Source organism: Mauremys mutica, chromosome 9, assembly GCF_020497125.1.
Source record: "Mauremys mutica isolate MM-2020 ecotype Southern chromosome 9, ASM2049712v1, whole genome shotgun sequence".
NCBI classification, from domain to species: Eukaryota; Metazoa; Chordata; order Testudines; family Geoemydidae; genus Mauremys; species Mauremys mutica.
In genome coordinates, this window is record NC_059080.1 from 101,828,670 (window position 1) to 101,955,711 (window position 127,042).

Below are 127,042 nucleotides of genomic sequence, written 5' to 3' on the forward strand. Positions count from 1 at the left end.
GGACTAGATGACCTGCTGAGGTCTCTTCCAACCCTGAGATTCTATGATTCTATGAACACCTTCCTCCAAGGCTCCCAAAGTGTGTTACAGGCACCCCTCCTCACCTCCCCACCCCGGGCCTCTGAGGTGGGTAAGTATTAGTGTGGTCATTGTATGAAGTGGGAAACTGAAACACAGAGGTTAAGTGACTTGTCTGAAGTGACTCCACGTATGTCTACACGCAATGAGAAACCCACAGCAGCCAGTCTCAGAGCCCGGGTCAACTGACTCTGGCTTGTGCTACAGGGATAAAAACAGCGGTGTAGACATTTGAGCTTGGAACTGGAGCTTGGGCTGGAGCATGGGTTCTGAAACCAGCCAAGGTGCAGGGTCCCAGAGCCCGGGCTCCAGCCCAAACCTGAATGTCCACACTGCTATTTGTAGCCCCGTAGTGTTTGCCAGAACACTGGGAATGGGTGACAGGGGATGGATCACTTGGTGATTCCCTGTTCTGTTCATTCCCTCTGGGGCACCTGGCACTGGCCACCGTTGGTAGACAGGATACTGGGCTGGATGGACCTTTGGTCTGACCTGTAGGGTCGTTCTTATAAGCCCAAACCAGTTGACCCCGGTTCTGAGACTCACTGCTGTGTGTGTGTTTTTATTGCAGTGCAGACGTACCCTCAGTGGCAGAGATGGAATTAAAACCCAGGAGTCCTGATGCCCAGTCTCTACCCTAACCACTAGCACATGCTGCCTCGTGAAGGAAAACTTCATAGACGAGAATCCCTGGGGCCTGGAAATGACAGAGTCATTCAAAACTGTAACTGCTGGAAAGCTTAGCTCATACCCCCCCACCCCATGCACACACCACTTGGTATTTCTAAAGGCTCCCATCTGAGTTCTAATGTGTTCCTTACTCAAGTAAGCCCTGGTGTCAAACATAGCTACCAGGGGCCTAATCCTGCAATGCTGAGTTCCCATTGAAGACCAGGAGAACAGAGGGCACTCGGTATTTTTCAGAGTCAGGGCCCAATCATTTTGTTCTGGCCTGGGCACATATCAGGGCAGGAGCTCAGAGCCTGATCTGGCACCCACTGAAGTCAATGGGACTTCAGTCACTGACAACACCAGGAACAGGCTCGGGCCTCTCTCCTATGGGAACAGAGTGTGAGCATCTTCGAATTTACTATCCTGTCTCAAATGGTAATTAGTTATTTACATAAAACTTTGGGAGCATTTTAATTAGTTGCGCTAATTTAGAATTCACAGAAATTAAGCCATAAAAGTCTATTACGTGCGAATGAAGCTTGAAATGGCACATGGTAATAGTCACAAATCTTCAGTTAACGCATGGGGAAATCTGGAGAGCATAACTAGGCTTTGAATAATGCAGTTAAGTCATTGGTGCTCCTTCTACATCCGTGCGAGGTTCAGATGTCTGACCTATGGGATGATGAACCTTTCAGACCCTAGGTCATCACTTTCCGGCCACCCTGGGTTGCAGTGACCAAAGGTTGGTACCATCTGACACCTCTTTGGTGCCCTGTGTGAAGTGAGTTAGTGGACACAGGTCATTTCCGAGAAGATGGCTGTCCGTGTTACAAGGCCACCCTGGGACCATTAGGATAGCAAGCAAGGATGAGGCCCAGGTATTTAGGCTCTTAACTTCCCTTATTGAGGATCTGGGCCCAAATGCTCATGGAGACTGACCTACCCAGAGGTTGGTCCTTTGAGGTCTTGCCTGGGGTGCTCTTTGTAGCCGAGCTTGCTAAGGCGCAGCCTAAGCTGTGCCTGTTCTTTGGGTAGACAGCGAAAGACTCATCTTCAGTCTCCCAACTTTTCCCTGTCCTCGGCACTACATTTAATTAAAGCGAAGTTGCAGGTGTGTGGCTAGACTGATAACTCAGTAAATCCATCTGTATACGATAGGCAGCTTGTTACAGAGTCTAAATTACACCGTCCCTATTAATCCCCAAATAGAGAAAAAGCCCAGGAACATAGATAATCGAGCAGACAGTGCCATAAGGTTTCATCTGCTGGGGAAAATTGCTTTCTGTATAAAATGCAGCATGTGGTGCCTCGTGGGGGTAAAAGGCTTGGTTCCACAAATCTGGAAATACCTGAGGCATATGTTTGCTTGGAAACTGATTTCTTTGGAAGAGAGGAAGAGAGTACGATACAGCATCATAGCAAGCCCCGATAGTATTATTCTTTCTGATCTACAGGCATGAGAAAAGCAAGAAGAAAGTGGACACTAGCACATATATGATACACTATCAACATAATTCACTGGTGCTGAAATTAACAGTGAGAGAAAACCCTACTTTAGTCCAGGGTGAAAAATCTGTTATATTCATGGATACACAGGAGACTCAGGAATATTTCTACATCTGAGAACAGAAATTATGGGCTAAAAAGTGATTCATCCCATTAAAATCAATGGATGAATTTGGCTCAGTATATTAATTTGATGGTAAAAGCATGGCCCTTTTTTCAGACTGGTGGACTAAAACTCCTGGGAGGTAGTATTTTAAAAGCACAGCTAGGGTTTGAGCTGCATAATTCCCAATGGGGTGTCATGCAGCTGGTCTCCCCCCACACTCCCCGATTTGGAAATGTAGGTTCTTCTCAGCGATAAGAGCAAGTAGCACCCCAAGAGATTGCAACTAGGATCAAAGGAATGAAAGAGAAATTCAGGATGAATATCAGGAGCAGTTTCCAAACCAGGAGGTTTATTAAACTGTGGCATAACCTCCCCGTGGAAGTGTCAGAAGCTCTGCTGCTGGAGTCCCTGAGAAAGGGAATGGACCTCACACTAGAGAACATATGGTAGGTCTCAATCCCACACTAGCCGGGAAAGTGGATGGACTAGCTTAGCTAATAGACCTCTTCCAGCTCTAACTTCTTTAGCTTCCGGAGATAAGGTGTAAGGTCCTGATCCAAAGCCTGCTGAAGTCAATGGGAGCTTTGGATCAGGCCCTATGGCTGTTGCTTCATATCTCTCTTTAGGTGGGATGGCAACCGCAGTGAGTGTTTCTTTGGAACCCATTGCTTGTGTCAAAATTCCCCTGTGCAAGTGCTTGCTTGAGAACTATAGTAGAAAGGTAGGAAATGAAGCTTAAAGCCACTTCCACTCCTCTAACCGAGTTCATGGAAGTCAAATCCAGTAATCCAGCCATTTAAAACTCATTGAAAGAAACGCTTTTACATACAACACACAAATGGCCTATGGAACTCATTGCCACATGATATCATTGAGGCCAAGAGAGGAGCAGGATTCAAAAAACGGATTGGACATCTGTATGGAGAGTGAGAACATCCTGTACTATATATAAAACAAACAAGAATTTTGTTTGTTTTATGTCTCCTTCGGGGCATTAACTAGACTCTCACTAATGGGGTTAGGTATCTTCTGCAGGGTTTTTTGCTCCTTCCTCTGAAACTACTGCTGTTGGCCACTCTTGGAGACAGGATACTGGATTATGCTCCCATTCTTGGTTATTACTCCTCATTGACCCAGTTGCTTGTCACGACAAATTGAATAAGTGCACGTGTCAGAAGGACTCTGCCTGCAGCATGGAGCAATCAGAGTGGCACGCAGCGAGTGAGCTAAAGGCTGTACAAGGAGTGGTTTTTACTGTCAAGTGCACTGTACAGTACATAAGAACATAGGAACGGCCCTACTGGGTCAGACCAAAGGTCCATCCAGCCCAGTGTCCTGTCTTCCAACAGTGGCCAGTGCCAGGTGCCCCAGAGGGAATGAACAGAACAGGGAATCAAGTGATTCATCCCCTATTGCTCATTCCAGCTTCTGGCAAACAGAGGCTAGAGACACCATCCCTGCCCATCCTGGCTAATAGCCATTGATGGACCTATTCTCCATGAATTTATCTAGTTCCTTTTTGAACCCTGTTATGGTCGTGGCCTTCACAACATCCTCCGGCAAAGAGTTCCACAGGTTGACTAGTAGCTAGGAGTCATGGCAGAGCAGTGACATAGGAAAGGATGTGCCAAAAGGGATGAGTATTTCAGTACAGAGCAATACCATGCACAGCCCTGCTAAACACCCAGCATCAACCACCATGTGCACTTTTGAGTTACCGTGACTGGTGGGACTCCCAACATTTCCAGGATTGCTTATAGCCCCCGAAATTTCAGACACCTCACTCTGTAATAATAATGTGCTGCACTACCACACAGCACACCCTCTTGTGTGAGGATTCCCAAGTGTTTTACAAGAGTGAGTATCATATGAAGTAATTATCCTAATTTAACAGCTATCTGGGGCCTGAGGGGAGAATAAAGCACAGAGTGGTTAAGCACTTGGTCCAAGAGGCAAGTAATAGGGTGGAGATTTATAACTGCCCTTCCCACGGGTCCATGAAGGGGAGCGAACTCTTTGCATTATCTGCCTGATCCCTCGTGTCTGTTATACTGGCCACAAGATAACTTCCTTCTGCATAGCACATTCTTCCTTCATATAGGTCCTAGAGTGTCCACCCTTCCCTTGTCTTAGCCGTTGTACTGCATGGGATCATCACTCCAGGAGGCTGGGGACAGGCTGTCCAGATGCTCTGTTGTTGGATGAAGGGTTCCTCAGATGATGGCAAACAGCACGGGCTTGGTTCCAAAGAGTTCTCAGTTTAGTGGCCACAAAATTGGGTTGAATTGGCTTAAGCAGGAGGAGGAAAGGCAAGAGTGGAATCAGAAAAATGTGATTTTTTTAAAAAGCCTGATATCTCACAAACCACCAGGACTGGACCACCGGAGAGCTACGGTCCCTACCCTCTATTCCTCGAGAGTTCAGAGACATTGTATCTTGGTCCTATGAACCAAGCGATAATCTGAGCCAGTTACCAGGCTGGTGGGATGCTTTCAGTTTGCCAAGTGTCACACGTGTGTGAGGCCAGACTACTCCTGCAACAAAGCTCCAGCTAATGTGTAAATGTACCATCAACATCTGAGTGTATCTAATGTTATAATTAATCAGAAAACAACTTTGGGACTCTTGTTTGTTCAGATGCTGAAAGACATGTGCCAAGCAGCTAACAATGCAGACCACATACTGTAGGTTCTTCTTAAAAGAGCATCACAAATCAATCTCCCTGCTGGAGTTCTTAATTTTTTTAGAGCATCATTTATCAATTTAATTCAACAATAGTTTAACTACTAAACAGCCATGACAGGAAACCTGCATCAAACATGTCTGAACATTAATACCTAAGCATCTAATTGGGAAACATTTGAAATACCAAGCTGACGTCTCTTTTCCTCCAAATATGTTGCAATGCAGAAATGCTTTCTGCAACACATAATAACTGTGCTTTTCAGCAACTTGTAATTGGTGAAGAGAAACACAAAATAACAAAAGTTTTGCTGAAACTGACCAACAAATGAATCTCATTAGGTATGAAATTGAACAGCTCTATGTTACTGGTGTAGATGTCTCAAGGATATTATAATTGTCTGCACTTGTATCTCGCCTTTCATCTGAAGAGCTCAGTGTTTCTCAGAGAGTAATTTATTAAGGCTCTGCCGTGCTAGGGAAGGAAGGAAGGTGTTTAACTAATGGGGTGCCAAAGGATTCACAAAATGTCATGACAATCTGCAAACTAAATATTACTTATTTCATCTTGGGGTCACTTGCTGGTCCAGAAATTTTGCTTTTTGCTCATCTTTGGTGAAATGGGTGGAGTTTTTGCATAATAAACCCCTCCAAAACTTCAAATTGTGCATGTTTTAAATCTGAAAATGTATTTTCCTCTGAATTAAATCCTGAACTATTTTCAAGCAAAGGATCCTGACATTTCTTAGTTTTCTCTCTACCTTGGAACACTTAAACAAATTTGCAGCAGGATGCTAAAATCTCAGGTTCTGGTTCATCATGGTGTTATTCTGGCTTTACACCTCAATGGCATAACACTGCATTGAGAAGGTGGTGAATCAAGCATCTAAATGTCAAAGGTTTTGAATTTCATTGTGAAGGTTTCACAGTGTCCTATTGTTAGCCCCATTGTAGAGATGTGTAAGTTGAGGCACAGAGAAATGATGTGACTTGCCGAAGATCACACAATAAATCAGTGAGATAGCAGGGAATAGAGCCCAGGAGATGAGTCCTGATCTCTTATCCCCTGCTTTAACCACTACCCATGCTCTGCCATCATATTGGAAACCTATTGCCCTTGAAAGGAACAAGATGGAATGGGTACTAATGTTGGTGGGGAGCATTTTGACAAAATCTAAAGGAGTGTTTTGAAGCTGCACCAAGTAACTAAATAGCCAATGATGAAAAATATTATGAAACATCTCCTCTCTGCCCCCATTCAACCTCCCGAGTCTTGAAAGATCATAGCTGAAGACAGTCCCTGGCATGTCGTTCCTCCAAGGCAAACTTTGCACCCAAACAGTAGTTCTGCCAATTTGCATGTCACAGCCCTTCTCTACAGCTACGATCTGGCAATGCAAAGAGGTGCCCACCCTCTATTCTACTTCTGTCCCCAAACTTCTCACTGCATCCTAAGCCACAAAGGAACAGAACCCCTGAGGCAGCTCCAATACCCAGCAATAGCTTGTCAGCACAAAGATGCAAGAGGGCCTAATCCACCAAACCTGCCAAAAGCTGGAAAACCATTAATCTCCAGACCTAGCAAGGGACTAAAGCGGTGTTAGCAACTGATGAAAAGCTAGGCCTGTAGATCTGGGACAATGAGACACAGTCTCTGACTTTTAAAGTGACTTCTTCAATCAGCCTCTACTGACAGTTTTCTTGGCTTTTTTGCAGGCATCCACCTAACTTTAGTTCTGGGCGCGAATGCTGCAAATTTAATTCATCGTTGTTTCCCCTGGTCTGGGAACATGAGACAATTCAAAGCACTTGCATTAGCTCAGTGTTATTAGGCAACTGTGATTTAGCAGTGGTGCTTGTACCCTGCCTTCACTGCTTATTACAAAGCAATAAAAGATTACATCCTATTGCCCAGTAGCAGCCTGCCAGATAAAGCCCTGAATAACGTATACATATAGTGTGGTTTGAAAAAAGCACAAGATCTCTACATTTCACTTGACTAATCTGAGAGGTTAATGGAAGGAGGATAGTAGGTCTTTTGCGAGTTCTTGCTTTGCATGTTACACCTTCTCAACCAGTTTGGCTGCACGGCTAGGGCACTGCTTATTTCATAGCAGAAACTGGTAAATGTGCAATAGTTTATCTGCACAGAAAATGTTTCCTGCCCCACATGTAGAGAGGATATTAAAATAAAAAACTCTATAATAATGGGGCATTTCAACTATCCCCATATTGACTGGGTACATGTCACCCCAGGACGGGATGCTGAGATAAAGTTTCTTGACACCTTAAATGGCTGCTTCTTGGAGCAGCTAGTCCTGGAACCCACAAGAGGAGAGGCAATTTTTGATTTAGTCCTAAGTGGAGCACAGGATCAGGTCCAAGAGGTGAATATAGCTGGACCGCTTGGTAATAGTGACTATAATATAATTAAATTTAACATCCCTGTGGTGGGGAAAACACCCCAGCAGCCCAACACTGTAGCATTTAATTTCAGAAAGGGGAACTACACAAAAATGAGGAGGTTAGTGAAACAGAAATTAAAAGGTACAGCACCAAAAGTGAAATCCCTGCAAGCTGCTTGGAAACTTTTTAAAAACACCATAATAGAGGCTCAACTTAAATGTATACCCCAAATTAAAAAAAACATAGAGAATTAAAAAAGATCCATCGTGGCTAAACAAAGTAAAAGAAGCAGTGAGAGGCAAAAACGCATCCTTTAAAAAGTGGAAGTTAAATCCTAGTCAGGAAAATAGAAAGGAGCATAAACTCTGGCAAATGAAGTATAAAAATATAATTAGGAAGGCCAGAAAAGAATTTGAACAGCTAGCCAAAGACTCCAAAGGTAATAGCAAAAAATGTTTAAGTACATCAGAAACAGGAAGCTGCTAAACAACCACTGGGGCCCCTGGACGATCAAGATGCTAAAGGAGCACTCAAAGACGATAAGGCCATTGCGGAGAAACTACATGAATTTTTTGCATTCGTCTTCACGGCTGAGGATGTGAGGGAGATTCCCAAACCTGAGCCATTGTTTTAGGTGACAAATCTGAGGACCTGTCCCAGATTAAGGTGTCATTATAGGAGGTTTTGGAACAAATTGATAAACCAAACAATAATAAATCACCAGGCCCAGATGGTATCACCCCAGAGTTCTGAAGGAACTCAAATGTGAAATTGCAGAACTACTAACTGTAGTCTGTAACCTATCATTTAAATCAGCTTCTGTACCAAATGACTGGAGGATAGCTAATGTGATGCATACGTTTCCCATTTACTAACTTCATGTACCAAACTCAGTCATTCCTCTCCTGTTTACACCTTTCATGTCGTCCCCCCCACAAACACACACACAGGGTGTGTCCGTACGGCACTTACGGCGGGTGACTGCAGCTCAGCTAGACATACTTGAGCGAGCTTTAAGCTAGCTAGCTCGGGTGCCAGAGCAGGGAAGCCAGGGCACTGCACACTTCAGTGTGGCCCATACGAGCTGCCTGGAACCCTGGGTAATTGCTTGGCCGGTTAGCCCACACAGAAGCGCTTGTTATCATGGCTTCACTGCTCCTGAACCTGAGCTGGGGAGGTTAAAGCCCCTGATTGCAACCTAGACACACCCCCAGACATACACTGGGAGCTCCCTTTGTCCAAGCTCTACATAGCAAGTTTAGAGCTAGATTGTGTCAAGCCTTGAGCAGGTTCACAGTTTTGGGGCAGTTTTCTGCCCTGTGTTACGCAGGCGATCAGACTAGATGATCACAGTGGTCCCTTCTGGCCGAGGAGTCTCTGACTCTTGGAGAGAAGTGGGACGCTGAACCTCTGGGCGTTGTCACTAGAGCAGACGACCTCCTCCCCAGCACAGGCAGCCTCTTAAAGCTGCCATCCAGCCACTCATCCTCCTTCATCAATCCATCTCTCCGATGCACACCCTCCCTCCTTAGCCGGCGGGCCTGGGCCTGCCCGCCAGTGGTGCTCTGGTGAAGCTGCCGCATTTGAAGAGAAGGGGAAATGAGGCTAAGCTGATGGTGGTGGGTCCAGGGAGATGGGATAACAGGAGCGCTCCCTCCTGTTTGCATGGGGGGCCCTGTTCTGATTTGCCGGTGTTTAAATAAAAGGCCTTGGCCTGGTTTGCCCGGCACCCGTGTCCTCAGGCTGAGTGGAATCCGATGAGTCTGGCTCAGAGGAGTCATGCAGGTCACCCAGCTCTGGTGGTGGTGGGGGGGGGGGGAGAGCTACCTTTCTGCCCTCGTGTAAGAGGCACCAACAGGGATTTTCGGATTTTCTTCGCAATCGGGATGAATTAATTTATCTACAAGTATTTTTAAAAGGAGGTTGAATTTTGACCTGTCACCTTCACGAGCAACTTTAAAAAATCGTGATGCCTGTGTTCATTTCATCACGAGCGGAACTGGCCAGAATATCGGTGATGAATTTAGCCCCTTTTCTAATAGGAAATACTTAGCCTTCCGATCCCCAGTGTCTTTGAAAAGCCTCACCATGTAGAAGTAGCCACTAAATATTTTGGACGAATGATTTTCAGACTACAGGTTGTTCACTTCAACTGGTGCTCTGTGTTTCGTATCAAAACACACAGTATTGTTTCTGCTCCTTGATTGGACAATCGAAATCTCTGAATGAATAATAAATAATACTGAATAATAAGTACCACACAGCTATATCTCTCTCTATCAACATTTGTACAGTGACAAGCACAGTAGACCATAAGCACAGCACATAGATTACAGAAAAGAGCAAGATCTGCCCAGAGTTGTAATTTGTGCTACACTCCATGATGCAAACATATTTTCATAAATATGTGGGGCTTTACTGAACACTTTTAATTCAGGTAAGTACTTACATTTGTTTAAGACCATCCCTATTAAGGAAAGCACTTAAGCATGTGCTTAACTTTAAGTCCTATTGGACTTACCTGCTTTTCAGAATTAAGTGCCCCTCACAGTCTCAGCCCCACAAATTTCAGCCCACCCAGCATGGTACTTTTAATTCATGAAATTATTCTTGAATTAGGCTTTTTGCCTATTCGACCAGCTCTAATCATAAGCTGCACACGTTGCCTGCTGTCTTCATCAGTCAGCTGGCCAGGAAAGAAAAGATAATTACAGAACATTTGTTTGGTAATTGTCTCGTTCTATTTTGGAGTTTGTTTCTCATGCTAGCAAATGTGAATCCATTATGCCATTTACTAGGCTAGGAGTCAGGTGGAGGAGCATTTTTAATCAGAGACTATTTTGGTTTGTATGAGAAATAACCCCGTAGTGCCATTAACGAAGATGTGTTAGTGGAAAAATCCCGCCGCTGAAAATAATGGACTAGGTAGTTTAACAGAGTAAAAAGCTCCAGAAAGAGGCTCTCTTCTTCAATAGCACAGGGTGTTCTTGTCGTTTATGAGGTGAATATTTGCAAATTTCCCCCACTCCAAAACACAAACATCTAACTATTTAATAGACTTAAAGGTTACTAGACGATATTAATTTTATCTCACCCTGATTTACTGTCACTTGCTCAATGCAGAGCAGAACTTGTATATAGACATTTCTGTTGCTAAGTTTAATATTTTTAAACTCACTTAAATGCAAACAAAATATGTCTGCAGTTCCCTCACAGATGTAGCAACCTGCTTGGAACCTGGAGGGAGAAACACAGGTTGCAGGACAGAAGAGTTTGGAAGAGAGCCCAGAAAGGCAATCCGGATGTACGTGGCTAGAATGCTAGCTGCGGTTGCAGCACCTCTGTAAATAGTTGTAAATAAAGAGTCGGTTTATTTTAGAAACATGGAGTCCTTTCATGCTATTGCCCAGAACATGGTACATGACACAAAAAGGACTAGTACAACCCATTCATCCGCAAGGTCGAGAGCTGATCTGCTGTAGTCAGGTATCTGCTGCTCTATGGACAAGAGCCGTTCTATGAAAATGGAGACTTTGCTCTACTTGGGCTCATCACAGAGCGAACATGCCAGGATCATAGGGCTACGTGAGTGCAATCTTGCAATGTGCTGTATATGGTGTCTTCCATTGAAAAACAATGTATGAATTGATGGTACAAACTACGTGTGGTGAAATCTATCTTATGTGGCCATCCACTGGACCAGTAATAGTGGTCTCTTGCGGGAAGTGGTCGTCTAAGAAAAGAGGAATAGGCAATATTTTGTTATTATACTTTGGGGTGGTCTCTTAAGACAGGAGGTTGCCTAGTCAGAGTGGGCTTCTGTAAAAAGTTCACTGCACATAAGCACATTAATTTGCTCACCGCTGAAATGCAACCAGCTCTGAGTGAAACTCAGTAACCAGTTCAACAGCACACAGCAATACAGAACTAGAGGTTAGGAAGGGAAGGGATCCATCAATGCCAGTGCTAAAGAAATGACATATGGCCGACAGCTACATATAGCTCAAGGGATCTGATTGGTCGTCAGTTTGTACCACCAACAGTTCTTATGGACCATGAATCTCACTCTGAAAGCTGAAATGAAAACTGCAGCCAGCAGTGTCAGCCCAGGTGTCCACGTCACAAACTGGTGCCCATCATCGCCCCTGGTGCTAGCCGGCAGCCTTGCATGCACCCTCATCATGGAGCGAGACCAGTGATTTTCTGGTCCATGGAGAATGAGCACTTCCTCATGCCTCTGGGGGTGGCTTGCCAAGATCATGGTTAAAGCCACATTAGCAGGGTGGTTGGTGTTGGGGAATCTTTCCCTGATGCCCCCTGTGCTGCATCTGGTCTGTGGATAAGCAGAGGACTTTGGCTTTTAGGGCTGTTAATTCAGGATCTTTCAACAGCACCAGATGCAGAGAAATAAAATTAAGTTAATTGCAAAAACTATAAAAGTTTCTCAGCACCCCCACTATAAAAATTGTTCCAGCTCCCCTGCATCTGGAGATCCACTTGCAAGTACAGGAGAGTTTCCCATAGAGGGTTCTGTGCAGGGAGGCTGCCAGCAATTCCACCCAATTTCCCTCCACTTAATATTGGTCTAGTACATCAAGTTATACCCTTTTGGGCCACCATCCCGAGCAAACTTCCCGCACAGGCCCTCCCTTGCAGTACTTGGAGAAAGTGATTGTTTAATTTAGCCATGCATGGAGAGTTCTTTGATTGTTCTTCATATAAATTCAATGCCTCCTCCAGTGACTTTTACTGCTGTTTGTTGAATCCCAGCTCAATTAGTCTAGGTTTTTTCAATGTTCTCCCAAAGTTTCAAAAGCTTTTGTCCCTGAGAGGCTGGTGATGTTAGTGCAGCTTTGCAAACGTTTGCTTCCTCCTTTTTCCTTAACAGGCAAAGCAAATAGTCTTTGGTTTTTTGCCTCTTCATTATCAGGATGGTAATGATGGGTCAACAAATTTGAGGCTTGATCCAACCATCATTAAAGTCCTTGGGAAGCCTGGGTGTTTAGGTTAGGGAATACTGGGGGTAACTTGGCAAGGGTGACTTGTTAGACCAAAGTCTTTCCTAATGTAAATCCGCTGAGGTCAGTGGTGGTATAGCAGAATGAAGCTGCCAGTCGCCTTTGTCTGATGGGCCCTTTTTTGTGGTGATGGACGGCCATTCCTGAGGCCGGTTTTGTGGTTAAAACCCTAGACTAGGCCTCAAGAGAGCTGGCTTCAGTTTCTGACTCTGCCACAGGCTCCCTGTGTGACCGTGGGAAAATAAATTAAATCTCTTTGTGCTTCAGTTCTCCTGTAGAATGCCAGTCCTCGCCCTCATCTTCGGCCTGTCTTATCTGTTCAGGCTGTACGCTGTTCAGGGCTGGGACTGTCTCTCACTATGGGCCTGTACTCCAAGTAAATAACAATACTCTGTCTGGAAAGACACTGCTCTCTGAAATGTATGACAGCTGTGCCTTTGTGGAGAGAGGAGTTCTGCCCAGCCAAACATTTAATGCTAGTGTGAACTACTAGTGTAGCTCCAACGGCCTTACGCTGGTTTATACTAGCTGACGATATGGCCTAGTGACTTCAGTGGAGCTGCTGATTTGCCCCAGTGGTGGATCTAGTTGCTTATTGAAAATGTGCTGACATATAACCACGGGGTTCTAGATTTTCAGTTGTAATAAAACTATGCTATTAATATCAGAGCCCTGCTAAACCCAGGCTGCCTTACACAAATAGTGGGTAAGGTTTTCTGCAGCCTGTGAGTTTGTTTCTTTAGCTGTGTAACCTTTTATGGGTTTTCCGAAAGCAATCCTTAACTCACTTACACACAAACTGTGAGTCTAAAGGTTAACAATTCCTTATTACTGCTGAAGGGAAATCAAAGACTTAAAAGTCCATTGTCAAAAGGATTTTTCTTTCATTTTTTTAGGAAAACAATGAACTGCTATTGATTATAATAAACCTCTGGGATCTGCAAATAGAAATTTGTTCCTCTATTAAATGTACAGTATATTTGTTTCCTCCATTGCATGACCACACTCATTTGCTATTTGTTACTGTTTCTGTATTATTATTGTGCAGGATGGTTGCTTCTAAGAGCTGGGCCCCCAGTAGTTTTTTTTTTTTTTTAGAAAAAAGAGTATCAAAGCACTTATTCTAAAAATTAAAAAAAAATACACAAAGAAATACATGAGCTTTACAATCAAATAAGAGAAAAGAAGTGGTATGTTATGTTTTATGTCTACTAGCCATGTGAGTGTCCTTTAAATGGTGCCATCCTATTAGTCGTCTCTTTTCCAAGATGAAAAGTACCAGTCTTCTTAATCTATCCTCATTCATAGAATCATAGAATATCAGGGCTGGAAGGGACCTCAGGAGGTATCTAGTCCAACCCCCTGCTCAAAGCAGGACCAATTCCCAATGAAATCATCCCAGCCAGGGCTTTGTCAAGCCTGACCTTAAAAACCTCTAAGGAAGGAGATTCCACCACCTCCCTAGGTAACCCATTCCAGTGCTTCACCACCCTCCTAGTCAGGGCCGGCTCCAGACCCCAGCGCGCCAAACGCGCGCTTGGGGCAGCGTCCCAGCGGGAGGGCGGCAGGCGGCTCCGGCGGACCTCCCGCAGGCATGCCTGCGGAAAGTCCGCTGGGACCGCAGCTTCGGTAGACCTCCTGCAGACGTGCCTGCGGAGGGGCCGCTGGTCCCGCGGCTCCGGTGGAGCATCCGCAGGCGTGCCTGCGGGAGGTCCACCAGAGCCGCGGGACCAGCAGACCCTCCACAGGCATGTCTGAAGGAGGTCCACCGGAGCCATGGGACCGGCGATCGCTAGAGCGCCCCCCGCAGCGTGCCGCCGTGCTTAGGGCGGCGGAAATCCTAGAGCCGCCCCTGCTCCTAGCGAAAAAGTTTTTCCTAATATCCAACCTAAACCTCCCCCACTGCAACTTGAGACCATTGCTCCTTGTTCTGTCATCTGGTACCACTGAGAACAGTCTAGATCCATCCTCTTTGGAACCCCCTTTCAAGTAGTTGAAAGCTGCTATCAAATCCCCCCTCATTCTTCTCTTCTGCAGACTAAACAATCCCAGTTCCCTCAGCCTCTCCTCATAAGTCATGTGCTCCAGCCCCCTAATCATTTTTGTTGCCCTCCACTGGACTCTTTCCAATTTTTCCACATCCTTAGGTGATATGACAGAGCAGCCTGGGGGGTGGAGTCCAATTCCTTTTTGGGAGGTATCCACATAATCAAACCTACCATTCACAACTGGACAGGGAACAGAGAACCAATGACTACTTAGACATGGAGATTTACAGCAACTCTCCTCTTGTTCCTTGAGGACAAACATGGACCCAAACGGAACCACAGATCTGATCCTTCTCACTCTCAATTTTCTAGGGTCTCATGTTATGTCTCAGGTTGGAGTCAGAGTTAAACCCAGAAGTGGCCTGATTCCAGATCTGGTTTGAATGTGGCCCATGATGGCAGAAGTTGTCCAAAATCAGCTGACTTTGGGGCAGGGGAAAATCTAACAATGCTATGGCACACTGTAACATGAATCTAAGCCCTGAGTCTTCCTATAATCTGAGTTGCAGCCTCAGACTGACCCTAACTGGAAATGGACTCATCTTCCTGGCTCTAGTTACAAAACCTTGTGCAATAATGTATCCAACACCTTCATTTATAATGCCATAGACTATAATTTCATATACTCTAGCATTTGCTTCCTGGATCAGGAGGAAGGAAGAATGGATTAGGTGGGTCCGAGGACAGTAACAGGCAAGAACATGTCTTTTGAGGATTATAAAACAGCCTTGGACTCACTGTGTCGGCATGGTTGGATACAAAAAGAATGGGAAAACAATGTGGAGGAATCTTAAAGGATTCCCACAGGAACAGGACAGAAACCACAAAACCAAGGTCTGGATCCTTAAAGATTCATGGAACTTCTCCCAGCAGTTTCAGTACTAACCACAGTGTCTTGGATTAATTCCAGTGCCTTTTTTCTGCCTATTTAAATTCTCTCTGTGGTTTCATTTGGCTATGATATTCTTCACACCATCATTCCTCACTGTTGCACAGTGTTCTTGCTGTTTGCTGCTAAACAGCTGCTGCACTTCAGCCTGAGTGAATAATACAATAATAATAATAATTAATAGTAGTTAACATCTTTTATACAATTCCCTTCTTCCCAATCATTTCAAACTACGTATACAATGAACTGCTCTTCATACTTCTTCATACTTCATAACTTCATTCTTCATTTTGCTGCTAAGGCCTATGTCGTTTTGATGGAGTTATAGCTTTAAGATTTCAGAGTTGTTTGAACCTCAGGGGTGGGAGGGTGGGTGTGTATGAGGGAGAGAGAGAGAGCACGCAAATGTTATTATTACTGCAGATGAATGACTAGGCCCTGTACAAACCAAAGTAAAAGACGGTCCCTACCTCGAGAACCTTGCAATCTAAGCAGACAATGGGAAGATGAGTGTGATACAACATAAGCACAAAGTGTTCAGGGTGATAATTCGACCTTGGCTTTTTAGTTCCATTTTTCCCCATGACCTCAGGACAGATGACACAGCGACAATGGAGGAGAGAGAGAGGGATAACCTCAAACTATGTACGTTATTTATATACATTCTTTGTATGTGCATGAAATAGATCCCAAAGAAACTGTTCACATGAATGCCTGTCAAGTGGAAGCCCGGAGTTTTTCCTGGCTCAGATTTTAGGCCCACTTTCTACTGTAGTGTCACTTCACTGCAACAAAAACAATGAGGAGTCCAGTGGCCCCTTAAAGGTTAACAGATTTATTTGGGCATAAGCTTATATAAATAAATCTTTAAAGTGCCACTGGACTCCTCCTTGTTTTTGTTGATACAGACTAACATGGCTACCCCTCCGATACTTGGTTCACTGCAACAGTTAAAGTTAGGAAAATAAATTCAGACAGTAGAGGGCACCCTGGTCCTGATGTCATGTGCAACCCATTACCTTCTACACAGGGCCCTCAAACCAGAGGGTCCTTTCCATTCGGGAGTAGGAAGAAAGCCTTTCCTTTACGTCTGTCTGCAGCATATTCCCTGTAAGAACTGCTTCCTCCCACAGCTGAGAGACCTGCGATGGAGATCTCTGAATCACAGAGTCTCAACAAAGAGGCCATCTACCCCAACAGGGCCATTGGGACTACTCTGCAGTGTGCATGGGATACTTCTTTGCTGCATAAAGAAGCCTCTGGCGGAGCATGGTGGGCGAATACATCCCAGAAGCTAATTCCCACTTCTCCTTTTCTCCTAGGGGGATGCATCCACCTTCATGTAAGGAATGTGAGCACAGCGCCTGACGGCATGACACCCCTCAAGCTCCATTTGGGCAATACTGGCATATTTTCCCAACTTTTGGTTATTAGTGTTCCCCTTGTGTTTAGTTACATGGGCCCAACAGTTTGCAATGGGAATCTGCAAAAATCTAGTAATTATACAAGGGTGCATGACTTCTGAGCATGCCCATGAATCATGTGTAAAAGGCCAGGTGTGCTCATATTGCTCAGGTATTTTGCATACTTGCCATTTATTAATCCATGGGCTGCTGTGAGTGAAGCTGAGGCTGAGATGGAGTGGTTAGGGATGGCTCTGGTTTTATGGGACAGGTGGCACAGTGGTGGATGAAGCAGTGACCTCCACTGCCCACATGTCAATGCTTCTGTTCATCTGCTGCTGCCAGGGCTGCAGAGGACAAGATGCACTCTAGAGGAATTACGTTGGGGAAGTTCTCTGGCCTGTGTTCTACAGGAGGTCAGACTAGATGATCACAGTGGTCCCTCCTGGCCTTAGAATCAGGGCCGGCTCCAGGGGTTTTGCTGCCCCAAGCAGCCAAAAAAAAAAAAAAGCCGCGATCACAATCGCGATCTGCGGCAATTCAGCAGGAGGTCCTTTGCTCCCAGCGGGAGTGAGGGACCCTCCGCCGAATTGCCGCCAAATCCCTGAAAATGCCGCCCCACTCCCGAGTTGCCGCCCCAAGCACCTGCTTGATAAGCCGGTGCCTGGAGCCGACCCTGCTTAGAATCCATGAAATGGCAAAAGCAAGTAACTAACTTGCCTAGGTCTTTATTATAATCCTGACCTTTTCTTCCTGACCTTTTCTTCAAGCGTCAGCTCTGGGAGAAGAGTCCCCACAATCCTGGCTTCCCTTCCCCCTCTGGCTCTGTTGCTGCAGTGAGAGACTGAGTCCCTAGCATGGCTCTACGGCCCCCTAGCAGCGTGTCTGTCCTTTGTCCCCTCAAGGTGCTCTTGTGCCTCCAGAAGGCTTGTCTGTCCCTCAGCTCACCTGGCCCAGGGGCCCAGCTTGAGACGCCTGGCAGATCTGTGAAGTCTTCCTTATTTGCATTCATTTTAAGGCAGTTTAAAAGAATTGAGGGGACAGATTTTTTGCAGGGTGTTTTCAACAAGATACTTACACAGAGTTCCAGCCCGACTTCTCCAGCTCTGTCACTCCAGATGGTTGAAGGGGTGTGTATGAGACAGGCAGGGGGCTAGGGATGAAGGGCCAGAGAACACAGCAGTCCCTCCCCCTCGCCATCCCTGATGCCTCAGCAGTGTTCTTCCCAACCTCCAGCTGTGTGAATGCAAGACCATCGGGAGGGGCAGAATCCCCTCCCTGCTGCGGAACAGCTGGAGCATCTGGAAGAGAAAAAGTCTCCCTCTTTTATTTGTTTATTTATATATATATTTTTGGAACATCCGAAAGAAAGAATCCCCTCACCTCCCCCACGCTGGTCCATCTGTAAGGACAGAATCTCCCTTCTTCTGCTGCACATCTGCCACATCTGGAAGGGCCGAACGACGCCTCTGCCGCTGCACATCTGGAAGGGAATGATTCCCCGCACCCGCCCTCTCCTTTCCCGGCACATCTGGCGGGGCAGATCCCCGCCCCTCCCTCCCCGCGCACAGCTGGAGCGCTCCTGAAGCAAACCAGACTCCTGACTGCCGGGAAAGCTCCGCCCACCCCGCCGAGGGGAAGGAAAACCTCCTTCGTTTGCATAATAAGACGTCACGGGGGGGCGGGCCAATCAGCCCCGCGGTGGGCGGAGTCTGGGCGGGGCGGTGGGCGGTGGGGAAGGCGCCGTAAGGAAAAGGGAAGAAGCGGCGGCGCACGGGGTGCGCTGGGTGCGGGACCCTCCGGCTGCGCGGCCCCGGGGCAGGTGAGTGAGCCGGGCCGGGGGCTGCGGGCGGGGTGGCGCTGGGGCAGATGTGGGGTCCTGCAGCGCCAGATGAAGGGTCCCAGATGTGGGAGCCCGCAGCACCAGATGGAGGGTCCCAGATGTGGGAAGTGGGGTCCAGATGTGGGAGCCCGCAGCGCCAGATGGAGGGTCCCAGATGTGGGAAGTGGGGTCCAGATGTGGGAGCCCGCAGCACCAGATGAAGGGTCCCAGATGTGGGAGCCCGCAGCGCCAGATGAAGGGTCCCAGATGTGGGAGCCCGCAGCGCCAGATGAAGGGTCCCAGATGTGGGAGCCCGCAGCGCCAGATGGGGGGTCCCAGATGTGGGGACTGGGGTCCTCAGCGCCAGATGTGGCAGCGCACGCAGCGGCAGCTGTGGGTCCTATGCTCCGGATCGACTTCCCCTTGCTCATCGGGGCATCGTGGGGGGCTGCGGGGGCTCGTTTCCCCTCCCGATCCTCTCCGGGGCTGGTGTCGGGGAGCCCCCGCCCGTGATACCCGGGCTGCGAGCCCCAGGGAAGACGGGCTGGGTTCCTTCTTGCCATGGGCTCGTCCCTGGCGTGTAAACGGCCCCTGAGCGCTGCTGGCTGCCCGGCCATGGGCGGTCGCTCCGCTGCGCTGCGGGACTGCAGGCCTGTGTCCCACGCGATTTCGCCAACTTTCAGCCCTCTGCAGAAAACTTTGTAAACACGAAATGTGTAGCGGTTGGGTTTTGTTGTAGTTGTTGTTAAATCTTAACAGTTTTTTATTTAAAAAAAATCCTACAGTCTCTTTTTCTTTGTGTTCTAGCTCTGCCACAGATGTAGCCATAGGTAAATCACTTAATCCCCGCCCCTCCCGCCTCCTGCCTCAGATTCCCCGTCCATAAAATGGGGAAATTAATTCTACCTGGTGAAAAAAGGGACAAAGTAAACCACAAACACGGGCAAATTCGCACACACAAAAAGTCCCTTTATCTGAAAATTTTCAACCAACTCTAATATGTGAGCAGGAGGGAGCAGAAAGGTTAAAAAGGCTTAATTCATTTATGTTTATAATGTGTTTTGAGATCCTTAGATGAAAGGCATTTTCAGTCATCACTGTTATCATGAAATGGAGAGCCAGGTAAATAACGAGCTATTTAATTTAATTTACTTTTTTTGGCTCAATAAATTTAAATACACCAGCTTTTCAGATCCCCAAGATCACTTAGAATAGTAGAAATTAGGTGGAAAGGAAAGATACACTAAACCGTGCAAGATACTTTTGATAGAGGATACGCCCAGTATTAAAATGTTCATAGTGAAAAGGGCCACAAATGCACACCTCAGCTGCTTCCGCAGCAGCACCAGCGTTTTCTGTATTAAAGAAAACTGGTTTGCTTTAATTCTCTCCTTTGGACTAGGGTGTGTGCAGGGAAATTGGACACATTGATTCCTTGCCACGCGTCCAGTGGCACGGGGCGTAACTTTAATTTTCATCTGCATTTCAAGCAGAAGAGCCTTCAACAACTGCACTCTTCTGCGGTGCATGGGGAGAAGAAGAGGGTGAGGATGGGTCATACTGAAGACACAACATGAAAATAGAATGCAAAGGACATATCTGAGCATGCAATGTTCCCTCCTGTTTGGCAATACAGAGAACAATCTGAAACTGATTAGATGCTGGCAGCAGCCGGACCCTTTTCGCCATGTGTGCTTGTGGAGGTCAGCCGCTTGTAAATACAAAGCATTCTATAGCAGTATTTACAGAGAAAATGATGAAGTCTGGCTTGTTTTGTTGGAGCAGGGAGAAAGACAAAGCATGGGGACTACATCTTGTAAGCCCCGCAGTTCTGTGACCTATGTGGGGTTCATTTTTATCTGTTCCACGTGGGTTGATTAATAAACACCCACAGGGACTGTCTCTCACTATGTGTTTGTACAGTATCTAGAAGAATGGGTCCCTGATTTTGAGGCCTGTAGGTGCTATTGTAAAACAAAACAAACACATACCGGTACACACTTCTGTGGTCTTCCTGCTGGCCACTCTTTTGTGGTTCAGCAAGTGATGATGCACTGGCAAAATGTTTTAAACATCCTTTCCTATTTTAAATAATTGGCTTTATTTTTGTCATTGCACCAACTGCTTCTTTTATTTCTGAGATCCCAGCACGCACCTGATCAGATGTAATTAAAGCCGTTAATTTTCCCGACAGTCTGTTTTTAACTCTGCTGCCTTCTTTGTGGTCCCGGGCAGAACTCCCTGAACCTAGATTTACACACCCAGAAGGCTTGCAGCCTGAGGTCCAATATAATTTATTACCTATACTATAGACAGTACAAAGAGCCATTTATAACAGGCTCATCTTGGCAGCCCCACAGTATTTGGTATAATATTTAGCATGTGTATGGATGGAGCTGGGAGCCAGGGCATCACCTTGTCCAAGCCGCTTTGTCATTATGTTGTAGGGTGCTGTCACAGGCACCCTGTTCCCCACGGTGTATATAGCTCTGGTGAGCAGTGAAAGATACAGCTGACTGATGTTCTAGCATCATAGAATCTCAGGGTTGGAAGGGACCTCAGGAGGTATCTAGTCCAACTCCCTGCTCAAAGCTGGGCTAATCCCCAGACTGATTTTTGCCCCAGATCCCCAAATGGCCCCTTCAAGGATTGAACTCACAACCCTGGGTTTAGCAGGGCCATGCTCAAACCACTGAGCTATAGGCTGCTCATGTGGAAAGGACCACAGAGTTCCTCTCTGATATGGACTTATCTACCGGATTTGTCTGTTTTCTGTGCCCCACTTGGGTAAGTGATTTTGCTCTGGCATAACATGGGGGAGGGGCTGGGCACAGGGCATTGGGGAGCAGTAGGCAGAGATGGGGAGGAGTGAGAATGGGATTTAGGAGGTTGGGTGGGATGTGGAGAACATGGTGTTGAGGCAGAAACAAGGGGCTGAGGGAGCGGGGGGGGGGGAAGGAGAGACCTTGGCGACTAGGACAAACTGAGGGGCAGCCTAGGGATGAGAGGGGTTTGGGGAACATTGGGGTAAAGATTTGAATGGGAGGAGCCTGCAGTGATGGTAGCTGGAAGGTGCATGAGGTGCGGAGGTAGGTAGGACTGGATGCATGAGGGGGAATGGAGAGCGTAGAAGTGAGGGGAATCTGTGGACTTGCCTAAGGGTGAAAAGGGGAGACAAGGGGGTGATAGGCCACTAAGAGGCCTAGCGGAGGGCTGGGGATAAAAAGGAACCTCGGGGGCTGGAGAGACACTGAGGCCAGGGAGTGCCCAGGCGAGCTGTAGGACCAGGGGAGGCTCAGCAGGCCGGGGATTGTCTCTTTTCGAAGTGCACGTCCTACAAGGTGGAGAAGAGAGAGAGGAGATTTTGTCTGAGCTGCGCTCCTCAGGGCTGACCTTGCGAGGCGCTGTGGGCCTCCGACTAGGAGCCATGCAGTCAGCTCCTGCTGAAGTCCATAGGAGGCCCCAGTGCTGGCTTCTATTCCTGCCCATCTCTTGCCATCCCCTTGAATTTTATTTCAGTCTTTGATAAGCAGAGGACGCTGCCGGCTGTCAAACACTCTCTCCTTTTAACAGGATTCTGGGGTGGCACAGGCAGGATTTGCCCTGCAGAACGCTTACTACAGCTGATGATGTGTGAGAAGGAAAGAACCCAGCTTGTCTCATAGAGCCCAAGCTGTGTTTTCAGGCTGGTAGTTAGAAAAGCTGCAACCTGTGTGTGGATGTGTGTAAAATATGCCAGCCAAGTGCTTCAGCCATGCTGTGCTGGTCTTCCATTGACGCTTACAGTCAAGGTGAATTGAAGTGCTTTAGAAAATAAAAAATATATATGCCTAAAAATACAAATGGCTCCATGCTAACAGTGAGCTGAGATACTTGCAGCGTTGAAAATCTGAGTTTAAGGCCTCCTTGGGGTGTCTTTCTCCCAGCACAGCGGGTGGTTTTCACTGACGCTGAAAGCAGAGCGGAGAACTGCATCCTTGGACAATACTGCTTATTTTGGTGAGTTGGTCGCACCCTGTGGCTCACAGCCAGTGTTCCTTCCAGCAGTGCAGTCTCAGCAAGGTAGACCAGATGCGGGGGCAGAAGGAACGAATAGAGAGTTGTCATGTTTGCCATGCATAAACTGACCTCTCTGTTCCTGCCAGTTCCAGGCCACCTTGGAATCTGGAAATTACTTGGAGGCAGAGCTCAGGCGAGTCCTTTTCCAACTGTGGAGCTGCCTTGCCTGTAACCCCAGGCCACTTCTCTACAAGCTGCCATCAGCTGAATGTAGCATCCTGAAATTAGGCTTCTGCTAGATTGACACCAAATATCCTCCTAATTTGGGCCTGAATGTAGGCTTTTTTTCCCCAAAACATAAGGCTAATTTAATGTTTCTCTGGAAAAAGCCCATAACATTGCAGCATTCACAGCAGGGACAAAAATTGAAACCGGAGAGACACGAAATTGAAGTGTCAGTTTTTGTTGTGTGACTGAGAAAGGCAGAAGTACAGGAAAAATAATGAAAAAGCAAATTGGCTTTTCGAAGAGTCTTCAGTTTTAGTAATCTAAGGTGTTGTCAGGACTGCAAGGACACTTTGTTAAAAAAGAAATGTTTAATCTGTTCCCGTCTCTTTAATTTAGATGCACAGTGTTTTCTTAAACTTTCTGGATCCTTGTATTAGACAAATCAAAAAGCAAAACAAACGGTTTTTGTCGTAGTCCTTGATTCTGCCTGCATTTATGCACGTGAGTAACTTTATGCATGTGAATAGTTCAATGGGACCATTCTTGTTTATAATTTACTCATGTGCATGAGTGATGGCAGAACACTGGCCTTCATGCTTAGAGCTAACTGAATGTCACATTATTAATTATTATTATTAGGGCTGTCAAGCGATTAAAAAAATTAATCGAGATTAATCATGCGTTAATCGCACTCTTAAACAATAATAGAATACCATTTATTTAAATATTTTTGGATGTGTTCTATTTTTTCAAATGTATTGATTTCAGTTACAACACAGAATACAAAGTGTACAGTGCTCACTTTATATTTATTTTGGATTACAAATATTTTCACAGTAAAAAACAAAAGAACTAGTATTTGTCAGTTTATCTAATACAAGTACTGTGGTGCAATCTTTTTACCATGAAAGTTGAACTTATAAATGTAGAATTATGTACAAAAAAACTGCATTCAGAAAATAAAACAATGTAAAACTTTAGAGCCTACAAGTCCACTCAGTCCTACTTTAGCCAATCACTCAGACAAACAAGTTTGTTTACATTTGCAGGAGATAATGCTGCCCGCTTCTTGTTTACAGTGTCACCTGAAAGTGAGAACAGGTGTTTGCATGGCACTGTTGTAGCCGGCGTCACAAGATATTTATGTGCCAGATGTGCTAAAGATTCATATGTCCCTTCATGCTTCAGCCACCATTCCAGAAGACATGCATCCATGCTGATGATGGGTTCTGCTCAATAATAGTCCAAAGCAGAGAGGACCAATGCATGTTCACGTTCATCATCTGAGTCAGATGCCACCAGCAGAAAGTTGATTTTCTGTTTTTTGGTGGTTTGGGTTCTGTAGTTTCCACATCGGAGTGCTGCTCTTTTAAGACTTCTGAAAGCATGCGCCACACCTAGTCCCTCTCAGATTTTGGAAGGCACTTTAGATTCTTAAACCTGGGGTCGAGTGCTGTAGCTATCCTTAGAAATCTCACATTGGTACCTTCTTTGGGTTTTGTCAAATCTGCTGTGAAAGTGTTCTTAAAACGAACCTGGGCTGGGTCATCATCCGAGACTGGCAGAATGTGGGTAAAACAGAACAGGAGACATACAGTTCTCCTCCAAGGAGTTCAGTAACAAATTTAATTAACACACTATTTTTTTAACAAGCATCATTAGCATGGAAGCATCTCCTCTGGAATGGTGGCCGAAGCATAAAGGGGCATACAAACTAAGATCAAGTGTAGTATCTGTTCTTATCAGTTTAATATCTGGCACGTAAATACTTTGCAACATCGGCTACAAAAGAGCCATGCGAACGCCTGTTCTCACTTTCAGGTGACATTGTAAATAAGAAGTGGGCAGCATTATCTCACATAAATGTAAACAAACTTGTTTGTCTGAGCGATTGGCTGAACAAGCAGTAGGACTGAGTGGGCTTGTAGGCACTAAAGTTTTACATTGTTTTGTTTTTGAGTGCAGTTATGTAACAAAAAAAAATCTACATTTGTAAATTGCACTTTCACAATAAAGCAATTGCGCTACAGTACTTGTATGAGGTGAACTGAAAAATACCATTTCTTTTGTTTATCATTTTTACCGTGCAAATATTTGTGATAAAAAATTATAATATAAAGTGAGCACTGTACACTTTGTATTCTGTGGTATAATAGAAATCAATATATTTGAAAAATGTAGAAAAACATCCAAAATAATTAATAAATTTCAATTGGTATTCTATTGTTTAACAGTGCCATTAATCACAATTAATTTTTTTGAGTTAATCATGTGAGTTAACCGTGGCTAATCGACAGCCCATATTATTATTTATTATTATTATTATTATTTATTATTTATTTGTTTTACCATAGTGCCTAGGGGCCTTAGACATGGCCCATTGTGCTAGGTGCTGTACAAACACAGAACAAAAAGACACTACTTGCCCCAAACAGCTTCTTGCCTAAGACAAGAGACAACAGCTGGATATAGACGGATGCGAGAATACCAGGAAACAATGAGACAATATTGGTCAGCATGATGCACATAACCTTATCTAGCTATATATTTATACCAGGGTTATTAAGAAGCACGCTACATTTTTCCTCAGAGGGATTTTACGTTTGTTTTGCCTTTTTCTTTTTGTTTACACTTGTAGTTTTACCTTTGGTACTAGGTATAAACAATGACCTAATTGCTGTTAATCCCACCGGAGGGGAATCAGATTTTTGAACGGGTAAAAATCATTCCCATTTATTAGGTTAACACTAGTGGTTTAAGGCGTTACATTGTGACTTGGAACGAGGCCAAATGTTCTGTTGCTTGATTTAAGATGCTCATGGTGATATTTAATCTGGCTTTTTTAATCATTTAAGAAACCAAGAGGAATATAGTTAGATTTACAAAATGCATTTGGGCATATGCTCAAGATACTTTTTAATAAAACCTAGCAGCTCAATCTTGCTCATGCTGAAGTCAGTCATTATTTAGCTACTGACTTCTATGAGAACAGGAACAAGCCCTTATTCCGGCAAAGATTTTACTGAAAGACGTCTATTTTTTCCCAGCAATAAATTGCGTTTCTGTTGCGCCCATCTGCTGGGGCTTCCCATGTGCCCAACAAACCTGCCAGAGACAGTTTGTTCTAAGGAGAGTTGCTAAATAATTGTTGTTATTTAATCAGGATTTAAACCCATGTTTTCAGTGGTGGGTAACCGGTGCATTCATCCATGACCCCACCACGGCCTACAGAACTAAGGGACTTAATCAAATATTTTGCACCTGCATGGTATTTAATAGCCTCACATCTCTAAGCACATTAAAAACATTGATTAAGATTCATACTTTCCCTGTGAGGTAGGAAGGGATTATTGTACTTCTTAGATAGGTGGGGAAAGTGTAGCATGGAAAGCTTATGGCCCAAATTCTCATAAGCATCCACTAATTTAGGGCATCTCAGTTTTGGGGGCCCAGATCCTCAAAAGTATGTAGACACCTGACTCCCATTGCCCAGTTTGAGTCACCAAGGTCCTGATTATCAGAAGGGTTGACTACCATGGGTGCTCTGTACCTCTGAAAGTCAGGGCGTAGGTGCTTCATGTTGGTCAAGCAAAACTGGAGGAACCCTAAGTTAGAAAGCTTTTCCTAAGGGACATAGTCAAGGGCAAAGCAAATCATGTGCAGAGCTGGGAGCAGAATCCTACCTCCTAGTCCCTTGCTTTAATTAGTACCACATTGCAAAAGGTAGGCACAGTGCAAAACCAAACAAAAGCCCAACCATACGAAAAGAATCCCGCCGCAGCCCACTTAGATTTGTCGGTGATTCCAGATAAAAAGCCCTGAGCGGCGTAGAAATCCTTTACCCCTAAGTCTAGGGCTTTGGAAACAAATTTTAAATACAGATAAACGATTTATTTTCCTCCTAAATATTTTGCATCACTCGGTCAGGCTGGCAAAGAGGTGGAGGTTGGTGCACGCTGAATAAGCACACGCTCTTGCACAAGGACTGTCTCTTGGCTCTCGAAACGCTTGGCTTTAGCCACCCTTGCTTGTCAAAGTTCAGCTAGAGGCAGGCGCCGGCAGGCGGGGCGGAACAGTGGCGTGGGGAATACTTTGGGGGTCTGTCTGACACTCAGACGCCTTCAGACAAATAACATCCTCCTGCCAGAATGATGGGCTGTGCTGAGCCCAGGGCCTTTACTCAAGGTCTGAAGGGGACATTGATGGTCTGAGCTGGTCCCGTTCTCCCCTGCTGGTTCCCAGAAAATGCCCACCTAGCCCTTCCTTGCCCACCGACCTGCACCGTTGGGGGTGGGCTGGCCAAGCAGACTGGCTGCGCCCCCACCCGATTCCAGGCGGGTGTCTTCAGAGAGGTGTGCACCCCGCCAGTTGCTGGAGTCCTCTACGCCGTGTCTGAGAAGCCGCAGAGCATGTCAGGCGGGGGTGAGCACCGCCTTAGTGAGAGAGGCCAGAGTGTGGGCAGCTAGTCCGGGTGGCTGAGAGGGGTAGCCAAGGTGTGGGGAGAACAGTGCCAATGGGCAGCCCTTCGAGATCATGGCTCAGTGTGAGTGGGGACCCCGAGGCCTATTCTGGGGAGGGTAGGAGCTCAGCCCAGCCATATTCATCTTTCCCTGTCCCCCAGTGAGAACCTCTCCCCCTTCCTTGAGCTCTGTGTCAGAGGAGGAGCCTGGAGCTTCAGCTGGAGCCAGAGTCCCTGTGGAGTTCCGTAACTACATGCTGCCGACAGGGCCAGGCAGACCTGGGCTGGGAGTGCTGACTGTGGGACTGTCGGCTGTTTGGGGCAGGGACTAGCTTTTTGTGAAGCACCCAGGACAGAGGGGCCTTGATCCCTGCCTGGGGTGCCTAGGCATCCCGGCAGAGCAAAGAATAATCAGTGAGAGGATGGGATGGGAGACTGAATCCACACAGAGGGGCTGGGAATACCTAGCTCACCGAATGCAGCGTCCCTGCCACTTGGCAAACACAGTGCGTCCATCTCTATTGGACTCCCTGCGTTACAGAGAGTCCTAAGTGGTGGTTGCCGAAGGGGGTGAGCGTGTCGCTCCAGGGCCGCCGTCCTCCTCCTCTCTCGCTTCGTACTGAGACGGCTACAGCTCAGCACTAGCGAATCATGCTGTGCAACTGGCCATGGTTTTTCAGCCCCGCCGCTTAGCTCAGGGCCATAACAACATTCAGCAGTGAAATTCAAAGGAGCCCTGTCCATATCCACTGGGTGCACTGCACGGGGGTTTGCTGATAAGCAGTGTCAAGGGGCGAAAGGGGAAGGTCCGATTGTATTTTTTGGTATGTGCATAGATCTTTCTAAAGAAATGCCGTGGCTGAGCAGTAAGGAGACTGCAGGGCTTGGTTGTGTGCGGTGCAGATTTTACAGTAATAAAGCACCCACTTCCTGGCAGCTGGGACTTGAAAACCCCAGGAATGAGACACTTGGAACTCGCAGACGGGGAGGGCGGGTTTAGCCTGAAGTAGGTTGTCTGTCTTGTCCCTGTGCCTTGCAGCCTCCGGAAATGTCAGCAATGCATACATTACCTTTTGTTTGTCCTTCAGCTCGGGGGAGAAATTCATTGACCTCCTGAAATCAATCATTCTCCCTGAATAATAAATATTGATGATCGTCACCGCATTCTGCTGCTACGTTGAGTTCCGTTCCAGCCCTCCCTTCTTGTAGGAGCAACATACCACAAGAGACAGGTTCTGCTAGAAGGCTGCTCGCTAGATGCTTTAATACTGCTAGTGAAGGGTGCTGCACGGACAGCCCTGAGGGCTGGAGTTGTGTCCTCTGGGCAGGTAAGCACAGGCACGGCCAGGACAAGTTTCCCATGCTCAGTGGTGAGCTGGGGATACCTCGGGGCCATCTGGAATCCCCCTTGTTAAAATCCTCCCTGCCAATTTAGGGAGCTCATCCCTGACCCCCTCCCGCCAGCGACCATCTGTCTTCAGGGCTCTTAAAAATACTTCTCAAGAGCAGATTTGTTTTGCTGTCATAATCCATCCATCCAGCAGACTTACCTGGCCACCATCACCATGGTATCTGAGAGCCTCACAACCTGTGTGGTATTTGAGCTCCCAACACCTATATAAGGTAGCACAGTCCTATTATCCCCATTCTGCAGATGGGGAACTGGCACACCGAGAGGCTAAGTGACTTATTCAAGGTCCCACAGGAAGTCTGTGCTGGAGAAAATAGAATGCGGATCCTAACCCTTCAGCCCACCACGTATCAGGTCTCTCCTTCACTCACCGCTTCCCATTAACACAGCTCAGTGCACTCACTGTGTTTTTTCAGGAATAAAGTATAAACTTGGCCAGCAAAAATCCCACCCTCCGATGTGTTTGTTTCCCCACTGGGGTCTCTTCTTTTCCTTGTTACGATTATGAGCAGGTGGTTTTGTTTAAATGGGGGGCGGGAGGGGAATGAGGAGATTGCACTGTCCCATGCTTGGGCCCCTCAGCAGTTGGCTTGGCCCTGTCCCCTTGCATGGGCTTTGACAGAGGCTAAGTGGGACACTGCTTTGCAGGGACCCCTTGTTAAAATACTAGCAGCATGTCACTGTCCCAGCTGCCTCACCAGTGCTCCTCACCCCCTCACCTAGGCTGCATTTGAATTGGCTGCCAAGAGAGGAATGGGTCTTTTTGAGCTATTTATTTTCACTCTCGCTGAATTGCCAATGGCTATAGGGATTTTGAGAAAAATCAATATATAAATAACATCAAATCTGCCTTCTAGCAGAGAGATGGGGCCCGATCCAAAACCCACCCAAGCCAAGGGGAATCTTCAGTGGGAGTTGGGACAGACCCCAAGTATGGAAAAGCTCAGTCCTAAAAGGAGGAATGTGTGAAACAAAGGATTATAACAGACGCAGCTTTAACAACAGCCATTGCTGTCTTGTGTCTGCTGTAAAATAAGGAAATTGTAGACACACTCCAAAGAAAAATGGATACCTGGTTTACAAAAAAGTTAGCATTGCTTCTCAGCTAAGGTCTCAAACACTTGGGTTTTCTCTACACGGGAATTTTAGCCAGTGAGGCAGCTATGCTGCTGGTGCTGCAAATCTCTGGATGGTTTATACCAGTGCAGCTTTCATCAGGGTGCACTGAACTAGTGGAAATCATGCTGCATGAGTGTAAACTGTGTCTTTGCTAGGGATTGATACTGGTGTAGCTCCACTGTTGGCTCCCACCCCAGTGGAGAAGACGCCTGAGCTATTGAAAACGGTCCTGTGTAGGCCTGGCTGCGGAGCTGGAGATGTAGCAACATGTGTGGGGTTTGGTGGTGATTGCACAGCAGAGGATGGGGAAAAAATGACACTTCATGGTTCTTGAAATGGGACATTGTGACACGGGAACTTTTCTTCGCTGATGTCTGGATGAGTGACTTGCTGGGTCAAAGGGCAGGCAGAGAATTGGAGAGATTTGTGAAGTGTTAACATAGAGGGTAGGCAGTAGACAGGTTTCTGTCCCACCAGAATGTTTGCGATTTTAAAAAAGAATTCCTCCCCCAAATCAGGAAGAAAAAATTAATTATTGATTTTTATGCTATATTTTCATGAACTGACAAACTGAAAAAAAATTCAGTTCAGGTCAATCAAAATGTTTTGTTCTGATAATTTCAAAATGTTCCAATTCAGTTTATAAGAACGGCCATATTGGGTCGGATCCAGTGGTCCATCTAGCCCAGTGTCCTGTCATCTGACAGTGGCTGGTGCCAGATGCTTCCAAAGGAGCGAACAGAACAGGGCAATTATCAAGTGATCCATCCCCTGTCGTCCAGTTCCAGTATCTGGCAGTCAGAGGCTTAAGGACACGGAGAGCATGGGGTTCATCCCTGACCACCTTGGCTAATAGCCACTGATGGACCTATCCTCCATGCCCATGGATTTTGATCTTTTTTTTCCCCTATTTTTAATCTGTTTTTTAATATTAAGTGAAATTTTGCAACAAAAAGTCATTTTGAACCAGAAAACCAAAACTTTTCATTTGGAAAAATATCAAAATGTCCTGTTTTTGACAATTTTAAAACACTTTTTTTTCAACTGTATTGAGTTGGCAAATTCCTCAGAATTAGCTCTTTCCTACAGACAGTTCTGGTTTTGACAACTCGGTATTTTTGGTTGGGAGAAAAAAGTTTTGTTGAAAAATTCTCAGCTGGCTGTAGTCAGCATGCGAGGGGATTGCTGCTGGCAGACCCAGCTCATTGGGGCATGCTAGGGATGGAATATCGATTCTACAAAAGTCTGAAAGGTGCCAAGGCCAAGGGGGGAGATGCAGTGAGGCAGATAAGATGTAGATAGGAATAAAGGGATGAAATTAAGAAAAGGAACTCTGAGGACACTTCCTGAGACTGTGATCTATAAGGAGTATGAAATAGTCTCGGAAAGGAAGTAATGGTGACACTCTCGGCTGGGAAAAGCCCCAGAAATGCAATAGCCAGGAGCATTTCTTCACTGGCAGCACCGATGAGCTAGATCTTTTCTAGTTTTCTAGAACTTCTCTGGTTCCCTGACAGTCAGATTGATGTACTGTATTCCACTAAAGCTAATGGGACCTCTACTGGTGAGGGAGCAATCTCACTCCTGGGTCCTCAAATAGCCTCGGAGCTTCAGGTTGCATTGGTTGCAGTTGTCTTGTTTCCCCCACATCCTTTAGACGTAAATTTCTTTTCCACTATGGGCTAGATATCTGAGGGGTGTCAAAACTCCCGTTTGACCATCGCGCTGCTTTTCCAAATAGAACAATCCTGTCTCGTGTCATGGAGGGTCTGAGCGACTGGCTCTCTGGTGCACCGCTGGAAGTTTTTCATTTCATTGCTATTCAGATGTAAAGAATAGAATGCCCTGGCTGGATGCCAGGTGCTTGAACACTGAAATGCTCCCACAAATGGCTGCTTGATAGCTGATGTGTGCATGTAATTTCAAACTTGCCCATGAAATGAAATTCCCCCATGTTCAATACAATCGAAATGTTTCACTCTGATTTTGACATTTAAAATAAAATAGAATGGAAAATGAAAGAATTTTCAAGACAAAAATTCCTGGCCACCTCTAGTATTTATCCTCCCAATGGCTCTGTGTAGCAGTGCTATTATCCCCATTGTACAGAGGGAAACTGAGGCACGGACGTTAAGTGACTCACCTGGGGTCACACAGGAAGTCCGTGGCAAAGCAGGGAAATGAACCTGTCTTCCAAATCCTATGCTAGTTCTCTAAGCACTGTACCATCCTTTCAGTGGTGATAGGCAATTGTTTTGTGCCTTCATCAGGGCCTTTTATTCTTAACGTGTCGCTAGATCACTCTGTCTCGCTGCTTCTTCTGTGTCACTGATGACATGGGGCCAGATTCTGGGCTTAATTCATGCCAGATGTAACTCCACTGGCTGTAGTATAGTTACAGCAGCTGTGGATTTGACCTTCAGGCGAGATGCATGTGTTTTTCTAAGGGCAGAATTCAGCCCACCTCGTTGGCCAGCATGACTGCCTCTGAGATTAGGGTTCTCTGTGTGTAGTGGACTGGCCGGTGTATTCAGTATTGGACTGTTGTGGCTATTCCCCCTGTTGCATTCTTAAAAGCTTCCTGCAAAGGGAGACTTTAATGAGCATAGAGCTTCCCAGAGAGGGAACATTGGGGTCTGAAAACCCACAGCGCCTGCTCTTGCTCATGCTCTCAGCACAGTCCAGTGTGACGTTAGGCTGCTCTGAAGAGCTCTCGGTGGAACGTGCAAACTCACCACACTAATGGTTTGCTTCCTGGGAGATGTGTGCAGAAACCCTGAGAAACTCTAACAAAAGGCAGTGTCATTCAATGCCAAAATCGCCTCTGGAAGAGTGATCTGGTCCGAAAGAAACCACAGTAAGTCCCAGCTAAATGGAGCCCAGATGGTTTATGCTACAGTTATTCCCTTCATTGTTCGATTTACTCCTGCAGATATTGAAAAGCAAGAATATGTCCTTAAGGGCTGAAGGGCCTTTTCCCAGCTTCCATTAGTGCATTTATCTTTTTCTTTGCAGCCGCTTTTGTTGGCTGTCTCTTTTCCCCCTCTTTGGTTTTCTTAGTTTCTTTGCTTTAACTATATTCTTTTTTTGTATCCCTTGAATGCCAGGATAAAAAAATCTTAACTAAGCATCCAGCCATAGAATTGTAGGACTGGAAGGGACCTCGAGAGGTCTCTAGTCCAGTCCTCTGCACTCATGGCAGGACTAAGTATTATCTAGACTATCCCTGACTGGTGTTTGTCCAACCTGCTCTTAAAAATCCCCAGTGATGGAGATTCCACAACCTCCCTAGGCAATTTATTCCAGTGCTTAAAATTTTGCCTAATGTCCAGTCTAAGCCATCCTTGCTGTAAATCCTTGCTGGGTAAAGAATGGTGTCTCTAGCCTCTGTTTGTCAGAGGGTGGAGATGGATGGCAGGAGAGAGATCACTTGATCATTGCCTGTTAGGTTCACTCCCTCTGGGGCACCTGGCATTGGCCACTGTTGGTAGACAGATACTGGGCTAGATGGAACCTTGGTCTGACCCGGTACGGCCGTTTTTGTGTTCTTATGTAATTTAAGCCCATTGCTTCTTGTCAATCTTCAACCCTTGTCCAGTGCAAGGTGTGAGCCCGGTTCTCCAGAGGAGCTGAGCTCTGAGTGGGTGTGTTATCTGTAAATGATAAGAGAGAACTCCTCTGATGAGGTGAAAAAAGGAATCCTTTCCTCCTCCCACACAGCACTGTGCAGAGGCTGTGCCGGCCACTGGAAGCCATCCATTGGGGAAGGAATCTATGAAGTGCTGGGTCTCTGGCCCTGCTGCCCCTTCAGCCTGCCCCACTGCAGGGAGCCCCGGCGAGCACATGGCATACACCCCTGGGTGCACCCCTCCAGAATTCTGGTCCCTCTGCAGCGAGTCAATTGCTATGGAGACCTGAGAACCAAGGGAGAAAGGGTAGTTTTGTCCTACGGGCAAACGAATGGAGCACAGGGTGAAGCCGTGAGAGTGCCTAGCCTGAATCTATCACCCGTTTAGCTGAATCCTCTAGCCCAGTGCTTCCCTGGAGCCCTTCCAGGTACATCCAGGCAGTACAGGACAGAGCAAGCTGTCCTCCTTGTTGTCAGTCTCAGCAGGGAGGCCAGAGACTGAACTAGCTTCTCACCCCAAGAGGTCAGCTCCTTTCTGGCCTGGCTTGAGGTGCACTGGTGGGGACAGATAGCCGAGGGCGTGGGAGACCCAGGCTTAGTTCCCTGCTCCACCTCGCAGGGGTGCCAGGAGGATGAACGTATGAGGGTCTCAGATCCCACTATGGCGGGGGGCCGGGTAAGTACCATAGCGAGATATGTGCATCCCAGAAGCTTGTGCAGTGCTGCCCAGGGCTGCTTTCCCCAAGGACAGGATTCACAGGGGAGAAATGAAAGCCGATAAAGGGATGGAACCAATTTCTCACCAAACTTGGCACACCGGCTCAATCCACCTTGCTAGCTTTCCCACGGCTGCAGCCCTCCTCTTGGGCTGAGAGTATTAACCTCCCATCAAAGGCAGTGGGAGCTGAGAATGCTCAGAGCTACTCAGCGCCTTGCAGGATTGATCCTGGAGAGAACTGCAGGGAGAAAGCAAAGTGCACACCTTGCTCCTGCCATCTGGAGACTGTTATTTTCCCCCCTGAAGTGTCCCATTAACTTTAACGGCCCTCTCAGCCGGAGCACTTAGTGGGAAGTCTTTGAGGGGAGCGTTCGTTCCATGTGCAGTAACGGGGCTTCTCTGCAAAAAGTAAAAACCCGTCAGGTCCTTAGAGGGGCTCAAGGACAGAGGCAGCGTAGTGGAAAATGGCAGCATTGTTGTCCTTTAGAATGGGCGCAGGATCTTTGGACAGAAAAGGCTGTAGTTACTTCTGACGGTATTTTTGCTCTGGTGTTGGATACGTTGTAAAGCAGTGAGCGATTCTGGGTGTTGCATGAGAACTCCGGGTAACAATGCGTGTACAGAGAGCGGAGTAGCATCCTCCTGAATTTGCAAAACTCCCATTACCTTTAGTGGGGCAAGCTCCTGCAGTAAGTGTCAGCTTAGACTGGGCATTAGGGGCCTTTGTCATTGTTCCTAGGGGGCCGGCTCTTAATTCTGAGTGTGTCCTGCAAAGAAGGGCTCCGCTCCATCACCCTGTGCATTCCTTGTACTCGTTCAATGGAGTCCAGGAATGGAGAAGTTGCTGTAATCTGACACGCTCTGTGTCTGTGTCCAATGATAAGATCTCTGGAGAGCCTGGAATGAACCAAAAATAAATCAAACTGTTGCGCTGCTCCAGCTAATGCAACTGGGAGGAAGTTGCAGAAACACTGGATTTCATTCAAAAAATAAAATAAAAAAATCATTGGGGCCAGTTTGTGGAGCCCTTAGGGAATCACCTTGCTCTTGGGAGTCGAGACCCATTGGCTTTAATGGGATTGTTGGGGGGAGCACAGCTAAAGGATGCAAAAAAGAGCCCATTGAGATGGTGGCTGAATGTCATGTCACGGTGGGCGAGGGTATAGCAGCCCAGCTGATGGCAGTGGGCCAAACTCAGCCCTGGGGTAAGCAGGAGACACTTCCCTAAAGCCACTGATTGCGCCTGCTTCCACCAAGGCTGACTTTGTCCTGTTTTGCCTAAATGGGGAGTGAGTGGGTTCCATGAGAAGTAGGGAAGAGGGCTCATTTGTGGATTTATTTTGGTGAGGGAACAGGGAAGACTTTGCTGCTCACAGAGTGGACTCTGCAGACGCAAGAGAACACACAAGATGCTGTGGTGTTTGTCATCGTCAGATCTGACAACTGCCGGGCGGTGCGAGAACGTTGCCCCCACTTCTGATTAAATGTATCACCCTTCCCAGCTCCAGCCCTCTGTGCTGTCAGCGCTCTGTTCCCAACTGAGCAGTCATGACCTCTCTCTTTCCTCCATCTGACCAGCCTAAAAGAAGACAAATAAAGAGTTATTTTATTGTCCGTGAGGGATGCTGGTAGGTAGCATGTTTCTTTTTTAGCCCTGGAACTGTTCTGAATGACTCAGGCAGGTATTTACGGGGCAGCAGTAATGCAGCATTAGGCTATCAGATGGCATGACAGAAATGCCACGAGAAGACCAGGTCTCTTCATTTTTATTGAGGCCTGGTAATTGGCTCCCAGAGGAAGAAAACAGCTCATGAAAAACAAACACAAATGCCTGGATTGTCAGGTTTCTACTAATCTCTAGTGCTCAGACTCGGGGGACAGTCCTGGAACCTGCCAGCAGGAATGGTTCCTTGCATGTTTACAGACAGCCAACGAGAGATGAGAGTAGGACCTCATTTCTCATGAGTCCTCGCAATGCCTCCCAGGACTGGCTAGGGACCACCAGTGGGAGCCTCGTGCTCTGTAACTCTAGAGCCAAGCACATTCAACGCAAACCTGCCTTATAGTGAAAGGTTTGAGAAGCTCAAAGGTGAAGAGGTGATTGATCTTAGTGCTACATGGGGAGCCTTCTGAGAGTAAAAGGCTCTCTAGCGAATGAAGGCAGAACAAAAGCCAATGGCTGGAAGTTGGAGCTAGATAATTTCAGGCTCAAGATAAGGTGCATGTTTTTTTAACAGTGCAGGTAATTAACTCTTGGGACAATCTACTTAGGGATGTGGTGGAGTCTCCATCACTTGGAGTCTTTAACCGAAGATTGAATGTTTTTTTCTAAAATAAACATGCTCTAGCTCAACCACAAGATATGGGCTAGATGCAGAAATTACTGGGTGAAATTCTCTGGCTTGTGTTCTACAGGAGGTCAGCTAGATGATCACAATGGGCCTTTCTGGCCTTGCAATCTATGGATCTTTGCTGTTTTTCTTCCTCATCTCCCTCCTCATCCCTTCTTTGAGCAAAATGTGTCCGATCCTACCTTCCCAACTCCACCTCCCGAGACCCGGAAGACAGCCCCTCTCCCGGAGGGCAACAACCTTACACTCCTTGCCCCATCATCCTGCCTATTCCTTGCTAGCCTGCTTCCTGCTGTGACTGGCGCCCACCAACCTCCCTCCACTTAATCCTAAGTCAGGCGGGTTTGGGGAGAAGCAGCAGGCTGGGAAAGCAGGGTGCTTTGGGGAAGCTTACTGGGAAGAAGGAGGGAGCATTCCTGGGGCAGATAAGGGTGCTTGGGGGGAGAAGGGGTGGGCGGGGAGTCATCCCTCCAAGAGCCCCGATCTTAACACACATGAAAGTGGCTGCATAAAGGGCTCATTGTTTAGATGAGGGTCCCTGTAGGCTCCTGTTAAGCGCTGTATAGAAGGCAGCGAAAGGCTGTGCTATTGCATCGCTTTAGTCTCTGTCATTAGCCAGTGGAGCAGTGCTCTTTGCCAGTACCATCATGGCTAGGCAGCTTTGCATTCGCAGCCCGGCAGCGGCCTGCTGCCCTTTGCTTGGGACTGCAGAGAAGCGCAGGATTCTTGCCTGTTTCCCTCTGCTGCTAGGAGAGGCTGGCCCAGCAGGGGGAAGCATCATGACAAATAATCTCAAGTGCAGGTGCCAGAAGTTGGACCCTTAAACCCATGGCCTGGTTTGCAGAGTTGTTAAGCGCACACAGCTTCCACTGGGGCTGAACTTTTGCTGCCTTAGGGGCTCTGTGCTCCTAGAGATTGCCCCCACTGACACACATGGCTACGTCCAGAGTCTTTGATCAGCTTTGCCTTAGCCAAGTCAGTTGTCTGCCTGCCTTCACGATCTCCTGGCGCCTGGGAATGTCGAATGAAGGCTTCAGTCCCTCTAATTAGAGCATCTAGCAAATGTCAGCTTTCATAACCTGCAGCTTCTGTTCGGCATGCTTGGAAGGCCTGGAGCTGCAGGGAACTTTGCTTTTCAGTGACCAAGAGGATTTGTGAGAGCAGAATGCCAAATGTCAGACGTATGTGTTGGCTCACATTCCCGTGCCCTGAATCTGTAATGAATTGGACCAGATAGACAGGGCTGGCTCCAGACCCCAGCACGGCAAGCGCGCGCTTGGGGCGGCATTTTTGCGGGAGGGCGGCTCCGGTGGACCTCCCGCAGGCATGACTGCGGAGGGTCCGCTGGTCCCGCGGCTCCGGTGGAGCATCTGCAGGCGTGGTCCCCCGGAGCCGCGGGACCGGCGACCACCAGAGCGCGCCCGCAGCGCGCCGCCCTGCTTGGGGCGGCGGAATTCCTAGAGCCGCCCCTGCAGATAGAGCACAGACTGGGAATCAAGAAACCCAGGTTCTAGACCGTGTTGTGGAGAAGGGCTGATTTTAAAACATCTACTGGAATGACTGGACTGAGGGGTTCGGTACTGGGATCGGGAGCCTTGAACTATTTATAGGTCACCGGTTCAAATCTGGACTTGACTGAAAGCTGTTGCAATCACAGTATGACCTAAGCGACCTGCCCACTAGATCTGGGTGAAGTATTTGCGTTCAACGATTTGCTTGGCAAATTTAGCCTTTCCTCCTTTGCAGATTATCAGCAAGCAGACTTTGCAACGGTCAGATTGCAAAATACCTTCATTACTCAGAATCATTAGATCAATGCCTTATGCAAATGTATTGCATCAGTGGTTAGGCTGCAGGGTGCTCGCTGTGACAATTGCTTTGAGTACACCGAGTGATTGGTCACCTACTGGCAGTCCACAGGGGTCAAGCACTGTGGCTTTGGAGCCAAAGCTAGGGTGACTAGATGTCCTGATTTTATAGGGACAGTCCCGATTTTGGGGTCTTTTTCTTATATAGGCTCCTATTACCCCCCACCCCCTGTCCCAGTTTTTCACATTTGCTGACTGGTCACCCTAGCCAAAGCTCAAGTCTTGCTTCCCATGATGTGTGCTTGCAATTGGCAGGTGCCCATGGTATCTGTGCTTAGACGCTGCCTCTGAATGTTACACTGAGCTGAAATGGTTGAACTTGAGACCTGACTTCCACTTTCTAACTAGACTTTTGGGCTTAGGCGCCTTGTGCTCCCATGGTGTCTCTATACAAACTTTTTAAAAAGCCTTAAAATCAAATTCAGAGGTGCTGGAAGGTGCCAGAACAAAACTGCCAAGGACAAAACTTCCCGTTGATGAGAAAAGAGTTTAGAAATAACTGGAACTTCTTTGTGTGTTTGTATTGACAGGATGAAGCTGTGCTGCCTCCTGCTGGTTACTTTATGGCTGTGGATGGCCACCCTCAGCAGCAGCTCAGGTAAGAGAGTTGTCAAATTTTGTTTTAGGAAATGGCAGGCAGTGTCTTAGTTTCCACTCTTCCAACTCAGGACAGGAAGCACAAACTCATCTCTGGGCCTTTGAACTCAGCAGGGATGGATTTATTGCTTAAAAATAGTTGTTGTTTTTTTATATTCCTGGATGCAATGGCCATCTGGGCATCTGAAAGAGCTTTGCAAACACAAACACTCTGGTCACTAACATTACCCCATTTTACAGCTGGTAAAACAGAGACTCAGTATGGGGGGGAATGACTTGCCTGAGTCAGGCAGGGCCGGGAACTGAACCTGAGAATCTTTCCTTCCTGTTTGGAGCCGGAACATGAGATTCTGGCCCTTGAAGTCTGACTCACGTCTCAGTCACGGCTGCTGAGAGTGGAACTTCATGAATGGGCCAAGTTCGCATGCCAGCCTCACTGAGTCACGTTGCCAGCAGGAAATATGTTGTAATCCTCGTGGGCCGTCTGGCTCGCATTCAGCTGGGCTGCTCATGAAGAGGGGGATTGTATCTGTATCGGCCCCAGGCTTCCTATCTGGGGTGAAGGAGAGATGTCGGAAGGAAAACGGAAAGGGGGTGTGGAGGGGGAACAGACTCTAGCTGTATTAGGGAAAACACATGAAAGAATGAACATTGCAGGCAGCCAGTGGAGGTTCGGTATGTCCCTCGTGGGCATCGGCCTCGTTGCACCATTTACCAAGCCTGCGCTTGGATACCCACCCCCCCCGGAATCCCTAAATGGGGCCCCATCCCTTGCCCGTTGGAGCTGTCCTGGCTCTGCTGGGTCCCGAGAGCTCCATGCCCCCGGTAGGTGGAAAAGCGGGTCGGATTCACCCTTCCGTGCATTTCTCCCGTGAAATCAAAACTGCCCTGTCACCAGGGTAGACAGTCTCCCCTTCCTTTTCAGGTAGGGTGCTGCTCCCTGGCAGCGCGCCAGAAAGTGTTACCGGAGCATTTCACACCGTTGCTCGCTGCAGTGACGGATCTGGGAAGCCCAAGCCAGTGAGCAAAACCCAATTCCCCGCAGTGCCATGGTTTGTAGCTCCTGGCCTGTTGCCTCTGCAGGTGTTGCTGGGTTCGTTCGGGCTTGTGCTAAAAGGAGGACATGAGAAGCGGGTGCTACGAGGTGGGGTAGTACGATCTACTGATTAGACTTAGGTGCCACAAGGACTCCTTGTTCTTTTTGCTGATATAGACTAACACGGCTACCGCTCTGAAACCTGATTAGACTATGGGGCTGGGAGCCAGGACTGCTGGGTTCTGTGCCCAGCTCTGCCCCTAGCTTGCTTTGTACCCTTAGGCAGGACACAAAGAAGTGTCCACTGATTTTAGTGTTTCAGCTGTTGGGTGCCCTCCTTGGGACCCCAACCTAGTGTGAAAAAGGGTTGAGAATCCATAGCTCCCCTGGGCTCTGCCTTAAAAGGGAGTTAACCGCTGTCAGGAAGGGACGCACTTTGGTATCCAGTGATGGCAGCACGATATACTGTGGGCCACATTCTGGTCTTAGTTCATTGGTGTCAATCCAGATTACCTTTTTTGAGGCCAGTGGAGTTACTCAGATTGACACTGGTTTAAGGGCCATCCTAACCCATTCTGCACTGCTAAATACTGGCTGTTTTGTGTTCGAATACCACACTCTCTTATTTGCTCCTGATCGTAGTTTTACAGATGACTCTGATTTTACTGCACGTTCCATTTGTCTCTCTTACCTGACCAGGCTGCCTTCGTATTCTTCACGGTCTTTCAACCTTGGTGAAGGGTAGAGGATTGGGAGAAAATCATCGGCAGTATTACCGTTGTGGGGAACTAGAAAGGACTGGTTAAGAGCCTGTAATGCTGCCAGCAGAGACGGGAAAGCCTCATCCTGAGCTCTGATTATTTAAAGGATCTGTCTAGAGTTGAGGAATAAGCGCTGTCCAAAAAGTAACCCTTCACTGCCATTCAGCATCATGCATATATAGAAAATCATGTCCCTTCCCTTCCCTATCCAAACAGGCCGGGCGATCGAGTGGAATGAGCAACAGCAGTGCAAGCCAGGGATGCTTGGGGCCAAGTTCTGTGCAGATTTACACCCCATGCCATCCCTAAAGGGAGTTGTAAGTCAGTACAAAATCAGTGTAAATTGTTAGGTCTTTCTGTGGATGAGGGGGGATTTGATAGCTGCTTTCAGCTACCTGAAAGGGGGTTCCAAAGACGATGGATCTAGACTGTTCTCAGTGGTAACAGATGACAGAACAAGGAGCAATGGTCTCAAGTTGCAGAGGGGGAGGTTTAGGTTGGATATTAGGAAACACTATTTCACTAGGAGGGTGGTGAAGCACTGGAATGGGTTACCTAGGGAGGTGATGGAATCTCCTTCCTTAGAGGTTTTTAAGGCCCGGCTTGACAAAGCCCTGGCTGGGATGATTTAGTTGGGTTTGGTCCTGCTTTGAGCAGGGGGTTGGACTAGATACCTCCTGAGGTCTCTTCCAACCCTGAGATTCTCTGATTCTATGATTCTATTCCAGATTCTGCTCTCAGGGCCTGACCTGGCTCCCTCTGAAATTAGTTGCACAACTCCAGTTGACTTCAGTGGTGCGGAATTGAGACTTTCAGTACACTGGTGTAAATCCACTGTAACTCATCTGCCCTCAGTGGAGCAGAGACCAGAAGTAGGCCCTCTGGGTCAAATTCATCCCCGGTGTAACCGCCCACCAGGGATCAATTTAGCCTAATGGTGGGCAACCTTCGGCCCACGGGCTGCACGCGGCCCATCAGGGTAATGCGCTGGTGGGCTGCCGGACAGTTTGTTTACATTTGCACGGCCGCCCGCAGCTCCCAATGGCCGCGGTTTGCCATTCCTGGACAGTGGGAGCTGTGGGAAGCGGCGCAGGCTGCAGGTTGCTCACCACCGATTTAGCCTGTCTGTCTCCCACTCGGTCCCATGGGTGTGTAGTTACTTATGGCCAGGGATCATTTGAGGATTAATAAATTACTGTCTGTGAAACACTTTGAAGAGGCAAAGCTTTGTATCCATTCTCGGGAAGTAGTGCTACACAGCTGTTATTTGAATGATGGGGTTCCAGTGACCGTATTTCTCCTATGAGTGGGGACAGCCCCAGAACCCAGAGCTTGCGTATTTTAGGGTGTAAAGTAACAAGAAAAGTAGATGGAAATGTCTGTGGTTTTTTTTAAATGAACAACCGCCCCTCCCATGCCCTCTGCCCCCACCCTGTCTTCTAATATTTCCTGCCTTACCCCCCCTCCTCCATTCCCCTGGCTGCTCAGGTATGTTTTTATGACCTGCTACTCCATTTTTAAGCACAGTCCTGGAGCTGCTTTCATCTCTGAGGTTTATTTTCAATGCTTTGAGGTTGGGTTGTTCCCCACCCAACTTTTAAAGTGAAGTTATGCTGGGGAAAGATGCCTGATCCGCAGCCGTGGGGGGAACGGGAGGTCTGGCCGCAGAGCAGGTAGAGCAGTTAGCCATGTTGTACTTACCAATGTGCATTAACCCCTAGCTGCCGGGATTCCTTCTGCAGACAAGAGATGAGTTCAGTCTCTGTGTCCCAGCAGGCAGCAGCTCTCAGAAGGGAGGAGCCCATTTCACTTAGGTCACTGATCTGAGGTCCATTGGTCGCTTTCAGTCTCTCCTCACTTGAATCAGATTTGAACTGGTGGCTTCTTTGATCCAAGTTCCATATCATATTATCTGAGTCACCTAATCTCTTCCCCCCTGGTTTAGTTTTGTGTAATAAGCCAAAGTTCTACGCCAGAGTGGCCGGGGTGACGCTTTGAGACCAGCTAGCAACGTCCATGTCTCACATCTCGTTTGAGTGTTTTGTTTCTGTTGGACTCAGCTGTTGATTGAAAACCTGTTAGATGCACTTTGAGGTTCCTTCGAGGCGTAACTGGATTTTGGCGGCCGGGGGCAGCAGTTGCAGTCGCCTTGTCAAAAGGTATAAGCTAAGCAGGGCTGCGCTTGCATGAGACGTCCATGGAAACCCCAGCATGCTGCAAGGAGCAGCCAATGCGCCTGCCAGGTGTCACGGGCACTGGGCTGTGTGAGATGGGAGCTTACAGAGAAGCTGTGGGAAAATGAGGATCCTGAGATCACCAAATACCAGGTCAATGGAAAGAGCCCCCTGGGCTTTGGATCCACCCATTGCTCGTCCTGCGCAGGGAAAGGGTATCCTGGATTGTAGTCACGTTTGCTCTGCTCTCCCCCATCCCCCGATGACTCTTCTGTTGTGCGAATAGATAGACCACGTGAGGGTGTGGTGTGGAGGTTTGCTGGGGAGCATCTCCCCTGTGCCATTTACCAGTATGTAGTAGGCACAGCCGTGGAACGGTCTTGGGCTGGAACATGTGTACGAAGTTAGAATCATAAGACACAGTCGGTATGAAGGGAGCAAGTAATTGCCCAGCTCCTGCTCTCTGCATGAACGTACCCACATCTGGCTGCTGGCACGCACTATTGTATTCAGTCTGCCTTCTTCTCTTCCTCTGGAATTGTGACACCAGCCCCTGCAGTCTTGGCTTGGAGCGGAGGGTGGGGGATTTTCCGGTCATTACTATGTTCTACTTAATTGCCTTTCATGACCAACTTTTCTTGTCTCGTTGACACTGATTCTTTATCAAGCTGAATGTGAGCCTGGCTCTCTCCTCCCAGCTCAGGGTATTGCTGAGTCAAATCAGCTCTGCTGAAGATAGTAAGGCAGCGGCAGTTAAAGATGGCAGGAAGCTGCTAAGATGATAGTAGACCAGTGGTTTTCAACCTCTTTTCATTTGCAGATCCCTAAAAAATTTCGAATGAAGGTGCAGACCCCTTTGGAAGTCTTAGCTGTAATCTGTGGACCCCCGGGAGTCCGCAGACCACAGGGTTGAAAACCACTGTAATAGAGCATTGCTCACTGTCGCTTCTGAGATGGATGTGCTGGAGGAAAGCACAGATAAGATCGGATGAAGCTCGCTCTGGTGTCTGCTAGAGCAAAGCATCAGGCGCTTAAATCATAGAAACATAGAATCTCAGGGTTGGAAGGGACCTCAGGAGGTATCTAGTCCCACCCCCTGCTCAAAGCAGGACCGATCCCCAACTAAATCAATACACTTATCTGCGTATCCACTAAGAAACAACCAACATCGCTGGCTCACAGCGTGCTGTTATCGCACAATCAAACACTTTGCAGGGAGGGCAGCTTTCCAAGGATTCAAGACAATTAAAAAGGATGCTTCTGTTTGGCAATGGCATAATAGCAGATGCCAGCAGGGTAGATGGCTTAGTGCATAAGCAGCTCTTTGTAATGTCATCTCCAAGATTTTAACTAGTGATGGACAAAACTGGGAGTGGGGTTGGTTTGGCAGAATTTCATTGGTCAGGAGTTTTGAAAAACAAAAAACTGAAAGGAACTGGCAAGGGCTTAGAACTGGGTCCTACTTCTTCTGAACCACGAAAGTTTGAGGAAGGTGGATTTGGCATATCTGTAACTTAACCTGCTTTAAAGTCCTTCCCCTTACAGCAATTTACAAAAGAATGTACCCACTTAGTAATCACATCTGTTATAGCTCTGAGCACTTTATAAAGGAGATCAGCATTATTATCCCCATTTTACAAATGGGGAAACTGAGGCACTGAGTGAGGCAGTGATTTGCCCAGGGTCACCCAGCCAGCCAGTGGCAGAGCCATGAATAGAACCCAGGTCCCCGGAGTCTCAGTGCAGTGCCCTAGCCACTTACCGTGTATGTGTATATCTGATGAAATTTGGGCACGTGTGCGCGCACGGGCGCTTCTCTCGGTGTGTGGTGCACATGTGTGTGGAGGAGATGGTCTGTGTGTCCGCAGGGGGTGTTCCTCAGGGGGGAGTGGGGAGCGTTGTGAACAAAGCTGCAATGTTCCAGAATATTTATTTTCTACTTTCCGGAGGTCGAGTGACACCGTTATTTTCCCTCCTTCCCCGGCACTTTCCTTTGTGCAGAGAGGAAACCCCCAGCTTTGCTCAGCTTCTGAGCGGCTTCCCTGCTAAGCCTCCTCACCCGGGATACAGCCAGGCTGAGCCAGGGGGCAGGTTTTTAAAGCAAGAGAGCAAAGATGATGATAATAAAGAAATCTGCCTGCGTGCGAGGTCGGTGCTGTAACACCCACAGCCCGGGCCATTCAGAGTTAACTCCCCTCCCCCATATGAGCTGCTTTCCCCTGTGCATCAGAAAGTGCATCCAACTGTAGAAGGAGGGAGTCCTCCCTTCTCATCCTTCTCTCAAGGAACATTGAACTCGTGCAGTGGCCTTAGAATGACCTTTGTCTCTGCTCTCCAGCCTCCTGGGTTGGAGGTGGATCGTTGGCCCCTGACACATTGGTTGGAACAACTTTGCCCACCTCCTTGCACCTCGCTTGCTCCCCGTCCCTTTCCCAGGCAGGGTTGTAAACCAGCCTCTCCCCTGCAGCCTCTGAACAGCTAGTTCTGCACATTGGTGTTTACTGATGCTGGCTTTCCATGCCCTGTCCCATCCCACTTCTCCTTCCCCCTTCGGCACGCATTGTTCCTCTTGCTGACACATTGCGATAGTCGGTGGTTTAGGGCGTCGGACTGGGACTCAGGAGATCTGGTCTAATTCCAGTCTCTGTCATGAACGCGCTGCGTGACCTTTGGTAAGTCGCGCAGTCTCTCGGGACCTGGGTTCCGCCAGCTGTATAATGCGGATAACAACACGTATCTCATCAACCCTTTGTCAATTCAGATTTTAACTCTTCAGGTCCGGGACTGTCTCTTTCTGTGTGTTTGTACAGCACCAGGTGCAACGGGGCTTCAGTCTCGAGACAGCAGCAGTACAAATTAATGCGAATAATAGTGACACTTCCATGCATTATTTTAAAATTAAATTGTATTGGCATCTCCAGGGTGAGTATCCGTGGATTGTAATAGAATTTCATCAGCTCTCTCTGCTAGGCATCTTTAATGCGCCCTTTGCTACCATATCTGGGAGTCTGTCTACACAGCAAAGAAAGACCTGTGGCTGGCCCGTGCCAGCTGAGTTGGGCTTGGGTTGCAGGGCTGTTTCATTGCTGTGTAGACTCCCACCCTGCAGGGTCCTCCATCCCAAGCCCAGAAGTCTACACAAGTCCCTCAAGCCACAGAGTGAATGCTGGTTCCACCTAGCTTACCTCAGACAGGTCTAATTTGTGCAGGGGACGTTTCAGAGACAGGAAACTGTCTGTGCCTGGATTGTGAAAGCCAGAGCCCAAGGTAGTGTAAGCCCCCGCGACTCCATTGACTTTAGTGGAGCTATGCCAGCTGAGGATTGCCCCCTGAGTTCTGGACGCTTCTCTGCACTGAGCCCCGAAGCCCTCCTTGGTGTCATTGTTCTGCTTTGTAGTATGGCTGGACCTGAGCTATCCCATCAGTATTTAGAATGAAATCCTTTGTGTTGTGGAAGGATATTCGCGGGACTTGAACTGTCCAGGGAAGGACGAAATGCCCTTGTCATCTGTGCAGAGGCGGTCAAAAAAGCAAACAGGATGTTAGGAATCATTATAAAGGGGATAGAAAATAAGACTGAGAATATATTATTGCCCTTATATAAATCCATGGGACGCCCACATCTCGAATACTGTGTACAGATGTGGTCTCCTCACCTCAAAAAAGATATTCTAGCACTAGAAAAGGTTCAGAAAAGGGCAACTAAAATGATTAGGGGTTTAGAGAGGGTCCCATATGAGGAAAGATTAAAGAGGCTAGGACTCTTCAGCTTGGAAAAGAGAAGACTAAGGGGGGATATGATAGAGGTATATAAAATCATGAGTGATGTGGAGAAAGTGGATAAGGAAAAGTTATTTACTTCTTCCCATAATACAAGAACTAGGGGTCACCAAATGAAATTAATAGGCAGCAGGTTTAAAACAAATAAAAGGAAGTTCTTCTTCACGCAGCACACAGTCAACTTGTGGAACTCCTTACCTGAGAAGGTTGTGAAGGCTAGGACTATAACAATGTTTAAAAGGGGACTGGACAAATTCATGGTGGCTAAGTCCATAAATGGCTATTAGCCAGAATGGGTAAGAATGGTGTCCCTAGCCTCTGTTCGTCAGAGGATGGAGATGGATTGCAGGAGAGAGATCACTTGATCATTGCCTGTTAGGTTCACTCCCTCTGGGGCACCTGGCATTGGCCACTGTCGGTAGACAGATACGGGGCTAGATGGACCTTTGGTCTGACCCGGTACGGCCTTTCTTATGTTCTTATGAGCCTGACATCGCCAACTGAAGTGTTACAGGCTTGCTGGCATCGGCAGCAAATACGTTTCTGAAATTCTAATGAAGCCTAATGGAGTGGGGAGGGGGAGGGGTGCAGCAGGTTGCTGCACACAAAACACTGTTGAATGCAAACACATCAAGATTAGTTTCCAGCCCAGATTAAATCCCCCACATCCTGGACAAATGATACAACCAGCTGTCTCCACAGCAGGTTCTGCATTGTTCTGCGACAGTGGTGGGCTAGTCATAGCAGCAAAGGGCATTATCAGCGTTGGTAAAAGAGCCACTGAACAGCTGAAGAGGAAGAAATGGCTTTTGTGTGGGTGACAGATCACGTCACTCGTCCTCCTAGACAAACCCAACCTCTCAGGCACCAGGCACCCACTGTGGTAAATCTAAATGCGCATCAGCCTGTGGGTGATGGCCGCCTGGCTGCATCCTTTCACAGCAGCCTGAGCCAGGCAGGAGCGGGTAGAGGGGAGCCCGCCTCATGCCCTGAAAGGTTTATATGTCAGATGCAACGCTTGTTTCTGCTGTCCAAGTTGAGACTGACGGTCCTTGGCTTTCCTTCCTGCGCTCTTGGGGCCGGGGAGCAGTCAGCCTCTCCATGTTCCCATGTAATCTAAAGCCAGCCCCCTGCTTTGTGGTGTACGGTGTAGCCGTTCTTTATCAGCATGGCCGCCGGCTGCGCTTTGAGTTCGCGTACTGCGGTTTGCAGCCCGCCACCTTCGCCAAGTTGGGATTCCTAAGCATGTCTTGACTCCTGAATCCGTGCAATTGCTGGCCATCCCTTTCGTGACAGCCTTACTAAACGGTCAGGAAAATTTACCCCGCCCAGGTAACACCTCTCCTTGCCCACCGGTTACCAGAGTGATTGACAATCATGGAAAACCACAATTCTCTTTTATGTGGCCATCGACCAACACCCCCCCCACCACCACCACACCGTATGCAGTGCTGACTTGGGAGCTCTTCCAAAGTACAAAGGATTGTTCAGGATTGCAGAGTTCATTGGCCTTGAGCCCAGAACATCAGTGTTGCCATGTTTACGTAGGTTTCTCTTCCCCTCTGGCCCTGCCATTTAAAGAAATAAAGACAACTGACACTTCCCCAGCCCAAGGGGACATAGTGAAGTCAGTGGCACATGGAGCGCAGGTGAGAACGAACCCCAGGGAGCCCTCATGTATGGTCCCCTCATCTAATCCCAAGACATCACTCCCTGTTCACAGAGGAAGGACAGCACTTCCTTGTCTTAATGCAGGGGTTCTCAGACTTTTGTACCGGTGACCCCTTTCACACAGCAAGCCTCGGAGTGCGACCCCCCCTTATACATTAAAAACACCTTTTTATATAGTTAACACCATTATAAATGCTGGAGGCAAAGCTGGGTTTGGGTGGAGGCTGACAGCTCGCGACCCCCCATGTAATAACCTTGCGACCCCCTGAGGGGTGCCGACCCCCATTTTGAGAACCCCGGCCCTAACGGGAAGCAGAGGAGGGGATGAGGCTGTAGGCTTTCTTTGTGAAAATAAATACCCCTAAAGCAAATAGCAGTAAAGCTTCATCAGGCATTTAAGCAGGCAGTCGCTGACTGAGCCGTCTGCTTTGCTAACAACTCTGAAGTCCTGACCTTGTATAAATCAAGTAGCCTGGACCTCATGCTGAGCAATGTGTTGGTCACATGATGTATGTGTCCCATTCGGCTTTGACCATGATGCTGGTTAGCCAATGTTTTGGACTTACAGGATGAGGGTTTCAGTAGCATTCAGCATTGGCCTGACTCTGTTTCCAGGAAAGTCCCATAGGAGTTTTACCGCTGGCTTCACTAGGAGCAGAGTTAGGCCAATGCTGTGTGCTTCTGAAAACACCAGCCAGAGAGTTTCAAGGGAAATAATCTTTACAAATCTAGTTTCACTTTTCACTCTTTATGCCGTTTGCTATCCGCTCAGCGTGGCTTCCTGTTGACAGTCCATTTCACTAGGTTTCTCCTGCTGGTTTGGGTTTCTCACGTTCCAAGGGAATACACGTTCAGTTTTCATTGACATTTTTAGACTCACAGGAAAAACATTTCTATTCAGATTGGGTCAGATTCTTCAATTCTTACATTTAAGTAGCACTTAGTTATGCAAGCTAGTGTTGCCCAGCGCAAGGGTAGCGAAGTCTGTCCCATTAGGTTGTGTTAGCCCTGCTCTTCACCTTGTTTGTTTTTAAATGTCAATTTTGGGCCAAAATACTTTCCACTGTCCCTTTGAGGAGGAGGATGTGCCAGAAGGGCCTGATCCCTGGAAGGCAATGGGACACAGCAAGATTGGCCCAAAGGAAATAGGTCTGAGGACTCTGGTTTTCTGTCTAGAAATGCTCCTCCATCTCTGCACACGTGAGAGGCTCTGTGGTAAATCCCCTCCCATGTGCACTGTCATGGTATGACGGCACTGCTGCATCTGACTCGGTTTTCTGTGTGACTCACTCTGGTTTTCTGAGTTAGCACGAGTAGGAGACTTGCCAGTACCTGACACCTCCCACCAGCCACAGCAGGGCCTGCCGCTGAGGCAGGATGTGTTGTCACACCACTAGCCTCTCACGGCTCGCAGAGGAGAATTAGGAAACACAGCGGTTAGCCAGCGCGGTGGCTTTGGGATTCACTTGCATTCCGTGTCCATTTTATTAAGGAGCTTCCATGCTGAGGCAAAGGCGGGGAAAAGAGATGCCTGTTAAAGAACAATTGACCTTTTGCCTGTGCTTTGTCTTTATTCCTTTGTTATTGATGAAGATGAATGTGGGTTTGCTCTGCAGCTTTCTTCCTCCCAGGCCAGCTTCTGCCTCTGTCAGACCCTGCAGTGAGCCCTCCTTGATCCTGCTGTATGACGTGTGTGGCCATGGGACTGCATCTCAGGGCTCTGTGCCTTTTCCCATGCTGCTTCCTAGGTCTGGAGCACCCTCCCCAAAGAAGTACACTGTGCCTCCTCCCATGCCAGGTCTTCCCACTGTACCACCAGCAACCTTGCCCGGCCCCCATGTTTCCTTGCCTACGCTATAATAGAAACAAGTCCCTGTGTAGTTGGTGGCACAGTGCCATTGAATTCTCCAACAGCCCCTAAGTCCTGTGGCAACGTTAACTGATTCTACCCCCAGGAAATACCCTACGTTCCCAGTCCCTGCTGCCCCACACAAACGCACACACAGCTGTGGCATAAAGTTCATCCAGGAAGCATTTTCAGGTGAGATTTCTCTCCGGGAAGCCTGGCTGTACCCACTCACGTCCTGTGAGGTTGCCCTGGCAGGGACGTAGATCTTGGGCAATTGTAGGAAGAACACCAAGAAGCAGCCAGGTTTCCAGGTGCCTAGTATTCTGAAGGCAGCATCCCCAGCTCCGTCTCCAATGGCGCCGCTAGACAGGCTGATTTCAGTGGGAGCGGGAGCACGCGCAGCGGGTCTTTTCTGCCCACGTGAAAGCTAAGGCGTCTTTTCCTTCTGGCCCTAGAGCGCTGTGATGACTGGGGAGTGGACACCATGAAACAAATCCAGGTCTACGACGGGGAGCCAGCTAGGATCAAATGCCCGCTCTTCGAGGCCTTTCTAAAATACAACTACAGTACAGCCCATTCGGCCGGCTTAACCCTCATGTGGTACTGGACTGGGCAGGACCGGGACCTGGAGCAGCCAATCAACTTCCGTCGCCCGGACAATCGGATCAATAAGGAAAAAGACACCCTTTGGTTCCGGCCTGCCCTTCTCAATGACACTGGGAATTATACCTGCATGCTCAGGTAAGCAGCACAGTAGGGCGGTGGGCGTCAGACTTTAGGGCATGCAAATGCCTTTTATATAACAAGAACATTGTGTTGCCAGCTTAATATCTTACTGTCGGGTGACGGCCACTTACAGAAGAATAAATGGTGAAAGAATGTGACAGTTACAAGAATTCTCAGTGCCAAGCCAATTTATATTATAATAATGCTTAGCACCTTGCAGACATTAATGCACATACCTCTCCGTGCTAACTATGAGTGTCCATGGAGAGAATCCTGGCAAAATCCACAAGCCTTCTCCAGTAAGGCACAATCTCTATATAGAAGTGGAGATAGCTTCAGAGGTAGGGTAATATGTCAACAGGATGCTGTTTTGCCAAAGTTTCCTGACACCTCAAAAGAGTTCCAGGGAATTAAAAACAGCTCCGGGTGCAGGAGAAAATGAGTGTAGCATCCCCAAAGCAACAGAGAGGAGATCTCAGTCTATCTTCCTCTTTCAGGTCTTAGCCCCGTTGTTTTCATGATGTTGGTAAAGGATGGTGCAGTACAAGTGTATTTGCATGGGGAAAACAGTCTTCAGGCTTTTCTAATGCCCTGTGCGGCTGCTGTGTCTGTCTCAGTGTGTCTGTCTGGAGTTTTCCTACATGCAAATACGACAATTCAGGCTGGATCTATCTCATCAGAGTCGTCATTTCTATGACCCAAACTGTCACTTGTATTTTTATTTCATTCATAATGCCACATGAATAAACTAGCCCAAGCTAATCGCGTTTCCCTCCTCTGTGCTTAGAAACACAACCTATTGCAGCAAGGTCGCGTTTCCCCTGGAGGTTGTTCAGAAAGACCAAACTTCTTGCGTCAGCCAATCAATAAAACCCACGGAAGAGCTGTTCTATTTGGAGCATACTAACGGGAAGATCATTTGTCCAGATATTGATGGCTTTTATCCTCCCAGCGTAAGACCAACTGTCAACTGGTACAGGGTAAGAAAGGGAGTAGTGGGGCTGTCGCCTGGGCCGGGCAGTGGGATGCAGTGCTTCTCACCTGAAAGAGCCAGCTGTGCAGCCCTTGCCATATAAGAACCAGGAGGCCAAATTCTACCCCCAAACTCCCTGATGCAGCTCCACTGCCATTACTGGAGCTACTGCCACAATCTCGCTTCCTTTGAAGTCAGCAGTAAAACGTCCCTTGCTGGCACTGACGCAGGATTGGGGCCTAGATTAATCAGACTGGGACTTTTCAGCTCGGAAAAGAGATGACTAAGGGTGGATATGATTGAGGTCTATAAAATCTTGACTGGTGTGGAGAAAGTAAATCAGGAAGTGTTGTTTACTCCTTCTCATAACACAAGAACTAGGGGTCGCCAAATGAAATTAATATGCAGCAGGTTTAAAACAAACAAAAGGAAGTATTTCTTCACACAACGCACAGTCAACCTGTGGAACTCCTTGACAGGGGATGTTGTGAAAGCCAAGACTATAACACAGTTCAAGAAAGAACTAGATAAATTCATAGAGGGTAGGTCCATCAATGGCTATTAGCCAGGATGGGCAGGGATGGTGTCCCTACCCTCTGATTGCCAGGAGCTGGGAATGGGCGACAGGGGATGGATCACTTGGTGATGACCTGGTCTGTTCATTCCCTCTGGGGCACCTGGCATTGACCACTGTTGGCAAACAGGATACTGGGCTAGATGGACTTTTGATCTGACCCAGTCTGGCCATTCTTGTGTTCTAACAAGGAAGAGTTTAGCCACAGGGTGGCCTTCTGGAGAGGGCAGTAGACTGGAACTCAGGAAATCTTGGTTCAGTTCCTGGGCTGTTGAATGACCTTGGGCAGGTCACATGCCCATTCTGTGCCTCAAGGTTTCCCCATCTATAAAATAGGGCTAGCCATACTGACCTCCTTTGTCATGGATGGCCGAATTATTACTATTAGGTGAAGAGGTTGGAAAATGACGAGTGATTTTTGGGGGCCTGACAGGAGGCACCGCCTGAAAATTAGGCCCTTATCTGGTGTCTGCAGCTGGGTGCTCCTCGCTTTTGAAAATCTTGATATCGTCTTTGAGGTTTTCGAGATTCCGCTTGCCGTGGCTAGCGACAGGCATAGCAGTGTCCAGCTCTGCTTGGCAGGGCTAGATGACACAGTGGTAAGAATGTTAGGGGCTGGGCTACACTTTCCTGCATGCTAAGCCAGAGGGGAGAGAATCCCCCGGGTAGCCTCAGTGGAGATGCAGCCACACAGGGCCGGGAGGCTAAAATCGCTGATATTTGTACGGTGGTTTGAGATTCTTCGATGGAAGGTGCCGCAGGTGTGCAGCTAGCTGCTCACTAATGACATTTGGGAATTAGTGTATCTGGTCTAACTAAAACCCTTCCTTCTGGGCCAAGAGGAATAGCTTCATTTTGGTGGTTTAAATGACTAATTTGTATCATCTATTGATGTTCAAATATTGACAATCAATTAGCAGAATGAAACAAAGAGCCCCACTTAAATCGTTTTGCAGACAGCAAGCCGTAAAAGCCATTTTGCCTAGTAAAAGCCATTAACAATGGTATATTACCTCTTTCTTCAACTGTCACATTAAGATAAATCTGAGTTGGAAATGCACCATTCAGAAATAATCACTTGGAAAACGTACAAATCTTTGGCTTTTATGACAGTCAAGTTATCATCAGCATATTTAGAGGCTATAAACCTTTCTGAAAAGGGGCTTGTAACTTGGCACATGGGACAGGTTTCCTGCTTTTTCTGACAAAGAGGAAGGCTTATTAAGGTTCCTGTACTGTGGATTTCTTTTGGTGAGTTGCTAATTTTGGATCAAATCCTCAGTTGACATCAATCAGCGTAGTCCCACTGAGAGCAAAAGTGCTATGGCAGCTGCAGACGTGTCCTTGCAGCTTGGTGTCAGTTTGTGAATAGAGTTAAGTTTAGTTCTTGTCCTTTTTTTCACTTCCGTATCTTTCTTTCTTCTGGGACCCTCACCCTTCCAGCATCTCAGCATTGCTAAGAGCTCTGTCTCTTATAGAACCTGATATGTCAGAGATGGAATAAACCTACTAGGGTCATCTACTCCATCGCCTTGTCTATTCAAGATTATTCCTTGCAGTACCTGCGCTCACTGTCATAGAGAGAAGGAAGAGGAAAAACCCAACACACGAAAGGGAGCAGTGGAGACAAAATTTTATTGAGGCAGTTTTGTTGGCGTCCGGATACTCCAGCAATTAAAAGTATTGGAAGTGCAAAGGTGGTTCAGGTTTTACTTGCCAGCATGTTCCATCACTTCTCTTGTAAACCTTTCCACAGCCCCATCGCTCTTGTTCTGGGACTTTTCCCCTAATCTCCAGCCAGATGTTTTCCTTTTTAATTTCATCCCATTATACCCCTTGGTACTGAGCTAAATAATAATTCTCCTTTCTTGGTGTTTGTACCCTCTAAATAACCTGTAGGTACTTACATCTCCCCTTAACTGTGTGCATTTATGGGCTGGTTTCCAGAGCTGCTGAGCACCCGCAGATCCAGCTGGCTTTCATGGGTGCTCATCACCTTTGAAAATCACAGCCTAAAAGAGCCTAATGGGCCAAGGAGTTTAAGGGATGTTATGGCAGGAGACACCAGCAGGTGCTGTTACAGTCTCACCTGTTCGCTTTCTTACAGTGCGAGCAGCGTACAGTCCAAAGACGTGCTGTATGGTTAGTTTTGTGATGTGGAATCTCTGGGGGAGCTGTTATAAACAGTAAGGGAGTTTGCTGTCTGTCTTAATCTCTCTAATTCTTGAGGCAGAGTTGCTCCCTGGGAACCAGGCATTGGCTGATATTTCTGAAGGAGTGGATTTGCCTGCAGGCTGTTTGTAGCATCCTGTGTTCCAGCACAGGTGCCTATAGTGTGAAAAAAGAAGTTAAACAAAGGCCGTACCCATACTCCACATTAGTGATCTCTCCGTGAATGGGAAACTGACCTGAAGAGCCCCAACAACTCATGCCACTTGGAAGAGAGGCAAAGAGGAATTAGCCATACAGTTCAATGGGAGCTGGGTGCCTGATTCCTTCCAGTTCCTTTGACTATCCCAGCCTTAATCTTTCCTGAAAAGTAACCTGCTCCATCTGGGGAAACCTAGGCAAAGGGTGGACAAGTGTCCCCCTCACCTTATTGGACTCATGAGATTTTGATGCTGTAAAACTTAAACCTTAGCCTGCATTGAATCAAAATCCAAATACTGCCTGCTAGGCTTATTCCAAGCAGAGCTTTAGATCTTTATAGAGGGATTGAAAACAAGTTTCTGAATTTTTGTTCCAAAAATGTGTTTTGCTGTCTGCTTCTAGAACTGCGTGTTGGTGAAAGGCTTCCACGACCGATATCCCGAGGGCCCAACGCTCATCATTGGCATTGTTCGCAGTGTGTATGAAGGCAACTACACCTGCATTGTGAGCTACAAGGAGAACGGAAGGAGCTACAACCTCACTCGAAGCATAAGGATGAAGGTAGTAGGTAAGGAGGATACAAAAACCCCTGCAGAATTGTAGCCACAGAGATGAAACGATCTGGAGAAGGCTCTTGTAGGCTTGATCAGTGACTGACTATTGGTTCCACCTCTGACTCCTTGGTGTAAATGAATTAATTAATCTGCCACCACCAGGTGTGTATTTCGGTTTGCTGGGCTCAGCCTCCCCTGGTGTGTGAATGCCCAGGACCCATCTCCGGCTGGGTGAGTAGCGTGAGTGAGGATGAGATGATCTGGGTTGGCCTCTGCTGGTATCGCCCCTGTCACAGTCTGTCTATGTTGATCTCAACTCACTGTTAGAAATAGTGTTTCGTTTTTCCAGTGGCTGCTGTGTTTCCTACCGTCTCTCAGGCTGTATTTTAAAACTAGCAGGCTCATCTGTTCAGACTGTAGGATCTTCAGGGCAGAGGCTGTCTCTTCAGAGCTGCCTACAGTGTGCCTAGCACACACATGTGGTGCTATGCAAGTAACAAAGAATGCTCAGTCTAAGTGGCAGCAAATGCTATGCAGAGTGTAAAAACCTCGTAGACACTAGAACGTGCTTGTGTCACATGGTAACAGCTGCTCACTGAATGCATGTAGAAGGAGAGAATACTGCTGGCAGGAAAAACCAGGTTTTGTTGTTTCTTTTAAAGAGCAGCAGTAGAAAAATCTGTGAGATAGGCTGAACTGTAAGTAAAGTCCGAAGTGCGTAGATGGAGGTGTGGTTCCTCCGGACTGCAGCGGGGCCCAGATCATCTATCCAGACAGCACTATATTTGGGGGTTTTCAAAATCTGGATTGGGCACCGAGTTTTGTGACTGGGACCACTCTCTACTTAGATCAGCTTCTGCCCTTCGGGACATACACAGAACTCTTAGCAACTGCAGCGGGAGATGGGTACACACATCTGGGGGTGCAGGGAAGCAGAGGGTGAGTGACCCTAGTGCACGGTCACAGACGGTAGAGTATATGCAAGTGGCTAGTTACTATAAAATAGTCTGAAATCATTCAAAATCCTAACGAAGACTGAGTGTGTTTTCAACTGGGACCCCGGGGGTGGGACTCTGTTTTCTGTTCTGCAGGGTCTCCAGACAAGGCAGTGCCACCACAGATTCTCTCTCCAAATGAGAAAATAATCTACGAACTCGAAGCAGGTAAATCAAAGCGGTAGCTGCCCACGGGAAGCCTGCATGCAGTGACGGGGAAGATTATCTTAAACCATGTAATTAACAAGCACAGGGGTTCATCTCGGTTGCCTGCTTTCCCACGGCTCTCCTTCATGTCTTTACTTGAAGCATATGGGGGGCCAGGATTGCTTTGCAAGCAGCATGGGATTCTCTCTCTTTTCTGTAGCTTCCAAATTTCCAAAGCCCAATTATGGGACATGAGGACACAGATTAAGGCGGCTCTTTGAGCATACAGACTTACTGAAATAATAAGCATGGAAATCAGGCTCCAGCTGGTAGGAGCAGCTTCAGAAGCAGAGAAAGCACTGGAGAGAAGGGGGTAAAATGGGGTGCAGCTGGGGGCATCCCTTCTTCAGAAGCAGCCACGGCAGGGATCTGCAGACAGTCAGAGAACTTACTACAGGTTTAACTGGACTTTCTCTGCCCTGTGCTGATTGTCTGGTTGTGCTAACCCTTCCCTCCCACAGTCCCTTAGCTCATCTTCACTCCACACCTGCTCGTCTTCTCTCCTGTCCTCTCCCCCAGCCCTTTCTTTCCATCTAGCCGATCTCCTCCTAAAATCGTGCCCACCCTCACATCATTCACTCTGCTGGTGTGTTTTCCCGCTTCCCCAGCCCTCTGCCTGTCTGGTCTCTTTAAATTGGTAGCTCTTTGGGGCAGGGACCGTCTGGTACTCTGGGTTTGCACAGCTCCTAGCACATTCTTCATTGGTCGTTAGGCACAGACAGCTTCCAGGAGCTGCAGTATTATAAATAATGAGTAAACAATAAACATGATTCATAACAAGGAGGAAGATCTTGTCCTGAAGGCACTGGATTTGGGCTCAGGAGATCTGGGTTCAATCTCTGCTCTGCCACAGACTTCCTTCCTGGGACCTTGGGCAAGTCATTTACTCTCTCTCTGCCTCAGTTCCCCAGCTGTAAAATGGAGACAGTAGCCCCATCTGGCCTCCCAGGGGTGTTGAGAATAAACCAATTATCGTGTGTGTGTGTATGGGGGGGCACTGTCACGGGGTTCACTCACAGCTAGGGGTGCCTCCTCCTGGCCGCTCTGGGAACCAGCACCGTCCAGAGCCAGGGCCCCTTCTGCTGCTTACTCACATCCTACTGCTGCGCTCTCTCGGTCTCTGCGACCGGGTGCCGCTCCTTCGTGCCATTGGCCCTCCAGCCAGGTCACTCTGCGCCCGTCCCCCTTAGGGGGTATCACCGTCTCTTCAAAGCAATGGGCTCAGGCCATCTTCCATTCACTTCCCCAGTGGCAGGTAGGGGAACCCGGCCCACCCTCTACTCTGGGTTCCGGCTCAGGGACCCTCCAGTCAGGAGCCACGGTCTGTTCCAGCCTGGACCTCCCTGCCTTTTCCCTGAGCCCTTCCTTACCTTCCAGCTCTCCCCACGTCTCTGGGTTTGCCAGCCTCACAGCTCCCTGCTCCCAGGGAGTAACCGTCTGTAGCCCCAAACACACCTCCCTTCTCCCTGGCAGGAACTGCAGGTTGCGTCCCTGCAGCTCCCCCCTCCCCTTATCAGCTTCCTGCCTTTATAAACCCAGCCCATTCCTCCTCTGGCTTCCTCAGTCAGTCAGGGGATTAGTAAACCTCCGATTGCCCTCAGCTGTGGCCTGGCTGGATGATTGGCCCCTTTCCTAGCCTACATTAACCCCTTCAGGGCAAGGGTGGGGTGAACACCCCACCACAGGCGCTCACCGTGTGGTGGGAGGAACCACTTACGTTCCTGGTTAGGGAGAGAGTTATTTGTTTGATTACTGTTTATTTGTAAAACAAAAGTGAAATATTCCCCCTATTGCACAGTTATCAGACATTTGAAAATGTATTTTGGCCACATTCCTGGTAGTTTTTGTGCCTTTTGCTAGTTGCTCTTCAGAATCTTTTTTTGACCTGCCTGATTATACTTTTACACTTGACTTGCCAGAGTTTATGCTCCTTTCTATTTCCCTCAGTAGGATTTGCCTTCCAGTTTTTAAAGGATATCTTATCTCTACCCGCCTCTTTCACTCTGTTGTTTAGCCGTGGTGGAATTTTTTTGGTCCTCTTCCTGTATTTTTTATTTGCTGTATACATTTAGTTTGAGCCTCTATTATGGTGTTTTGAAAAAGCTTCCATGCAGCTTGCAGGCATTTCACTCTTGTGACTGTTCCTTTTCATTTCTGTTTTCCCTCGGGCTATGAAAGCCTCTGGAAAGCAGAAGCGATGCAAGGCTGCTGCTGCGTCCGCTTCACCCTAATCCTCTGCTCCTAGGTGCTGAGCTTGTTCTGCCCTGCGAAGTTTACTTCTCCTTTCTGAAGGATTCCCGAACAGAGGTTTGGTGGACAGTTGATGGAAAAAATACAGACGATATCACAGACCTGAAAATGAAAGTCTCCGAAAGGTAACATTTCATAACGTTCATTGCATAGCTCTTCCAGCCCTCTCCGCTAGCCGCACATGGGATCCCACAGAGAGGCCTGGGGTATTCAACAGCACTGCCCCTTTGGCAACACCTGGAGCTCCCAATGGAAAAAGCTTGTTCAGGTTATTGGCAAGTCCCAAACTTTAGGAGCCAAGGGTCACTCGTTTCTTAGTGTTAGTCTGATCAAATCCCTCCAGGGTGCAATACGGCACCCGTGCGTAGTTATGATACTTAACCACGATCTGCTCATTGTTTGTCACCAAGTTTTCTTTCAAAAGAGACATTGTTAAGAGACTCCATAAGCTAAAGAGGGCTCATCATTGGTAATAGCATCACAAACTGGCTAGTGTGCGCCACTGCCCTCTAATGAACATAAGAACGGCCATATGGGTCAGACCAAAGGTCCATCCAGCCCAGTATCCTGCCTGCTGACAGTGGCCAATGCCAGGTGCCCCAGAGGGAGTGAACCTAACAGGCAATGATCAAGTGATCTCTATCCTGCCGTCCATCTCCACCCTCTGACAAACAGAGGCTAGGAACACCATTCCTTACCCAGCCTGGCTAATAGCCATTAATGGACTTAACCTCCATGAATTTATCCAGTTCTCTTTTAAACCCTGTTATAGTCCTAGCCTTCACAACCTCCTCAGGCAAGGAGTTCCACAAGTTGACTGTGCGCTGCGTGAAGAAGAACTTCCTTTTATTTGTTTTAAACCTGCTGCCCATTAATTTCATGTGGTAGCTCCTAGTTCTTGTATTATGGGAACAAGTAAATAACTTTTCCTTATTCACTTTCTCCACACCACTCATGATTTTATATACCTCTATCATATCCCCCCTTAGTCTCCTCTTTTCCAAGCTGAAATGGAGAATAAGGGAACTGCATCGCTGTGTGTCATAGACTCTGTACTGTTAACAACCAAGGGAGGCTCTCTCTTTATCTTAGGCAGTTGGTTTTGGAACAGGAGCATGTGAGTTCTTTCCCCACCATCGTCATAATGACCTGAACTTGTTGAGAGCAATAGATTTATTACAGTATCTTCCATTCCCTGTTATGTTTTCATCCTGGAGGGCCCCAAAGTGCTTTATGACACATGTACAGAGATCACGTTGTAATGAACCATGACTCATGCACACACACCCCAATCACAAGTGCAGATTGAACCACACACACCCCCCCACGGCATTAGTACCAAGTACACAAGTCATTACTTCTTGAAATGAAGAACTCCCACAGCTGTGAGATGGCAGCATCCTGGGACCAGCCACTAGAGGGAGACATGGTCACATTCTGTTATTACAGCTTCACCCGCCACTAGAAAGAAGCCGCCAGGGAGTAGAATATAGCACAACATTTTGGGGGCTGGAAGAGAAGAGCACGACCCACTGGAAACTGCAGGGGCACTGCGGATAGGCCGAAAGTAACGACCCAAATCAGAACTTGCAAGGAGACTGAGGTGCTCATAAAAAGTGCTATGAACTGTCTGGAAAACTCAGTCCTGAAGCACAGCGCCCCCTAGCACCAGGCTAGGCTCTTCATTCCGTGCTGACTCAGATTAGCTTGGGGATGAAACAGAATTCATTTGAAGATGAGCATTATTATCATTAGAATGCCATGTCCCTAAGAACGCAGGCCAGGCTTTCAGGATGGGGGACTCTGTCCTGGGAAGCAGAGACTCTGAAAAAGATTTGGGGGTCATGGTGGATAATCAGCTGAACTTGAGCTCCCAGTGTGAGGCTGTGGCCAAAAGAGCTAATGTGATCCTGGGATGCAGGGCAGGGGGATATAAAGTAGTAGAGAGGTTATTTTACATCTATTTGTGGCACTAGTGTGCAACCGCTGCTGGAGTCCTGTGTCCAGTTCTGGTGCCCACAATTCAAGAAGGATGTTGATAAATTACAGAGGGTTCAGAGAAGAGCCATGAGAATGATTAAAGGATTAGAAACCTGCCTTACAGCCATAGACTCAATGAGCTCCATCCATTGAGGTTAACAAAGAGAAGATCAAGGGGTAACTTGTTCACAGTCTATAAGTACCTACATGGGAGACAAATATTCAACAATGGGCTCTTCAACCTAGCAGAAAAAGGTAGAACACGATACAATGGCTGGAAGTTGAAGCTAGACAAATTCAGACTGGAAATAAGACGTAATGTTTTAACAGCAAGAGTAATTAACCACTGGACCAGGGCTGTGGTGGTTTCGCCATCAATGACAGTTTTTAAATCAAGATAGGGTGTTGTCTAGAAGATCTGCTCTATAAATGCTTTGGGGCAGGTTGTCTGGCTTGCACTATCCAAGAGGTCAGGCTCAGTGACCACAGCTCTCCCTCCTGGCTTTGGAACTTGTGAACCTATGACTAGGTGTTACAGTAGCACATAGAGGTTCCAACCGAGATTGGGGGTCCAGTGTGCTGGCTGTTGTACAGACACATATTAAAGGACAGTCCCTGTTTCAAAAAGAGTTTACAGACTAGACAGACAAAACAAAGTGGAGTAGAAAGGAAATCTTATTATCCCCATTTTAGAGATGGCTAATTGAGGCACAGAGAGACTAAATGACTTGCCCAGGGTCCCACAGAGAGTCTGTGATGAAGGTGGATACTGAACCCAGATCTCAAGAGTCTTCGTCCAGTGCCTTATGGCAAGCCCAACCGTCCCCTCTAAAATGCCCCAGGACACCAGTTGATCAGTCATATCCCACACACTGGCAATAAGCAAAAGTAATGCCAAGAAAATTAAACAAAACCAGTTCACAGAGCAACCAAAAGGTCAAACCGTTCTGCTGTAAAAGTTTCTGTGAAAAATGAAGCAATTCCTAAGAATGGGTGTGATTTTGCAAAGAAGGAAAGGCTGAATTGTGTGTGTGTGTATATATGTATATGTGTGTGTGCGTGTTTATATGTGTATATATGTATAAAAATCACAAACAGTGCAGCCAGCATTAGTGTGTGCAACACTTTAACTTTTCTGTTCCAGCGTATTTACTGCCGACCTTGGAGATAAGCACATCACAAGGACTCTGACCATTTCCAAGGTCACACCCAAGGACTTGAAGCGTAACTACACTTGTCATGCCAGAAACACCAAAGGGGAGGATCACCAGGCAGCCACGGTGAGAATGAAAGGTAATGGAATTGCACAGCAGCGGCTTAACGGATGCAGCAAAGCAGAAATCTTAGACGCATGGTCGAATGTGGAAGAAATTTCTTGGGGCAAGATGGGCCTTGGCTGAACATGGTCATACAAGGAATAGGGGGAGTAAATATTTCCTGCTCCCTCTGTTCCTGTGTAGCCTTCTTATTGCTACTCAGATTGCACTTCCAGCTATAGGGAAGAGAGTGGAGGCTGCATGCCTGATATTCCGCACTGTGCTCAAGGGGGGGTGGAGAAAGATGGGGTGTGAAAGCATGGTTCTAGTCCCTCTAGGCACCAAGTGGAGCAGGGCCAAAGAGGCTAGTAAGTTGCACCCTGAAAGGAAGGAAGGGACGAACTCTCCCTCAAAGCAAGGGAGAATTCTGTCTGAGTCACGGTTCCTTGTTGGTGCCGCTTCTGGGGTGGCGCAGTGACGTGTCGCCCTTCCACGGGCTGAGCCTAACGGCTCGATCTGGTCCTCAGGGAGCAGGGGCTCACGGTGTTCTGCCCTGTTCAGGGGCCGGCACCGGGTTGTTACACTACGTCAGCTGCCAGACCCCTCTCGGAGGTGCCATCCAGTTGTTCTTTAGACATCTGTTATCTCCGTGGTGCATGGACACGGTTCCCATGTATCTCTGTACCGCGGGAGGAGAAGATACATCCTGCAGCAGCCAGATCTGATGGCTTTTCTACGTTCATTTCTGCTGACCAAGCTGGGTTATGTGGGAAGCTGCACATACTCTGACTCTTCTTATAAAGCTCAATATCCCAGTCACGGAACTACACAAACCATTCTGCCCTAAATGATGGAAGAATATTTTCCTCCAACCCCGTGCCAAGCGGTACATGCAGTGGGTGCTGTCAGCGCAGGATGGGGGAGCTTTTGCTGAGGCGTGGCATTTCTGGACTGTGCACCAGGAAATTGAAAAAAATCACAGGCTGATTAGACTTGCTGGTAGAGCTATACGCTGACCTTCCCTTTGGAGTCTAGCAATGGTCACTGTCCCAAGCACTGCTCAGGGTCTTTTCCCCTGCTTTAAACATGCCACCGCTTTGCAAGAGGGCCAGTGGAAACTCACCATGGGATGAGCACACAGGTTCTTCCAACCGACGCTATTCACCCCTGTTAAACACAGATTTTTAGGGTGGGGTGCCCATGCCCTGTGCATCAGTAGAACAGGCCCATGAGTCTGAATTTCACTTAAAGAAACAACTTTAGCCAATGTCAAATAACTGCCCCGCACTGGGAAATGCTAATCTGAGCATCCTCTCTGACCCTGGGGCCTCTTTGGAGACAAAGGACGTTTGCGGTCTCTCATTATGGGTTTCCTGGCAGAGTCGCCCTGAGGCAGGTCACCACCTTACTGCTTCCCCACCAGTGTGACTGGACAGACAGGAAATGTTTGGAAGTTGCTGGTGCGTGAAACCCTTCAAGGTCACGTTCCTTTGAGGTGCCCAGACGGAGACTAGACAGACCTCAGAGCATGAAACACTCCGCACCGTGCTCTGGTTTTGGTTCCTGCCTTGCTCACTGTGGGAGGGTGGTCTAGGACTGCCAGGACGGTGGGCAAATTCTGGATAAAAAGTGTAATTCAGAGACGCTGACCTCGCAAGCCGACTTTTTCTAGAGCTGTTTCTCTCTTAACCTGAGAGGTATTTTTCCTGTTTCACACACCCACCTCCCAACAGCCAAAACCCTTTCTTCAGGCATGTCCGCACCAGGCTTCCTTAGCCAGGCAGACATTTCCGTTACCTCACTAACCTCAGTGGGTGACAGCACTGCACACAGAAGGCCCGAGAGACTTCAGGAAAGATTACATCAGGAAAGATTGCTGTTTCCAAGAAGCTCCACCAGAGAGGAGTCCGCCCTGGTTGAATTTATTTCAAATGCAAGACGCCAAAAAATAGCCTTTTCCTGACTTAAGTCGAACAACTTTGTGGCTCCTGCTCTGCACTACTCTCCATCTTTCAGCACGAGGAGTCGTCCTCTGGATTTCAAAGATCTTCATTAGAACGACACTAGGCTCCTTGTGTTCTGCTCTGCTGCCACCAGGGTTGCTGGGAGTTTAGCCATGATTGACCCGATTACCTCACTAACGACCGCTTCGCATCTATTCTCACCCCCTTTTCTTTGTAGAAGTGTCCACTCGCGACAATCTGTTTGTGTCCCTTCAGAAAGGAGCCCCAGACGGAGCATGCAATTAATCAAGGCCAGAGTTTGGTTAGAGCCATCTATCTATCTGCCTACCTTAGGCTTTTCTCTAGCAGTCATCACTGTAGTGTCTGTGCACTTACTTCTTGTCTCTGGATAGGAAAATTGAGCTGCCTGGCATGCTGACCCTTTGATTAGAAAACACAGTCATCCAGGACCTCACAGAACACTGTTTCTTGGCAGACTGATGCTTGACTGGCTGCAGCGGTCTCTCTTTCCCTCCTGTCCACTTTGCCAGACCCCAGGATAGTTGACTGGAAGTTTCTCTTTCTGTAGACTGTTACTTATGTCCTCTTTTTTTCTTTCTGCTCCATTCCACAGCAGAGTGCAAGAACCAGCCTGGACCACTGCAGGCTAAAGTCAACTAGCTGCAGACCATCACATCATGTCACTCGCGGCTCAAGCTGGCCAGGACCTAACCTCTCAGTACCATTTGCCTTATAAATGTTAGCAAGTGGGCTTGCATTTCTTTTATGTTGGCTATGAAAAAATTTCCCCCTCTCCCTGCCACTGGTTTATATTCATTTCTGGCTCCTGGGTTTAATCTTCTTGGGATTGTCTCTTTCACGGTTCCCTGTATCTCTTGTACTGTTCGCTACCCACGAAGACTTGCTGGATTCTTTCAGTTTCTATAGTCTCTTTCTGGTGGTTTGGTTTGTTCGCTAATAAAGCTCAGTTACATCTACGAGTTTTGTGATGCTTCCACTTACTGCTGATGGCTCTCTATTCAGACTGCTGCTGCACACGTCACTTAGTTCGGCTGTGCCCATTAAAAGATCAGTATTTGCCTAGTGATGCCACACAGTTACCACGTTAATTCCTATTCTAAGTATGAGGAAAACCAGGGGCATCTCAGATATTACTGTTAGCAAATGCTGGCTTCATGAGAGAGTCTGTCTTGTTTAGGACAGATCATCTTACCTCTTTGCAAACATTTCAGTCTTTCCAGTGTTTTCTCAGAGCCTCCCTTCTGTCTCGTGACTAGAAACAGTCGGGGGACGCTACTGACATACATATTATCTCTTTGGGACAAGGCATGAGAGGAACATAAGATGGTGGCCATGAGTTATTCCGCTCCAGGCTGGGACTGTTGGTTTTGGCCTGGCTTTCCCCATGTCCATGCGCCGATCACACCCACTGCACTTGCTACATGCCGTTTCCAAGGGTATGATTGTTCCTGAAAAGGCAGCATTCACAATCGTACCCTCCGGGGCCAGCTTGAGCCTTTGGGCCCAGCCCAGAGTGAGGGCCGTCCTGCGGCAGAAGGGAATTGCGACTCGGAGATTCCTCCCTGGCCTCTGTCTTGCTCCGGGAAGATGTGGGGAGTGACCCATCTTCAGGGTCTGTCTGGGGAGCAGAACTGGCCCTTCAGTCATTTTGTCTCCCCTTTCAATTGCCTCCTTCATGTTGCAACCGCCCAGCCCCCTAAAACTGCCCACGGGGTGTGTGTGTGTGTGTGTGTGTGTTTATTTAGGCATTAGCCTTTGATGTCCTACAGGAACCTCCATTAACAGATGGGCTCACATTGTATTATGCCCTTCGGCTGCCTGTGATCCAGCCATGTGCCCATTAAAATGGAAGACCAGCGTATTCCATGAAAAAAGACCTGTCTGTTTTTAACCCCAGTTCTAGCTCCAAGGTACACCGTGGAACTGGCCTGCGGACTAGGTGCCACCGTCTTGCTGGTGGTGATCCTAATTGTCGTCTACCACGTTTATTGGCTCGAAATGGTTCTCTTCTACCGGGCTCACTTTGGAACGGATGAAGCCATTCTAGGTAAGGGTTTCACGGAGTTACAGGGCCTGCTTCTTGCTGCCAGTCCCTTTGGTTCTGGAGATAACTTTGTGTCAGGCCATTTCTCCCCCCTCCAGAAGCAGGGTAACACTGACCCTAAATGTCCTTAACTGTTTTCACTTTTCGGGGTGAACTGAGTGCTTGCAAGAAGAGCCAGAGGCAGGGTCTAGGAAGGTATCCTTGGAGTAGGTGCGACATGGCCATGATAGTGTAAGCTCTCCACACATTGCTTCATGGGACCATCTCGAGGGACAGGGCTATGTTGTCCGGTCTCTGGTCTCTCTGCTAAGGGTGTGGAAAGAATGGTCTTCTGTCTCGAGCACAGAATCAGGCTTCTTATGTCACTCTGAGCTCATCCCCCAGGCACGCCACCCCACTATTTCTTCCCACGGAGACCTGGGATGATAGTAGGTCCCTGGCTGGAATGGCGGGTTTGCTGCTGATCCCGTGAATGTGTGCCAGGCGCTTTGAGTCCCGCCGAGGCTGGAGAAGCGCAGAGCCTTGTCTGGCGAGATGGCTCGTAGGTCCAGGGCCACGGCGTCTGTAAGACTCGAGAGGCAGCAGGGGAAGCGGGGGCTGAACGACGGGAAGGCACGGGACGTAGCCAGTAACAGAAGTGTCTCTCTGCCCCCGACTCGCAGACGGGAAGGAGTATGACATTTACGTGTCCTATGCCCGGAATGCCGAGGAGGAGGAGTTTGTGCTGCTGACCCTGCGCGGAGTCCTGGAGAACGAGTTTGGATACAAGCTGTGTATCTTCGACAGAGACAGCCTCCCCGGGGGAAGTGAGTATGCCCGGGGGATGCCCGCCGTTCATGCCCTTCCCCTTTATCGTGTTGGAGGCAGTGGTGATTGAGAGGAGGGTGATAACGACCTGGCCTTTCAAGTTGCACTTTATTTCAAAGCAACGTCCCCCACGCCATTAAACATCCCTCGGAGCAGATTCCGGCGTCCTGCTTCACGGGATGTTGCAAACACTTGGAGCCAGCGTGCGGGGCGCTGCCGTGGTCAAATGACAGTGGGTATTTTTCAGTGCTCTTTCCAGGAGTGCTGCATAGTGCTCTAAAAGCACCACCAGGCAACCAGCCCCCTAGCCTTAAATAAAACTTCTGAGCTGGCCTGAGGAAGGGAGGGTAAAGTTGGGGGGGGGGGTGGACTGAGGAATAGGGGAATTACTGTACTAGCCCAGATCCGTAATCCAGCCAGTGCATTACCACGTCCCTGACCCTGGCTAGCACCCGCTGCGCCAGAGGAAGGTGCAGTAAACCCTGCTGTAGCAGTGATGGGATGACCAGTCCCCAGGGAAAGTTTCCTACTAATCCCCATTAGTTAGAGATCAGCTCACACCCTGAAGCACGTCTGTCCTTAGTAAATATCAGCATATTAATAGCTCTGAATAGCAAATACTCCATTTGTATTTATTGGGGGCCCACCCATAAACAATGGACAGGGCCAAAGGGCTCCACACCCGGCCAAATCCAGGACCCTCCTCGGATCAGTTGTACAAACCTGGGGTTACGGAAGCAAAGATGCAAGAACAGCCCGTGCTCCAAATGCCCCATCTCCTGGGGAACCCCACATGGCTACCGGACACAGAGGTGCCAGAACCTCAGTAGGAGGCTAGATAAGGGCCACCGCCACTGAAGTCAATGGAAAGACGGCTCTTGACTTCAGTGGGCTTTGGGTGAGGGCCCGGTTGTGTCAGAACGTGTGCTGGTAAAAATCACTAGCTAGGTTGTTCCAAAAGAGAGGCTTGTGCACTCAGTTACCCCAAACCAGGAATGACTCCCCTGGAGTCAGACACCAGTCTGAGCCAGCTGCAAGAGATCAGAATCAGACCCTGGGTCATTTTGCTCTCCTAGTCCCAGGCAGAGTCCGTTGACAAGGTGCTTGGGCGCCACCCCTTTGACATACAGGTAAGCAAAGATGAATCACCAAGTGCGTGACCAGCTAAAGCCCCTGGGTGGTCGGTCAATGCAAAGGCTGCACAAAGAGGCGAGCCGTACGCCGGCTTGTTTGTTTTCGCCAGTGGTCAGGCTCAGGCAGATGCTCGGAAGGAACAGGCTCCTGCAGCCAGCCCTGGATAGTTCAGTCCAGCAGCTGTTCACTCTATGGTGTTCCCGTCTGCCTAGCTAAGGCCAGTGGTCAGTAGCCGGAGGCCTTGCATCCCGCAGGGTGTGAATGCTGAGGGTATGGCTACACTTGCAGCTGTACAGCGCTGGGAGTTAAACCTGTCTTCGTACAGCTGAGTAGGGGAAGCGCTGCAGTCTGGCCACACTGCCAGCTGCCAGCGCACTGTCGTGGCCACATTTGCAACATCTGCAGCGGCATTGGGAGGGGTGCATTATGGGCAGCTATCCCAGCGTTCAAGTGGCTGCAAGGTGCTTTTCAAAAGGGGTGGGGTGGGGTGGGGTGGAGTGTGACAGGGAGCGTGGGGGAGAAAGAGAGAGTGGATTTTTGGAGTGTGGACAGTGTGTCAGCTCCCTGCCTTGCAATTTCCGACCCCCCTCCCTCCCCCACCCCTTTCTCACTCACTGAAAGCAAACAGCAGCAGTTTGTTTTTTCCTCACAGACCAGATAAGCAGCCCCGGAAAGGGACCCTTCCCCTCCTCCCCACCTGTGCCTCTCTCTTCAAGCAAACATTAGCTGTGGGTGGTCCAAAGGGAGCCCCCCTGCCTGCCGCTACTCATTCACAGCAAACAGTCGCTGTGTTTGTTTTTTTGATAAGCAGTTCCCGGAGCCCGAGTTCACAACAAAACAAAGAGAGGAACCTTCACGTAAAAGGATTATGGGGAGTTTCCGGAGGTCAGTCACTGCCTAATAAGGTTACTCCCCATTTACACTGGAGTACCAGCGTCTCAGCCACTCCGCAGCAGCTGTTAATCCTCTCGGGGAGGTGGAGTACCTGCAGCACTGTATGTGCCTTGCCAGTGTGGACGGGGAGTGAGTTACAGCACTGTGGGCGGCTTTATTGCGCTGTAACTCTCAAGTGTAGCCAAGGCCTGAGACAAAGGGGAAGGACTGTGGCTCCTCCTTCCTTCCACCCACTGACAATCCCAGGTGGGAGGAGGCTCAGGAGAACGATTTTTATGTCACCAAACCATGGAGCCAAGTTCAGTAGGGACCACAGAGCAGTTCCCACCAGGTGTTTGCACGAGTGTCACTTGACAGCATCATCTGTCCCTTTACGAAAACGTACCGTTTTACAGCAGGCTCCAGTCCTGACTGGGGGCTTTGGGCACCGACTCAAAGTGAAAATAGCAGGTTAGTTCAGCCCCTGCCAAGCACAAGACAGCTGAGGGAGGGTTTGGTGAACACTGGTGATTTAAGTTGTTTTGGTTTTTCCTAGGCTAAATCTTCAGGGTTTATTCTACTTCTTAACACAATTTTGAGGCAGCCATGGACTAAAAAGTGCAGTTCTGTGTTGAGAAGAGACTCTGTAAACTTGGCATCTCCTTCCGCAGCAGATCTGCTCCCGGTGCCTGTTAGCAGTCAGATCAGCAAGCTGATATTTTTATTGTTTTCTGCTCCAGTTCACCTTGCAGAGCTGATGCTGCTCTGGGAGAGAGAGTTTCTGTCCCTTCTTGTGCATCAACAGGATTGATTCATTAAGTTCCCGTTGTGGGTTGGAAGGCATAGTTCAGCCTACTTTGTCTTTATTGCTGGTGGTGATGTACAAGAAGGAAAGAATCCAGCTTGCCTCTCAGATCCCAGGGCGGGTCTGCAGGGCTGGCAGTTAGACATAAAACGTGTTTGCGGGCAGGTAAGTTTGAGTCCCTGAGAGGCGATACACTTGGAACCCCAGAATGTCATTTTTGCAGTAAGCTCCAGGTAGAGCAGTTCATTAAGGGTGAGATGTGGCACCAAGGTCCCATGGCCCCAGTGTAGGAACAATGATGGCAGGAACAAGGTAGGCCCATGTTGTCGGAACATGAATGGGCGGCTCCTCACTCAGTGAGAAGGGAAAGACAGTAACAGAAAACGAAAGTGCTCCGCTTAGGAAGGAATAATCAACTGCATAAATACAAAATGGGAAACGACTGCCTAGGAAGGAGTGTTGCAGAAAAGGATCTGGGGGCTATAGAGGATCACTAACTAAATATGAGTTAACAATGTAACACTGTTGCCAAAAAGGTGAACATCATTCTGGGATGTATTGGCAGGAGTGTTGCAAGCAAAATACAAGAAGTAATTCTTCTGTTCTGTTAGGCGCTGATCAGATCTCAGCTGGAGTATTGTGTCCAGTTCTGGGCACCACATTTCAGGAAGGATGGGGACAAATTGGAGAATGTCCAGAGAAGAGCAACAAAAATGATTAAAGGTCTAGAAAACATGACCTGTGAGGGAAGACTGGAAAAATTGGGATTGTTTAGCCTGGAGAAGAAAAGACTGAGAGGGGACATGAGAACAAACTTCAACAAATACCTAAAAGATTGTTATAAAGAGGAGGGTGATAAATTGTTCTCCTTAACCTCTGAGGATCGGACAAGAAGCAATGGGCTTACATTGCAGCAAGGGAGGTTTAGGTTAGAAATTAGGAAAAAAACTTCCTGTCGGGGTGGTTAAGCACTGGAATAAATTGCCCTGGGAGGTTGTGGAATCTCCATCATTGGGGGTTCTTAAGATTAGACAAACACTTGCCAGGGATGGTCTAGATAATACTTAGTCCTGGCTCAGTGCAGAGAGCTGGACTAGACGACCTATGGAAGTCCTGTCCAGTCCTACGTTACTGTAACGAAGCCAAGCCCGCATGGGGCAGAATGTTCCACGAGCAGATTGGCTGGTTGCGTTAGGAAGTGCTTAACTCTTTCCTTTCCTTCTGGTGTTAGTCCCAGATGCCCATTAACAGACTGCTCTCTTCCCTGCCTCGTATGGTTCACACCTCTGCTCGTTACGTTCCACAGCTATTTTATATCAGCAGGAAGGACAGCTCTGCCTCTGACCTACAGCTCCACTGTTCTGTTCTGGCCTTGCTCTCAAAGGGAGCTGGCTGCTGTGATTCTCTCATAACCCAGCAAATGCACACTCTGCTTGGGAACTAACGCTAGATCGTCCTCTGCCTTTCACTCTGGTGTTCTCACCCCGCTTTCTCTCCATGTGCAATATCACCCATTCTGCCTCCTCGGGGACTGGTCCAGTTCAAAACAACAGAGCATCTTTCCTCTCAAAGGCTCCCAAAGCGCTTTCCAACAGCGTGCACAGGGATTGCTTCATCCGCCTCGTGTGTGGAACCCAGAGGTTGTTTGGCACAGGACGTGAGGAATAGCTTATCCATGTGAAAAGTGCCATGGGAATTTCATGGTGGTGAGCGTGTGAAGGTGGCATTTCCAGCAGCCTGGTGCCCTCGCGCCATACCAGAATTTCAATACGGCGTGACTCAGTGGGACAGTCATCTCTAGAGCTGGCCAAAAGTTATTCACAAGTTTCAGTACATGATTCAAATTATTTGGTGAATGTTTTTTACCATTATTCAGCCCATTCTAAGCAGCATCTGCTGACTGGCCAGCACCACTCCCTGCAGCCCCTAGCCAATCCGTGGCACTCTTCCAGCAAAGAGTTGTTTCAACCTTCCTCTTCTTGCCTTGTAAGATCTGGCCGGATCGTATCTGAAGGCAGCGGGTCTGCAGGCAGACAGCGGTATCCTGCCCTCAGGGCAAGCCTGAGCCTCTTCCTAAACTCTCCACAGAGAGAGAGAAGCGGCAGAGACCTGATTAAAAAAAATAAAGAGCTAAAAGAAACAAATCAGCCAAGTCCAGCACTACTGCTCAGCCATGCACTGTGCTAAGGACTCCGGGGGGGGGCAGAGCTTTCAGTCGAGCTCAGCCGTAATGCGGGTCATTGTCAGCGTAGCCGTCGCTTTGTGTCTGAGCTGTCGGGCTCTTCTGCTGCGTGTCCTTGCACAAAAAGAAAAGCTCCTTGTTTAAATCCCCCGTGGGGCGTGGTGACGTCTGCCGCTGCGCATCTGGCGACACCCATCACCAGGCGACTCTGGCCACTCCTCTGCCCTGTCGGAAGAAACCAATCTGGTGCCCAGGTCAAACAAGCGTGGCCCCAGGCTGCCTGTGGCTGCTTCCAGCACCAGCCTCTACGGTGTGGCTCCAACCTCCTGACCCTGAGAGTGCCACGGGGACGTGTGGAACAAGGAGTGCAGAAAAGGCCTCTCCCCATCCTCATGCTCCCTTGCAAAAGTGTGTTTAAAATGCACCGGCCACGTCCTGTGCCAAAACAAGAGAATGTGCCCGAGAGACAGTGACACTCCGTGCATGGGCTCTAGTCCCCACCACTCAGCTGCCTCTCGCTGCCTCCGGCATGGACAGTGGGGTGGCTGGCATCAGCGCAGCCCGTCTCTGGGGGTGACCAGGGAGCCAGATTAGCTAAACCCGGCTTCCTAGAATGAGAATCCACTAACTCCTGACTGACAGGCCCCAGCGAATTCCTAAAGCAAGTGGGCCACAGGAATCTGCCTGCCACGCTGTGCCTGCAAGCTTCCTTCTCTTGCTCTTGCTCTGCACGCGCATGTCTCTGCTTCTCTCCTGCCTGCCCATATCCCTTTGCTGTCTCTCCCTTCCAGCCCGATCTAGGGACCTCTTGCCTTCAAGCCCAACCAGGGGTGCTTCCAGACCCATCTGTGTGACGCAGGCTCACAGCAATGGTCAGCAGTTACCACCTTCTGGTTAGGTCCCCCAAGTGCCCGTCCCAGCCCACCTGGACAGTGGCGAGGTCATGTTCAGTGGCCGGGCCAGATACGGCATTGCTGCTGCTCCCCCATCACACATCGCTGGGCTTCAACTCATCTACCTCTTAGGGAAACATGACAGACCCTGAGGTGGCTTTGGGCAGCTGGTACCCTGGCCCAGAGCCTGCACCTGTGTGATAGGGGGAGGATTATGCTGTCCTTGATGACGAAGCAGAGGGAGATGGATTATCCCTCCAGTTCGGCTGGCAGGAGCGAATCAGACACCCTTGGCGGCTCAGTGCCGTTACATTCCAGTGTTACTTTCTTTTCCATTATATTTTCTGCCCGTGAACTACGGAAGCAGCCGCTGGGAGATGCGCTCTCAGAAGGACATTGCATTAATTTTGTGAAGGTGGCTAAGGCAAATCTGCTCGCTGCTGCTGGAAATCAAAGGCATCCTCTACTGTGTCACTGACTCTCGTGGTGTCACTTTAGAGACCCCACATGAAAAAGCCTGGTGTGCCGGAGGTCACTGCATCTGGGAACATTGTGGAGGTGCCCTCGTTGCAGTGATGTGGGAGCCAGGAGCAGTAGCTTAATAATAGGTCCCGGAGAATAGTTGGAACTCCAGCAATTCAAAATTAAATTAACCCTCAGAACACGCCTGTGGGTGGATAATTACTATCCCCGTCTCAGAGAGGGGGAAACTGAGGCAGGGGAGTGAAATGATTTACCCACAGGCCCGTCTGTGTGACAGCAGGATTAAAACACAGATGTTCCTGGCTTCTCTTAGATCTCATCTCCCTCTAGCTGCAGTGACAGCATTGCCCAGGTGGAGGACACCCCGTGACAGCCATGCGTGGCTCCAGTAGCTTGCGTGGTCTCCTTTTTGTGTCCCACTTATAACAGGGATAAATCCAGGCCGGCCCAAAGCAGCCTCACTCTCCACACGCGGCCTTCCGCCAGCGATCGAGACTATCACTGTAACGTGGCGCGATGGCGTTTACCTAGCACTGGCTCTGAGCGACCCCAGCCACGCTCTGCCCGTGGCTTGGAGAGGAGGGGTTGGGCGTGGGGTAGCGGTTCCCTTGTGGATCAGAGAGGGCCCGGCTGCTGGGCAGGAGGGGGGTGCTGGCTGCTGGAGCGGAGGCCTGCCTGAAGTGGCTGGGATATCCCCATGCAGTCTCTCAGAGGGGCTCAGCCTCCCAGGAGGGTCTGCTTCGCTGCAGTCGCTCAGCGGCGCGTTCTCCGCCGTCACTAACCAGCTCGGTGTCTTTCTCTCCCAGTTGTCACAGACGAAACTCTGAGCTTCATCCAGAAAAGCCGCCGCCTGCTCGTTGTGTTGAGCCCCAACTACGTCCTTCAGGGCACGCAAGCCCTTCTGGAGCTCAAAGCCGGGCTGGAGAACATGGCCTCCCAGGGCAGCATCAGAGTCATCCTGGTCCAGTACAAAGCCATCAAGAAGAGCAAGGTGAAGGAGCTGAAGCAGGCCAAGACTGCGCTCACTGTCATCAAGTGGAAAGGCGAGAAGTCCAAGTACCCACGGGGCAGGTTCTGGAAGCAGCTGCAGGTGGAGATGCCACTGAAGAAGACGACCAGGCGTGCTACCATCAGTGAGCAGGAGCTTTCCGATTCCTCCCTGCAAGATGTTTGATAGAGGAGGGGATAGTGAGGCTGGGGAGGGGACAAGAATGTGTCCACTGAGGGTTTACAGTGAAGGATTCCGTCTCGAGCATTTCAGAACGGCACCTCCCTACGGCGCTTCAAACTGCCCTGGTCAGAGAAGAGCTCACTGGCCACTGTTTCAAACGAGCCCCCTTTTATTTAGCTGGACAAGACCTGGTCAGCGTTACATCCACTCTCAGGGGCTAAATGTTTGCCATCCAGGAGGGGTGCAAGCATCCTTTGGGGGAAGGGAGATGTTTGCATGGGTCAGCGTTCTCACTCTTCGGATCTGACCTGAGCCCTGCCCTGTATTCTGGGACCTCGATCCCCCTTTCTCTCCTTAAGACCTTTCATCCCTTCTGATTAGTGGCTCATGGCGGTAGCGACCCCTCAGAGAAGCACCAGGCCAGTTTGAACAAAGTCACCAGACTGGCTGTTATGCGTTCAGTATGGGACGTACACTACAGCACATGTCCACACCTAACACTCGGCTGGCCCGTACCGTTCCTGGACATGTTCCCATGGGAACGACTCCCTTCAGGGACTTTACAAATGTGAAGCGATTGTCACAGAAACGTACTTATGTTTTGTTTGGAAGGTACTACTTGGTGGTATTTGTTTTACAGCCCTTCTGGCAAAAGCTGGCCCAGCTCAGAAACTCATGGCAGTCTTCTGAGTTTCCAAGCCCCTGTGGTGCCCAATCCTCGGAATCGAGGCGAGTTTCTCCATTAATACAGTGCCGCAGAGCCTGCCTTCACATGCACGTGTGACCCTTATTCGTAGAACAAGCTCAGGGACTTCATAAGGGTTGCAGACGGCTCCGTTTTACTGCTGAAGAGCAATGATGCTGCTGGGCATTGGAAAACACTGTGGAAGGAGTTGAAGGAGACATTTTGTTTCAAAACCAAAACCCAAACCACCTCTCTCCAAGTTCTGCCCACATCTACATGCACTTGGTACGTGAGTCAACCAGCACATCTGTTGCTGCCAGACATGCGTGGGGTGGCACTTCAGAGAGCTCACATTGCACTGGGATGTCCGCACTTACTGCTCTCCCGGCTCAGAAGTGCCGCAATGACAACGTTGCTTGTATTTCACAGTATATAACAGGCGGACCTCAGCAGCTCTTGTTGAGACACCTAGGACTGAGTCTGCACTAGGGTGACCAGATGTCCCGATTTTAAAGGGACAGTCCCGATATTTGGGGGGGGTTCTTATATAGACTATTACCCTCCACCCCCATCGCAATTATTCACACTTGCTGTCTGGTCGCCCTAGTCTGCACATACATTCCAGATGTTCGGGGAAGGCTGAATGCCCCCTGCACAGATTTTTAAGGAGTATGAAGCAATAAAGCATTTTTATTTATTCTCTTACTTGTCCTGATGTTTGGTTTTGTAGAGCCACACTTTTTAAAACAACGGTTATGGAAGTGTATTTGCCAACCTATATTTTGTTTCTGAATTCCCACTCTCTGAAGTGAGAAGCACCAAGGATACTAGCAGGGCTGGACGTGCAAGAAGCACTGCGACGCACAAGGGGAGCGGTTCTGGGCCACTGGCACATGTCTGACCGGTCCTGACAAGTGTCTTTCCTGGTCTTAATAGTGCCCGTCAGTGCTGGGCCCCGGTGCACCAGTCCTGCCTGCCGTCCAGCTGTTCCTTCATGCTCTCACTCTGTTCCCCCCGGTGACGTCAGTGGTAACGCCCCCCCGTCATCAGTGGCAGCAGGGTTAGGCCGGGAGCTTTTGAAAATTCCGCTCTGGGCTGCTTTACCCTGGATTAGACAGGAGGCAGCGGCACTGGCTGGAAGAGGCAAGGGCTTGGCATGCAGGCCTTTCCCATTGTCAGCTCACTGGGGCAAGCATCGGACTCATCACAGAGCCCAGCATAATGGGACTGGCTCTGGCTGGCGCGTTGAGACTCTGCTGTGATAGAAACGTTTACTAATGATAAATATTAGAGGACAGTCGGTTCTCGGGGCAGGTCAGCTCTGCCCTGCTTTCCTAGGGAAGGAGGATTGGTTTTCCCAGGTGTCTGTAGATTTGTTAATCATTTACTATTGTCCTAAAATTCTCTGCCTCCCTTGAGGCACCTAGCTGTCTTGGTACATGGGGGCGTTTTTGCTTTATTCTGGAACCGAGCGTTACTCCTGGTAAATGCATGTACGTTGTTTGTGGCTAAGATTGTAACTCTTGGTTGACCTGTAACTCGCCCTGTCACTCGAGCAGTGTCAGGCTATCCGGAGCTGCTCACAAGCGCGAGTACCAGCCTCAGGGCAGATTGTGAAGAAATGGCACAAACCCCAAACTGGGTGTGAGTCCGAAACCTAGATTTCACTAGCCAAGTATCTAGTGTGAACTCAAGCACTGTGACAGCCTTAACATGGAGTCACAGACAGTCCCCTTGGGCAATCCAATCTATCTTGCCACCTAGGTAAGCTTGTCCTTGTGATAGATGGTCCCTTACCCCCCCAAAATCACAACAATATTCAGGTTACTCCCAGTCCCAAACGTCCAGTCACTGACTCCAGGTCAGTTGCATCCTAGATATCCCACCAGAGCCAACACTTGTAGCCAATCCTATAATAAAGAAACCAGATTTATTAAGTAAGAAAAGAAATGAGAGCTCTTTCCAAGGTTGCAGCAGGTAACATACGCACACCAATGGGTTACCGTCTGAGGTTACAAAGGGGTAACAGAAGTTGCTGTAATATGCAAGTTCTGTGCCCTTTAGGACTAACCTATGCTAAGCCCTGGGGATCTCTTGATTAGGCTTAGAAATCTTTGCCCCTAAGTGTTCCAGCAGCACAGAGCTGGAGGTTCTTCTTGCTGGGGATTTTTATGCCCTTCCTCCCCGAGCTCTAAGTGATGGGATGAGTTTACACGCAGGTCTCCTCTTCTGGGAGGGCGGGGAAAGGGGGCGAACACAATTAATAATGATTTTGTTCTTTGACGTTTCACAATGGCTCCTTTGGTTTCAATGGGCTTTCTTGCAGGGCAGGGCCTAACCGTTTCTGCAGGAAGCCAGCATTTTACATGAGTTCATGCTCCTTTCCTGTGTGATGAGTTACACACCTACAGAGGTTTACAATGCAAACGCTTAATGTTACCTTATAAGAAGGGCTACAGATGTTAAGCGAGATTAATACATGCAGCATTCTACAAGTATTTCATAAAGTGTTAACACATTTTTATAGTTGTGCTGTGCCGGAGATACAGCCACGGTCCCATTCTGGCAAAGCCTTTACGCACATACTTAGTTGTAAGGAAATGAATAGTCCTGGTGACTCCAAGTCCCAAGTGGCTTCCTGGAAGTCAGCAGAACTTCACATTTGCTGAGGGTAAAGCAAGTATTTTGCTGTGCTGGGGCTGTCATCCACCGCTGGCTCTGCAGGAGGCAGTGTGGTTTCCTGCCGCCGTAAACTCAGTCTCCATGTTTTCACTTGTGATATAATCAGCACCTCACAGTTTATAAAACTTGGTAAAGGATTAACCTGTAACGTGCATTGTTTTGTCCCATTTCTTCCTGCTGGGGCTATGGAATCTCCTTGCTATAAACGTAGGCAGAGTTACCTTCAAGCAGCTGTGACATCTGCATGCAGGATGGAAGGCCCCGCATCGCACTCCGAACACTTTTTGTTGTATTCTAAGTTGATTTAAAAACCAGCCTGCATGCATGAAATCTGAATGTCCCCACATCTCCCAGACATTAGCATCTTGCATCTCACCACTGGCTTAGGTACCAAGAGATCCTTTGTTAGAGATTTATCTTAGGAAAGATCCTCCCCTAGTGTAAATCAGCGTAACTCCATCAATATCAATGATTCAAGATGCTTGTGCCCACTCCCTGACAGGATTACCAAGAGGTAGGCAATCTCCATCAATCCAATGAAGAGTAAAAGCATGCAAGGTACCAGTGACTGCAATGTTAGGCCAGCATTTGGCTTTTTGAATGTCCCATGCATAGGGCAGATGCAGGGGCCCGTCCCAAATAAGCCTGTCCACTTATTTATGAATGGCATTTGGTTCCCAGTGCAGGATTTTAGCACAGCTCGTACCTTTAATTTGGTGCGTTCATCTGACTCTGTGCTGTAACGTTACATTAGTCAATAGACAGCTAAACGTAAAGTCCTTCATTTTATCTCACTGTGGAGGAGGACCAGCTTTGCACACATTGGAATGGACTTTGCTTTCCATTTCATATGCTCTTTTAAGGCCTTTTTCCATTCTACGTTTTCTCACTTTTGTGACATATCAGTATTGTTGGGTTTTATATATATATATATATATATATATATATATACACACACTTTTAAATAAAATGTTTATTTTCACTTTTGTATTTCAGTCTTTGCACGGTTCTCCTGAGTTTCATTTTACTCCATTGCTTCCTCAGCAAATATGTGTAGCCAAGGCAAAATGTTCTGTCCCAGTGGCAATATCTACAGTAAGTAGAACCCTAGCGGGTGGAAGTCACCCCTGTGCAGAGACCCAGCATCATGAGACCTAGGTATCACCTCAGTCACATGTATGCCATCCAAATAGTGGTACCTATTCATGTTATAAATAGCACCCAAAGGCCCCAATCAGGGGGCCCCTTGTTGTAGGGGCTGTGTGCACACACACACACAGAGAGAGAAAGTTCCTGCCCTGAAGAGCTTTCAGTCTAAAAAAACAAAAGGGGGATGGCATGGCTATTACCCCCATTTTACAGATGGGGAAATTGAGGCACGGAGTAAGTGACTTACCCAAGGTCGCGCAAGAAGTCTGTGTCAGAGCTAGGAATTCATCCTTAATCAAAGTCAACCTCTCCCTTAAGCGCTTATTCTCCCATCATCCATTTGTCTGGGAAGGCTTCTCATTCTGCTCAGGCTTGCCTCTTTCCTATCTACATACTAGCAGGTTGTTGATGCACAAACTAGCCTTTCCAGGCTGCTAGCCAAATGAATGCTTAGGGCACTAGACGTACTCTAACTTTACAGCCTTTAAAGGGCTAATAGAAATGTGTCGCTTTTAGGTTCCTTTTGCACATAACTTTGGGGTGCTCTGCGGTGCACACAGATGCTACCTAAATTTGCAGGCACCAGACCAGAGACCTTCACAACGAAATCACGAGCGAGTAACATTTCCTGCCGGAAAAGCCGATCTCTGTCCTCCCCCCAGTCTGGTTCTGCATTGCACAGCTGAGACCAGACAAGCTTGTTAAAACTACTGAATGACGCAGCAACGTAACCTTCCCATGAGGCAGCTCCTAGACGTCAGGGTCTGAACAAGGGCGACAGAAGTTGCTGGGTTTTCTTTCCTGTGCAAAGGAAGCGCTTTATAGGGGATTTTTCTTCTTGTGTTTATTAAAGTTTTCCCTCCAGCACACTCTGCCCCAGTCAGACACTACCAAGTCCCAGCTACCCTGTGCCAGATGCCATCGCTCACAATGCGTGGCCAACCCTCCTGTGTTTATTACCATGAAAACCTAATGATGTCAATTACGGTGAGTTAATTTGCTTAGTGGCACAACCCTATTAATCTCCATCCTGTTCACTGTGAAGCCATTAGTCACAACTCTTGCATTTATCAGCCGCTAATACACTGTATAACCTGCATCATCTGAGCTAGAGCCAGAAAGTCTAAGGCTGTTCCTTGGTTCAGTTCCATTTCAGTACTATTAATAATAGTAAATACACAGGGCTTGTCTTGCACCTTTCTATCTAAGGAGCTCGCCTTACTGTACAAACTTTAATGAAGCCCTCTGCAAGGCAGTACTTTTATTGTCCCCATTTTAGAGAAGGGTGAACTGAGACATAGAGGAGTCAAGGGCCAACATTTTCAAAGGTCTCTAATTTGGGATGCTTCAATTTTTGGATGTCCAATGTGAGACAAGAAGAGGTGGCTTTCTGGAGTTGGCGAGAAGCCCCCAATGATGTCCATTACAGGTGTAGCCTTCTGAAAAACAGGCTCTCAGAGCCAGATGAACTGTTTGTTTTCCTAGATTCCAAGGCCAGAAGGGACCATTTTTGATCATCTAGTCTGACCTCCTGCAGAGCACAGGCCAGAGACCTGCCCCACACTAATCCCGAGATTATATCTTCTAAAACACATTGGCATTGCTCTGGTGATGCAAAACAGCTGTAAACCCGATAGGCAGGTAATTCCCTACCGATCCCTTGGGGAGACTCTTGTCCCTTCCTGTGAAGTAGGTGCTCCTGGCAGTGCTGGGGACAGAATACTGGACCAGGTCGAACACTGGTCTGGCCTGGTTTGGTTTGCTCCTAAATTCACTACCAGCCTTGTAAAGAAAACTTACCAGATAGACACAGAATCTGCTTGTCACCGTGATGGGGATGCTGACTGAAAAATCAGCTCTTATATTTGTTGTGTGCCAGGACCATGGGTAAGTAAAAGTTTGCTGGGCTGACTAACCAATTTCTCTCTTCTCCAGCTGGGAAGGGCAATGCATGTGTCCAGTGAAATAGCCTCATTTGGCTTTGTTCTCCTCTCCCGCCCTTGCCTCTCTAGATACCACTGAGGCAGTTTTCAACTTCATTCAGCGAAGCCGGAGGATGATCGTGGTGCTGAGCCCCGATTACCTGACGGAGAAGAGCATCAGCTTGTTGGAGTTGAACCTGGGCATCGTGTGCCAGAACGCCATCTCCACCAAGCTCATTGTGGTGGAGTACAGGCCGCTGCAGGTCACCCATCCTGGCATTCTCCAGCTGAAGGAGTCTGTCTCCTTTGTGACCTGGGACGGGGATCAATCCAAGCCATCTGGCTCCAAGTTCTGGAAAGCCTTACGCCTCGCCCTGCCCCTGAGGAGCCTGAGCTCTGGCTCGGGTTGGAACGAGAGTTGCTCCTCGCAGTCAGACATCAGCCTGGATCCCGTCCAGAGGAGGACGAGCAGGTTGAAAGGCCAGAGGGAACTGCAGAGCTCCAGAACGGGCGCTGCTGCTCAGAGCAGGGCGGCCCCAGAACCCAGGCCAAAGACCAAGCACCGAGCCAAGCGGTTCATGCCATGTCAGTGTTGTGTGACGTACTGTGACCATGGCGATAAACTCAGGCAGAAGAGCCGAGCCGTGCCCAAGTCCAGATGGGAGACTCACCTCTGCAAGCCGGTCTCGGGCGGAAACAGACCGGAGCCCCTGGCTGCACAGCTCTGCCAGTACACCAATATGTCCAACAACAACGACGTCTGCGTTCTGTAGCCGAGTTCCCGGCCCACAGCAGAGCCGCTGGGGATGCAGGGCGAATGGAGCAATGACGAGGGTTTTCAGGATTTCCCGGACTGGCTCCGCTTCCTTCCACATGGCCCGATTCTTTTCCAGCCAAACAACGGCCAGGCAGGAGGGCCAGAGTGATGTTACCAAATGTTCCACTCATTGGCATTTGAGATAGGAAAGATCATCTAGTCCCAAGGTGATCTAGGGACCTCGGGGGCCTCACAGGGCATTTGCAGTTGGGTTGCTAAATAGAGATAAAAAGACATTTGGTATTTCCCTTATGTTGCTTTCCCCCATGAGGCGTTGCTGCAGTCGGCCCAGGGAGACAGGCGAAGGAAGAGTCCCTGTGAGGTGACTCGGAGGGGAGGTGTTGACTAAACAGTCTCCTTCTGAAGAGGTACAAAAGTATGACATGACCTCAGGCTTGACTCTACACCTTTGAGTCAATTAAAGCTTCATTCATTATTTCCTTGTGGGCAGGATCCAGTCCCAACTCCTGCCGAGGCCGGATTGGTCCCTTTCAGTGTTTTCCGTGGTGCTTTGTCATATCCTGGTTTAAAGGGACATGGTCACAGCTTTAAAAAATAACCCCCGACTCTCTGTAGGCCTTTTAGCGTGCCACTGGGCGAAGTGACTGTTAAGGTCATTGGAGCTGAAAGAGTGAAAAACAGTGTTCTCCAGACAACGCTCTGGGGGCAGATTTTCAGAGGCACGGAGGGGGTGAGGTGCCACTGCTCATTGCGCTTTCGAGAGTTTTCCCCTTTGTGCACAGGCTGTGTCAGTGGTGGCCTGTCGGGCCAGTTCCCCCGTTGGTTGAGATGGGCCTTTCACACAGCCACTAACATTTAGAGACATGGGGTGGCCAGCCCCAAAAGAGGCGAGATAAGGCCTGAAACACACTTAAAAACCCCACTGTTGAAACACCCTAGATTTCAAATGGACCGTGTCTCATTAAGTGATTCACGAAAAGGGTCCTGGATCACCTCCCTCGGGTCCGGCAGACCTTGCCGCCAGCATTTCCTGCTGTGCATCCTGAATTCCATTTTCATCTCGACACCCATTCCCCTCCACCCAGGGGGTTTGTAAATACTCCCACCTTCACCCCCTCAGCTGTCATTTGGTGTCACACATTGAGTTCTGGAGGCCTTTCCCTGGGAATTAATCCCTCCCCCAGCTCTTTAATTGGTCTGACTGCTTGTCTCTAAGTTAAGTGTGGCTGTTATTAATTTTTCTTCTGTGTGGGAGGGATGCGTCAGGAATCCCCTGTAGGAAGCGTGTGGCTACCAGCCCAGAGGCTCGGTTGGGGTCAATGGACGCAGCTGCATTGACATCATTGAGTCAGTGCTGAGGGTCTGGCCTACATCTGCCTGAGATTAATAGTGTCGGAGCACAGCGACCCTCCCGTCACTCTCTGAAAGTCGTACAGGTGGCATCCATTCCACCGCCTCTCTCCTGTGCCAAATCCTATACCCTTTTCTCTGTCATCAGGAGATTGAACATAACCCCTGGGGCTTTCCCAGTACGATTCATGAGGAACTAAAAAACGTAGCGCACAGCTGAGGCAAACGTTAGGAGGAAATGAAGAAATAAACACAGGGTTGTGGAGGAATTCCAAATGAAACTTGAGTCTGAAATGAGCAGCCCTGAGTAGTGTGAAAATTAGAATATCCTCAAGGTCTCGCCCATCATTCCACCCACAGCAGCACTGTTTCTGTCAGTCTTTCTCCAGGACTGCATGACGCCAAACTGTACATGACTCAAGCCAGCTTCATATAAAGTCACATCAACCTTGAGTGATGAAGTAGAGGAGGAGGAGTGAGGTTGTGTGTGGCAGGAGACCTAGGAAACTGCAGAGAGCTTTGTAAAAAGGAAGATGTTGGAGAGGCAGGTAAAATTGTGGAGGGCTGTAAAAATGGCAAATTCAGCCCTTGCTGGGACAAACTCCCGGCCCTCCAGGCAGGGAGGAGGTAAAATGCTAAGGGCCAAAACCTCAGATGGTGGAAGTGGGTGTGTAGCTCCACTGATTTCAGCAGAGGTGTGCCAGTTTATTCCAGCCGAAGAGCTGGCCTAATCTTTGATTATTTGCTATTATAACGACTGGGAGGAGAAGCTGAGCTTTGATATGTCACAAGAATGTGGACATTCATTTGCTGAAAATTGGTAAAGCTTTGTGGCAGCTCATGCTAATATGACCGGGATGGTTTCCTCTATCCAGCATACCTCAGCTGCCTGCAGAGCTCCAGTGACTGAACCTTAGAATACAGTTAGGTTCATTCCCGATTGTGTGTCCCCCTCATCTTAATTCTTTTGGGCAGAAATCACTTCAGCACAGAAGGATCCCAGCTCCTGGAGTCCTGTGATTTCTGTGGGAATCTCAGCTTTCATTTTAAAGAAAATTAGGTCTCTAGCCCTCATGCTTGTGTAGAAAAATGTAAAAATGTAATGCCTAACAGCGCCAAAAGCAGAAGGCAGCTAAATGAGCCCCACATTTCTTTGTTAAAATCACATGAATTTTAAGGGTCTGCACCAGGACTATGAATTGCATAAGGACTTGGGTGGGCCGTTTGCACAGGGGTGGATTCTACTCCATGAGAATAACGGTTAAACCATTTCACACTCCAACTGCTATTGGCAGGTGCAGCCCTAACAGTACAGGCATTGCTTTCCTCTTGGTAAAGATGCAGAGATATACATAGTCCTTTATCATGGGAATGGGGGTAGAAAAGGCACTTTCAGATCCATCCTTTTTTGACACATTTCTGGTATTAACATTAAAACTGACATTTTGTAGAAATGCTTCAGTCTCAGCACAATGTTGTCACCTTGGGCCTACTGTAGTATGTGATATCTCACATGTGCGTGCACACACACACACACACACACACACACACACACACACACACACCAGAGCTGTCCAGTTACCACAATCAGTCAAAGTGAATAGATCTCCCTCCTCAACTGTACAGAATCTCCTGGTACAGTAAAACATTCAGACTCTATGGAGTTTTCCCCTGTACTGAGATTGCTGGATTGAAATGCTAATAAGTGTTTGCTATACTGGAATAGATGGTTTGTTAGTTTCATACAGACCAGTATCTCCTGCCTCTGGCAGGGAGCAGCTGCTCATGCTCCAGAGGAAAATGTAAAGTCATAATGCACAAAGCCTTTAGTACAATATTTGTACAGAGAGCTCCAGCCCCAGCCGCTGGCCAGGTGATGTATTGAAGCATGAGGATTCCAAACAGAGCATGTTTCTAGGCGGGTCAGTTAAGGTGGAGGTTGGCCCACCCCTGCTTTTTTTATTCTCTTCCTCCCTAGAGATCTGCTGAACTACTGAAGCTCTGTGAAGCTCCGCTGTCTCCTTTCAGTTTCACTCTGCTCCTCCAACTGCAGATGGAGAAGAGACTTCTCATGTGTGGCAGGATGCAGAGACCATTGGCGGGCCAGGGCAAAGGTTTTGGGCTCCTTGCTCCCATCTGGAACGCATGCTGGGTGTTGTCAGCGCCTAAACTACACTTCAGCCATTTTAATCCTCGAGTTCCCAAATCTCACAATTATGTCTTATAGTGAAAGCCTCAAGGAGGATACTCCATTTAGGTTATCAAAGAGGAGATTAAGGGTGTCACTGGATTACAGGCTATAAATTTGATAATATTTGATAATAGAGGGTTCTTCAAACTAGCAGACAAAGTTATAATAAGAGCTAATGGCTGGAAGCTGAAGTGAGACAAATACACACTAGAAGTGTTGTAAGCAAGACATGAGAAGTAATTCTTCTGCTCTGATACAGCCTCAACTGGAGTACTGTGTCCAGTTCTGGGTGCCACATTTCAGGAAAGATGTGGACAAACTGGAGAAAGTCCAGAAAAGAGCAACAGAAATGGTTTAGAAAACATGACCTACGAGGGAAAATTGAAAAAAATGGGTTTGTTTAGTCTGGAAAAGAGAAGACTGAGAGGGGACATGTGAACAGTTTTCAAGTACATAAAAGTTTGTTACAAGGAGGAGGGAGAAAAATTGTTCTTAACTTCTGAGGATAGGACAAGAAGCAATGGGCTTAAATTTCACATTTCATCAGTTAATAAATGGGCTCGCTTTGGAATGTCCATCAGAGAAAGTCCCTGTTATTTTCATGTCTCTGCGTAGCCACGTTTCTGGAGTAAAAAGAACAGGAGGATTGTGGCACCTTAGAGACTAACCCATTTATTTGAGCATAAGCTTTCGTGGGCTACAGCCCACTTCATCGGACGCATAGGATGGAACATATAGTGAGGAGATAGATACACATACAGAGAGCATGAAAAGGTGGGAGTTGCCCAACCAACTCTCAGAGGCTAATTCATTAAGATGAGCTGTTGTTAGCAGGAGAAAAACCCTTTTGTAGTGATAATCAAGACAGCCCATCACAGACAGTTTGACAAGATACTTGACATGGGGAAATAGATTCAATGTGTGTAATGGCTCAGCTGGCAGGCAAACAGCCCTGGTCCATTCTGGGATGGAGACATGACTCTGTGCCAGGCTTGAATACTAATGAGGTACAGGGTCCAGTTTGGTCCCAGCTGCTCCCACTTCCCTCAAACCCACAGCTTCCAGGAACACCACCTCCCTCCTCATCCTCCCCAGCAGGCTCTCGCTACTGCCCCTTTCCTGAATTATTGATCCAGGTCTCGTTGGCTGTAAACTCTTTGGGGCCACCCCCTTGTATAGTGCTTGGACATTTATGGTGTTTTCTTAACAGCATTTGCCCCTTCTGTAGCACTTTCTATGCTGGGATCCCCGAACGTTCTACAGGGGTTAGTGCCTTCAGCCCCACAACACCCGGGTGGGGTAGGAAAGCACCGATAGCTCCATTTTACATGAGGCACAGAGAATGGCAGGGAATTGTCCAAGGTCACAGCAGAGCCAGGACGAGACCTCATGCCTCCCGACTTCCATTCCTGAGCTTGAACCACAAGGCCATCCTTCCCGTCAGCTATTGGCTGGCATGGACAATAGATCACCCTTGGCACCTCTATATGCTTTGTCATCTACAGATCCCTACACACTTTACAAAGGAAGGGACATATCATCATCCCTGTTTCATGGATGGGGAAACTGAGGCACAAAGAGTCGACATGACTCACCCAAGGACACATGGCAGGTCAGGGGCAGAGCTGGGACTAGCACCTGGAATTTCTGTTTCCTAGAATAGTTGCCGTAGCTACTCGAATATACTGCTAAGGCAGCCTGCCTTGGTGTCCCAGGGATACAACTGCGTCTGTATCTAACCTTGCTGATAATAACTGGTCACTGATCCCTTTCAGTTCTCCTCCTCTCTGGCTGGTGTTTGGGCTTCCTCTTTAAACAGACTCTGACAACACACTGGTAACAAAGCAGCATCTGGGTTTCAGCTCGTCAAACGTTCCAGAATTTGACCGATATCCTAGGGACGTTTGGAGAGGAAAAAGCCTGGCGTGCTGACTTCAACACACTGGGCAAGGAGGAGAGCTTTGGGCAGGGAGCGTACTCAAATGACCACAACGTGGGGGCTGCCCCGTCCTGACACCACTAAACCCCGGATGCGTGAGCTAGCTGCAGCAGGGCTGGTGAGCAGGCATCACTGCTATGAGAGCAATTCAACGGATGTGATGGTCGAGGTTTTAAAGGCCTTGTGGCAATGCACTGCCAAGTCCTGCAGCACAAGCATGTGACAGTGGGATGCTGCCTTCAAACCAATCCCATTGACTGCCCCAGCTTGGGGGTAGGTTCCATATTGCAGCAGCTATGAGAAGATCACTCCTGCTGTAGATGGAAACCTGGGAGCCATAGAGCAGTGGTTCTCATTTCTCAACCAGGGGTGAACAGAGCTCTTCCAGGGGGTGCATCGAATCATCTAGACATTTGCCTGGTTTTACAACAGGCTACAGAAAAAGCACTAGCAAAGTCAGTAGAAACTAAAGTTCCATACAATGACTTGTCTGTAAGGCTCTATATACACTGAAATGTAAGTACAGTATTGATATTCCAGTGAATTTATTTTATAATTATATGGTAAAAGTGAGAAAGTCAGCAACTTGTCAGTAACAGTGCACTGGGACCCTTTGGTATTTTTAGGTCTGATTTTGTAAGCAAGCGGTTTTTAAGTGAAGTGAAACTTGGGGGCACACAAGACAAATCTGACTCCTGAAAGGAGTGCAGTTCTCTGGAAAGGCAAAGCCACTGCTGTAGAAACAGCAAGGATGCACCTCTGAGTAGAAGCAATTTTGCAGAGAAAAACCAATAAAGAACAATCCAAACCAATACCACAGACTGTAATACCCCTAAACTCACACAGTGTGAGAGTGTTGGAATCCAAAACAGGATCTGGCTTTGGGTGTGGCCCCACTTATAGTGAGTCTAGAAAATTCCCAGATCAGAGACCTCTGAACATTGAGGGATCAGGCATTTCAAAGAATGGATCAGCATTTTGAAGCTCTTGATAGCTATCTTTAAAAATAGCATTGGCAGGAATCAGTATTTCCAAATGAAGTTAAATAAACATTTTTCTTCCCTTCCAGAGAGAAACAGCGTCAGAGAGAAAGGATTATGCTCCACTATGAGCTATTAGTAAATCAGGCATCCCCCAGGCAGTTCTCCTTTCCCCTGGTCTGTCATAGTCCTCCCTATATTGTCCTTTCTCAGTTACCCCAGCTTTAGGCCCCAGCCCTGTAATTAGGCCCACCCCCCGAGAGCCCCACTGACTTCACAGTGAACTATGAGGAAGTGAGACAAGCCCATGAAGTGACCTTACTACTAAAGTGAAAGGCAAATGCCTGAGGACCCAGCATAAACCCTTCCCCACTTCTGGCCTCACTGCCTCAGGTGAGTCTCTTTATACTCTACCCAATTAGTTAGCTCCTCAGTCAGTTTACACTAATCAAATCAGCTGCAACCCTCCAGTGCAGCCCATCTGAAAAATAACCAAACACCCTCAAGCCAAACAGGCTCACAAATGGTTTAGGGGATTAGGTTCCCATCTACCACAACCCAGGCCTAATGAGCTGGTTACACTACAAAATGCATTCTGCCCTTAGGAAGTGGAAGGAGAAAATAAAGGTAATTGAAGATGGTTTTCCCCTGGGAAGTGGATCAAATTGTAACCACAGAACAGGTCTGGAGATAACATCATAGCACATGCCGAGTAATATGTGTTTTTACAAGGATATGCAGCAGTTACCCTGCTGGTGGACTCTTTATTTCACATCACTGTAGTATCAGAGGGCCTCATGATCTTAAGTGTATGTACCCTCCCAATACCCCTGTGAGGTAAGGCAGTGCTGGCCTCTCCATTTTACAGATGGCAAACTGAGGCCTGGGGAGATACTAAGGGCCACATTTGTAAAGATATTTAGGCACTTAATTCCCACTGGGAGTTAGGTGCCTAAATAATTTAAAAAATTTGGCCCTAAGTGACATGCTGAGGGTTACCCAGGAAGTCTTTAGCAAAGCAGGGAATTGACTCATAATCTCCCACCACCCAAACTGGCACCCTAATCACAGGACCATCCCTCCCATAAGCATGGCTTTACTGTGCATAAGGAAGTTTGCAAAGATCTGGCATCAGGTGTCTTATTAGAGGTGGCACGATATTATTCAGTGAATCTATATTGTTTGATAAATACCAGTGAAATTTGTCATATAATATTGTCCATTAATACCTTTTTCCTGCTATTCCATTGGCTGTACCCATTATGAGCCAACATGGATGTTCATAAAATATCAGGATTGGAAGGGACCTCAGGAGGTCATCTAGTCCAACCCCCTGCTCAAAGCAGGACCAATCTCCAGATAGATTTTTACCCCAGTTCCCTAAATGGCCCCCTTCAAGGGTTAAACTCACAACGCTGGGTTTAGAAGGCCAATGCTCAAACTACTGAGCTATCCCTCCCCCAGAGGAGGATGCTTTCCATTCCTTTCAGCTGATTGAACAGTTCTTCCCATCTGTACAAAGAGCCGGATGTTTCTGGTATGTACATTCCTCGATTTATCGGGAGATGGGGCTGATTCACAGAGTTCACCTCCATAGTCAGCTCTGCAGCAACACTTCTGCAAAGCACAGAGTGGCTCAGGCTGGGTTTTTCTAGGTTAGCCTATTACAGAGAGAGGCCGGAGCTGGGGAGTTCACAGCCAGATCTGAACTTCAGTGGTGGGTGAGGGAGCCGGGATACAAGTCTCAATTTCAGGCCCACTGGACACAGAGGCCCAGGTTGTGCCCCTGAGATCTGTGACATCTACAACTCAGGAGCTTTCCGAGGCTGCTCTTGGCGGTGTTGATTAGAAGGCAGGATGTTGGGGGACCCGTTGGCCCACCCATCCCCTAGTCCAGGGAGCTGCCGAAGTCATGCCCAGAAGCACAAAGACCAGGATCATTGTGAGCTCATGGTCTGGCAGTAAGTGCTGCATCCTTCGTGCCAGATGCAGATGGCAGACAGTGTTTCTGGCAGTTGTAGCTACTCAGGTGTCTTACGACCAGCCTCTAGAACTCCCAGACTTACTGTTTGGAGCCAGACCCCCTCAGTGCTGGGTGATGCTGAGGTGGTGGCTAGCTCTCCAGAATGGTGTCCTCTTCCCAACAACCACCCCTCCATCTTGCTCAAGTTTGGTTTCCAGCAGCTGCCTTTTATCCAGTTACTGACTGTGGCCAGGGTCTAGATAAGTAGGTGATGGTGCTGCATGTATAAAGAGGGGTGTCATCCATGTATTATTAGCATTCCAATTAGTGACGGCTCATGGTGTCCTCCACTAGCTCCATCCACATGGGTGATAGACTAGAGCAGGGGCAGGCAACCTATGGCACATGTGCCAAAGGCAGCACGCGAGCTGATTTTCAGTGGCACTCGCACTGCCCAAGTCCTGGCCACCAGTCTGGGGGACTCTGCATTTTAATTTAATTTTAAACGAAGTGTCTTAAACATTTTAAAAACCTTATTTACTTTACATACAACAATAGTTTAGTGATATATTATAGACTTATAGAAAGAGACCTTCTAAAAACGTTAAAATGTATTACCGGCACGCGAAACCTTAAATTAGAGTGACTAAATGAAGACTCGGCGCAGCACTGCTGGAAGGTTGCCGACCCCTGTGCTAGAGCCGTGGGACTCCGCAGGTGAGAAGGCTAGTGGCAGAGGAGAAGTTGCATGTCCCTGCTCACTCTCAATGCAGCCCAAAAGGAAGGATTTCAGCCAAACCTCTGCTTTCCCATTAACTGTTGCTACATTTAGAAGCTAGACAAATTCAGACTGGAAACAAGCTGTACATTTTTAACCGTGAAGGTAATTAACCATTGGAACAACTTACCCAGGGTTGTGGTGGATTCTCCATCACCGACAGTTTTAAAATCAGGATGGGATATTTTTCAAAAAGACCTGCTCTAGGAATTATTTTGTGGAAGGTCTATGGGCCTGCGTTACGCAGGAGATCAGACTAGATGATCACAGTGATCCCTTCTGGCCTGGGAATTGCTGAGTCTTCCAGGCGGGACAGTAATTGACTGTGATCCACGGTGCTGAATGCTGCAGATATCTACTAATGTGAGGCCTGTTCAGCACTACGAAGTTCAGCCAGCACAGTTGTGTCTGGTACAGGTGTGAAAACATTACAACTCCCTGGGCGACATAGCCAGCAGAACTCCCTGCATAGACACAGCTATGTCCAGAGACGAGGGCTTTCGTTGGTGTAGCGAACGTTCAGGTGGGTGGTGTTACCATGTCGGCTGAATAACTCTTTCTGACTGCCTATGCTGTACCTACATGAGGGGGTTATGCTGGGATAGGCTCTGTAGCGTACACATGGCCTGAGATTAGACAGTGTCCCTGGATTAACTGGCAAGAAGAGGTCACCCCCAGTGAAAATGCCACTAGTGGTGAAAGTCTTGTTTCTCATCAAACCTGTGGCCGTTTCCCCTGGAGAAGTGTCCATGCCTGGCCAGCAGGGGACACCTTGGGGGCATTGGCAGAGCTCAGTCATAAGGGCAGAGGCTTTCACAGGTCCCGCTGTGCAATATCTCACGCCCACCATTTCTCCTTGCCCCTCAGCAGCACCAGACTCACGCTCAGTTTCTAAAAGAAAACAACATACCTTGTTATCCTGCTAAAGCCACACTTCTTAAAGGATCAGTTTGTTTTGGACACGTTTTCTGGGCTGTGGCCCCTTTCCGTTACGTTAACATTTATGCTCGGAGTCCCTTTACACGTAGGGCAGGCATGCTTTCCAATCCCCCCTGCCCATCCCCTGCACACACACTTCAAACCGACCAGTGTATCTCAAGAGAGTGGAAACTATTTGTTAAATATATTTGCCCAGAAGTTATTTATAGCTTGTTCCTAATCAGCTGTAAGGCAGCCACCACTCCACACTGCACAAAGACGTCGTTGTCTGAAGAAGCAAGCAATGAGCTTTGGCATGACCATTCACTTCCCCAGCAATCTGTAGCCTGGACCCCTTGACCATTACAGGCCATCAAACAGGAGTGGAAGAGTTAAGGGTTGGGTTCTGTCTCCTCAAAGTGTTGTCACACAGGCATAGAAAATACTGACCTATACTCCATGGCATGACATTGTCCCATCATGGAGTCAGGATATAGGCAAGGCAGGTCTCCCCAACACAAATTCAGTTCAGGATTCATTTGTCTAATATCCCTCAGATTTATCTTCCAGGTCATGTGTAAGAACCTCTGAAAACTCAGGGCTGTCCTACAGTATGGTGGTAACCTCATGGCTTAGTGTGAGCACCCACTCTCCTTGCTAGCCCCAGATGCTGCGGTGGAATAAAGTGTGTCAGGAGCATGGCTCACAAGGGGGACCAGTAGGTTCATGCTCCTGGCAGAGTCAGGGAGCTCTCGCAGTGCTCACTCGGGCTGGTGTGCCTAGGGAGAATGGGTTTTGACTGCAACCAAGACGGGGCTGAGTGGTGGCTCTGTCCTGATCAGTACTGGTCGCTCCTCCCGGAGTTAGATCTGGCTGACCTCGATGAGCATCTGGATCGGGACCTCAGCAACCGGCAGCGCTCGGTGGCTCTGTGACGGCCTGGGCCGGCGATCTACATCTCACGCTTAACGAGCGGTACTGGGATGTGGAACGGGAACTAGAGCGGGCTTGGCATTGTGAAGATGCAGCCGCACGCGGTGATGCCACCCTGGGGGATCGGCGACAGTCTGGAGAATGGTACCATCGGTCCCTCGACCTGTCCCTGGAGTGGAACCAGTGCCACAGAGATTCCGGGCGCCGACTCTGAAACTCCTGCCGGGGGGCGCGTGCCTCCAGAGGTCTGCGCCCGGTCACCGGCGAGCTGCGCCTCGAGCCTCTCTGCCCTTGTCCGAGGTCTGGAGACCAGATGGGGCTGCGAAGCTTCTGCCCATCGCGGTCAGACGCATGTTGGCTGTGAGAGGGCGACCGTTGGCAGGATGTCTTCCACTACGGGGAGCATTGCCGTAGAGGTGGAGACTGTGATTGTCCAAACGTGGGTTTACCCTGGGACTGGGACCCCACAGGGGCCGGAGTAGGCGGCACCGGGAGGGACATAATCTCTTGGGCCGCTTGCAGGGCCTCCAGCGTGGATGACACCTGGAGCTGACGAGGACCCTCCGTCGCTCTCCGGGGTAGCTGGGCGGAGCGGGCTGGGCTACACCGCTCGACCGGAGCTGGGGTCCAGGATCCCAAAGCAGGTGAGGAGGTGCCTGAGACAGGGCCTTGGTCCACCCCTGATTTGTCCTTTCCCTTGCAGGAAGCTGGAGACTTTTCCCCGTCTTCCTGGGCTTTTTGGCTGGAGCCACAGGAGGCTGGTGCTGGCTTGTAGCTTGTCACATTTCAAGCGAGGTTTGTTGTTTGCCATCTAGTGGCACCTGAGAAAACAGTATCAGAGGGGGGAGCCGTGTTAGTCTTGATCTGTAAAAAGCGACAGAGTCCTGTGGTACCTTATAGACTAACAGACGTATTGGAGCACGAGCTTTCGTGGGTGAATACCCACTTCGTCAGACACATGTGGGTATTCACCCTTCGTCTGATGACATGGGTATTCACCCACAAAGCTTATGCTCCAATACGTCTGTTAGTCTATAAGGTGCCACAGGACTCTTTGTTGCTTTTTTGAGAAAACAGCTATTTAATTTTCACTAAAGTATAGACTCGGGGTAACAGGACCACCTAGGGTTCAATCTTTCCTGCTGGGACAAATGCACTGCAGCTATCTTGGGAACTCAGGCATCACAGATAACACAATGCCTATCCCTGCAGTTTCAAAACTAAGTCATGGAATTACAGCTTCAAATTTTCTACTGGCCTAAATCCATTGACTTCACTGGAATTACACCTGCAGAGAATATAGTTCACAGTAGTTTGGCTAGGACTGGAATGAATCAAAGACCTGGCCTGCAGTGGCATGTAAAACTCAGTTCTTTATGTCAAAAAAATCTTCCTTAAAAAGCAGAGATGGACAGACATTAAAATACTGAGTTTCTAAAGTGTTCTGACAGCCTCCACCAAATGAAACATGAACTCTCTTCCACTAGAAAATCTTTCCATGTTTATCAACCAGTGTCAAATATAACTCCCCCAGCCACTTGAGTTGTAGCATGGTATGGCGTTTCGTCAAGGCTGGATGCTTAGACCCCATGGTGGTGAGACGAAGTGGGTATTCACCCACGAAAGCTTATGCTCCAATATGTCTGTTAGTCTATAACAGGGGTAGGTAACCTATGGCACGGGTGCCAAAGGTGGCACACGAGCTGATTTTCAGCGGCACTCACACTGCCCGGGTCTTGGCCACTGGTCTGGGGGGCTCTGCATTTTAATTTAATTTGAAATGAAGCTTCTTAAACATTTTAAAAACCTTATTTACTTTACATACAACCATAGTTTAGTTATATATTATAGACTTATAGAAAGAGACCTTCTAAAAACGTTAAAATGTATGACTGGCACGCGAAACCTTAAATTAGAGTGAATAAATGAAGACTTGACACAGCACTTCTGAAAGGTTGCTGACTCCTGGTACATAAGGTGCCACAGGACTCTTTGTCACTTTTTACAGATCCAGCCTAACACGACTATGCCTCTGATACTTAAACAGAATAGTTATCTCCTTTGAAGTCAGAGTGAGTGAGCTAGTCACAATTCATTTTGTCAACATAAGGGACCCCTTTTCTTTTTGCTCATGTACTGTGTGCAAATGACATTGATTGTTACAGGTTTGTTCGTTGTTCAATGAATGGGTTGTGTGAATTTGTTTCAGTGTGACACGACGACTCGTGCAAATGTGGCTTTGCATGAACATGGGCCCAGATGAATTCACACACATATTCAAGAGCAGAGCTAGTCAAAAAAGTTCCATTAACACCTATTTTCAACACATAATTAGGTTTTCAACTAAACCAAACTTTGCACTGAAAGTATCAAAAATATTTTGTCAGGAAACCAAAAATTTTCAGACAAAAACCATTTCCCCCTCTGGTTTTAGATAATTTTTCTCTAAAATTTTTTGATTTTAAGGTTTTTGGTTTTCTGAGGGGAGGAAAAACCCAGAAATTTTTCATTGAACTTTTCTACAACATTTTTTCTTCTCCCCATTTTTGTTGATTTTTTCCATGGAGAAAACCCCCGTTTTCTGACCAGCTCCTATTCAAGACACTGTCTTTACATAAGAATGACCATATTGGGTTAGACCAAAGGTCCATCCAGCCCAGTATCCTATCTTCCGACAGTGGCCAATGCCAGGTGCCCCAGAGGGAATGGAACAGAACAGGTGATCATCAAGTGATCCATCCCCTGCCGCCCATTCCCAGATTCTGGCAAAAAAGGAACATTTTTATGATTTGCAGGAAGCAAATTAGAGGAGGCTAAGGGTACATCTACCCCCAAAAAGCCCCAAACAAAACCCCAGTGCCAGCAAGTCTCAGATCCTGGGTCAACTGACTTGGGTTCGAGCTCTGGGGCTCGGAGCTCCCACTTAGGCTGCTCTGAAACCCAGCGAGTTGGGAGAGTCTGAGAAAATGTGTGTTTCTATTGAAATTTTCTATTTTTTCAATTAAAACCAAAATCTATCAAAACCAAGAAAGTTTTCCGGCATGCGTAACAAAACCTGAAATAAATGTGTGCACAATTAAAAAAAAAATTAAAAAAAAATCCTTTTCTTTAGAAATGTTTCATGGAAAATATGTCCTGTTTTTTTTGCCAGTTCTACCACTATCTAATTGACTCTAATCCCCCTCTCCTGCTCTGCCACGGCTCTTTGCTCAGCACTGTTATTTTTTCCTGCCAAAGGCTCCTCTAATGGTTTCCGACAGACCATCCATTGAGCTCATAATCTGATGAATTGACAATGGATTCAAGAAGGTTCCAGGACAACATGTTTTTGGAAAGGAATGTGGTGAGGCTATTTTTGCATCCATTTTTCATCCATTCCTTGACCTCAGAATAGTCCCTTCACAGTTCCGGCACACGTGCAGGCTAGAAATAGAGGGAATTTTCTTTTACAGTGCACCCAGAGATTCCTTTCCCCATTAAGGGTGTCTGTTCTGAACTTTTCAGAATAGCATCGCTCTCCCCCACTAACTCCACATCCTCCTGCACAGAACTAATGACCTATGTGCATAGGGAGACACTTATCCAGAGATGGGCCATAAAACGATCAGACCAGACTGGCTGCTTCAGGACTTTCAGCCTGATAGAGCAAATAGCTGATTTTTTTATTATTGACCAGAGCAGATTGCTCCGAATTTCCCTGTCTTCTGTTTAATGACCACAAGAGGGCAAAGCAGGCCGTTGTATGATGATTGTATAGCCAGGAGGCAGCTCACCAAGAGGCCTGCTGTCCTTGGGTCAAGAGGCTTTTAGCTGGAGGCTTGTCTGCAGTATCCTGCAGGATGAAGCAGGCCTGGCTGCTGAGTGGGGCTTGCTGGATAATAGCCGCGTGGTTGGCAGATGCACAATAGCACCCAGAGGATTACCTAGGTTTACTTTTTCTGGAGGAGTTTGAGTTTCACCCAGAGGCAGCCATTGTCCAATGTTTCCTGTTTCTGGGGCACAGTGTCACCATGCAGGCTTGGGTCCGGTTTCTCCTCTTACAGCGTAAGTCAGGAGTAGCTCCACTGAAGCCACGAGGCCAAGGCGGTGTTAAACTTGATGTGCCCCGGAGGAGTGAATTGCAGACGCACGGTGTCCCTGGGAGTGCAAAGAAACTCCTTTCTGTACATGAATATCAGTGCCGTACAAGAAACCACAGCTGAGCACTGAGAAGCCAGAAAATGGCCATGTAAAGGGTGCCCGTGAAACCTTCACTCAGCCCCCTTGTGAACCTGCACCACAATACACCTCTTTCGTTAGAGGATATCAGAATTCAGCTGCTCCTCACTTCAGTGAGCACTATAATATGGCCTGGTGTGCAAGCCCCGGCTCCCAGAGCTTTCCGGCTCCTGACTGCTCAACCCTGGGAGCCCCAGATCCCAAGCTCCTGGCAGCTTGCTGGGTGGGCTGCCATGCAGCCAGGGCTCCCAGGGCGTTCAGGCTCCCAGGGGAACTTGACAGCCCAGGAAGCTTATTTTGGTTCGGAAACACGGAAACATTCCTGCCGCAGGGGGTTCCAAAACAAAATATGGCCGATTTCCAGGTCCACGAAAAATGCTGAAATTGGGGGATTTAATTTCAGTGGTGCTGGAACAATGTTTATAGTGGGGGTGCTGAAGGCAGAAACCATGTATGTGGGTTGTTATTAAGCCAGGGAGTACAGCAACACCCCCAGTGTCAGCACCGATGCTTAATTTCCCCAAACTCACCATTCGTCCCTGGACTTGGCAGTCTGTCTGGCAGCCAGCTCTCCTACTGGGTATTAAGTACCAGGGGTTGATTGACACTCAGTATTTGGAGTCGGTTCCCAGCACTCCACACTCATCTCCCTTCAGCTTGCAAACACATGGAGTGGAAATCCCCTGGTGTCAGCCTGTGGCAAGTGCAAACAGAGAGTTGGCTGGAACGCCTGGGTGCCAAGAGCAGCCGAGCCAAGGAGGAGAGGGGGGCTCACAGCATCTGCCTTTCAGGAGCGTCAGCTGGTGTTCTTCTGCCCAGCAAGGACCCTGCAGACACAAGGGCTTTATCCCTGAAATGGACAGTCAGCCCAGAAATGGCCCCCTCCGCAGGTCAGTACCTTGCACAGGTGAGCTGGAGCCAAAGTCAATAGTGCCCGTGCATAGGCCCTGCTTCCAAGGAACTATAATGGTTACTGAGGTTGTGTAACTGCTCTGTACAAATCCATCTACTGGAGACACTCGTTATCCTGCTCACGGCCACGCCGGACCTTGTAACGAATGTGGTGCAGACAATAGGCAGAGTCAGATCCTCAGCTGGTGTTCATTGGCGTAGCAGAAGGGCCAGGACGCTGAAATCAGTGGAGCTATAACAACTCCCACAGACCTCAATCGTCAGTGGCCGGGACTGAACCTGGGACAGGAGCCTCTACGGCATGAGCTAAAAGCCACGTGGCGCTTAGCCACAGCTGTAGTGGTCTCATCAATCTCTAGCAGGGCCATGTGCCACTAGAGGGGGCTGAGCACCACACCAAGCGGGCCCCACACTCTGAGCCCCTCACACCCGTTAGTGTATTTATCCTCACAGCCCCCCGTGAGGCGGGGCATTAGACCCAGGGGCGACTGAGGCACAGTGCCTCAAAGAGGCTAAGGCCCCGATCCTGGCAGGAAATCAATGGACGTCAGGCACTGAAATGCCTTGAAGGATCGGGGCCTACGTGACTCATCCCACAGGAAGTCTGGGGACCAATGAACTGAAAAATGATACAACTTTACTTGAGCTTCCCCATCACTGTGACCTGCAGAAACAGGCCAGCAATTGCCTGGTGACGAGAGTGGAAAGGAGGGTGGCTTTGCAAGGTTTCAGGAGAACGAGGCGAATGGTTTGTGACTGGCAGGTCTTGACAAACGGCTGCTCCTCGGCACTGGCAACTCACCAATGTCTCGGTCTCCCTCCTGCTCAGACACAGCCCCTGCCTCGTTAAATCGCCTTGGAAATGCACAGACAGCCGGAGTTGAAGCAAACAAGTGGTCAATAAGCAAAGTTGTGGCGAACTTGGGGGCTGATCCTCTTCTTGTGCATTTCAATGGGAATTATCCTGCCCCCATTAATGGCAGCGGGAGACCGTACCGCATTTGCCTTGGATTTAATTGGGAGCAGGATAAGGAACGCTGGCTGCAATGTTTGAGTTTGTTTGTTTAAAATTAAGCATCACAATCCATATGCTGATTTTCAGAAGCACTGAGCAGCCAGGGCTCCCATTAAGCCCAATGGAAATGTCAGGAGATGGCAAGTAACCCTTTTTTTTAAGGTTTCAGAGTAGCAGCCGTATTAGTCTGTATCCGCAAAAAGAACAGGAGTACTTGTGGCACCCTAGAGACTAACACATTTATTTCAGCATGAGCTTTCGTGGACTACAGCTCACTTCTTCGGATGCACAGACTGAATGGATTAGTTTACAAGCAGCCTCAGGGGCCTGGACACCTTTGGCTATTGGTAAATTGTATGCAGAGACTCTCACCTCTAGATCTAGCTTGAGACGTTAGTTGATAGTTGGGATCATGTGTTCAGTGGCCTGTTATGATCTCAAGAGCCACTTCCAAGTGGCCATCTATCCACATCACAGAGGACACTAACTGTGCCCTTTGCTACCAGTCTCATGAGATGCACTAAGGACCAAATGGACATAAAAGCTGAACTAAAAGCTGAACTTCCAGAACAGAGTTGAAGCACATTAGCTGCATGGCATGGGAGAACCAGCTTGTACCATCCTTGTTCATGCTCCACCTGTTCTGTGCATAAGGTGCAGAGTTCTTTCCCGAATCCTTTCTCCAACACTGAGTTCATTGAACCCATTTGTAGCAAATCAGGAGAATCTTAGAGAGCTTTTTAATGTCTGGAAATTAAGCCCATGGTGGACAGCATGAAATGACTCCACTTGACCCTACACAGGTTCCATTGGTCCCTGGAACAAACACTCAGCAGGTCTGAAGGATCAGATAGCATCATACAATGAACTCCCTCTTTTTGAAACATTAAATGATGAATGTTTAAACAGCTGCAATTATAAGGTTCAGGGAGGGAAAGTGAAAAGGCATTGTCTTGCATTAGAGCCACAACTGGAACGTGGCCAGAGGTGAGGAGTTTGTGGGTGACCTGTGTACATTTTCATTCATTTTGCTGAATCCCCTGCATGGCGTAACTTTCTCTGTGGGAGATTTAGCCAAGCAGTCAAAAGAAAAGAAAGAAATGTGGACAAACCAGCTTCCGTGATTTATTGCGGAGGGAGATTGTTCTCGTTGGGCATGAGCTAAGTATTTCCTACTTCAGCTTAGGGGAAGGAAGGTGCTGGATGGCACGCTTTGCCAAGACACAGATCTCTATTCTTCACTGTGGCTTGTACACTTAGGAGAAATGCATGCAGGAACGGATCTTACCATCCACTTAATTAGTGGTTTAAAAAAACCTCTTTTCTAAGGTCAAGTGAGATTAGCAAAGGGAGCCAGAGTTCCTTCCCCGATGAAATAGGGGGGAAGTTTCTTAAATAAACTTCTTAAGTGGAATTAGGGCTGATGAAAGTTGCTGTCTCAACAGCCATTGGGTTGGTCCACACTGCTTTGTAAACCTAGGTCTCACAACTGTACTAACGCAGCCATACTGCACTACACAGACCTTCTGACTCGGCTCTGCTACTTAACCTGCATCCGCACTGCAAATGACAGGGCTTGGACCCCACTCTCGGTGCGACTTGGGCTCTGACCCACCCCATTAGCAGGGTCCTTGGACCCAGGTTCCTGAGAGCTTGCAGATCTGAGTGAGACTGATTTATGTGTGGACAGAAGGGGGACTTGGTCTCCAACCTGAGTCAGAGCCTGGGTTTAGTGTGGAGTGTAGACGTACCCTCAGATACTGGGGTTCTCAGAGAATAGTTACAGCAACAGAAGTACCAGCTTTATTAATTATTATTATTATTATTTTGTATTACTGTCATGCCCCAACCATGGCTCCCATTGTGTTAGGACAGTCCCTGCCCCCAAAGCGGTCTAGTATGTCTTAATTAACCTTGGCCTGGCACGATCCCCTGAGAACAGCGGCGGCTCCAGGCACCAGCACTCCAAGCACGTGCCTGGGGCAACAAGCCGTGGGGGGGGCGTCCTGCTGGTCCCTGTGAGGGCGGCAGTCAGGCAGCCTTCGGTGGCATGCTTGCGGGAGGTCCGCTGGTCCCGCGGATTTGGCGGCAATTCGGTGGCAGGTATGCCGAATCCGCGGGACCAGGGACCTCCCACAGGCAAGCCGATGAATCCGCAGGACCGGGGACCTCCCGCAGTCAAGCCACCGAATCTGCAGGACCGGGGACCTCCCGCAGGCAAGCCGCCGAATCCGCGGGACCAGGGACCTCCCCCAGGCGTGCTGCCGAAGGCTGCCTGACTGCCGTGCTTAGGGCAGCAAAAAAGCTGGAGCCGCCCCTGCCTGGGAAGTCAGTCTTCATGGACCATTCAGTCCCTGGGCTCTCTCCTAGCAATGCCACAAAATGTGGGGATTGTGGTGTTGGTTATGGACATGTGGATAGTAGCCTATTAGAAACTAGACTGAGATGACCATGCCTGGTTAATTTCAAGTGGTGTGAAATCTCTGAGAAAGCCCAGAACTTCTGGACAGTTCATTTGTAGGCCGGGTGAATAACTGATGACTGATAAACATTTCAGGTTCTGCAAAACGTCCTTTGCCTTTGAGCATCATGTTTTCGTTATTCTCCTCAGGGCAGAATTCTGACTTAAATATGTAAATACAAAGAATTACCATATAGTATTCATTACAAATCATACAGTAATGTGAGAAGGGTGAATTAATGGCTCAGAGGAATGGTGATGGCATAGAGCCTTTAAGCTGGAGGTCACTGGTTTGACTTTTCTAGTTGGTGATGTGGAAATTGTTCACACCAGCATGGAAATCCTTATAATTTATTGTTTTTCCTTATTTTGTTATAATATAAATGCAATATATATAAATGCAATATATATATGTGTGTGTGTACAATAACAGCAACAAAATGCCAATTTTTCAGGGGGTGTGTTGGGAGGTTGCGTGACAAAGGATTAGTTTTCCTGATTCTATGACCAACTTTTGAGCAAAGCTAGCTTTGCTCCAGCAGCCTGTTAACATTCATGGCTTTGCAGGCTTTCAAGGAATAAATGGCCATTGTACCTAAAACCAGACATTCAGGGGCAGCAACAGGCCCCTTAGATTTGCCCATCCTCCCCGCCCATTGCCACCAGTTCCTGATATCCAGCCACCCTACATCCCAGTGGAACCATGCCATTTGCACTGCAATCAAACAAGTCATCTCACTAACAGTAGGATCAGGCTCTAATTGCCCTGGATGACATTAGAATAATGCCTAGCTCTTTTCATGGGTTAATCTCAAAATACTTTACAAAGGAGGTCAGTATCATCAGCCCCATTTTACAGATGGGGAAAATTGAGGCACAGACCAGTGACATGACCTGCCTAAGGTCACCCAGCAGCAGAGTTGGGAATTAAGTTGAGGTTTCTGAGTCCTAATCCATCATACTAGCCACTAGGCCACACTATAGCACAGTCACATGAAGCCTTTTGTGCTAAATACAAGGATCTGTTTCAGCTCTTGGTCATCGGAGATTTTTGTCCCCGCATAACCGCATTTGATTGCAGAGTGCCACAAAGGCTTCTAAAAGCACAAGGCCTGTTTTCTCTTCTGCGCTGTCAGTAAACTGCAGAGTTACCAAACCAGGCCATTGTCACTGTGTTCCAGCCACGCTGTATTTCTCTTCTTTCCAGTGTCACCTTTTTCAGTGGCCAATATACCCTCTGAGCCCCTCACCGTGACAGCACATGGAGTTGGTGAGCCGGCATACCATCAGAGCTATAATTCAGCACAAGGCCTTCCATCCCTTCCCGTGACAGGGGAGCTTTCGTCTTCATTTAACCTGTGGCCTGGCAACCAGCTGAACAACACGCGAACGCAGACCCCCATGTCTGTTCAGTGCCGCCTACGCCCCTCGCCTCCCACAGCCATGCCAGGTTACTGTAATTAAATCCTCTCCTTCACTTGTCAGATCTGCCTCAGGTACAGTAATTATAGCTTTACGGCGACACACAAGGTGCAAGATGACTGAGCCTGAAATGTCAAAAGGAGGATTAAGTGTTCTTTACCATTACACCGGGGAAGCCAAATCTGTGTGCAGTGACCCCAAACCTTAGCCTAAATCTACATCACTTTGCTTTAAGTTACTAGCGCTGGTGACAAATTAATCAAGTAAAATCAACTGAGACTGTTTCCTTAGGGTGGGAAAGAAAAGAAGACCGTGAGAGGAGACACGGGGCGCAGGTGATCTAGGGGGAACAGAGGCCACGTGTGGGATGAACAAAGCCCCCTTGGGGTGGTAACTGCAATGGGCCATTTCGTTTGAGTAAAAGAAAAATAGTCAGTGGGAAGAATCGTGTCAATCTGGCTGCAAGGTTCCACAGGGATCTTCTCTGCAGGATTTCTGATTCATGCCACGTCCCGTTATGATCTTTTCTATTGGTGTGGTCACATGAGGGTATTATTTCCCCACAACCTACATAGAGTTGTTGGACCAGACTGTGGCGTTTAGGGTCTGATACATACCGCAGCTAATGAAAAGACTTGCAGCTTAGAAAAGAAACGGCTGGTAGATGGGGGATATGACAGAGGTCTAGAAAATCCAGAATGGGGTTGAGAAAGTGAATGAGGGAGTGTTATTTACCCCTTCACATAACACAAGAAGTTGGGGATCACCCGATGAAATTAATAGGCAGCCAGTTTAAAACAAACACAAGGAAGTTCTTCTTCACACAGCGCACTGTCAACCTGTGGAACTCCTTGCCAGGGGATGTTGTGAAGGCCAAGACTATAACAGGGTTAAAAAAAGAACTAGATAAGTTCATGGAGGATAGGTCCATCAATGGTTATTAGCCAGGATGGTCTGGGGCGCGACTCCATGTTCTGGGTGTCCCTTAACCTCTTACAGCCAAAGGCTGGGACTGGCTTACAGGGGATGGATCATTCAAAAGTGCCCTGTTCTGTTCATATTCTCTGAAACATCTGGCACTGGCCACTGTTGAAAGACAGAATACTGGGCTAGATGGTCCATTGATCTTTCCCAGTATGGCTGTTATGTTCATATAATCACTCAGCAAGAATGGCCTTCACCACCACCAGCGTTTTTCCAGCGAGGCAGACTGCCTGAACAGGTCTGTGCTTTGCTTTTTCTTCAAAAGTTAGGAACCGTGTCATTGCCAGCAGTTATAAGTTACTGCACAGCCAGTGGCGGATTAGCCACTGGGCCCGTGCCCAGGGGCCCTTGCCAACTGGGGGGGTCTCATAAAAATGGGCACTCCATGCCCCATCCCACTCCACCCACCAGGAGCTCCGGCTGGGAAGTGGGGTTGAGGTGCAGGGCCTTGCCTTGCTCCACCCACCCAGCAGTGGAGCGGGGTAAGCCCCTGTACCCCAACCCCATTTCCCTGGCAGGAGTGGGGGGGACTGCAGGTGTTATGGGTGGGAAGGGGGCCCCGTTTGCTCTGGCCCAGGGCCCCACAAAACCATAATCCACCTCTGTGCACACTTATTCTTGCTTGGGAAGACTGGAGAAGGGCTAACTTAGTGCCCATCTGTAAAAAGGGGGAAAAGGAGGAATCGGGGAACTATAGACCAGTCAGCCTGACCTCGGTACCTGGGAATCTGCAAGAGCAATGTATGAAACATTCAGTTTGCAAATACCTGGAGGATGAAGGAGTGATCACTAGCAGCCAGCATGGATTTGCTAAAAACATGCCAAACCAGCTTGATTTCCTTCTTTGACAGGGTAACTGATTTGGTGGATAGGGGAATGCGGTGGACATAATATACCTGGACTTCAGCAAGGCTTTTGCTTTCAGTTCCACAAGAAGCAGTGAGAGACAAAAAGGCATCCTTTAAAAAATGGAAGTTAAATACTAGTGAGGAAAAAAGAAAGGTGGATAAATGCTGGCAAATGAAGTGTAAAAATATAATTAGAAAGGCCAAAAAAGAATTTGAAGAACAGCTGGCCAAAGACTCAGCGAGTAATAGCAAAAAATTGTTTTAAGTACATCGGAAGCAGGAAGCCTACTAAACAACCAGGGGGGCCACTGGGCAATCGAGATGCTAAAGGAGCTCTCAAGGACCATAAGGCCATTGCGGAGAAACTAAATTAATTCTTTGGATCAGTCTTCATGGTTAAGGATGTGAGGGAGATTCCCAAACCTGAGCCATCCTTTTTAGGTGAGAAATCTGAAGAACTGTCCCAGATTGAGGTGTCATTAGAGGAGGTTTTGGAACCAATTGATAAACTAAACAGTAGTAAGTCACCAGGCCCAGATGGGATTCACCCAAGAGTTCTGAAGGAACTCAAATGTGAAACTGCAGAACTACTAACTGTAGTCTGTAACCTATCATTTAAATCAGCTTCTGTACCAAATGACTGGAGGATAGCTAATGTGATGCCAATTTTTAAAAAGGGATCCACAGGTGATCTCGGCAATTACAGGCCGGTAAGCTTCATTTCAGTGCAGGGCAAACTGGTTGAAACTATAGTAAAGAACAAAATTGTTAGACACAAAGATGAACATAATTTGTTGGGGAAGTGTCAACGTGGTTTATGTAAAGGGAAATCATACCTCACCAATCTACTAGAATTCTTTGAGGGGGTCAACAAGCATGTGGACAAGGGGATCCAGTGGATATAGTGTACTTAGATTTTCAGAAAGCCTTTGACAAGATTCCGCACCAAAGGCTCTTAAGCAAGGTAAGCTGTCTTGAGATAACATAGATAGTCCTCTTATAGACTGGTAACTGGTTAAAAGATAGGAAACAAAGGGTAGGAATAAATGGTCAGTTTTCAGAATGGAGAAAGGTAAATAGTGGTGTCCCCCAGGGGTCTGTACTGGGCTCAGTCCTATTCAACATATTCATAAATGATCTGGAAAAAGGGGTAAGCAGTGAGGTGGCAAAATTTGCAGATGATACAAAACTACTCAAGATAGTTAAGTCCCAGGCAGACTGCGAAGAGCTACAAAGGGATCTCACAAAACTGGGTGACTGGGCAACAAAATGGCAGATGAAATTCAGTTTGGCTAAATGTAAAGTAATGCACATTGGAAAACATAATCCTAACTATACATATAAAATGATGGGGTCTAAATTAGCTGCTACCACTCAAGAAAGATCTTGGATTCTTTGCGGATAGTTCTCTGAAAACATCCACTCAGTGTGCAGTGTCAGTCAAAAAAAGTGAACAGAACATTGGGAATCATTAAGAAAGGGATAGATAATAAGACAGAAAATATTATATTGCCTCTAGATAAATCCATGCTATGCCCACATTTTGAATACTGCGTGCAGATGTGGTCACCCCATCTCAAAAAAGATATATTGGAATTAGAAAAGGTTCAGAAAAGGGCAACAAAAATGATTAGGGGTATGGAATGGGCTGCCAGATGAGCAAAGATTAATAAAACTGGGACTTTTCAGCTTGGAAAAGAGATGACTGAGCGGGGGATGTGATAGAGGTCTATAAAATCATGACTAGTGGAATGGAGAAAGTAAATCAGGAAGTGTTATTTACTCCTTCTCATAACACAAGATCTAGGGGTCACCAAATGAAATTAATAGGCAGCAGGTTTAAAACAAACAAAAAGAAGTATTTTTTTATACAGCGCACAGTCAATCTGTGGATCTCTTTGCCAGAGGATGTTGTGAAGGCCAAGATTATAACACAGTTCAAAAAAGAACTAGATAAATTCATGGAGGATAGGTCCATCAATGGCTATTAGCCAGGATGGGCAGGGATGGTGTCCCTAGCCTCTGTTTGCCAGAAGCTGGGAATGGGCAACAGGAGATGGATCACTTGGTGATGCCCTGTTCTGTTCATTCCTCTGGGGCACCTGGGATTGGCCACTGTCGGCAGACAGGACACTGGGCTAGATGGACCTTTGGTTTGACCCCTATTGGCTGTTCTTACGTTATATTCTGATAAGTAAGCTGGAGAAATGCAAGCTCAATAGAACTACCATTAAGTGGATACATAATTCGTTAAACAATTGCAAACAAAGAGTCACTATGAATGGACTGCTGTCGGATTGGAAGGATGTTTCAAGTGGGGTTCCATGGGGATCTGTTCTGGGTCTGATGTTGTTTAACCTCTTCATTAACGACCTGGATGTAGGACTAGTGAGCACACCAGTCACATTTGCACATGACACAAAGCTAGGGGGGTTGCAAACACTTTGGAGGAAAGAGCTAAAATTCGGAGGCATTTTGATAAATTGGAGAACTGGGCTATCAACAAGAAAATGAAATTCAGCAAAGACAAATGTAAAGTGCTCCACTTTGGGAAGAAAAACCAAATGTATGAATACAGAATAGGGGATAACTGGCTTCGCAGCAGCACTGCTGAGAAGGATCTGGGAGTCGTGGTGGATCACAAACTCAACATGAGTCAGCAATGTGATGCTGTTTCAAAAAAAAAAAGCAAATGGAACTTTGGGTTGTATTAACAGAGGCAGAGCATGCAAGTTACGGGAGGTGATCGTACCGCTCCACTTGGTGCTGGTTAGGCCTCAGCTGGAGTACAGTACGGTGTCCAATTTTGGTCACTTCTGTATAGAAAGGATGAAGAGAAACTGGAAAGGATCCAGAGGCAAGTGACAAAGATGATCAGTAGGAAGGAATAAAAGCCACCTGAGCAAAGGCTGAAGGAACTGAGTATGTTTAGTCTGGAAAAGAGGAGATTAAGGGGGCATATGATAGGAGTCTTCAGATACTTGAAAGGCTGCCATTAAAAATATGGAGAAAAAGTTGTTCTTTCTTGCCACAGAGGGCAGGACAAGAGGCAGTGGGTTCAAACTGCAGCAGATTTAGATTAAATCTCAGAAAAAACTTCCTACCTGTAAGACTAGCAGGACAATGGAACAGACGCCCAGGGAAGTTGTGGGAAGTCCATCACTGGCAGTTTTCAAAAGGAGGCTGGATCGCCATCTGCCTTGGATAGTTCAGACACAACACATCCTGCATCTTGGCAGGGGTTAGACTAGATGACCCTTGCGGTCCCGTCTAACACTGTGCCTCTATGATTAAGGTGAAAGCATTAGAGAAAACATATACAAATAATAAAAGAACCTATAGGCATGCTACAGCTTACCAGAGATCACCCCCCAACTCAGGAGCAGCAGAAGCTCCCTCAAAGTCAGGGGGCCACCAGCACACTAACCAGGGCCCCCCCAACACCCTGCCCCCGCTCATTCCTTTCTGCCATCTCCCCCCGTTGCTTGCCCTTACGGCCGGTAAAAGGTGATGGGACTGTTCCGGTGTCCCTGCCCCAACTCCAACAAGGGCTCTGTTAGGAGTCAGTCTGTCAAAACCCACCACAGGGTTTTTCTGTGGTGACAAGTTCATACCAGCCGCAGGTCAGTACAGCACACCCGTGGAGAGTTCACTCTCTCCTTTATGCTGCTTGGGCCTTAGATCTTGGCCTCACCTAACAGATAATCAGCAGCCAGAGGCCCACTCCTCAGAGCATAGCTGCAAAAGGCTGGGGGTGGGGATTTGGGGCAGGGGTGGGGATTTTGCATACACCTCCCTCTGGATATTTCCCAGGAAATCCACTTCACACGCGTTGTCCGCAAAGACCGTTCTTGTCTGACGCATTGTTCAGTGTAGACCTTGGATTATCCAAGCCCACAATAATACAGAACCTTTGTTTTTAAGACAATGGGCTCCAGAGTTACTTAAACTTAATACGGTTTTCCAAAGATATTGCAGGAAATTGCCATCTCTGGCACAGTGGCTGTTACTAATCCTTCCACCCTTCCACCCTGTCTTTCACGCCACTTTCGATTTCAAGCTCTTTGGGGGCAGGCACTGTTTGTTAATATGTAGACAGAGCCCCAGTCTCAGCGGGGCCCCCTGATTATAAATAATAATAGTCGAGATGCAAGAGTGGGTGTCCCGAAGCTCAGCCCTGGGGGCAGTACAGCTACCACAGCTCACTGCAAAGGAAAGAACGGGGACACTCAAGGCATAAATTCCCCTCTCTGCCCCAGCTGGTAGAGGCATTCCGGAGTGTCTGGCAGGAAACAAAGGCTTTATTATCGCTTCAAAGGTGTGGATGCATTTGGGAGCAGATAACCATCAGCTGTTCTGATGACAGCCCAGCTCAGGCAGACAAAGGCGCACTGACACCTTTTAACGGGTTCTTTTCTTCTCCAAATCATGAGTAAGTCCTAAACCCTTCAGTGTGTTATTTTAAGATACTGAAAAGCACACAGAAGACTTTAGATGATCATGTTCCTTTGGCTCCCAGTCTGTGCAGTCTGTACGGAGTCCCCATCCTGGCTGCAAACGCAGAGTTAAATTTGGGACTTGAGTGCACCAGTGCCCGCCAGGAGACTCGGGGCGGAAGCTGAGCATGTAGGCAGGCCTTGGGCATTTCAACTGCGGCATCATGCTCTGAGCAGGGTTAGATGATTTGCAGGGGCACCGAAGCCTTCCCAAAAGTGGGGGACCAGGGGGTCCTGCCCCCCACATGGCCCTGCCCTTCCTCTCCCCCTCCCGTAGGTCCCCCCCACCCCAGCCAAGCCAGAAGCTGGACCCAGGTTGGGGAGCCCAGACCCCTCCACCTGCCCAGAGTTCTGCAGCTCCCCACCGCTGCCTGCGCGCAGGGGTGCCCGGAACGGGGGAGACACGGAGCACGGCCCTCCCACTTTTTGAAAGTAGCCAGGCCTGGTCCATCCACTTTTCACCACTCTTGCACCTGAGGCACTGCCTCCCAGCCAGGTCGACAGCTGGAGCCCAGCCAGGGAGCCCGGGCAGCTGTGGGAAGCCATGGACCACAGACCCCAACTTTCCTTGGCGCCAGTGGGTGCTCGCGCCCTCCGCCCTGCCCCCTCCCTGTCCCTATTGGACCCCTCCCCAAATCCCTGCCTCCTCCCCCAAGTGTGCTGGATTCCAGTATCAGGTGATATGTTCACATGTCCTGTCTCCATCCTTCATTACCCATGGGCTGGTCTACAGTACACAGGAAGGCTTGCTGGTAAACAAACCCATTCGCAGGTCATTGATTCTGAAGCACCCTTAATGGCTTCCACTTAATATGTTTACATCAGTAATACAAGTTTATATCTTATTCTCCTAACTCCAGACATAGAAATAATACATCCATATAAATGGGATGAACACACTCAGTAGATCATAAGCTTTGTAATGATACCTTACAAGAGACCTTTTGCATAACGCATATTCCAGTTATATCACATTTACACTTATAAGCATATTTCCATAAAATATGGAGTGCAACGTCACACCGCGGGTATAACACACAGTGGAGTCATGGCTGGGCCAAAAGGACATATGGCACAGTCTGAGTTACCTTCTTACAAAAGAATGTTAATCACCACCACGTGGCTAGGCATAGGAAAAATAAGGACTGTTCATCGACAATAAGTCATGTTCATCGAGCTTGATGCTGCTGATGAATGGTAGCACCCAGTAACCCCAATCAAAGATCGGTGCCCCAATGTGCTAGGTGCTGTACAAACTAGTAACGAAGACTGTCCCTGCCCCAGAGCGCTCACATCTACACATCAGCCAGGTTGCAGAAGGTGGACAAAACTGACCAAAGGAGGTAAGGCTTTGGAAGGTGCAATGAACCAAAGAGAGTTTAGCATGAAAGCAGCAGCCCCAGTGTAGTTGCAATGTGGATCCTCAGTGCGTGATCTCCAAGTCACTGACTTGAATGTGGCTCACACATTGGTCCTAAAAAATGCCAAAGACAAAGCATCTACTGACTTCAATGCGAGCAGGATCCAGCCCTTCATGACCCTACCATGTTACCATTTGAAATCTGCACCAGGCTCCAGCTATTTCCAAGTTTTCTGTAGTGCCCTGTCACAGGGCCTTCTACTTACCATTGGGGCACCTCCTTATGGCCATGCCTGGGCATTAGTTCCTGACCAGCCTGATGCCTGCTCCTTCAGTTGCTTGGTCTTTCTCTCACGTTAGAGTCAGGTTGTCCCCTCTTCATAACTCAGGGTGCTCCCTCTTCATGGCTGGGCCCTCTGGCCAGGTCACTGTAGTTTTCCCCATCTGGGATGAAAGTCTCTTAGGCTCTGCCCAGATTCCGCCACTTCCCCAGTGGCTAGTAGTGCAACCTGGGCCTGCCATCCACTCCAAGTTCCAGCCCAGGGACCCTACGTCCAGCCACCACAATCTAAGCAATGCCCTGTCGCTGTTTCCCTGGGCTCTTTCCTACTTCCCTTTCTCTGCCTTCTGGCCCATCCTCTGTTCCCTGTGGCTACGTCACCCTCTTGGATTCTTGCCAGAGTCTGTATTCCCAGGCAGGATCCCAGGGCGTACTCCTGCCTCCTCGCCTCTCACCCGCTCCCCTCCTCTCTAGGGAGTGACTGTGGTGTTCCTTCCTGCAGCCCCTTTGTCTCAGCTCAACCGGCTCCTGCCCAGCTGAGCTTCATCATTAGTTAGAAGTCATCAGCCCTGACTCCTCCAGGTGCAGCCGGCCACGGGGCTAATGGCCCTTTCTGGCTGTGTGCGGGGTGCTCCATCAGCGAGCAAGGGGGGGGGTCGCACCCTTCGTCTCTCCATTCCTCGGAGTGCTGTCTGTGAGCGGGGGATGACAGCGCTGCCTTACTGCCCTGGGGCCCATGAAGTCATGACACCTCCTTGTCAGCCCCCTCCTGGCCCTGGCCAAAGTGGCCGTCTTCAGCCCCAGGAGGAGGATGCTGGACGAGGGGGGCTCTGCGACTCTGGGGCCTATCTCACGCCTCCAGGCAGAGTTCCTCCGAGCGGCGTGCGCTGGCTCCCTAGGCAGCTTTGAGGAGCAGCGGACACTGTCCGGGGTCTCTGCTCCGTGTCCCCCGCTGGATCCTTAGTTTTGAACCTGTGACCTTCACTCCTGACCCTGTTATTCATTAGTTGTCCCCCATTTTCGGTTGGTTCCTGGGTCCAGTGGTCCCTCCCGCAAGGCTGGGGGAGGGGCCTTTAGACATGGGTGGGCTTGTGCCCACCCACCTCCCAGGATTCCCACTAAGGCCTTACTGCCCTGGGGCGTGGGAGGATAATTACAGCAATGTCTGTGAGACTCTCGCACCCTACCCTGAGGGGGGCCGGGTGAGAGGGCGCGAGACAGATGCTGTTGCCAGTGTGTGGCCTGAGTTTCCTCTCTTGCTCCAGTGCCAGCGGAATCCCACCATGGCAGTTACACTGGTGTCAGTCAGAGGAGAATCAGGGTCACTTACAAAATGTCCCTAAGCCTGGCAGTTCAGCGGTCAGTCCGCTGAGTTTTTCTGCTCTGGATTCCAGCCCTGTGGCCAAAGGCAGGAATAACCTCTTGCGGCCCCGGCAAAGGCAGGCCAGCAAGCCGAGGGCTTGTCTACACTTCAAGTGCTGCAGCGGTGCTCAGCGAAGCTGCTACCTGCGCTGATGGGAGAGCGTCTCCTATTGGCATAGACACTCCACTTCCACGAGAGGCAGCATCGGGAGAAGCCCTCCCATCCCATAGCGCTGTCTACATCGGGAGCTAGGCCGGGATAACTGCAGGGCTCAGGTATGACGTAGTTACACCGACAGAAGTGGATACTGTAGCCCAGGCCTCAGTCTCTGACCTGTGCAACTGAAACTAGTCTTACTGCCTCAAGGCAAAGCGGGGAGGATGGCTGCCCCAGCGCGGCTTTTGTGTCTCTTGTTTGCTGAGGAAGTCTGCAGCACAGCGAGGAGGTGGAGCAGCTCAAATAAATGGGCAGGACTGAACTTCCTTGGTAATTTTGTTTTTCTCGTTTCTCTTTGTTCAGTCGCAGGTGCCTATGCCTGCCAAACTCGTTACCGTGCTGATGAATCTGCCTACGGATAGGTGAATTGCCATTGTAATACATGTATTCTTTTGGATAAACAGAGCTATCATATACAAGAGAACACTAAGTCTATTGTCAATAGCTATCGACCCACTCCTGTTTGTGTTTCGCTCCGATTCGTTAAGTGCTTTATGCCTACTTTTGAAAATAATGCACAAGCTGAGCAAATGCCAGCCTGGGGCCCCACTCATTGGAGACAATTAAGCAGCATTTGCACAGTTAAAGGCTGAAGTAACTTTGCAGTTGCTAATCACCAGCTCTCTAGCTCTTTGGGTCTGTGCCCTGCTCATTCAGCTTGTCAGACGTACCTGAAATAAAGGAATTAATCAGAAGGTTTGGACTCTTGCGGTCTGTCTACATAGCATTTTGGAGTGAGCCTCCCAGCTTGGGTTGACAGACTTGGGTGAGTGGGGCTTGCACCAGCTGTGTAGACAGAGCTTTAAAGTTGCAGCTTTGGACGCTGAAGTCCATCCCCTCCCTAGGCGTCACGGCCCAAGCCACACCACCCACGCACCACCATGCTAGCTCCCTAACATGAGCTCCTCTAACCCAAGTCTGTCAACCCACGCTGGGAGGCTCACTCCAAAATGCTGTGTAGATAGACCCAGGGTGTTCAACCTTGTGCTAAGCTAAGTTCATTTTTGACTGGTTTTTGCTGGCCCACTTCTAAATCTTCAGGAATTGGAGAACACCCGCACCTCTGCGGAGCGCAGTGAGTAAAGCTTAGGCGGACCCTCCCCCCTGGGCAAAATCATGATAACCTGAACAAACGGAGTTTGGCTTGTGTGCGGATTGAAGAGGGCCCAATTCTGACAGCCTTCTTCAGAGTGGGGGAAATTCACCCTGTGTGGCGAACCTACACAAGGGCTAAGCACCCCTCAGGTCCCACTGAAGCCCTGCTTTGAGCATGGAGGAGATGTGGCTTTCTTGAAAGTTGCAGAGAACATTTCTGTAGCTACATCCGAGCTACTCAAGTGTCTTTTAACCCAGAACAGTGTCAGAGCCTTACATTTCTGACTGATCTGGGCCTTAACCTAGTCTTGCCCACAATGCAATCTTTGCCCCTCAAACTCTTGCTACAGTAGGTGTATAATCATGCAGGCGTGGCCAGGAGTGATCTTGGTACAAGCCCCTCTCATCTTCCAGTACTGCAGTGTGGCCGCAGAGACTGCAGGTCCCAACATCCAATACTCCATCTTGTCCAAGACATCTGTGCTGTCCAACGTACAACCTTCTCTGGCTCAACTGTTGACTAGCAAATCCTGAGCTTTGGACAAGTACGTGACTGAAATTACTGCCTTGTTGCGTTTAGTGGTGTAAATGCTGCGTAATTGTCTTAAGTGAGTAGTCACCCAGCCTGGTGTCAGCTGCACTCAGGCGGAGCAGATAGTGCCTTTTATGCTGGATCTGTAGCCTCCATGAGTCACAACCTTGTGCAAAGAGAAGTGTGGCATCAAATTGCTCCATTAACACATATTAGTTCGCACTCTCTGGCATGGAACAAATGGTTAATGTGTCTCTTAGCAGGGGATCTTTGCCTTATGATTCTATGAATCATAGACGATTAGGATTGGAAGAGAACTCAGGAAGTCATCTAGTCTAACCCCTTGCTCAAAGCAGGATCAACCCCAACTAAATCATCCCAGCCAGGGGTTTGTCAAGCCTGACCGTAAAAACCTCCAAGGATGGAGATTCCACCACCTCCCTAGGTAACACATTCCAGTGCTTCACCACCCTCCTAGTGAAATAGCGTTTCCTAATATCCAACCTAGACCTCCCCCACTGCAACTTGAGACCATTGCTCCTTGTTCTGTCATCTGCTACCACTGAGAACAGCCGAGCTCCATCCTTTTTGAACCTCTCTTCAGGTAGTTGAAGGCTGCTATCAAATCCCCCCTCACTCTTCTCTTCTGCAGACTAAATAAGCCCAGTTCCCTCAGCCTCTCCTCATAAGTCATGTGCCCCAGCCCCCTAATCATTTTTGTTGCCCTCTGCTGGACTCTCTCCAATTTGTCCATATCCCTTCTGTAGTGGGGGGAACAAAACTGGATGCAATACTACAGATGTGACCTCAGCAGTGCCGAATAGAGGGAAATAATCACGTCCATCAATCTGCTGGCAGTGCTCCTACTAATGCAGCCCAATATGCCATTGGCCTTCTTGGCAACAAGGTCACACTGCTGACTCATATCCATCTTCTCATGCACTGTAATCCCCAGGTCCTTTTCTGCAGAACTGCTGCTTAGCCAGTCAGTCCCCAGCCTGTAGCGGCGCATGGGATTCTTCCGTCCTAAGTGCAGGACTCTGCACTTGTCTTTGTTGAACCGCATCAAATTTCTTTTGGCCCAATCCTCTAATTTGTCTAGGTCACTCTGTATCCTATCCCTACCCTCCTGCATATCTACCTCTCCCCCCAGCTTAGTGTCATCTGCAAACTTGCTGAGGGAGCAATTCATCCCATCATCCAGATCATTAATAAAGATGTTGAACAAAACCGGCCCCAGGACCGACCCCTGGGGCACTCTGCTTGATACCGGCTGCCAAGTAGACATGGAACCATTGATCACTACCCGTTGAGACCGACAATCTAGCCAGCTTTCTATCCACCTTATAGTCCATTCATCCAATCCATACTTCTTTAACTTGCTGGCAAGAATACTGTGGGAGACCGTATCAAAAGCTTTGCTAAAGTCAAGATATATCACATCCACCGCTTTCCCCACATCCACAGAGCCAGTTATCTCATCATCGAAGGCAATCAGGTTGGTCAGGCATAACTTACCCTTGGTGACTCCATGTTGACTGTTCCTGATCACCTTCCTCTCCTCCAAGTGCTTCAAAATGGATTCCTTGAGGGCCTGCTCCATGATTTTGCAAGGGACTGAAGTGAGGCTGACCAGTCTGCAGTTCCCCAGGTTCTCTTTCTTCCCTTTTTTAAATATGGGCACTCTATTTGCCTTTTTCCAATCGTCTGGGACCTCTGCCGATCACTATGAATTTTCATAGATAATGGCCAATGGCTCTGCAATCACATCAGCCAACTCCCTCAGCACCCTTGGATGCATTAGATCTGTATCCGTGGACTTGTGCATGCCCAGCTTTTCTAAATAGTCCTTAACCTCTTCTTTCCCCACTGAGGGCTGATCGCCTCCTCCCCATACTGTGCTGCCCTGTGGAGCAGTCTGGGAGCTGACCTTGTCTGTGAAGACAGAGGCAAAAAAAGCATTGAGTACTTCAGCTTTTTCCACATCCTCTGCCATTAGGTTACCTCCCCCATTCAGTAAGGGTCCCAGATTTTCCCTGACCTTCTTGTTGCTAACATACCTGTAGAAACCTTTCTTGTTACCCCTCACATCCCTTGCTAGCTGCAACTCCAATTGTGCTTTGGCCTTCCTGATTACACCCCGGCATGCTCAAGCAATATTTTTATACTCCTCCCTAGACATCTGTCCAAATTTCCACTTCTTGTAAGCTTCCTTTTTGAGTTTAAGCTCACCGAAGACTTCACTGTTAAGCCAAGCTGGTCGCCTGCCATATTTGCTACTCTTTCTGCACATTGTCCACTTCCTCAGGGGAAGGAAGCAGAGGATAACACCACAAGAACAAAGGACATTCAATGACATTAAAAGGTTGCAAATTCAAAAGCAATACAAGGAAACACTTTTCCACACAATGTGTGATTAGACTGTGGAACTCACTGCCACAGGAAGCCCTTGAGCCCATAACTAATGATAACAAAAAAATAAGGGATACTAAACCTCATGCTTTATAGCTTAAGCCAATCTCTAAATATTAGAGAGCAGAGGGCAGACCTAATGTGGGGGTCAGATTGCCCCACAACTGCTACTGAGGGCTTTTTTCACCTTTCTCTGAAGTATCTAATGCTGGCCACTGTCAGAGGCAGGATATTTGGCTAGATGGACCTCTGATCCAATCTGGCAGTTCCTATACTAGAGGATGGGATATGTGTATAGATCTCAGGGGCGGCACATTCCAATGGAATCAAGTAACTGGGAACTGGCCAGCAGTGGGAGAGCCCATCCAGATGCAGATTTTGTAAGCGGTTGGAGAGCCGTGACTCATTAGAGAGGGCGGAGAGCACATGACAATTGCATTGTCTCGGGCTGATTCCAGTCCTAATTTATCAGCTTCAATAAGAGCTCAATTAGAGCCAGAAGTTAAAAATTACCAAGTGGGCTGCTGTGCACTGAGACAGACACCCACAAAGCTGGAGATAAAAATAGCCTGGCCTAAATGTAAGGCAATGAATAAAACAAGAGTCATTTCTGAAAGGTTATTCTATGCCTCATGGGCTCCTCTTACTGATAGCATCACTTCCCCTCTCCACCGCAGCCCCACCACCATCATGGGTCGCACCTTGTCTCAAACGAGACTGTAAACTCTGGGGCGGGAGGGTCCTTTGCTTTGTGCATGTACAGTACCTGGCCCAAAGGGGCTTTGGTCCTGACTGGGGCTTCTGGGTCTGGACACTACTATACATAAATGAAAGACATGAAGACATCTCCTTTGTCACTCCTGTCCTCTTGCCTCTCCTCCCCTGGGTCATTTCTTTGTGTTATTCACTTGTTATGTCTTGTCTTTTAAACTAAGTGCCCCGGAGCAGGGGCTGCCGTTTACTATACATCTGTACACCCTAGTGCAACAGGGTCCTGACGTGATTAAAGGAGGTCAGGCTAGTGGCTCATAATGGACCCTTGTGGCTTTCAAAAAGCTGATGAATCATCCTCGTCCTATAAAATACAAGAATAACTCTCCTGCCAGGTGTCAGCGGCAGCACCAAGGGCAGGTTCAAAATGCCTAGGGGTCCTTGAAAAAATAAACCAAACACTGGGTCACGCCTCCTCCTTGACCCATACTCCTAAGTCAGGCTCTGGGAAATAAACTAAAACTTCCCTGGGTCACCAGCCCAGATGACTTTTCAGCATACCAGGAGTTTGGTCATCCAAATTCACACACACGTCTCGGTAAGTGTCCAGCTGCTGGAGATCCAGAAACCCCACTCACCTGTCAAGTTAGTCTGTGATAGCCAAGGGCATTATGGGATCACTCACCTCTACTGGGCGGCTCTCCGTGAAGTCTCCTGAATGCTACTGGTCCATTCATGTAGATTCCTTCCTCAAGCTGCAGAAACTTCAGCTCAGGAGCTAAACACCACAAAGAACCATTGAACACAGTCCTTGTTGTTTGGAATCAACACTCCCCGAGGAAACCAGTTCCCCTTCTCTTCTTTCTCAGAGCCCCAGCTTCACCACCCAACCAAAGTCCAGTTCTTGCTCAGTCAGGGTGACCTCTCACCCAGACTATATTTGACACAAATTCGATGCCCTTTCTTGAGCACCATCTGGATAATTATTTATTATTACATTTTACACTTAAAACATAATCAAAATCCAACCCAAACCAACTAACATGGCAGCTGGAATTATGGGTAAATACCATGGAAACAAAACTGACCACAGCTGTCTTTTCCTCTTCTTTTCAACAGAGGGATCAGAGAGCTCCATGCTATTATTAGTAATAATAATAATAATACTTACTATTTAATAAAGTAATAGTGCCTTTCATTCCAAAGGATCACAGTTCTTCACAAATGGTATGCATGCAGCAACACTGAAACACAGCAAGAAGGCAACACAGTATGCACATGAGCAAGTGGAAATGTTTGATCAAGGACACTGGGACAAACTCTTACTTTTATGGAACATGCTATTGCATCTTTAAGGTCTACATGGAGAGGAGAGGACTTTCAATTGGCTTCATTGAGCTTTGGGGTAGGTCACAGAGGAAATAGGAGCATTTTATTTGCTGTAGCCAGACACGCAGAAGAGGCCCCACCCTGTAGGGTGAATGCATCTACGTGTTGTATGAGGACATGGGAATTCTCATGTCTCCTGAGCACCCCAAGGTTCCTTCTTGGAGCTAATGGAGCTGATGCGAAGCATGGCTCTAGAGTCTCAAGATCCATTCTCCGAGGTGTGCTGAATTCCCAGACAGAAGATGGCTCCAGTACACTAGCTGGGGAGCTTTCATCTACCATGGCAATCTCGGAATCATCCTGCATTGTCTTCTGACTCATCTAGTTAGCTGAACATGGGGTCTGAACCTGGGCATAGGCCTGGGTATCAAAGACACACCTCTAGTATCATTGTACATCACCTCCTGCAAAGGGAGGTCAAGCCTCCCCTTCTCTCTTGGCAGGGACAGTGGTCTGACTGTACACCCTGGAGAAGTCCTCCAGTCGGTTGATGGCAGTTACCCTGCTCATGCAATGTTACAGGACTATAAGCTCTTTGGGGCAGGGACAGTCTTTTTGTTCTGTGCCTGTGCCACATCTACTGCATCAGGGTCCTGGTCCGACTCCTCAGTGCTACCACAATATAAAGAATAAGAATAATCAGGCCCCTGATCTGTCAGTGCAATACATTTCACGAGGGGGAAAGGAACGGGAATCAGAATTAACAGCCCACACTAGTCTAAAAGCAGTGCTAACTTCGGAGAGTCTGAAGCAGAGAGAGAGAGAGAGAGAGAGAATTCTACAGTTATAGTGTATAAAGGTGGGTGAGGTACTTTGGCAGCGAAAAGGCACGGCTGCCCTGGGAATAAATACCTTTAATTGCTTCCCTGAATGCTCCGAGAGTTGTTTAACACACAGTAAGTACACAACCTGCTTATTGAAAATATTTAGATCTATTCATTAGTTCAGAAAGTCAGGAGGAACCTGTTTCCCCTCCCCCCCTTTATTATTATTTTTAAATCTATCTCTTTGTCCCTGGATAGGCAGAGATCATCAATAATGGTTACAGGTCACACTGCTTGATAGGTTTTTGGAATCTACGTGTTTCACTCCGGTGCTATGGGAGCGTGTTTGTGAGACTGAAGAAATCCCCAGCAGGAAAATGAGGGGAAAAGCAAGTGGAAAGGATTAATACTGATGATGGCACATAGGACGGACAGAGGACTTTATGGTTGCAAAGCTCTTGAGAAACTAGATCCAATGGACCCCGCCTGCGCCCCTCTTGGAGGTAGGTAGAGAGGTGGCCCTGGACTGAGGCAACACCCACAGCCTTGGCTAAGTCAGGGACTCTCAAGATTGCCACTGTTCTGTGCTGGGGCTTATTCTGAGGGAAAACGAATCCCAAGCCACAAAACAATAGCCAGCCTAAGTCAGCTGGTTTCTTCTCTGTGTCATCCCCAAAGGAACCACAAATGCTTTACAAACAAACAGCTGATTCTAAGTTCCTTGGGGCAGGAGCCATTTTTTGTGACGTGTTTGTACAGTACTGTACTTAGTACAAAGAGGTCCTGATCCTACAGGTATGACCGCCGCAATGCAACCAATATTCTACTATTATTATTCATTATTATTACACGTGTGAGAGAGATCGCTTCACCTAGCACTAAAGTGCAGCCACCCCTGAGCTGGAAGACAGCAGCTGTTGAACAGAAATTAATTCCTGCCCAAAGTACTCTGCCTGTTTCTGACTTGCTTTTATTTGCAGCTCAGACCTAACTTGACAACACCTGTTTATTGCCTTTGGAAGAAATAATTTCTGTTTTCACTTTCCACCTGCTTTTTACACAATTTCTCTCTAAACTTTCAAATTGGCAGGCAGGCTTTTGGGAGGCTTCTTTAGCTTTGATAACATGTCCGGTCTCACTGAAAATGTACCGATCTCTGTGTGACCCTGGCATCTGGGCTCAGAACGGGTGAATTGTTCCTTGAGTCCCAGTACATGAAAAGTGTCCTGACCTCATCTGAATTGAACACAGGTGGAAAGGAGTGTTTTGGCTTTTGGAGTGATGCAGTGCTGGACAGCACCCTGTGTTATTTACACAATGATCTACCTAGCAGGATATGAAAGGGACTCCCTGGTATATTTACATACGTGCCATCAGATCTCTGTTTGACTTTGCAATAGAATAGAAGTTGTTTATAAAACCACAGTAAATTACCCTGCAAACCCTCATTCACACAAGTTGTCCTATTGCAGCCAGTGGCACTGTACACCTGAGTGTTTGCAGGATCAGCTACTATATAAAATATAAAATTCTGCTACCAGTGCCCACTCTAACTATCTCAGGTGCCAGAACAGAGGGAACATGCAACCCAGGGCGTATGGGGAGTAGAGGTAGGCTGTCCCAAAGGTGACCTATCCCAGCTGGCTGGCTGGGTTCCTTATTCCTTACCCTCTTTGGAGCTGGGTCTGAAGGATTCACACAGACTGTGTGTAACCCTGTCGGCTCCATCTCCAACCATCCCAAGCCAACAGCTCTCAGGACACCCCAAGATGATGCCCGTCCTCTTGGCTGCACAGTCAACTGGGGGTCTCCAGAGCTAAAAGTGGGAGCTGCTCTGCTACAGCTTGAGCAAGGCTCTGCAGCTGCAGGCTGAAACAGCTCCTACCCTCTGTAGAGCAGCACGGAGGGTGTCCTGTAATACACTCACCGGTGGGTTACACCAATGGAGGCAGGCTCTATGCCACTCTCCCTTTGTGATCTCCCCAAATCCTTCCCCTGCCTTGCACAGTGTAACAGCAGCTCTTCTGCTGCTAGAGCCTGGGGAGGCATTTGCTTTGCAAAGTTTTCACATACAGTAGAACCTCAGACTTACAAACTGACCGGTCAACCAGACACCTCATTTGGAACCAGAAGTACAGAGTGAAGCAGAAGCGCGCGCACACACACACACACACACACACAGAGCAAATCTAGTACAGTCCTGTGTTAAATGTAAACTACTAAAAAATAAAGGGAAAGTTTTAAAAAAAGATCTGACAAGCTAAGGAAATCATTTCTGTGCTTGTTTCATTTAAATTAACAGTTAAAAGCAGCATTTTTCTTCTGCATAGTAAAGTTTCAAACTTGTATTAAGTCAATGTTCAGTAGTAAACTTCTGAAAGAACAACCAGAATGTTTTGGTCAGAGTGACGAACATTTCAGAGTTACGAACAACCTTCATTCCCAAGGTGTTCATAACTCTGAGGTTCTATTGTACTCATTTGGGGCAAATTATTAAACTCCAATTCCAGTGCGAAACCAGATCCTTTGGGCAGGCCTGGGAGAGCCCAAAGATCGCTTGGATTTTGGTGTGATGAATTGGGGGTTCTGTCTGTACCACTCCTGACTTGCAGATGGTTTTATGGAATGACTGTGTCATGGAAAGCTTATATGTGTGTGGATCCCCCATGAGCTAGCAGGGCTGTGTCGTGTCTCTGCCGGGCAAGAGACAATGGCGAGTGATCAGCACTCAGGGATCGAAGTAGAACACCTTGGGACAATGGGTTTGCTCTAGCTGGGAGAAGAGATTTCCTCATCTTGTCTGAAGGGAGGGGAGGATTGAGAGCAGCAGAAAATTACCAACAAGCAGAACAAAAGAAGCAGGTGACCCCAGCAGGAGTCTGTAAAGGGATTCACAGAGGGGAGAGCCATTCTGCCTTGGAGGCTGCTGCTGGGGCAGGACAGGGAGTGGGGTGAAAAACACTGACTGACTGAACACAGGGGATCCCCCAAGGGAAGGGTGAGCTTAGAGGGGCTGGACAGCGGATTCCAACACTCAGAGGTAGGTGCTGGATACCAGGTCTGTGCCTGGTGTGCCAAGAACGGGGCAGTGGCTGGACTCCAGTCAGGTTCCAGGGGCTTAAAACACGCTGGGGATGTGAAGCACAGAGGCTTGGGTTCCCCTCCCAGCAGTCCTAGTGAAGGGCCAGGAAAGGGTGCTGGCTCGGATCTGTGACATTTCGCAAGACTCCTGGGTCTTACTGGGAAAGCTTTGGGGTTTGCAAACTTGGTTCAGTGTCAACACATATTTTGTTCCATAATTTAAATAACTATTTCAAGGGAAAGTTCATTTTCGCTGACTCGCCGTATTTCCAAAGGAACAGGAGCCTGTGCTATGCAAACAGTACGGGACCATTCCTGCTCTACATCGACGACCCAGACTGCACATTCTGTGCTCGCCAATAGGAACCTGAATCTTAGTGGTTTTGAGCTGTGTCCTAAATCCAGAAGCTGCAGTTCTGGAAACACGATGGGGTATCAAACTCCTTCAGAGGAGAGGACAGAATTCCACATACAAATCCAGAGCCCTGCGCTCCCAGCCATGCACAGTGGGCACTCCCTGATGCTCCTGGGAGGTTTGCACGAAGATCAAAGGGGAATACGGCCTGTGTAGTTACTAAATGTTCAGTTATTATTGGTTCAGTGCTCACTGGCACATACATCACCAAAAAGGTACCGTGCCAAAAGTGAAATCCCTGCAAACTGCATGGACACTCTTTAAAGACACTAGAATAGAGGCTCAAATTAAATATATACCCTGAATTAAAAAGCATAGTAGGAATAAATGGTCAGTTTTCAGAATGGAGAGAGGTAAATAGTGGTGTCCCCCAGGGGTCTGTACTGGGCTCAGTCCTATTCAACGTATTCATAAATGATCTGGAAAAAGGGGTAAACAGTGAGGTGGCAAAATTTGCAGATGATACAAAACTACTCAAGATACTTAAATCCAAAGCAGTAATGCACATGGCAAAATATAATCTCAACTATACATACAAAATGATGAGGTCTAAATTAGCTGTTACCCATCAAGAAAGAGATCGTGGCGTCCTTGGCAGTACTCTGGAAGCACAGAGTACTGCAAATTTATAAGAATCCTTCTCACTGTGCCTGTATCATCCTGAACTGCAAAACACTCATTCTCCAGCTTCAGAAGACTTAAAAATGATCTCCAGTCATCAATGGGACAGACATGACTGAATAACGTAGCTGTCCTTAACTTGCATCAAGACCATACCAGGGAACTAGACATAAATAAGCTTGCTGACGCTTTCACCCAGAAAGCTACAGTGAGACGTAATGTCTTTAAACTGGGACATTAGCAAAGACAGCTTGTAGGTGATTGCAATGATTTGAATACACTGTAATTCATGATAACGTAATTATGTAGTTCATAACAATGTAGTGAGTATTAAAATACTAAAGATATCAATGACAGACACATATTCAATAACTAAAAGATGAAATAAGTGTATAAATATGCCAAAAATAGCCCCTGCCCCCCAAACACACATACCTCTTGAAAAGCACCTACCGGCAAAAGCAAAAGCCAGCGCCTATGCCTCAAAGTAAAGTTTATTCAAGCTGTGAGGAAGGTGATATGGCATCAAGTGGTGAAAGAAGCTTATGCTCTTCCTTCTTCCATGTGTATTTGCTGACATACAGATTGTTCTATTTCCTGCCATCCCCGCCCCTGATGTCTTAATGATCCCATTTACTGCTTATATGTAAATTGAGGTCAACACCCATTCCTCTGGTTAGGATACACCTGTTTAATAACTCCCCCTGACAAACCTGGTTCACACATTTCAGCTGTAATCCCAGCACATATTCATAACTCTTCATACCCACCCTGCACATACATCACACAAGAATGTTAATGATCAATGAGTTCTTTGTTTTTAAATGATACCTCACAAGGCATATTTTGTACCAAGAGCATTACAATAGTGCGGAGGGTGTGAATACAGGGGTGCTTAGTGTCACCGCTGTATATAAACTAAAAAGAAAAGAGCCCAGCATGGACTGACTCTGTAACTTGGCTGTTTATAGAACAGGCAGGAACAACTGGAGATCACTCAACTAGGCCCCAAGTCTTAGGAAAAAACCCTTCAGGGTAAAAGTCTTCATAATCCTGGTTTTAAACAAGCTTAAGGGTTGAAACTATTTCCAACCAGAGGGAGAAAGAACCCAATTTGATTCTCACAATTCACTGAAAGAACCAGGAAATGAGCAGCCCACCTGGTGAAAATGGCAAAAAGCACCGTTCCCTTTAGGTAACAGGTGAAGAAGAGTATGGTCTGTGCTTTTTAGAAGGGCATGCTCTCTCCGTTGAACCCCTGCCTGAGCTCCCCAGAGCCTGAGGAAATGGATAAGCGGCTTCATCTCTTTGGCTGGTGCAGTGTGCGCCCCATTTGCAGTTAGCCAGCTGTGCAGAGCACGGTGCAGGGATAGGAAGACGTGACGCCTCCTTCCCCACCCAATCTGGGTGATGTGTTCCACTAGGGGGCAGCCTGAGAGGAACAGCCGCTGCTCTCCCAGGGGCTCAGATACTGGAATTGTCCCCAGCCCTTGCATCAGGCCTGCAGCGTGGGGACCACCTTGCGTGCTGTCCCCTGCGTAGCTAAAACGGCCTTTATTATCAAGAAGATACTTATCTCTTTCCTCCTTTAATTCAATTCCCTTTTATTCCTCTTCGCTTAGACCTCCAATAGCATTCCGTACTCTTTTTAACTTTCCAAACTAAACCCGCCAGCTTGTTTAACTAAAGGATAAAGGGAGCAGAGCTTGGGAGCTGGCCAAAAATTGCCCAAATTAAGAAGGATTTAAATAGGTGTGAAATGTGTAAATACTAAACAGGTTCCTCCATTGTACATGTGAACCACAGTGGCTGAGCAGGTGCATCTGAGTAAGACCTAGGCAAATATTACACAAAGTCTCCCCCCAACAGAATGTTATACTTTAAATACTTCATTGAACCTGGAGGGAGACCCAGGAGAAGCCTTTGGGGCCTGATCCAAGTCGCTGGAAAGGTTTCAGTGATTTAGTTGCTACAATCATGTACAAAAAAAGAAAATCCTGGGAAGTCAAGAAAGCCAACTCTGTGCCGATGTTCTTTCTGTACATGGCCAGGAATCCACTGCAGAGGAGAAAGAAGAATTACAGTCTCTTTTACCTAGAGCACAGAAGACCAAGCTTTGCCCAGACGAGGCCAAAGATGGAATGGGGCTGTGGAGATTGAATTACCCTCTGGCTCCTAGAGGTCAGAGTTGAGGCACGTTGGCATGACAGTGCTTGTCGGGCCACACCTTCCTACACTGCTATCGTCACAAATGGGCATTCAAAAAACGGGGGTGGCTGCTACCTCTCATGTCTCAGCAAGTGCACTCCATACCCCATCCTCCTGCTTTGGGTAGGGATCAGGAGGTCGTGATGCCTGGAGACAAGGATCGTGCATGGAATATGGTCTTAGCTCAGCTTTATCCCTTTATCTCCATTGAGGTTTGCATGAAGATGCTGATGTGGCATGAGACAGACACCAAGTGGTGCTTTTTTTTGCAGGGGGTGGGGAGTGTGTTTATTTTTAGTGGGGGTTGGTAAATGAAAAAAGCTTTGATAACCATTTTAATAATGGCAGGTTTCAGAGTAGCAGCCGTGTTAGTCTGTATCCGCAAAAATAACAGGCATCCTTGTGGCACCTTAGAGACTAACACATTTATTTGAGCATAAGCTTTCGTGAGCTACAGCTCACTTCTTCGGATGCATTTTAATAATGTTTCTGATACAAATGTGGGGTGCGGGGGAAACAGGGGAAATGTGAAACGTTTTGAATAAGCAAAATTGGTTCTGTTTCAAACACGCCAGAAGAAAAACAAATGTAAAATTTCTCAGGCTCCCCTCCCCCTTTTGAAAGTTTTTGCCTGACTCTCATAGACAGAGAACGTAGAGCTCCTGACCCCCAGTCCGCTGCCATCATCACCAGAGGAGGACTCCAGCCAATCAGATGTCATGCTTCTGCTCCAGTCTCTCGCCCTCTCGGCTCCGATGTCGTGCCCTGGATGAGGGAGGACATTCAGTTCATGCTTTTGGCCAGGAGATGGCAATGAGAAATGGGGGTTTCCAAACCAAGCTCTCAGTTCAGTGTATTTTGAAAGCACTTACCTTAGGGGGCTTTGGTTTTGTCACAGCTTTAGCTCCAGAGCTTCTCTTGGGCAGTTGTTTCAAAGAAGAAAAGGCAGAGCCCCATAGCTCGAGGGGTGCTAGTGGCATCTGGGCGCGGGCTGCAGAAGTAAAGCCAGGAGATGGTTTAAGACCAATTTTCCTATAAAGATCCTTTCACGGCTGGGTTGTACTTTTGTTCCAAAGAGATGCCGTATACTCCATTTCTGCCCAATTTCAGTGACCACGTCAGCAGTTTAGTGACAGGCAACCCGCCCCTCCCAAGTTTTGCAAATTTCGTTTGAATTGACCCCCAAAGTTTGGGAGTCAAACTTCCACCCAGCTGCCATTAGTACCCTTGCAGTTACCCACATCTAGTGCCCCAGATCTCTGGGTCTGAACTTCCTCCATGGCGCGAGTCGTGCCAGGCTGCCATTCCGGTGTGTTTTGGGAAGCCAGGACACCGTTCTGGTACTTGCAGTACTATCACTTATGGCTCTTCCTTTTTTCTAACTCTCACACAGTCTTCCTCCCACCTACCATCAGGGTATAACTTCG

The 127,042-nt window shown here is 48.1% G+C and overlaps 1 protein-coding gene, 1 long non-coding RNA gene and 1 pseudogene across 5 annotated transcripts; 2 read left to right on the plus strand and 1 right to left on the minus strand.

The window, feature by feature from the left end:
- Nucleotides 1-15,158: 15,158 nt before the first annotated feature.
- LOC123376914 lies at nucleotides 15,159-18,306 on the minus strand. Its single transcript, XR_006581987.1, has 3 exons — nucleotides 18,195-18,306; nucleotides 17,890-18,112; nucleotides 15,159-15,556 (listed from the first exon to the last, which is right to left on the minus strand). It is a non-coding gene; the product is annotated as an uncharacterized LOC123376914 (long non-coding RNA).
- A 250-nt stretch (nucleotides 18,307-18,556) lies between these two features.
- LOC123377272 (interleukin 1 receptor accessory protein) lies at nucleotides 18,557-84,558 on the plus strand. 4 transcript variants are annotated; one of them, XM_045029951.1, is made up of 11 exons: nucleotides 18,557-18,633; nucleotides 38,945-39,012; nucleotides 50,738-51,023; nucleotides 51,796-51,988; nucleotides 55,328-55,493; nucleotides 56,571-56,642; nucleotides 58,927-59,056; nucleotides 62,056-62,204; nucleotides 66,050-66,199; nucleotides 66,859-67,002; nucleotides 81,073-84,558. In XM_045029951.1, exons 2-11 carry the CDS (start codon nucleotides 38,946-38,948, stop codon nucleotides 81,753-81,755), a joined length of 2,040 nt encoding a protein of 679 aa, XP_044885886.1. In that variant the 5' UTR covers nucleotides 18,557-18,633; nucleotide 38,945; the 3' UTR covers nucleotides 81,756-84,558. The 4 variants fall into 4 exon arrangements, with proteins under 4 accessions (XP_044885886.1, XP_044885888.1, XP_044885889.1 ...); XM_045029953.1 differs by lacking the exon at nucleotides 81,073-84,558 and adding an exon at nucleotides 74,180-75,934; XM_045029954.1 differs by lacking the exons at nucleotides 66,050-66,199; nucleotides 66,859-67,002; nucleotides 81,073-84,558 and adding an exon at nucleotides 64,745-65,106.
- On the plus strand, nucleotides 24,532-24,667 carry LOC123378118 (annotated as a pseudogene).
- Nucleotides 84,559-127,042: the final 42,484 nt, after the last annotated feature.

Excerpts from the sequence above, each read along its gene's own strand:
- LOC123377272 (XM_045029951.1), top strand. The coding sequence starts at position 38,946 with ATGAAGCTGTGCTGCCTCCTGCTGGTTACTTTATGGCTGTGGATGGCC. Across the intron at positions 55,494-56,570 it reads CATAAGGATGAAGGTAGTAG|GGTCTCCAGACAAGGCAGTG; the intron begins GTAAGGAGGATA and ends TCTGTTCTGCAG. Across the intron at positions 56,643-58,926 it reads AATCTACGAACTCGAAGCAG|GTGCTGAGCTTGTTCTGCCC; the intron begins GTAAATCAAAGC and ends CTCTGCTCCTAG.